The 105,492-nt window shown below is 38.8% G+C and overlaps 3 protein-coding genes across 5 annotated transcripts; 1 reads left to right on the top strand and 2 right to left on the bottom strand.

Annotated features, from left to right (window-relative positions):
- Positions 1-4,476: 4,476 nt before the first annotated feature.
- On the bottom strand, positions 4,477-71,318 carry STXBP4 (syntaxin binding protein 4). 2 transcript variants are annotated; one of them, XM_034067946.1, is made up of 23 exons: positions 71,292-71,318; positions 67,482-67,530; positions 64,561-64,634; positions 64,276-64,371; positions 63,232-63,301; positions 62,358-62,432; positions 60,111-60,196; positions 59,311-59,440; positions 58,650-58,782; positions 56,520-56,626; positions 55,430-55,613; positions 54,369-54,447; positions 51,644-51,726; positions 51,057-51,153; positions 49,966-50,078; positions 49,230-49,316; positions 48,246-48,311; positions 42,276-42,452; positions 40,043-40,159; positions 39,486-39,535; positions 38,603-38,736; positions 20,590-20,647; positions 4,477-6,109 (listed from the first exon to the last, which is right to left on the bottom strand). In XM_034067946.1, exons 1-23 carry the CDS (start codon positions 71,296-71,298, stop codon positions 5,998-6,000), a joined length of 2,184 nt encoding a protein of 727 aa, XP_033923837.1. In that variant the 5' UTR covers positions 71,299-71,318; the 3' UTR covers positions 4,477-5,997. The 2 variants fall into 2 exon arrangements, with proteins under 2 accessions (XP_033923837.1, XP_005146215.2); XM_005146158.3 differs by lacking the exon at positions 71,292-71,318 and having other exon boundaries at positions 67,482-67,682.
- Positions 71,319-72,959: 1,641 nt separating this feature from the next.
- On the top strand, positions 72,960-75,425 carry COX11 (cytochrome c oxidase copper chaperone COX11). The gene is made up of 4 exons (XM_005146194.3): positions 72,960-73,297; positions 73,377-73,532; positions 74,463-74,588; positions 75,071-75,425. Exons 1-4 carry the CDS (start codon positions 72,998-73,000, stop codon positions 75,251-75,253), a joined length of 765 nt encoding a protein of 254 aa, XP_005146251.2. The 5' UTR covers positions 72,960-72,997; the 3' UTR covers positions 75,254-75,425.
- Positions 75,426-77,208: 1,783 nt separating this feature from the next.
- On the bottom strand, positions 77,209-100,372 carry TOM1L1 (target of myb1 like 1 membrane trafficking protein). Of its 2 annotated transcripts, XM_031046362.2 has the most exons (15): positions 100,223-100,372; positions 100,003-100,087; positions 97,810-97,888; positions 91,982-92,131; positions 91,447-91,566; positions 89,974-90,081; positions 89,163-89,279; positions 85,645-85,778; positions 83,188-83,248; positions 81,706-81,823; positions 80,790-80,871; positions 80,211-80,271; positions 79,354-79,426; positions 79,006-79,078; positions 77,209-78,298 (listed from the first exon to the last, which is right to left on the bottom strand). In XM_031046362.2, the coding sequence occupies exons 1-15, from the start codon at positions 100,278-100,280 to the stop codon at positions 78,235-78,237; spliced, it is 1,383 nt and encodes a 460-aa protein (XP_030902222.2). In that variant the 5' UTR covers positions 100,281-100,372; the 3' UTR covers positions 77,209-78,234. The 2 variants fall into 2 exon arrangements, with proteins under 2 accessions (XP_030902222.2, XP_030902223.2); XM_031046363.2 differs by lacking the exon at positions 97,810-97,888 and having other exon boundaries at positions 100,223-100,241.
- Between the last annotated feature and the right edge of the window lie 5,120 nt (positions 100,373-105,492).

The following is a 105,492-nucleotide window of genomic DNA, read 5'->3' as shown; positions in this document are numbered from 1 at the left end:
TCTTTTCATGGATGAGAGATTGTTCTTGACAATAGTAATAATCGGAACATAGCAAAATATTGACTACTTAATAGCATCATATAGTTGCAGTTCAGTATCTCTATATGTTCATCAATATCCTTCATAACTTGAAGAACACAGCTTATCTATGCTTTAGAAAAGATGTTGAATTCTATGAGTCTTGAGCACCACTGTAACCACTAAATGATCATCATCCTTCCTGTTATGCTGAGAACAGCTGAACCTAGCTGATGCATATGCTCTAATGCAAGAAAATATCCTTAGACAGTAGTTAACTCTACACATATTTAAGCTCAGCTAATGCTTGAAATTGTGAATGGAGATCTGTGTCATATACATCAGATCAAACATGGCCTTATGGCTTCAGGGACAGAATCTGCAGGGGACAGACTAACCACCCATAAGTGGGAGCAGGAGGGATAAAGGGGTTTTTCATTGACTCTCTTTAAATTAACAGCTTTAACTAGTTTGGGTTTGACTTTGATACCATGTACCATGGGGACAGAATCAGTAGTGGGTGTGAAATTTCAACTTCCCATCCTCATATTTGGAGACATGAGGCTCGATTTGTAAGAGATTCTGGCACATTCCATTTTTTTCTCACTTAATGGATGATACAAAACTCACTGCAGCTCTGTGGGAAGAGAATTCCATACCATGATCTTGTCATAAAATAACTTATCTTAAAAGGCTGTTATGAAACATCAACCTATTAAATCCATGGCAACATCAGCCATTGTTTGGGGGAGAAAAAATCTAGAATGAGCAGTAAATACTCAAGCCATCAAAAACATGAACAGAATCTGGCTGGTACAACCTGTGGGATGGCTGGTACTTTTAGTTTTACATGAAAACAATCCCTAGGAAAAGGCAAAGCTGGTTACAGAGGACAAAGGTTAGGCTTTGATTTTTGGTATGCTATCATTTCAAGCAGTAAGGGGAAAGATTTGCTAAGGTATTTAGGTACCTAAACATGCCTAGCAGCATTTATAGCAGCATCTAAGTAGGTTAGGTGCCTAATTCCCATTAACTCCATCAGCATGTTTAAGCTGCTAAACATCTTTGCAAAGCTGGTACAGGTGACTGTACGAGCTGCTGGGCTGTGCTTGTTTGCCACAGGTGAAGCTCAAGCTGATGCTCCTTGGATCAAGGGTTACGGATGGTACCTGAGCACAGAAGCGAACAGCAGCTCCCAAGCTGGCCTAAAGATTTCCTACTGAAGGTAGAGCCATACAGAAGTCACCCAGAGCAATACTTGCCAAAAGACCACTGGAACTTGGAGCTTGGTTTGGTAACCATTCGTGTTTCTGACTCAGTTTCTTGAGCCGAGTGTTAAGAATCCCATCAGTTCCTAGAAAAGTCAAGATTTCACAGCCCAACTCAACAGCGTTCCTTGAGTTTCAGGAGGGCCTTTCCCACTAGGCACAGCCTGGCCTGTTCCACACCCCCAAATACTTGTCTTAAAGGATTTTCCCTGCCTTAGCTCAATGTCAATAAACACCCTCCTGCATGTCAGGAACAAACTTACAGAGCTGAACCAAACCGCCTGTTTCGGATTCGTAAGGCAGCCAGTCACGAGAAGCATTTAAATGGATGGTAAAGGTTACCTGGGATAGATCAACCCAAGATAAACACTTCCCTTGACTGAGCCTGTCTCTGGCTTTTGAGGTTTATCTTCCACAGCAAAACACACCATGAAACTGTGCCTCTGGCACTGGGTGCTCAAGGTAATTCCACTTCCTCTGAGGAGCAGAGGAGGCCACCCAACAGATAAGAGTGCACAAAGCAACTATTTTCTGAACTAAACCAGCTAAAATGATGAGTTATGGGAATTGACCCCTATTTTATTGTATTTCTCATTTTAGTGTAATTTCTCATTCCTTAATTTACAGAGAGGCTAAAGCTTCCAACTGATTCCTTGCTAGAATACCATTAGTTTTTGTTCTATAAGCTACAACCATAGGGAGTGTAAATAAAGTAGGTGAGGCTCCACAGAGACCTGCACAGGAACTGTAACAAGCCAGGTTTGATTTTTATCTTCCTTTAGAAGTTGGGTTTTGGTAATTCCGAACGATTTTGTTAGAGCAGGAAAAGTGGGATTTGTTCTCTCTCTCCTTGGGCAGCTGTTGGAGCTCTGTCCCATGGCATGCCTACAACAGCTCTAGAGTGCACAAAGGAAAGAAGTGATTTGTACTGGAATTACATGAGAATAAAGTACCTTCAACCACCGAAGTCTGTACATAAAAGACTTCTACCACCAATGTTTTTGAGGACAAAGAGGAATTGCAGTCTGCATCAGTTACAGTTTTAAAGAGGATGGTATTAAACAGGGATTTCAAGGCAAAGGCCAAGGGGGATCATCCTTTGAGAGTAACACTAGTTGAGAATGACAGTGAAATTCTCTGTACAGAGCCTGGCACTGCCACAAACCCATGTGAGCTCCCAAGGTGTCAGAGCAGGTTTAGTGCCCTAAGGTTGCATCCAAGGTGGTCCTTGTTACGCACTAAATGTGCACATAGCAACTGTTGGTGTGTCATCCATCCACCCTGACTGATCATAAAAATCTATAGCAATTTTTGTCTTTATTTACCTAAGAGCTGTATCTTTTCTATAGACTTCACTGTAGAACAGCACAGTGCAGGCACTGTAGGGCACTGTGGCTGTGCACTGGACAGCACACGCGTGCCTGGCTACTCCGTGAGTATTTAAGCAATGGTTATGGAATGGCCACTCATGTATGTGTACTTGTATTTATCTGATGGTGTTGACAAAAGGATCATCTAATTTACTGAGGCACTGAATAGTGTTACAAGGAAGTTATTTAGCACCTGTGAAGCCAAGTATCTAATACGCCTGTGTAGGTATTATTTGTGTGAAGCTATTTGCCTGATGGGAGAATGTGCCATTTAAAATTTACTGGATATTTGCAGTATTCAAAGGGCAGTATGGTGCAAGTATTCAGGTAAAGATTAACACCAGTCTGTAGCAGAATAGTATTTATCACAATGTCACCTTTAAATAGAAAATAAATAGAGGTACAAGAACAATTTATGGCCCTGTGGCCATCATTAGCTGTAGTTTCATTATTTTAAAGGATATAACGGGCACTTTCATTTCTTTTCCACTTATTTCTTTATTCTTCTGGAATAAAAATAGAGAGTCATTGTTTATAGGGTTGTATATTTTGACAACCGCTCTTTGCAAATCCTAAGTTATCCTAGAACCATTGTCTCAATATACACAGTTCATCTGAACCAAAATAATTCCACAAACTACTTCACAGAAAGGAAGAGACAAGGGAAGCTAAGAGAGAAATAACCTAGGAAACAAGTATGCCAGCGTACAAAAATAGACTGGAACATTTGGAGACTGTAGGTATGAAAATGTAGTCTCACTAACGGAGAACCTGAATTAGTGGATTATCTGCAGAGGTAATTGCTCACTGGAGGAGAAGCCAGATCGAAGCCGAGATCTGTTTCTAACGTCTTTAATTTCTAGGCAAATTTATGAGGGAGAAAGAGGAATCGTCTCCAGGTTTCTCTCTGGGGGTGGAGGCAGCGCCAGCGCCTGTCTCCGTTTCTCCCCCTCTCGTGCACAGCAGGCTCCGAGCCAGAGATCATCACCAGCTCCCTGGGAAGGGCAAGCGCAATGGGCATAGCTGTGCTCCTCCAGCTCACCCAGCACAAGGGGTGTTTTAAATCTCTCTGTAAAGTCTCTGCTCATGCAGCCTGCTTGACCCATAACCTCTGACTCCAAATAGCTTCTCCTGTTGGAAGCACCCAGCTAGCTGTCACAAAGCCACTAGCAGAATAAATCAAGGCTGTGAGGGTCAAGTGGAGATTCAAGCCTCTCAAACAGAACTGGAAAACTGGAATCTGTATGCAGTCTGCATATCATGGATGTATGAACTCAAAGTGCCTGTCATAGAGCATCCAAACTACTACAGCTACAGCAAATATCACAAGGAATTCCAAACCTTAAATACCCTCTTTGGGTGATGGATGAGTCCGTGCCATTTTCAGAAGAGGTATTTAAACAAAAATGCTTCTAGAGTGTCCAACCCTGAAACTGGAGCACGTGCTCTGTCCCTTCAGATTGTGTTCTGCGAAGCATGTAGGAGCCACTGGAGCAAAATATGGGTAAAGCATTTATGTGTTATTGCTATGAGGAGTTTTCTTAGAAATACAGGCAACTCTGGGTCTGCTGAGCAAGCTCTTCTTCTTAATCCACACCACCTGTGTAGATTCATGGATAATTTGGTTCTGACCTAGTTAAAAGTACAAAACAGATTTTTCCTGGTTGCTTATTCAATGTATCCTGACATCCGCTTCCAGCAAAGCCTGCAGAAAACTCTTTCATGAGCTGCACTTTGTTCCTCTGAGAAGAACATTTGGGGATGTGCTCTACAGCTCCCAGCCCAAATCACTGCACTGCCACTCAAAGAAGAGACTTGACTTGGGTTTAGAAAAAGAAGGTTTATTCTTTTTGATTTGAAAGGATCAACAGCTACAATGTGCCTGACTTGGCACAGCTCGGTAATGGTAAGGACAGAGTAGGACACAGGCACCAGAACTGCAAATAAGTCAGGGCTTTCTACCCATTCCTCAGAGAAAAAAGACTTTAAAATCCAGTGCTACAGCTGCTGAAGACAGGCCTCAAAAACTGTGATTGCACAGCCCCATCCCTTTGTATCATCCAGCAGAGGTGACCTGGAGTGCAAGAGTGAGCCTGAACCTTTCCAGCGGTCCTTGAGAGTGGCAAATTGCATCCTGTCCTCCCTCACACTAATACATCCCATTTTCCATCTCAGGCTGAAGATCAGAGAGAGTTCTCCTTTGATGTACTCATCAGTATGATGAGGAACTTCTGCAAAGTTTCAGATCTGTCTTTCATTCATTAATCAACACCTACCATATGTATTCTATACATACACATATGTAAAGAGCCTCTAGAGAAACACAGCACAAAGTCATGTATTTCAGAGAGCTGACATCATACATTGTGCTGTGAATAATGAGATTTAAAATACCCTGTGCTATCAAGGTACAGTGAAACCTGCTCATCAGCTTGCACCAGCACCTCCTGGCATGTTCTTTATCCTCTTTAAAACATCACCAGTGAGTACAAAATCATTTTGTTCTACTTAAAGACCAACTTTGAGGAGGTGACTGATTTCTGCTGATCCTGGAGGTGGTTTCACAGGTTTCATTGTACTTGAAACTTCACAGCTTCCACTGAAGTATTTGATGCATGTATGTACCGGTTTAGCAGAGTACAAAAGTAGAATAATTCTCATTCTTGCCTCATATTGTTGACAGAGTATGATGTCCTTTACCAAACTGTTTCTTTTTACTTGACAACTTATCAAAGACTCATTTCTCTAAAGCCCAACCACCAATCTTCAAAAGTATTTGTCTTAAAAGTCATCAGGGCTCCAATACTTGTAATAAATTGCCTAATTTCTATTAGCAAAGCTTATTCACAAGTTTCTTCCATAAAAATAAAGATTTTCAGTAGTTAAAGAAAAGGTATCTATGTTACATTCACCAGCACTGGTTAACAAAACCCCACCACACCTCACCTTGCAGCTTTCAGTCAACCATGCCGGAATCCACCATGTGGAATTAAAACCAATGGTCTCATCTTAACTCTCATGCTGGTCAAAGCTGTGAAAATTACACTTCAGGTCAAGGGAGTTAAACCAACAGAGATGTCTTGAAAAGCCTGGACTGGGCTCCAAGATAAGACTGGTCCCTAGACACTGAACTGTAACACATTAAGGACTGAAGGGAGACTTCTGCATCTTCTGTAGCACCTATCAATAAACCCACCTAAAAATGGCAGAACTTCCTCTGACTTGAAAGGGAGAAACACCATCAAGTACTATTACATTAGGCTAGAAAGTATGCAGAAAGTGTGCATCTTCTCACTAGTGTACTGAAACTACACAAACTACAACAATGTCAACAGACGTCCTCAGCTCTTGGACCTGGGAAGCTCTCTTATTCCATCTTCGTCGTCCTCAGAGCAAAGCAAGCTTAGTGCGCTTGTTACGGGATGGATCCATGATGTTGTCTGTGTCACGTGGCTAAAAAGAAACAAGAAATGCTATTAGCAACCCAAAAGAGGTTTACCAATTTCAAAGAAATACAAGATGGAGCCTGGAGTTGTCATGGTGATTGCAACACTTTCAAATACAGAAACCTCTTTTTCTTGTTAACGATGAGATTTCTACAAACAAGACATGAAGTCTTCTGGGTGCTAGAAACTGGCCCAAAGGTCCCATTACCCAGTACATTAGAGACAATGCTGTTGTAAGAGACTCCAAATACAGACTGGTGATACTTCCTGATAATGGAGCTGTAGACAATTAACCCAGCAATGTTGTACAGCCCAGACTAGCAAAGACTTACAAAACTCCAGGTATTCGCATAGGTATTAACATTGCCATCTTACCAGATAAAGCCTGAGGCATAGTGGTCAAGAGGAAGGTGACCAAATGTGGAATCATATCATAGAAATATACTCAGTTTGTTAGAACAGGAACTAATATGTTAACATCATTAAGCCCTTCCTCTTCTTGCAGAAACAGGCTGATGAATAAATGGAAAGAACAATATTCTTTACATATCCTTGAGACCAGACCCTGGTCGTGCTTCCACAGTCTTCACACATATAAGAAAAGGGAGTCAGTGGTACTCCTTAAGACTTAAAAGCCTACATTTGACATGCAGTTTAAGCTGCTTTATAGTTTTTGGTAAACTTCTGTATGAATGGCAAGAAGCTGACCAAGGCTCAGTAAGGACAGATAAATGGAATATGCTTACTGTTTGTGGGTGAGAACATTGCACACCTTATGGTTGGTAGTATGCACACTAGCCATACTGTGTGTGGGCAAGACACAGCCTCTTCTCCCTTCTGGAATAATGTGTTCTTGATAAAGGAAATAGCTTCTTTTCACTTAAAAAAAATCTTGCTAATAAATTCACAGTTTTCATAGTCAAGTCAGTGCAAAGATGAATTTTGTAATATAAGTTCATTACAAGAACTAGCAGGAAAATATTGTACATATAATATACACCATAAAAAGCAAAGAGCTCTTCTCACAGCTTCTGACATAGAGTGCACCTAAAGCCCATGCCTGTATTCACCTTTGAGGTGCACTGGTTTAATTAAACATGAAGTGCCATGATGGAACTACTCTAGATTTATCTTTTTAAGTGAAAACAGATTTTGTCTATGTCTTCAGTAATGCTCACTTGAATATCCAATTATGGAAACGGATATGGTTAAAGGAGGAAACTGAGTCAATGTTATGGGTATGGGAATTGCTATTCCAGTCAACATGATCATGCTATGATCTGACCTTGTATTCACACCTTTCATTTCAGTATACTGAGCTTAAGCTGGATATAATGAGGACAACTGTTCACAAGAGGTAGGTATGATGCTAACATGAATCACATCTCCAGCTGATGAACAGACCCATCTTTGAACTGGTAGTTTTTCAGTTAAGCCACTACTTCAATTTAAACAATGCATAAGCAAGGACCAAGCAAGGTAAACAAAATGTGGCAGATGAAGGCCGCATCTTCACTTCTTATCCTTAAATGAAACCAAACACAGAAGCTCCAGTTTGTGTAGAAACAATTCATAAGTGCTTTTTTGGGTCAGAGCAGCACTGGATGGACTCCATTCCTTCACACTACAAAAACGTGCATCACCTTATCAGAGCTGTAGACATCAGTTTCACAACAACCTGTGGCTATAGAAAGTACAACACAGCAAATACTCTCCATTCTCAAGTACAGTAATCCCTTCATTCTAATAAAGTGAATGTACCATTTTTTGCTAGCAATGAGAGCAACTTTCCCAAAGTTTCCAATGTTTACCTTTAGAAAGCCGGACAACAGCCAACAATGAAGATATGAAGAGTCCTTTTACAGTGTTTTATGAGATTTGTGAATAACATCAGTCTAATCACGAACATGATCCCCATTACTCCACAACACAGAGAAACATTCATATTTATATTATCTATATTATGAATATATTTGTATTTGTAAATATACAAAGGAAAATGTCTTTGCTGTATTTTTCTGCAATGGTTTCTATAATACCAGGAAATGCCACGTATTTTAAATGAAACAATGTAATCAATATGGCTTAATACAGAAGATAGCACTCTAAATTAAAATCCCAGCATGTGATTTTATTTATCGGCATAACAACACAGAACTCCTTCCAATACCTGTGGAATCATGGGAGCTGAATAAAGTGGATTCCATCCATTCCAGCTCTGCCAATGCAAGATTTATTGCCTGCAGTACTATTGTAAGTGTTTATATTGCTTGCCTTTATCAAGCCATCTCTCAGCAATCCATTGCTGAATTTAAATAAGAACAAAATGATTTGTAAATTCTATTTTTTCCCATTTGGCTTCCCCACGTAGCATGACCTGTTGTGTACTCACAGCCTCAGCTCTCTTTGCTTATGAGCATGTATCAATCCTGTGAAATGGGAGAAGCTGCACAGGAGAAGGGTTGTGTGGAAAAGCATCCACAGGTCTTTAAATGTAACTGACTAAAAATTCTTTGTTAAGTGTTTATTCTTCACAAGATTTTCCTCCTACATCCTTCAGGCCCGGGAGGCACACGAGAACATGCCTAACTTCCTGTTAACTGCTCTGAGAACTTGATTTTGGTCTCATACAAATTCAGTGTAAAAATCATCCAGCTCTTCAACAGTGCAGAATTATGGCAGTGAAATCAAGGTTACTATTGTCTATATGCGATAGCATAACATTGGTTAATTACTGTTAAAAAAGAACTATTTTCATCCATTTTCAAAATACGAGGCCAAACTTGCTCTAGACTTTATCCCATGAACGCTCCTACTAGGACAGTTTGTTTTAAACCCGTTGCCAAAATCCTCACTAGGAAAAGTACTCTTATAAATAAACCTGAAGTCCAGATACCATGTCTCACATTGTAGACAGACACACACAATACGCAGATTATTTAGGCACAGAATAAATGTATAACCTCTCCCCCATCCCCCAATTTATTTTTAGCTCTCCAAAAGTGCTGTGGCTAAAGAGCTTCGACATAATCAGTCCAAAGAGATAATCCCAGATTTAATGGTTTGCAGAACATTCTTGTATTAGAAATACATCCCCTCCGATTCGCGTCTGAGGGCCAGCAATAACAAGTGAGTTCAAATCTACCTCGAGGTTTTGCTTAATTGATAAAACTGAATATTAAAGGAGTATTTGGACAGCCAGCAATACAAATCCTAGATGTAAAATGTTTTCCATGTGCAAAGGTTCCTGTTCAAAAGATTAATTTCACATTTTCAGGGCAATTAACAATAAGTAAAGATTTTTAGGCTTTCAAACCAGTCATTGCTATCGAAGGGCAGCCAAATTTATTGTTAGAAAATGGAAGCATTTGATCTGGAAATGTGTCAGTAGCTTATTCCATCTTTTTAACATTAGCAAATTGCAGGACAAATTTTAGAGCTCGGAAAAACAAAACATCGGAACACAGAGATTTTTTTGGCAAAGAAATGCTAGTGAATTACTTAAAATACCATTACAATTAACCTCCTTCTGATACTTCTTTGCAAGGAAAATGCTTTCTTTTAAAATGAGCACCTTGATCTTTTAAGAAAAGATGAATTTGAAGAAAAACTAATGGAAAAATTGCCTGTACCTTTGTTAGCTTTGAGCATCATCAAAACATGCTTTTTACTAGGGCCAAACTCTGGAGCCTAACAGGGATTCACATCTTGCAGACAATACAATTGCTGTAGGTCACTGCGCAGGATGCTGAGCTATAAAGCAATCATACAATATTTGAAGTTGGGTTTTTTTCCCCCTTTGACATGGGCTGACATTCGTAACACCCGGATGAATTTTTCCAGTTCACCAAGGTTACTTCATTTTAAAAGGAGCAATCTTGTGCAAGACCCATTTGCTTGACATCTGTTCAGGAGACAAAATGCAGACTTAAACAATTAATCAGTCAAATTCTCATACTGATGAGGGACCATTACTCATTAGAGACCAGGCAGGATTTAGTTGCATCTGAACCTAGAAAGCCCAATTCTGGCCTCATATGAACCCTTTGCTTCTCTGTCAACTTGAGCAGTATCGATGATGAAAGTGAAAGCAGGACTCTGCTCATATGAAATAACACAAACTTCAAGGTAGCCCTTTTCCTCCCTAAATGAACATACCCCATAACCTGAATTTGCAGTAGTAACTTTGCTATACTTTTCATCTTTCTTATCTTACTTTCATATTGCCCAAACTTCATTATCCTTTAGAATGCGATAACGCTCAGCTAGAGTATTGACGCCTGATGGAGGTTTTACTGATCTATGCTCATCTGAAAACCCTTGCAAAGCCATTGTCACAGTGTCATACTGCTGACAACTCTGAAAGCTTTACCCTTAGAGCTTTCACTGTTGCTACTGAAATAATCATTAAATAAATGTAGCAAATAACACTGCTAGATGCAGATGTAATGGGTTGGAAGGGGATGTGCCCTATACTATCCAGATATATACTCCCTATTTTTAATTTTTAGACTTATACACTTATCCCAGTGGGAAATTCTGAAGTTACTGTGACAGGAGTATATACCATCTGCTAGAGGACTAGCAATACGGGAGATTATGTGTTCCTTTGTTACACACTCATATGCAGGCCCCCATACAATGGTGGTTTGGAGACTAATGAGAGCCAGAGCAACAGGAAAACAAAGAACAATGCCACTGAATGAAGATCCTGAAACCTAATCCTTCATCAAGAGATTATATCATCTTCCTTGCTTGCTCTTGCACAGAATCTCCCTGTGTAGCTGTTTGCTGGACTACACACAGCCTTGCAAGATTTGTTTTAATTACTGCCTTTGTCTTTGGTTGCTGGGGCTTTCTGTTCCCTTTGAGCCTGGAACAGCCTTTTGCTTTGCAAAGATCGTTTTCTTCTCTTTAAAACTCACTGTCCCAAATTTTGCACCTTTGGGAAAGTACCAGGCTCTTTCATCTCTGTTTTACTCATACTTCTCTAACTTGCTAATGCAAGTCGCTTGGGCCGTGGATCGATGTTCCTTATGTACTGCCTGAAACATTGCATAATACGAAAGCATAACATCAAAAATACATTCTGTTATTAATCTTTTGTTTCTTCTATGTCAATGTTTATCATGAAATAAGCTTTTAGAGCCATCACATGCTTGCAAACCCAGTTGTGATGTCTTCCATGTTTGGTATCCCCCTTGAAAATGCTGTAAGGGGATACCAAATCAAGCAACAGAAAACTCCTGTTGTTTGGAAGAGCAAATGCTGTGAGGATCCACAAGGAATAACCTGTTCTGTACTGTAACTGAAGGATTTTAATTTAGTAGCTAAGCAATTAGAACAAATAAAAGAAGTATAATCAACCAGCCCTGAGAGCATGTAGGGAAGACAGTTTCCAGACACGGAACCCACGAGGTTTTTGCACTGTATTTATCAAAATCAGATTATCTGAAATTAAAACTTCTTTTTTCTTTCCCCTTTTTGTTAAAATTGGTTTTAGGCTGTGCTCTCTTTCAAGACAGCATTTCACAAGGAACATACCACATATAATAGTGCCCCAGGAGTTGCTGGGCAGGTCCTAAGATGGCAGTGACCTCAACTCTTATTGTCTGCAATAAAATTGAGATCACTTGTCACCTTATGGAGCCGTGTCCTAAGGCAACAAAATCGTTTCCTGTATTTCCCTTGGGGATCACGGATTTTGCTTGAGTATTAATTAAAGATTGAAGGATATAAAATGAAACCCCAGAAGACAGTCTCGCTATTTATTCCTTGATTAAACTGATTAAACTCTTGTCTACTAAGAAAAAATATGAGCAATTTTGTAAGGCAGTAATTGCTAGGAAGAAGATTTATATAGCCAAATAGTGTGCTGTATCATTAAAAATTGCCAACAATAAGCAAATGACCCAATCTAAAGATAAAAACAATAATAACAGCAGGATCTGAGCCAAGGCTGAATATGCCCAAAGGTTTGAGTGATAGGATATGCAGACTTTTCAGTTTTAAAGCATTACCTGAAATTTGTCTCCCCCCAGTATTAGCCATCTGCTTTTACTGTAAAAGTGCTTGATGTATGCAGTTACTCCTAATCCTGTGTCTTTAAGTGATCATATAAAATCTGGAGCAGTTGATTTGCAAATGCATCAGAGCGTGCTCAAGGCTTATGTTTAAACTATACATGTACTACAGTGAAACAGAGCTCGAGCAATGGCTTGGGCCCATGCTTCAGATGAAGCACATACTGAAAAAACCCTGCTGTGCATTGTTCTGTTTCCCATGGCTCTCCCCAACATTATTCCCCAAGTGCCAAATCCTGCCGTAATAAAGGAAAATTAGGAGTCCAAGCTTTTACATTTCCAGTCCTGCTCACAGAAGCAGGGAAGAATTAAACCTTTGGTCACATCAGTCTAAGAGTAAAATAACCCAGCAAAGGCAATAAACCCATCACACTGATTTCAGTGGGATCTGCAGCTCTAGAGTGAACAAATAATCTCAGTTTCATGTGTTTTCTCACAGAAGACAATTTAACAGCTGCCTTATATGACAGCCCAGAACCTGGTCAGTGTGCAGTGTCTGTGGAAGCTGAAAAGACACCAGTTTCCAGCTTCAGTTTCCTGTTTCTCCAGTTTGGTTCTTGATACTAAAACCAAACACCCTCTCAGGAAAAAAGATTGCCCAACCAAAAGCAGCTTAAGGTCTTAACATTCTTGTATTACAAGCTCATGTTATCATAAAATCCAACACCAAGTTTCATAGTTTTACATCTGAGATTATTTTCCTTACAGTCATGCAAAATGATTTCAGTGAAAACCAGAGACGCCGAGTTCCTTACAACACAAATGTCAGGCAATCATTCCTAAACTTCAGGAATGATTTGGAATTTGGATCTTGCCTATCTATAAGGCTTCATGATTTTTTAGATAGCAAAATGCCTTACACTAAATCGTGACTCTGTCTTTTAATAAGAACTCTTTCTTCACTCTGCAGGGACTGTGAACAAAGAACAACCAGGAGATACACTTTTCAGAAGAGGACTATTACTTCTGGATATATTTATTCCTGGTGATCAGCTTGAGACACAGCAAAGTCCTGTACTTCAGATGGCAAATGTTAACACTTCATGAAAACAGAAGTTCTCTGAGATGCCTCAAGTTAGTTATTCGAAAAATCAAAAAGAACAATGTCAGGATTACCCAAATTCATACAGTTATATCTGAAAGTGTTTGAACTGATGGTGTGCTGATGGATGCAGAGTGTTTTGCATCATTCTACATTAAAAGTAGTAAAAATAGTTACTCCTGAGCCAGTTTTATTTAAATATTTGCAACTTTTGATGACTATATAACTACTCTTCCCTCTATTTTCAGACAGGAGGTCCAATTTTAAGAGATGCAAATTAACTTTTCATTGAACTCAGTGAAAACATAAAGCACTCCATGCCTCAAAATACCTGTTTCTACTCACAGAATGTCAGAGTTAAGATGGAGACACCTACAACAATGATTTTGATAACTGATAATTCTGGTGTAACAAACTTGCCTACTGCTATACAGGAGGTGGGAGCAGAGCTCATACTGGATTCAATCCAGAGAGATTTCAGTTGCACATTCAGTCTGGCAGATCATGGTTTTGCTTAATTTGCTACTCTGAAACTTGAGTAGAACTTACAGCAGTTTACTTCTAGGTCAGCTCTGCTATGATCTGAGCTTTGTTGAACTTGATTACTTTTAGGAAGGGCAACTCCAACCACTACTTAGATAACCTGCAGATAACTAGTATATTGTAATATATTAGTACATAATGGAATGGGACAGCAGAGGCAAAACTGAACATACCTTGCTATGTTAGGTTTTGGGTCCTTCCTTTGTAATGGAGCAGAAATGTGTAGAGTAACATTAAGAAAGGAACAGCTTTGTTTTTTCAATTTAGCATGCAGGAAGCAAAAGCGTCTCTGATTTACTTTCCTTTTATGATGATACCTTCAGTGTTCTAACCCATCAAAGTTCTTCATCTATCACACATGCTCTGCTATTCTTAGTTGAGTCATAAACTCCTAAATAGTTTCTGTGAATGCCCACCTTTCAGTAAAATTAATGATGGTTCCTTCCCAAGCAAAACCAAACAAACCAGAATATTATAAAAGGTAAGTATGATGTGTTGGCTTTCAGAGTGGAAGCCCGATTTGCCAGAATATGCCATGTATGGTTTTTATCTATCTGCATTTTACAAGTATTGACTTCAGGCTCCTGCTTAACATGAACCAAAGTCTATACCTTCCAATGAAGGCACCTTCACTGCCTACTTTGTTACACTGAAGCATGCAAAGCTTCCATATGAAATTCCTGAAAGTCTAAATCATGTTATTACCATTTCCCTTTTGTTGTAAGAGAGAAAACATCATGGGCCCTAATGCATCTAAGGGAAAAGATCCCAAAAGTTTAAAATACTTGGAAACTTTTACTTGTCATCAGGAAAATTTAAGGTGAATGTTCCTGAGGAAAGCAACAGTTAATGTGGAATAGTTGGAACCCAGTCCTATTAAAATGCTAGAAGAACAGTGTTTACAGGGGCAAAATTCACAGCTGGTCCTTACAAACTGTACACATATGCAAGGAGTGGGCAGGAGTAGGATGGAGAATAGCAAGGCCCTACCTAATTTTAGGTGCCAGTCTCATGATACAAAGCTGCCATATGTTAAAGGTGAACGGAGTGGGAGGATGGAAGAGATTGACTATAATGGGTTTCTGGTAAAAAAATTACAGTGTCCCAGCTATGGTTTTTTATACTGTTCCTCTGTGATCCTAAACCACCAGTGTATAACCATTAATCAATTAGCATAGATGATACTTCACTTGGAGAGCAATTATGCCTGTGCACTTTCTCCTATTTGAAAATCAAACCCACAAGTTACTGATTCACAAAATCTGCTCAATGACAGAATACACTTTCTGTTTGCACTGCTACAGTTCCATCACTGCCATGAGGACTTTTAATGCCAGAGAATACAACCAAAGTGTTGAACTAAGCCTGGGCAAAACCAGCCACATGACTAGCTTTAAAAATGAACAAGATAGGCTTTCTCTTACTTACAAAACTCTTCCCATCCTAATGCCTCCCAGCTGACTGGTAAGTGGATCATACACATCTGGATGTAGGTGATACTTTATGAGGACTCATTAGCTCCATTGTGCTTCTGGAATCTACAGATAAAATGACTATTTGGGATAGGAATTTCTATTAGAAAATCAGTAATTTCATTTCTAGTAACAGAACAGCCATAATCATCTAATAAATACAATAATTGATTTATGGGTTTTTTTACCTTATCATGAGGGGTCAATACGCTGCTCCTCCAAGTTCAAGACAGACAATGGAAAAATTGGAGAGAATCCAGTGAAGGTTGGAGAGGGTTGGAGAACTTGGCTCAGGAAGAAATGTTGAAGGAATTGGGAAAAGGGTTCAGCCTAGAGCAGAGAAAGCTTGGGGCATCCTTCACTGAAAACAACTAAATATTGGAATAGCATGCCCAGACAGCTGGCAGAATCTCCCTCACTGGACACACACAACACTTGGCTTGACAGGGCTCTGAATAGGACTGTTCCACAGACATAAATTCAGATAAACTCCAGATATCCCTTCAATCTGGACTCTTCTATGATTTTAGTTTATGATTCTGGAACTGTAATGGACTGCCAAAACCCCCATTAGGCTACATTCAATTGTCACTGAGCAAATGAGGTCAGAATCTCAACTCTTCTTAATCAAACTAGCTGATACAAACAGTGATAGAAATAAGAAATGTAAGTTGGTGAGGAAACAGGCCCCTGTAATGTGTTTCTATTACACATTAATTGATGGGGCATGAATCTGGTGCTATGTATGAATGACTGATTGTATTGCTACGGGCAAAACTAAAGTGTTTGCTCTCTCCATTAAAGTACACCAGCTTATCTTAAAACGTATCTGGGACCAAATTCAACCTTTACTCTCCAGCAGCAGAGTAATGCAGCAGGAAAGCACAGTCACACTAGCAATGAACCTGATCCCATCCTTTTAGTCTACTGGCTTAATTTCTGGCCTTCTAATAAGTGCTGTTATATTAGTAAGACACTTGAACTCGCTTCTTTTCCAATGCATACAGAGATGTAACTCAGAGGGGCTGACATCACTGTTTGCTATTTCATGGTAAACCCATACACGACCTTAATGCCAAGCACAGAATCACGTGAGTGTTTGACACACCAGCAGTCTAAAAGGTGGTTTTCTCACACTTGTGGCTGATCTTAGCAACCTGGTTGATTGAAAACGACTTACTGAGAGACAGAAATGACTTCCTGAGGTGATTTCAAAGATTGGCTTGAGGTGAGGATACATGGACAAAATAGAGCTTTCCCCAGCAGGTACAGCGAGCTGTTCAGCTCCTTAGGATATAGCCATGTAAATGTTTTATTCATGTCAGTTATTCACATAAGTGGGTTTCACTTTAGTGTGTAACACAAGCCAGCTGGTTTGCTTCTTTTAAACTCTGATTTCTCATGCACTTCGTATTGCTACACCCCCTTCAGAGATATTTATGGAAATTTCACAGCAAGCTCTCTCAAGCTTATGTGCCATTAAGATTCCATTCTGGGGTGTTTACTGCATTAGATTTATAACATACAGATTTATGGACTCAGCTACTTGATGGCCCAATAAAGCATGTTGGAACTGAAGGCAACTACTAATTAAAATAATACTTGATTGTCCTTAGCATATTGTAAAACTGCTGTGGATTTAAACAGAGCCACTGCAGCTCCTATAAAGCCTCACAGCCTAACTGCATAATAAGAAAACTGACAACTTGCATGTAAGACCAGTTTATTTGTGGCTACACTTAGGGAATTATAACATTTTTCTATCTGTTTGTATACATGGAAGTGAACTAGTGTTGAAATACTTTTAAGCACCCTGTGGCTTTGTCTGTTCTAAACACCAAAGAATGAAAATTCACAGCCAAAGGGAACAAGAAGGTCACAGTATTAGTTCCAGGGTTGTAAAGTATCAACTATTCCACTAATCCCCATTTAAACAATTAGCTTAAACCCTACTGAAAAGGATCAGCTGTTAAGATGCACCTCAAGCAAAGTTCCTCCTGGAAAAAGGTTCTTTCAGTGTTGGGTAGAATTTTCATCTTGAAATCCCTAACATTCAATGTTAGAAACAAGAGACTTGGGCAGCGCTGCTCCTTGCTCTAAACAGTTAACATTCCCAGGCTGACTTCATACATATTACAAAGTGCAGTAAGAGGTATGAATTTTCAAGCATGCAAACAGCCTGGCTTACACTGTAATTAGGAAGCAGTGATGAAAGCAAAATACGGAAATAGTTAAAATGAATATTAATTACCATGATGCCTTATTACAATGCTCAGTTAATTCCATTCTAATGAACTGCTTTAAGAGCTCTTAACATCAGTGTGGTGGCTCCGTTCAGAATACCATTTTTTAGGCAGTGGTCATGAAAGGTAATTTCATACCTTCTCTGCAATTAAAATGGATAAATTTTACTTGCCCGCACAAAGACTGACATGCAGAACTTTATAGGACAGGTAACAATGATGGAAAACTGAGGCACTATCATTGGAAATGCTAGGAGCACATTAAGAAGAGGGAAGAGCATTCATGAGTCCTTAACAAGCAAAGATCAGATATACAAAAACTCCTTAAAAAGCCTTTTCATGTCAACTACTGAATTAAAATCTGCAGTTTCAGCAAGTGGGGTAACGTACAAGCCATCTACAAATGAGGGTTCCACCATCTAGATTAACTGAGATGCTGGTGTTGCTTGACTGAATTCACTGTCACATCTGCAATAGGCCAGTGTCCAAATGCAGAACTTTGCATGAAATTTCTTGCACATTTTCAGCAAATCCAGCTTTCTGCTGAGTCACCAACGTAAGCACTTCAATGAGAAGCACAGTTACCAAACCAGCAAAAACAGAGGCGAGATGTTTGAAGAAAAAGAGATTTCTTCAATTCCTTCTCTAAAGTATATTTGCTATTATTGCTAGATGATACTATCTTCAATCTCAGTTTCCAATTACACAGGTATAAACCTACAGTACTGCAAGTGTTTTACCCAGAACAGAATCCAGCATCCACCTTTCTAATTGTCCTATAATGGCTCCCTGTATGAACAGATGGAGACCAAGGAAATAAGTGCTCTATTTTAATAGTTGCTCTTGCTTTTATTTCCATTGCTATGAAATTGGCTTTTAATTCACTTTCATTTCCTAAGTTATTTTCCTACAATTTCTTTTGGTATAAATCCCATGTAGTAACCTACATCTGTCTGAAAAGAAAAGCCACCCTTTGATTAGAGCTGGAATGCAGTATCATATACTGTGTGCTTGGAAACCTCTGCAGAAAGAAAACATGTCTGCTTTAATACATCTAGCTTGAGGCACCACGGGGTGAGTTGAGGACAACAGAGCAGTGGGTTTGAAATAAAGGAAAAGCAATGTCCCTGCCTCTCTTGGCTCACCCATACATAAACTTCAATGCTATTTACGTGACTTTTGTAACAGTTTGGGGTAAAAGTAATTCTATCTCCCTGCAAAAATTGATTTGCTGCCTTTTCTGTCTTTGAGGAGACTGTGGAAGTCCACCTGCAAAACGGGGGCTTCCTGGCACCTCTAAGAATTAAAACAATATGACAATTTCAGCAGCAAGAATAACTTGCTCTTAATTCAACAATGGTTCAAGACATATGTGCAATGGAGATGAATTATATTTTTCACCAATTATTTCAGTCTTTTAAAGGAATAATAAAAACCCCTATTATATTAGTTATTTTTCACTATATTCTGAAAGAACAACAACATATTTGTTCAATTCACTTCCTGAAGCTTCTGGAACATACAACAGAACTACCTCTTTTTTCATGCATCTTTCCTCCAGCATCAGAGAAGGCAATTGAAATAAAATCTTTCCTATAGCTTACAACAAACTCCTACAGCTTTTATCAAGCAGGTCTTTGTAAAAAAAGCTTTCAATTCTCTATCTAGCAGGCGTATTATTGTGTCCTGCTGACATCAGCAGGATATAAACCACAGTTTGGATTTGGTTATAAGAAATAATACTTCCCCCCCCCCTTTTTTTTTTGTAAATAACGGATTTGTACTGCATTTTTTCTCCTAGTCTGTCAGAAAAGTGAACACTACAGAAATCTTATCATTAAGGAAAGCCAAAACCAGCTTTGCTACAAGGGCCCAAGCTCAGTGCTTTGCTTTTTTGTTTTCTCGTTCCCCAGATGATTGCGTCTCCAAATGATTACTGCCTTTGAAGCTTTTGTGGAGGTTTTCTTTATGCTTTAGCTGCTGTGTGATTGTAACATCTTCTCAATGGCACCTTTGCTCTAGTCTCTGGACAGTTCTGAGACATTTGTTTGCAGCATCTCCTGAAGAGTCACAGGTAACTCCTGGTGCAAAATGTTTTCCTGTAATTTGTTTTTTGGGGTGCACAACAACTGCTCCCTCGTGCAGTGTCCACCCTGAGCACCTCTCAGTGCGATTCACCTTAGGTAGTATAAGTATTTCTAATAAGCCACTATGGAAAGTATGGCTTTGGCTCTGTCCCATGAAAACATAGAAAGCAAACCCTATGGACACTGGAGGTATCATTTTCATGGGGTAGAAATCAGGAAAAAAAAAGTACTATATATGCAGAATATGAGAGAAGGCTTTTTTGGTGCAGCTCCAGTGGCATGATCAATGGAATAGAAGTTGCTTAACCCACAGCCAGTGATACCATGAAATGTCAATATTCTGTGATACTCAAGTTAGTAAACCTCCATTTACCTATCTGAAGTGTAAAGACTAGAGGATAATGACTTTTCTTCTACATGAATGGTACAGCAGTTGGAAAACTCTTGACTGTTTGATAAATGTACCTAAACGCTTTCTTTCCTGTTCCTTCACCCTCTTGCAGCAACAGAACAACTTATTCCACACAATGGAGCAGGATATGACCTCACAAAAAGTTATCAGTAACTAGACTTAGGTGAAACCACAGCATTACCTTCTAAAAATCTAAAAGAACTCTTCCACTTACCCAAAATATAAGGGCAAAAACCTGATATTTACACTTGTAAACCATTCAGGGGATAAGATTTTTCTTCCTTACCTCCTGGGTCCGTTATAAAGTCAAACACAGAACTGGGGAAGTTCTCAACATTGCAGATGGGTTTTCAAAACTATGTGAAGGACTGAGACACACATTTCATACTGAATTTCAGCTGGTTTTGTGACTGAGCCCTCTAGAACCCTTTGGGCAAGGAAGTCACAAAACCCAGGAAAGAACAAGTGTTATTGGCAATAAAGATGCAAATAAAGCAGATGGCAGCTTTTGTTATTTTACTCATTTTTCCATTAACTCTAGGTTTAAAATATGTTTAATGTGCTTTTACTTCAACTCTGACCCATTTTCCCCCAGAAGTACTCACTTGATGAAATACTTGATTCCGTCTGCTGTATAAGCTTCCTCCCATCCATAAGGCAGACCTAAGATGAAATAAAGAAATAAGGTGTGTTTCAAACCTTAAGTGGCTTAAAGAACATAGTTTTGAGATGATATAAATCAGAATGCTGTAATATAAAAAAAATTATAAATTAATTTTTGCTGTTTTGTAACAAAATAATTTAAACAATACAATTTAATAACTATTCGCTGTGCTGCAAAGCTATAAACCATTTCATGATACTTTCATGACTAGCATTTCCTTTGTAGAAGGTGACAGTCTGGTCAAATCACAGTGTAGTAATTGAGTATTTTTGAACTTTATTGTAATATACATCTACATAAAGTGACCAAACCCCTCCTGTGCCTGTCTTCTGTTGAGGTCTGTTTTTAAAGCTGTTAAATACAGATGCTAATAATGCTACAAAGTAGAAGTATGGGCAGAATGAAATCCTCTGCTGTTTTTTTTACTAAGCTGTGTATTTATACACAATTCGTGGGGAATTTAGGCACAAATTCCACATATCCACAGATTTGGAGAAAATATGTACAGATATTTCTGTTATATATCTTAGAAAAGGTTAATCTACTAAATGCATTACTTAATTTTGTGATTTACACTAATGTAATCAGTCAAGCTAATCTTAAAAATTCAATCTTGGATTTTGTTCTTAGGTTGAAAGTCCTATCCATGAGACTGATCAATAATACATAATACTTTCATTAGGGTACAATACTATATCACTTTAAAAACTAAATTCTCATAACAAACCTCTGCCTTTTCAATTACTGTTCATTCAACACCAACTGTTTGTAGGGTTTGAAAAGTGCTGGAGAAAGAAGCATCAGTCAATCTGCAAAAATGCTCCTGATGGATGCTTCTGTGACACTGCACTGTAATGCAGATAACGTGAAAGGTCCTGAAAACCTCCCTTTTTGGAGACTAGAAATATGTATATGAAATTAAAATATGCAAGAAAACTTATTCTGGAAGTGTTTTAGCTTGGAAGCCATCTCAAAATGTGTCTTAGGAGTTAAACTATTTTTGTGCAAGTCACAGTATCTCAAAGACCAGCTCATTAGAACCATCTGTGAGCCTGCTTTAGATTTAAAACTCTTATTTGGAAAATGTGCTGGCCTGCAAGCACCAGATGATCTTTGAAAGCTGCTTCATACCAAGGAATGCCCTAAGCACACACGTTTATTTTGGAACTTCTTTCTCAAAAGGCTCATTTTCTTCTCTCCCATCATCACAACTTTTGTCTTTCGTGTGGTCCTTCTTGGTCTGGAAAGGGCTAACTTCAGTTCTCAAAGATAAACAGTCATTACAGCTGCTGAATCATGACCTGGCACATTGAAGCAGGTATAAACCATCTGAGAAGGAGCTATACTTGTAGGCACAAAGTGAAGAGCAACAAGTCAGTCAGCCAAAACTCCATAAGTCAGGAAGGAAACTTGAGAATTAGTAATTGTAGAACAGCACCATTACTGTTCAGTACAGCTTGAAAAGCAAAAAGCTCACTGGCTTACCTCTCCTTTCATTTCTACCCCATATTAGTCATTTATCTCAGTCTTCTTCCCATTTTCAGTTTAGAACAGAGCTATACAATCTGTTCCTCAAAACATGCCACCTACTACCTTTCAGAGAGAATAATCCACAGCTACTTCCCTTTAAATACAAGGTAGTTGCTGCATAACAGTTTTCAGGCTCTGACTCCATGATGAAGAAAGGAAGAAAAGGATGTTTCAAGTTACAAATATGCTAGAAATGATCACAAGTTCTTCCTCTCCCATGAAATATGGGACCTTCCTTTAACACAGATATTTTCTAATCATTTAAATGGCAATAGGGTTCATCCTTCAATTGCTTCCATCTGCCCTGGCCTTTCCTCATGCCTGCATGCAACGTGCATGTCCAAAATAAGTAAGAACATCTCTTCTAAATTATAAATAGAACTTCAGCATCTGCTCTGTGCTCACACGGATCCCCTCTATCACCTGTTTCATTCATCAGTGATTATAACCCTTTTTTCACTAGAGAGTTGATTAATGTCTTTTTTTCTCATTTCTAAATGAAGAATGGTACGTAGGTAGCAATGAAAACTGATGCTCTGTATTCTTTTCTTAACACAAAAGACTTTGCTTTTCAAAAACACTGAATACATCTGTCAGCTATAAATTAAACTCCGGAGATATCTCTACAGTTTTATTTGCCTTTTTGACTATATATGCATTAGATTGTATATCCTATCCACTCTTTATATGCGTCAAAGTTCCACCTACATCTGCAAGTTTTTTAATGCCTTTCATTTCCACATTTCTACTTTTTCTCCACTGGTTTTTCACTGCGGTTCCCTTTACTCATTTCCTTCATGGTTAGATTTGCACTTGTATCTCTTGGTATTTCCCATGGTAGCCAGAAGGCTCTTATGTTTTGCATTGTGTTTCCCTAGACATCATCTTCACTTCCTTCAAGCTCCTTTCTCCATGAATCATTCATAAACTGATCTACTTCCTAGTGCTCTATTTTTTCCACACCCTCCAGGGTCAGATTTGTTGCCTGTCCTAGGACTTGCTTTGAAAGACTGCTAAGCTGTCACCTGGAGTAAATGGGAGGTACAGGAGCTCAAACCATCAGAAATACAGTCTGAAAGATACAAGATTTAGCCTATATAAGCCCTGGCAGCCTTAGGTTTCCTACATATTTATAATTTCTTCTGTGAATTGCTGCAGTCTTTGATGAAACTTCATGAATAATAGATCTTGGCTGCAGTTGTCTGCATATATCATCTTAAAAAAATTGCAGCTTTACAACATTTGAAAGGAATTTCAGCAGAAAAGGCAGGACTTCTTCCTATTCAAATATTTGTGACTATTTACCTTTTTCAAGGTAAAGAAAAGGTAAAACTGCAAAAGTAATTATGCCTGCAAGAGAAACAGATACAGTCCAAAGCATCCTTTGCCCAAACAGAATAAACAGTCTCCTGTATGTTAGCCAAAATACATTGCAACCTACCATTATTTTCCTCTAAGTATATGCATTTAATTAGGGTTAATGCAAAAGAGACTTCTATAATTTGATGTGAAGAATTGAAACAAAACCCCATTTGCTGACATATGTATACCAGAACTGTGAGCTGCTTACCGAGCAGCAAGGCAGAACCCCTGGTGCTTGCCTGCCTCCTCGGCTGCAAGATGCCTGCTGTGATAACATGATTGTAAAGTTAACATTATATAAAGCTGAAAGGAAATGAAACCCTAGGGCAAGCAAAATTTTCCTGACACTTGATAAAGTGCGGATTGCATCGATCTTTATAACTTCCTGGGGTTAAAAGGACAGAAAATGCATCAGCATTGACACTTGGCTGGTTTCAGTAAGTAGAAAGATCAGCATCAGCCCAAGTTATAAACTTATATGAAACAACAAACACTGAAGATTTTGTCTGCTGTTTCCAGTACACACACTTCCTCAATAAAAGCTGCATACAGTATGATCAAAGTGTGTCCCCAAAGCAAGAAGGGGGAACATACAGATGTTAGGAAAAAGCCTCATTGTATTGGAGAGTTACCAAAGCTAGAAACTGTGCAGTAATGTACTTGGGTGGGGTTTTCTCCCAATATGTTAGTTAAAAAAATATTAAAGCAAAAGAAATGTGGAGATCAGCAGATGAAACTAATAAAAGCAGATACCATAGCGTGAATGTTCAGCTGACTCAAAACTGGCAGTTATTTCCCTAACATCTAAATACTGCTGTCCAACTATGGTTCACTTCTTTTCTGACAAAATTACTGAAAGGAAATGAGAGATTTAGAGTCTATAGCAAGAATTGCTCAAAAATTTACTGCTCACTAGGATTCTATCCAGATTTGGCCAAAGTGAGACTATTTAAATGCTTCACGATAAGCATGTCCAGTGCTTTATATTGACCTTAAGGCCAGATTAAAACCCTGCTTCCATTATAAGCAGTCACACAAATAGTACTGATGAGTTTGAAAAGAGTGCTTAGGGATAGCTGCCTACCAGAGGGATAATCTCACCTCAAAACTCTTTTGTGAAGCAGAAACTTATTTCCAGCAGCATTCACAGCTTTGTCATTCACCATAAAAAGGATGTCTGGCTACAACTGGCTCCTGTTAAGGCTAAACAATTTTATGTCTGTGTCATTAAACCACCTTGTCTGGAATTCATATTAAGTATTGTGCTTAAGGGATGTACTATCTATCTGGAATTGAAAAGCCACATAGGACAAGTATTCTGTTTTACAATGAACGCATTCTTTGACCAACTACTGAAATAAGGATGCCTTTTTTCATGTATTCTTTTACCTAGCTTGACTTCTCCTGTTATACATACTTTTTTAAAGTACGTATACAAAGAGAGCACAAGCTAGCTCAGAACTGCCCTTTATTTGCCTCCTTATAATTTATTTATATTTTAGGTTCTCAAAAATGATGACTTCTTTTTAAGAAACAGAAACTACCTCACAAAAGTATTTCCGATATGCAAGACGTGCTTAAGGACATCATGAAGTTTTCCCTGTCACTTGATAAATGAGGTTTTGAATTCTGATCTCTTTTCAATACCCATCAATTCCAGCCCTTACCAACACTTAAATCTTCCTCACGTGGCCTTAATAATGATGTAAAATTCATTAGTTGAGATCCTGAATGCCTCTGGCTCTTCTCTCTGAGCTACATAGACAATGCAAACAGGAAGAAAAGCTGACCTGCAGATCCTACTTTAGCTGGTCTTGGGCTCCTGAGTGCTACAGGAATATGGCAATATCCCAGATAGGAGACTAGAGGTAACAGATGATGCCAGAGCAGCAGAGGAACTCCTTGGAGTCAGGCAATTTGACAGAGGTAAAGCAAAAGTTTGTGGATAAACATCCAGCCTTGCCTATCAAGTGTGTTCAATGAGGTGCAGGCATAAAAGGGCTCTTTATTTTTTGAGGCTGTCAATAACACATACTGTATTTTACTACTTATTTGTGAACTGAATATAAAAACTCGGGTTCAGAAAAACAGCTTTCAGAAGTGAGTACACACTCTGGCATTTGTTTGTGTGCCACTTTATCCTTCAGATCATTTCAAGGGCTCTTCCCACAAACAAATGTGTTTCATTTTAGGAATAATGGTCTGCTAAGGGGCCATTCCTTTCCTTTCTTTCATATATCAAATTCTATTATAAAGAAATTGCTCTTTTTCTTTTGTTGTTGTTAATTCAATAAAGCAAAGATGGAGTAAGTAGTTTTCAAGTGGAGACATCTGGGAAATACCAGCAACTGAAATCTGTGTTAATTCAGAATATGGTTGGCAGATTAGCTTTAGCTTGTCTCCCTTTGCTCTTGATCCTAGAAACCATGCTTCAGGACAAATATTTTTCTTTGGATGTCCAGGGCATGGTGACCTTGTGTTTTCTCATCTCCTATTAATCATAAAATACTGACCTATCTATGCTGGCAAACTCATTAATCTCTTATTAAAACAATTACATCTTATCAAGTCAGAATTCAGAATGAGAGCTATAAAATCATTTACTTTGTGTGTTGAAAAATTATATGATCAATTTTAAGACCTTAATTGTAATTTTGAAATTACACACTGTTATAAATGTGGTTTTTTCCTGTTCCAACACTTGTCTGTGAATAACTTGGTACAGTTAATTAGAAACAGTATGAACACAACAGAAACTGTAATACATGAACGATGACCAGCCAACTGACTGCTTGAAGGAAGAATGACCTCAGTCAGTATATGTGATCTGACATTGCTGTAGACATACTGCTCTCCTACCTAAACAATAAGGAAATCCAAATTTAGAACAAACTCTGCCCACCACATGCACTTGAATTCTTCAGAAATGAGAGCTACAGCCATCCGAGCAATGAGATTGCTGCTATTTGTCCTCAAGAAGGATAAACTATTATCTTCCTGAAACATTACTTCAAAAATATACCTTTTCAGAAGCTGAATACTGGAAATACAATGGAAAAAAACCCACCCAAACCAAATTGGACTGTTATTAAAATGAGAAGCAAAAGGTCTAAGTGGATGCTCATTTTTTTCCATGCGGGAGGTTAGCAGTGAACGTACAAAACAAGCACAACACTTGAAAGGGCAATAAAATACTTTCTTCTGCTTAGTTGATGGCAATCAAACACGTACAACTAATTATGCAGAAATGGCAGAAGTCACTGGAGCTTGCAGGACATGCTTTACAACAACATTATGATAAAACATCCTGACTTCTAAAGGGAACAGAAAGAATACAGCAAATGAAGTACTGAGCTGTCTGCTTCACCAAATAGAAGCTGTTCTTTCAAGCTAAAGTCCTCCTTTGAGCCCAGGGGTAAACCCAATGATTTATCCATTAGCTGCTGTCACAGGATAGAACCTGAGCATCTACACCAGCTACTGATGCAAAACCAGGAACTTTTTTTAGCTTGCAAAAAGCTGAAAAAAGACTGAAATTGAAATGCTGACATGAAAGGAATTTCAAGTACTACTAATGAGTATTATTTTTATAATGTAATCACCTTTCTGAGAAAAGGAATTATTTAGCAACTTACATTGAAAAAAACAAGCTTATTATTTCAAGACACTTATAAAACAATCAAGATGCATCCCATTTGGCTTACAATGCTTTTTCACATACCACACATCTGACAGTCAGAAGTTCACAATTAATTCTTGGGAGGCCTGACATACCATTAAGCAGTACATACTCCAACATTACAGCTATTTTAGTCACTAATGTAATATGTTTGTTTAGTCATCAGGTCAGTACAGTGTAAGCCCATAAAGGTGAGGCATAATGAAGGCAGAGAGGAGTTTCAGACTGCTGAAGACAGGAAACATTATGGTCCACAACTGGGGATCTAGACAGAAATGCCATGTAGGCTATAGAAATTCATAGAAGTACCTCTTGAGAACATTCTTGTTCTGACTGTTGGTCCAATCCACTTTCAGCTGATTAAAGAGAGGCTGGAATAACGTGTTCTTACTCCAGAAATACAAGCCTCTGCACACATTCACCACCAGGATCTGGTAATTAGGAACAGCCTGGAACAGTTCACTGTATAGCCCAGCTCTAAACCATTTCTCTTTTCCTCAGTTGTCCTATTCTCTTGCTCTCCTGATTGTCCTGGTCTGGAATTCATCCATCTCCTCCCTTCCTTACTGGATCAACTTCTCTTGTCACCATCTATTGTGCTATCCACCCACGTCCATCACTGTCATCTCACATTGCTCACTGACGCATGTGATAGTTAAATATAAGCTTTCTAAAAGCATTTATTGGTAACAAATTAAAATTACTAAAATTAGAATTGAGCAGAAATTGTCTGAGATTTAAAAAGCACTAGTATTACATGATATACCTTTCTTGCTAAGTAATAGCTTACTTTTTTGCACTGATGATGGAATTAAACTGTACAGGGGGCTGGCATGAACCACCTACAATTGAGAGACACAGGACTACTCCACTGAGCTCATTTCACACTAAGTACAGACCGAAGTCATACTTCTTCCTTTTGAAACAAGAATTGTGAAAAGTACTTAACACAAGATATCCTTTTACAGAAAGCACTGTAGTTGCACATAGGTAAAAGAAGGGGTTTATTTACAGGAATACATGACTTTAAAACCAGCATATTTTAAAATGAATGTCAAAAGTTCTTAGATACCAGGCTAGATGCCTTTCCTTTCTGATAAAAAACTGATGGGGAAAAAAATCCACCATGTGCCTAAATTATCATAATTCATTTTAATTCAACTATAAAGAATTCAAACATAATACCCGCAGAAATCACTAATGCAAAGCAAAATCTCAATCCTTAACTTCCAGTTACAGACTGCCTTTAAAGATGCTTATGGCATAACAGATCTAGCACGAGACTTATGCACATTTTCTACCTCATGTAGGTCTCCTTCCTAAGCACCAAGCAATTATGTTTTCCTCTTGCAAATTCTCCTGAAAATATACTTTTAAGAAGCTTCCTATATCATCCTTGGCAATTGACTTCATCTGTAGTTCTTTCCATTTCAATTATCACACTGTGCACCATATCCAAGGAGCTCTGCTAGCCCTCAGCTTCTCACTCCTACCCACTGAAAAGAAGTGAAAAAATGTGACAACTGAAGGAACTGACAGAAAAGCACACCAACCCTCTGAGACAAGACGAGCCCCGATAGCTTTAGCATACATTGACACTCGAAACAAAGGTCTGATCATTCCCCTCTCCCTGACAGCTTGCATCCAGCTCTCTCAGGATGCTCGTAGTTGTGAAGCCACAGAAATTAACTCAGCATTAACTGCACAAGAGTATGCACAACTCCTTTGGTTCAGCTCCATGCTATACTGGTTGCTTTAAGTTTTGGTACCTGAAATAATGAGACAGTTCTTCTGGACTGGTGTGCAGACACGTGTACCTACAGAGAGACATGGGGTTACCCACCTCTCTGATAACCAGCCAACTACGTCTGAACTGTACTTCATTAAGACCAAAAGACAAAAGAGGGGCGTCAGCCTTGAGACTGAGATGCTGAGCTGGGATTGAGACATCACAGTTCAATTCCTGTCTCACCTGTGTATTTCCTCTGACTGTGAGCAATCTGCATCTCCATGCTACACAGCATGGAAGTTCTATTCCTCCACCCCTCATGTCAAAACATCATACTATAATGAAGGATTAAGGTACCAAATTTCTAAGTATTTTGTCAACAGAAATTAGATGATGGGCTATTTAGCAAGTATTTACCATCTAGTAAAATTTCTGGAGTCTCCATAGTTACCAGAACCAAGCACAACTTGTATGGGAAGAGACACAAAGTCAATTAAATTTTTCATAGTGGGCTCACAGTATGAACTAAACGAGTCCATAGATTTTAAAGGTCTGCTCTTTAATGAAGTCTTCCTTCAGAAATGCTGAAAATTAACCTAATGAGCAAATTTTGATAGCTCATCTGCATTTTAAGGTATAATAATATCACTTACTTGGTTTTCATTATTAAAATGTTTTGATTTGAAAGTCAGTACAGACAGTGCCTATGCAAAAGCTGACTCATCTTTTCTCATTAAAGGTAAGTGAATGGAGAGAGAATAAATTGCTTTTCTACCAGCAACAACAGGGTTCTGAAATCTAGGTCACATTAAAGAACTGTCTTATATACAGGCTTTAGACATTGAATTGGCTTTTTCCTTGCTGTGAAACATTAGAAATCACACACATGTTCAATCACCAATAAATTGGCTAGCAACATGGTCATAATTAGTAATTCTTCATTTGATCAAGCTGTATTCTGTCCTTATTAGTGTCACCTTTTATCTAGCTTCTCTGCTTGTACATAATTACTGTAATGCTCTAACCCTCATACATCAAATTAAACAAGTGGGGTCTAATTTCTACATCCTGTAACAATACCCACAAGTAAGACCAGTTACGTGAAAACCATGTCATTCCTTGCTCACATTCAACAAAATATGCTTTTAGCCCAAATAAGGAGAGGCCAGGGATAATTCAGGATTTAAAACCCATTTGTAAATGGACGTTTCTTGGAATGTCACTGGAAACCAGGATTAGAATTTTGTAAGAGCCTGGCTAACTAGATTAGATGTTGAAATAAATAGGGTGTAATTCTATAAAGTCTACAAAGACAAAGTACTACCCTGGGTGCAAATAATCAGCTGCACAGAAGCAAGTCTTGTATGTCTAGCTAGCCCTTGGTTCAGCAGAAAAGGCTTTGGAAGTCCAGGAAAGCCCAAACTTCATACGATTCAGTAACACAAAGCTATAAGGGAAAGGGGAAACCATTTGGGGATGTAAGAGCTGGTGTGTCAGATACTGAAGCAAACAAATTTATCATGCCATTTTTGTCTCCAAGAGGCAGGTCTCAGTACAGAACTCAATATAATTTTGATGAATTTGAGAGAATTCAGGGAAACACAAGGGTGATGAAATGGCTAGAGACATGCTGTGTAAGTCAAAAAAATGAGCAAGGAACAGAAAACAGTGTAGAGATGATACAGTCTTCAAATATGTTAAAAGCTGCTACAAAGAGAAAAATAGTAGGGTGTTTCCAATAACTATAGGGATGAAGACAAGTAGTAATGTGCTTAAGCTGCAATAAGGAGGATTTATGCCAAAGGAAAAGCTTTCTAATGGCAAAGATAACTAGGGATGGGAACAGTTAGCCTACAGAAGTTGTGGAATATGCCAGACAAATACCTGTTTGGATTAATGTAGGTATAATTCATGTTGCTGGTGGATGAACTACCTAATTGTTGGAGGTCCTTTCTGGCCAAATCTTTTCTGATTCCTTGGTAGCAAAGTTCCATCTAAGTGCTAGTTTTCTAAACTTTTGTATAATTCACATCACACACTGACATTTCTGCTGCTTCCCATTTGCAAGGCATTTTCAGGTCTTGTTTCACAGGAGTAATATATTTTACTTATATTACATTCCAAAACCCTCTCCTGTTTGTCTCTTGCTAAATATCTATTGTAAAACTAAACCAATCCTGGCCAAAGAAACAGAGTTTTTTTAGGCTTGTCAGTGCCTGAACTTACATCCTGTTAATACTAAAACCAACCAAACAACAAAAACACAGCCAAAGGTGAAACTGTGAAAGGTTTTACTGCTGTCTACTACCCCGCTAATAAACTACTCAACCTTGATTTGTCTTTGTTGGCCTTATTTAGGTAACATAGGCACTGCTTTTAAGCACAGATATGCACTTAAACATTGTTATTTCAGCAGTGATGATGCTCTAGCTCAGTGAGCTCACATTTGTTTGAGTCAGGGATCACCACCCAGCCTCAAAAATTCTGAGAGATGATCATTATGAACCTCACAATGGACAATAACATAAAAATGTTAAAGTTCTGTAGACAAGCTGTAAATCGGTTGCAAGAGATTTGTGGTTCAGTGGCTGTTGACAAACTACAGCTTGGAAACCACAGCTGTAATTCTGAATTACTTTGAAATATGTGGATAACCAGGCATTAAAAAACTAATTTAGATCAAATACACAGCAATAAAAGGTTGCAATAAATACAGGGTACTAAAATACAGTCATTCAAACTAAAAAGGCAAGAAATCAAGCCCAGTAGGATGGAGTTTATGTCCTATGGCTGCCTTTATTCTCAAGTCTACCCTTCTCAATTAGTCATTCTCCTTTTCCAATGCAGACTTCAAGAGGTTAAGACAGTGTAAAGGTGTTACTTAAGTGAGAAAAAAAGATGAAATTCAGGAGACTTCAGTTAAATCCTTGCTCTTCTTTTTCCGTTCCTATGAATGAGCAAGTTCGCTGCTTTATGGCTCAAATGCCTTCTTAAAATGGAGATAATAATTCTAATCAAGCCTTACAAATGACATAAATAAAGCAGATCCTATTGGATTTATAGGCTGAAAAATGGACTTCTCATGCATCCAGTGCTTCACTTTTAACTCAATTTCCATGCACACTCATTTTAATTTCATTTATATTGGAAATATTTTAAATATTACATACTATTACATTTCTGAAGTGGAACTCTTCCCTTCCATTGCAATGAAACATTTTCAGCTTCTCGAACAGATCTTCCTTTTGGAATTACCGTTCTATGAACCCTGTCACAATTACTACCCTTCATTCTTACATACCATATGCAGGCAAAATTGGAGATTTAAATGATTTGCAGAAAATTCAAAGTCTTGCTGCAAGTAAACAGTTTTGTAGAATAAGCTTTTAAATTGTTGCCTGTGACCTTGTAAAACTGCATTAAATATGCTTGGAATTTTTTTTTCCTAGTGCTTATGGAAACCATTTTCCCTGTAATGCAACTTTGAATTTTATTTTTGATGAAAGTACATCAGTTGTTCACCTCTGGGTTTCTTACTGTGATTGGATTTGCAGCCTATCTAAAGAGCTGCTGATAAGCTATCGATTTTGTAATATAATAGTCTCATTTGCAGAATGAGGCAAACAGTATCACAGGGCAAAAGGGATCCACTTCTCATCTCATGTGTATTTGATGTTACGTGCTGGAACAATTAAAATTAAGTCAAGGGTTATCCTCAGTTTACATCATTGAAGATAGAATAAAAGGAAAGTTACTAAGTTTTAGTTCAATTCCCAAACTCTATTCATGTGCTGCACCAGAGACATTTTCAGATCAGTAGAGAAATGTGGGTAACTGCAATTTAATGAAAAATATGACCATTTCTTGCAATCTTAAGTGTGATTTTTGGACAAACGATCAGTTTGTGAATTAGCCACTGCTCCTGCACAGAGTCACTCACAGTGCATGGCTGATAGCAGGGACCCACAATCCAGATGGAGCACATGCTGAATTGGAAGACAAGTGATCCCAGTTGCTATGAAGTTACCCATTCAGCAGAGCTGGAAACCAGAAAACCACTGCCCCACAGAGACCAAACCAAGTGATGCATTCAGCAGCAGCATGAAATTCCTGTCTTGCTCTACCTGGTCTTACCCTCTGCTGTCTTTACAAGATGAGACTGAGCAAACAAGAAAGCAACTAAATTCCAGTTTCAAGACAAACTGGGAGATGCTTCAGCCACATAAGGAAGAGGATTTACATCTCCTGTTGCCTTCAGAACTTAGTGGAGGCCAGGAAGATGTGCTACAGGCACACCTAACTCCTGCTCTTCTGTAAGGAAGAAATGATTTTGGAGTATTGTTCTTGAGAAGATGACAACATCTGGTATAACTCCATGAAGCTAAATGAGGAATACAGTGCCAACATTTTGTGGGGCAAGACTGCAGTACCCATAGCTCAGAATGCCACATAATTCTGCAAGCAGGAGCCACAGATGGCCAGGTCATAATCCAAAATTACTGGATGTGATTCTGGGATATGTTTTTACTTTTAAAAATGTCAAGTCAGAAATAATTCAGCAGTAAAAAATTCTGTTAATAACTGAATATAATAACTTTTGACAAGAATGAAGTGACCCTCCCATGAGGTATTTTTGTTTTGAGGAAAAAAATCTTCAACCTTTCAGGACTTGCAAAAGAGAGAATTTGTCCACTGGATAAAACAGTTGATAAATTCTCTTTTAGGAGAAGTCACCTCTTTTGTTGACAGTTTCAAAGGAATAATAAGTTTTAATTTCACCAAATGAGTATTTTCTAATAGAAGTACTGCTCAGAAAATGTTTAACTGACAAACAAAACCTCTTTTTAACGCACGTGGCACTGATTTTAAGATTTAATTCTTTTGCTAGTCAGAAACTATTAGAAAGATGAGCTGTACAGATGTGTTCAGGATACACATTGTATTGTTTAACAGGTCCCTTCTATTTCCAATTTCGGTAATTCCCTGAAATATTTATGGCCTTGCCAGCACCATGAATACACAGACAAACTATCTCCTTATTTATCATTATGCTGCTCCTTCCTGGGCAGCTCCAAGAAAGGAAGAAAAGGTACAGTTTTAGTTTATCAGCTGAAAGAATATTAAAGGTATGCTACCCTCCCAATGCAGTACTGTCCCCACAAAGATTATCTGGCAGGAAATAATCTTCTCTTTCTAATCCTACAAGTTTAAAAAGACATAGCAGTGTGAGTTTCAGCAACCACTGGCTGACAATATTTCTGGGGTCAACAGAAGACTTGGATTTTGATATTCAGCCTCTGCAAATGCATTTTAATATCACTAGCCTAATTATCAGAAGTCAAGTTAACCAGGGTATGCCTACAATTACATCTGCATTTTGATGTACACCAAAAAGTGGGGGACAAGCCTGCACTTACATGTCAACTACTTCAGAACTCTCATGCTGAACTACAGCCAATTATTCGGTATGAGGTGTCCCTGCCCTGGCAGTGGGGTTGGAACTAGATGATTTTAAGGTCCTTTCCAACCCTAACTATTCTATGATTCTATGATCTGTACAAAAGATCTGTTGGATCTTTAATTTCGGGAACAAAACAGTAATAGCCTATATGGCATTAATTCTGTTGTAATAGACAACAAATAAATAAAAGAAAGATGAATACTTAACAATACTAAAATTAAAAAGGTCTCAAAATAGCAAAACTGGTATTTGTGAAGACTTGCTACCTTGTTAACTCTGTTTCACCCAGGCTCTCAAAAGAGTGGGCAGGGACAACTAACACTTTGCTAAATATGGAATGGTTTCGGCAACTGACCATAATGTAGTTTGAAAGACTACCCTGAAGAAATGGACAGATTGCATATGTCAGTCTTTAATGCCTGGTACAAAGATCAAATGCAACTTAATTATCAAGAGAACAAGCACTAACGGACACTGACCACCAGCAGCTTCCATTACCTTCCTTTTATAGGTAGATGGCATACAAGGAAAAGTAATACAAAAACTGGATAACTAACCTTCTGCCTGTAGGATCTTCATAACCAAAGGCATAGTAACTACTCTGACTAGCAAGATCAATATCATAGAATCATAGAATAGTTAGAGCTGGAAAGCACCTTAAGATCATCCAGTTCCAACCCCCCTGCCATGGACAGAGACAGCTCACACTAAACCATGGCACACAAGTGATAAATATCAGTAAGGTAATAGGAATTTTGGAAGCTATATCAATTTGGAGACCATTTCAGAGGACTTCATCATGACTGCGTGTGTTACATCCCAGGCTGGCAACAGATTAAAGGAACATATGGGCAAAAAGTAGTTCAAGATGCACTGCTTGAGTTCCTGCTGAGCAGAGAAAGAGGCTTCATAGCACTTAATGGATACTGATGACTGGGATTATATCAACAAGAGCAAGATGGTATCTTGGATAGAAATTTCAGAGGCAGAGTGAGGAAATTAGCAGTCAAAATACTTGAAAGCTGCATTATGCTAGTGCACATTTCAAAATACCGATTGCCTGCTATTTTATGAAGAGATAAGCATGTTCCAGGGTTAATCAGATTTTGGCCATTACCAGTACCAAGTATATTTCTTGTCTAATTTTGTAATAGCAAAGAAGAAAATGCTTTCTCAGTTCTTTTTAGCATGATTTGCACCATATGGTCTACTAAGTACAGCCAGCAACTACTTTTAAATGCTACAGTTCTTTCACTGGTGCATTATTACCCTTTATATGATGAAAGTAATTTTACGTCTTCAGGAGATGCTCATATTCTACAAAGCAGAAAGGCTTCTCAGGAATTTGTTTCTAAAAATAGCTTACAACCTTTCAAGAAGATGAAGGATGAACCTTTCAAGGGATGAGCTTGATTATTATCCTGTTTATTGCTTTCTTATTTGCATTTCTGGATCTGGAGGATCCTGTAGTAGTAAGCACTGGAGAACAAGTTTGGTTTGGCTGGTTGCTTTTTTTCTTAACAGAATCCTCATTTGAAGAATTGCCAAACTGATTTCACATAGCTGTCACTCAACCTACACAGCTGAAAACTGATCTGCAGCGTTATCACAAGGCAATATGTGCTTAGAGATTTCCAGGAATACACTGAACTCCTTGAAACCTCTTGGGCAAAATATTGTGTCGTTACGGATGGAAAAGGATAGTCTGTGTGGCTAATCAATAAATACATGATTTTGATGTGGTTCTCAAGCATGATCTTTAAGAAGGGAAGCAGTTTCCTTTTAGAAGAACACTCCACAACCTTGTCTTTGCACCTAGGTTTGTTTCACATGTAAATGAAATGAAAGGTATTTTGGTTGGGGCTTCTTTACTTCAGGTTGCAGAAAATGAAGCAGCTAATGAAAGAGAAGTTCTATTGAGAAGGTAAGATGGTTGCCCAGCTATACATTTTCATGCACTTAGCAATCTCACATATATTAATTTCAATTCTCTAAGAACTCATTAAGAAATTATTACGTCATGGGCATCTTTGCAGAAGAAAGAAAAACCTTCAGTCTGCAATGTAAAGTCTATTGCACTTTTCTCTTTGATGTATGATATTTATGAGATGCTACATACTTGAGAACCCCCTCTTTATGACAGCCCATCTGGAAGAAAATGGAAGATCACACGGGAAACATTTTGTGAGAATCTGGCATAGAAGACTTCAGACAGAATGCTACTAAACAGTTACTCTGCCTTAACTACTATATTGAGCAAGAGGGACAGAGAGAGAAAGCGAGCAAGGTTTAAAGCTTTAATCTCATACACAAGCTTGTCAGAGCCCAAATCTATCTGTAATACTCTCCAAATCAGAATGAACTCAGAAGGATGACGTTCAATCTTTAAATCCTTCTCTGCAGAGCTATTTTTAACTCTCAGGTTCACAAAATGGATCCCTGCTGTGGCTCCAGAGCTTTCTAACGTTTATCCCACCTATTACGTACGACACAACTACGTGTCAGAATCCAGTCACATTTAGAACTAAAAGTTCTTGCACGATTTCCTGTGCAGTGTGATAGAAACGACTCAATGTGACAGAACTCTACCACTGTCACTAATGGAAAACCAATTATCTCCTCTCCTGGCCACTGTTATTTTTACTTCCAACAGTAACTCTAGTTCTAATATTCTGGGCCCTTCTGAGTAATTTTTGTATCTTTCTCCTCCATAGGATGTCACAGTTAGCCAGAAATACTGAATAGTTAACCATAAATATTGCAGGAATATTGTCAAATAAGGCATTTTTTGTATCTTGAAACTTTTCCTCTATAAATAGATTTATTCAGTCTCTTCTAAATGAATTCTCAAACAATGTAAAAAGGATATTCAAGTCATTGATACTAAGATTATTGTCAACCATAATTCACCAGCTTTCTAAAAACTCCTGTAATGTGTCAGATCATTTCTATTTTGGTTTTGCTGGATTAGAAGTGACATTTCTGCTCAACTATAGGTAAATACAATTGTTTGAATGATCCGAACTGGGTATCATATAATAAGCCACAGCTGTTTTTTAGATTTGCAGCTGCATGCATTTATTACAGTAACTGCTCATGAACTAGCATAATTTTTACCAATGGGAACAGATTTGTTAATGACCTGAGGATATACACGTATCTCCAAATGAAATTGTAGGCTGCATTCACTCCCTACAGCAAGAAAGTCTTCATTTAGATACTTTGATACATGTAAATTCAGCACAACAACATTTTGTAAACATGCCCCTATGAAAATAGAGCATTACAGCCAGGAAATTCTGTTAACTCTACATGATCTGGGAAATCTTCACATTCCTCACTTTGACATTAATTTTCTGCTTTAAGTTTTCCAGGAAAAAATGTCCTCTGGAATAACTTTATATTTTAACTAGTTTGATGCAGGTGCATTCTGAACTGACCCCAAACCTGCCCTGTCCCTCTGGTGCTATCAATGATTTATTCTGCCATTTCACATCCAATTTGAAATCAAAACATCTATCTTCTGATTTGTTTCCCCAAAGATGTTTCCTGACTTCAAAACTCACATTAAAAAAATCCTTAACAATAATGTTCTGCTTTTCTAAGAATTTGGAGAAGTCTTCTCATTCTGATGCATCTTTCACGTCTTGAAAGAAGGACCTCTCTCTGTGGTTTAAGATACTGAGTTATTAAAGCTTATATTCCAAAATCCTGTTGACTTAATCTGCATTCACCACTTCTGCTCAAAGCCCACCAAGATCAATGGAAATATTCCCACCAATGAGTTTCAGGTGAGGCCTTCTGAGACAATGAAACCCAAGTCTCTAGAATACCTTGTGCTGCTTCCTCCTAATGTTTAGATCCTGAACTACAGAAAATCCTCTGTATGTTGTATTCGGAAGAGTGATGAATGATACTAACAGCATCAAAATGACTCCTTACTATTACACTTTCATCAGGTCTTTGTTAGATAAAAGCCTGTTGATAAACACAAAAGTAAAGACACTGTGCAAAAGGCAAAGGAAACAGAAGAACAAAAGTGAAAAAAGGAAAACTGAATCATGGTGACTACTAAAACACTGCTCTCAGTTAGCAAGCAAGATGCTAAATCAGGACATTTGATGGAAAAAATGAAGTATTTATGTGTGTGTGTATACACGCAGACATGCACACAGACACACATGCTCACTCACAGTCTACTTCCAAAATGGCACGGACAGACTTGGCAAGGTCTCTGGCTTCTGCTGCAAGAGCTGTTGTGACAGTAGGTCCAGTCCTTCCCAACCGTGCGAGAAGTGCTTTAGCAGACAATGTTGATGTTCTGTCACTAAGTGAACAAAAATTACTACACATTTGTAAGATTATAAAAGAAATGGTTACTTCTAATAAAGCAAAATTGTGTTTCTAGATTGGTTTTGATCTCATTGTATGAACAAAAAAGATTCCCACTATCTAACAGATGAGCTCACCTCAGAAGCGGTTCTGTCTGTACAATAAAGGCATTAGGAAAGTTCAGTTCAAGCAACATTCATGACTCAAAACCAGTGTCAAGAACTAGTGGGTGTCGGGAAAGTAACTTGCTTAAAAGTGATTTTCATATTAACATTTAAGAAGGGACACTGCTGTGGGGGACCCAATTGTTCTGTGCTGTTAACCATATTTAAAACTTAAATTGATATACATTTATGTATGTGCTACTGGATTAAGGATGATGCAAAACCACTCGGACAAACCTAAAAATAAAGTAAAATTATAACCCGCTATTAAGCTTCCTTGCAATTTTAACTAATCCTTAACACATTATAATTACTTTATGGAAACATCCAGACAACCATAGCTATGTAATTACTAACTGCTTTAATTCAATGCTGAGGTTTTTAATGAAGCTGTATCCTGAAAGCCTCATTTATAATTCATGCCATTCCCTCTCTTCCAATAAGATGACACTCAGAAGCATACAGCAAAAAATAGAGAAAAAATAGTTACGAGATGTTTTTTAGAGAGTTTGAAACAATGGTAGAGTTTTTCTACATGAATTTTGTCAGTTCGATATTAATAACGATGCCATTTCATTACCTTAAAGCTGTTGAGGGAGTAGAGTTATCTGAAAGTATTTCATGCACGACCTGTTGGCCATAATCAAGAAGTTAACAGTTTATAAACCAACACAGTCAAAAAGTTAATACCTTATAATAAGATGTTCTATTTGGGTGAGGGGGATTTTATTTGTAGTTTAAGATTCTAGCCTCTTCCAGCTAGAAGGGTAAAAGTAAAAACCAAACCAGTACAGCCACTTTAAATGAAGTGAATATAACAACATCAGTCAGTTTCCATAACATTTCAAAATATTATCAAATATTACTTTTACCTCTGGAAAACTTCAGAAATTGATGAGTTTGTGACAATTTAGGTGAAAAAAAAATACCTTATCAGTTTAATTTGTGTAGTATAGCAAGACATAAAGATTAAGTAAATTCCTACATGAATCTGTACACTTACATGCCACCTTTATCTATAACAATAAAGGGATCTCTGCAAACTAATTTTAGTCAGTTTATCATGTCCTTCCCTCAGAAACCTCAACACAAAAGTTTTCCAAAGAAAATACTTCAAGAAAGGAAAGGCAAAGTTACCTCTACAAATTGGAGTAATTTTTCCGTAGCCACCTCAAAGGTCTTCCTAGCCGATTCTGATTTCCGCAGCTGGCAGTCAAGCACTGTGACTCTTTTCCTCAGGTCCTGGATATTATCCTAGGAAAGGTATTTTAAGGCTTTTATTCTATTCATTTTCAGCTGAGGCTCACACAGATACACGGTGTGAATGGAAATGGATGTCTGAAATGTTTAACACATACTTTTCTATGTTCCTGACAAACACAGCTGCTCCCGAGGCAGGTATACGCGATCTGCTAGTAAATCAGCTCCCACACTGCAACAGGTTTGGGCAAATGATACAAAGGTAAATTGAAATTCGCAGCTAACAACAGTGACAGGGCTGCAACTTCAGTTTGAACTGATGCATGAATGGATCAAAAATACCAGCCTGATAATGGTGACAATATCTGTTAGCAGGGTGGCGTAAATAGCCAGTATGTGAACAAACTCAGTCTGCTGGTTTGCATCTGTACATCCTTTGGCCAACTGAGTAATTATGGCATCTCTTGGAGAAAATTACCCCCTAGTATTTCTCTACATGCACTTGTATAACCCATCGATCAGTGTTACGCATCTCTCTTTGTACTTATGCTACAGAGAATGTGAGCCTCATTAGCTTAAGTTCTGGAGGCTCAAAGTTTCAGCTTGAGTCCCTGGCACTGTTTGTGCAACGGGACCACGAGTGAAGTCTTCACATGTATATGGGCATATTTGTTTAGCTAAGCTGGCTGCTGAATAGATCATCTACACCAAAATACTCTCCAAATTAAAGAAAATATCACTACCATTAAAAAGAAACTTTAACATCCCTGTAGGTCATCATGTCTGAAAGCCTACTGTCTATTATAAAATCTGTATAAAAACCCCATTTATTATCTTTACTTGAAGCAAACGAGTAGACACATCTGTTTGTATACACTATATAAAGCAGCAACATCACGATCACTCTGAATGTCAAAGAACCTGTGGATTAGAACACCTTTTTTTGGCAATCTCACTGGCCACTATTGGAGAAGTGGCTGGCAAGCCCTCACACGGACCTCATTCTTCTGTACCAAAAAGAGCATACCACAGAACTGACATTACCTAGAGTACACTACCCACTTGATACTGCTTCTTTTGAGTAAGAAGTGCAGAGAATCAAACCTCAACTCAGACATTCAAGTGCTCATTCAGAATTTCAGGAATTCAAGCTGAAAACCAAATCTCTGAGAAAACAACCCACATGCTCTGAATTTCTTCAAATTCTGGTATTTATTCAAGTCCTAGAAAACAAACAGTGCTTCAAAAATACCAGGCATTAAAGATGGAGCATCTCACCCAGAAAGAAGAAGTAGGGTGTGATTCATCTCATCACACACACTCAGGATTAGATGAGAGGAATTCCTCCCTGGGAGCTACACGTACTCGCTGTGTCGCTTCTTGGCAAGCTTGTATATCACAGAGCTCAGTTTTAGCTTTCAATACCTTGCAATATTGAACTAATTCTCACGATGAAATGATGTTTCAGTAGGTTTTCTTCATCAATTCATATGCACACCCCCTTACCATGAAGAAAACAAGGTAAACACACAAACACCAACCTGTCTGCACTCGTTCAAATGGTGTGTAGAAAATGGATCTGCAATTATAAGGAAAGGTCTAGAAAGGCCTCAAATAGTTTCTTGCTTAGTGTGTTCTGAAATGGAGATGAAGTGGTTTGAAAACATGAGGCTCAATTAAAAATGTTGTGGGTTGGGTTTAGGTTTTTTTTCTGCAGGATACTGTTAGTAGCTTTAAATTATTATCTTGATTAAATCTAAATTTACTTCAGAAGACTACTGGATCTTACACTGTTATTTGCCTAACAAACCTATACATGAAGGGCATTTTTACATAAATACAAAAGCATACAAATATATGTATAGTCTTTTAAAGATAATAAATCTGCAGTCTGGAAACTATTCCATGCCTTAATGCTTGAGATGTGCCATTTTGACCTATGACCCACATATGCTTCCAACTCCTATTTTTCCAACCCAAAGATATATGGATAAAGGAAAACGCAACACACTCCACATTACCCCCTTCCCTACGCACCATTCCAGTTATTGAATAATACAAGACAAACAGTGACCTACTTTGGAAAAGCAGATGAAAAGAAAATGAAAACAAGATACATGACAACAGCAGGGAAACCATGGTAACTACGACCAGTGGCTGTTTTGCTTACTTTATTTTGGCCAGAATGATCCGTGAGCTGAGCCTTCAGCTCTACAATTTCAGCTTCCAACAGGCGAATAACTTCTTCATAGTCCATTTCCATCCCCCGAGCCTGCCTTTGTGCGGCTTCTGCAAGATGAATCCTGCTTCGCAGGGCTCTTGTCTCTTCTACAGCTGCCTTGGCTTCCTGAAGGTGATAGAATTGAATTGAGAAGTTACAACTCCAGTTAATAGAGTAGTACAGATTTAGTTCAAAAGTGCTGCAGTTGGCATTAGGGCTACCTTTTTAAGATTTATGGTTACATGGTTCAATTGTTGATTTTTAAGTGTAGTATTTGCAAGCAAAGAACAGGTATTTACAGAGAGAGATGATTTTCCTAATAAATTAAATCATAATTTCTATGATTACTGCAAATCTAATTGAATGAAAGGTTTTATAAAAACAAATCCGATGCTGTTAAGCTGCCCATCATTTCCATGCTAAAAAAGCACTTTAATGAGATGTTGATTCATTTTATTATTATTGCCTGAATTCACACTCAATTCAGAGTTCACACATCATGTAGGTGGAGTTCTAATGCAAATATTCAGACCACACTATTCTCAAGTAAGTGTTGGTTTCTATTTCTCTGCCTAGCTCCTGCTCTTACAGTGTTATCCTGTATTATCACACAAGAGTGTTAGATAAAATATTATATATACATCATGTATGGAAAATCAGGATATTAAAAACTGTTGGCTTGAATTCAGCTAAAGTAATCTCTAAATGTAGTAAAATCTGATTTTGAGAAGGATATTGCTCAGTTCATTTTACTATTGAGTATTGATTCAAGTTAACTTTGTTTTGTAAATTCAGAAAGTCAAACTAAAGGTCTGGTGAACAGATGAGTTTACGCTAGGAAACAACAAACAAACTGCTCATCAAAAGAGCAGACATAAAGGCTCACTGGCACCGAAACCCATAAACCATCTTTCCCTCAGCTTTTGATGCATTTTCTGAATCATTGAAGTTACAAATTGAAATATACAAATTCACAGAGAGAAATTCTTCAAGTTCTTCAGGGAAGAACACTCAGGTGAATATTCTACTTCTAGTCTACCTTTTATATCTTATTATCAAACTATATCCTGGTTGGGAATGGAAATAGTGAGAAAAAAGTAAAACCACTATGAATCCATAACAAGCAGGAAATAACCCTCTAGAAACTAGTGTTGAAATCACAGCTTCTGGAAAGAAACTGACCAAATCTTCCTATTTTTGTGGCAAAGTCATACAATATGTAACAGGTGTCATAACTGCCTAGAGAGCTTAGTGAAGCTTACAAAAGCAGATTTAATTCTATTCTTTCCTAACTTAAAAGCATTTGTTCTGTGCAAGCAACATCCTTCAAGTCAGGTTTTCCTATACTTTGTCATAATGTAAAATGATCTACAAACCTCAGGTTCTATGACTTTTTAACCCGTGCAGTGTTAGTCTTAATAAATAACCTGTATTTATTTCAAACCATAAGTAAACTAATCTCAATGACATATATATAGGGCATCACCTTCCTAATATTTACGATGGTTTTGCAATATAATACCTATTTGGATGATTGCCAGGGACATTCTGGTCTCTTAGAAAATTAAGCATAAAACAAGTCATCACACATGTAGCAAACAGCAACATCATTAGTGAATCCATGTCACATTGGTGTTATGTGGTTTAGAGGTTTCTGTTCTAGGAACACGAGTGATAAGGGATATATTTAAGTAACCTTTAATTCGGCAGCAAGTATAATGACTTATTTTTTCCTTTATTTTGGAAGCACAAGGCATTAGGATGAGCCTATTGCACATGATGAGCACCTCCACCTGCAAACACAGACTGTCCAACAGTTTATCACTGCATGTCTGTCTGTTATCCAGTTTGTTAGACAGCTGCCTGTATGCACAGCACTAAAAGCAGTGCAAAGGCTATCACTGAAAGCACCCAGTGAAAGACCACTGGAACAATGCAGCCCTCCTGCAAGCTGCTCATTGCTGTTCTTTTTCCTAGAAACAATTCAGAGAATGCAGGGGCTTCTGAGAAGTTAGGAATCTATAAGGCAGAGGACAAAATCACTGCCCAGGTAGAGAGCGTTTTCTTGCTGCTGTAAGAAATGGTGTGACTCAGCAGCAAGAAAAGCTGGGCACACTGATACAGAGGATGATGGGGTGGCAAAGGTATCCTTCAGTAATAGGCTGGAGGTGGGAAAAAGACTCAGAGACAAAAGTGAAAAGATGGTCTGATATTAAATTGGACTAATATAAATGAACATAGAGGCCTCGACAAAGGCTGGCATTTTAAAAATGCACACATAGGAATTACTTAAATAAATTGGCATCAGAAAAGTCATGGGAAAATTGCTGTAATGAAAAGGGACGTCTGAATTTTGAAATGAGACCTCCATGAGATAAAGGTTTAATCTCTTATAATCCAGAACTGCCTTCACTCCTCCATTGTTTTTTCGGAAACCCAATTGTTGAATATTAATTTCTCTGTAATAGCAGACTAAGTATGACCAGATTTCAACAGTGAAAGACCTAAAGGAATAATTAATGAACAATGGATTCTTACATTACAATGAAACGATTATTCACACTACAACTGAACTAGCAAAATTTCCTGACAAACCAGAGCTGTTTGTAGAGCAGGGAGGCACTAAAAGAAACGATACCATCAGCCTTCCCCACCCTACAGTTACTGAAGCTGGCATGGTGGTGCTCTTTCTTATGCAGATGAAGGGCCCCCACCAGTGAAGAACAGAGGGATAACAGCATGCTTCAGCAGCATCTTCTCTTGTCCTGTTCAACTGCTTGCATGAAAGAAGACGCAACTGAAATGGAATCTGCAGCTGCTAATGTTTCATCTCTACAAATGCCTGATGGGACCATTTGTCCTAATCTGGTATGAAGCCACTACAACAAATAAGAAACTGAAGGCTGGATGACAGCAACTGAATCCTTACAGAATCAACTTCAAGGTACAGATTTCCTTGAAAGCTAGGTGCTCTTTCTGTTTGGATAAGTTCAAGTCTGGGGAAAAGAGTTTATCAAAGTTACATTCCAGCCACCACAAACACTGATACAAAGGTATTCTTTTAAACAACATGAAAAATTGTAGTTACAGTTGAATTATGTTTATTCATTAACTTTATCAAAATTATATCCTGAAAACATTCTTTAAAAGAACTTAAGAGTATCTCTACTATGTGTTAAAATAAAAAAGCTAATGAAACAAAAATAAACCCAATACTTCTTTCAGACATAGAATCCTAGAATCACAGAACAGTTAGGGTTGGAAAGGACCTTAAGATCATCCAGTTCCAACCCCCCTGCCATGGGCAGGGACACCTCACACTAAACCATATCACCCAAGGCTTCATCCAACCTGGCCTTGAACACTGCCAGGGATGGAGCATTCACAACTTCCCCGGGCAACCCATTCCAGTACCTCACCACCCTAACAGTAAAGAATTTCTTCCTTATATCCAATTATATTGCTTCTAAACCAGCAGCTATTCAAGTCCTGCTCTTCAAAGCACTTCTTTCCCCCTTAGAAAACATTAGCACATAATAGCAAATATCAGCCCTATGAAATACAAGTCCAGCAGTATGGGAGACCACAAACATTATCCTACCTTTACCACCTTTCAGATTTATTATGTTCAGCTGAAGCGATTCAGTGACAATTAAGTGCACCAAAGAAGCTCTACTAGATAAGAGATCATTCAAGTTGGTATGACCCAGGATTTTCAGCCACAGAGAATACAGCCAAACTCATCCCAGAAGACAGAAGACATCATTACAGATCTCACATTCATGGTGTTGACAAGACTTCAGATACTCAAAAGTGCCTTTCTATGCTTTGTGCCAATTGCAGCTTCCATATGATTTCAAGGAAGACCCAAAGATAGTGCAACATCACAATCTTAAAGTAAAAAATATCAATTAATACCTTTTAATTTTCACAGATCAACATTAGAAAATAATTACTACCATGTTTCAAATTTAACACTATTTCCGAAGAGTTTGTTTATGCTGTCAGCTACTGATTCATGCACTGTTTAATGAATTGCTCCTAACAAAACATGTTCATTAACCAGAATATTTGTACGCCTGTCCTAATTAAGATGTAATCTCAGCAATTCACAATTAGTTGACAATAGAAAAACCACACAAGATATGACTGGTAGCCTGTATGTTCACTTACAAGATATGACTGGTAGCCTGTAGCTTAACTGAAAACCTTGCTTTTTCAGGAAATCAGTGATTCAAAAAGAAAAAAGTTTAAATTATATTGAATTTGTAAGACCTTATGCACATACTGGAGCCAGTTTGTAGGTTTGCTTTTAACCAGTCCCAATAATGTACCCATTAATTCATTTCACTTCAGCAGGAATGCATCATCATAAGGCAAATAGCCACTTGTATTCCAAGCAGCCTCTTTGTACTCCAAGTAGCCTATAACATCATGAATCTCGGCGTCAGGACTGGTTCTGAACCACAGAAATATACTTAAAACACTTGAAAATGCACCATGTATAAACAGAACTAAAATTCCCACTAAAGGCACGCTTGTATCTCCTAAAATAGTGCTGTAATTGCCTATAATTTAATATTTTTCTTTCATTTCACTATGCGGAACCTTTTCAACTTATTAGAAAATCAGAGTATTTATCCCCTGGGGGGCTGCGCTGCAAGCTGACCCCCAGCATCACATCAGAGGGCTTGGGAGATAAATTAAAGTCCGAGGACCTCGTGTGGTAGAAAATAGGCATTGCTGCCACTCAGAGCTTCTGAAACCACCTTTGTCCAAGTCCACCTTCGCAGTAAGCTTAGGTCTGTGAAGTGAAACACTCGATGCTGACGACCTCATATCCTCGCTGTCTACATTTTAGAGTCTGTACTTTGTACCAACTTTAGACTGGTAGACTGAACATCTGCTCTGGTTTAGAGCAACAGACTGAACACCCATTAGTGAATGGAAACAAGAGGTGCGTTACTGGCACGTACTTCCAGTTAAATTTTATCCCCAAAAAGAATCGATTTTATTTCCCTGCTGTCCCACAGTTTACTGACCACTCATGGAAATAGCTTTCAAACAGTTTTTTTACAGTCAAGGTGATAATGAGGGTGCTGAAGAAATCTACGTACATGAGCAAAAATGTAAACCTAATCTTAATAACAGTACACAGATTTTTTAAACTCTATCTTGCATCTTTACATATGGCATTGGATGGAACAGGCAGCCATGAGAAACCTACAAGGAATACGTATAACAGCACAGGATAGCATAAAGGCAGCCAGGCCATAAGAAGAAAACAGCTGATGGAATGATATTCAGTAGAAGCAGAAAACAGGAAAGTTACCCATTTTTTAATCCAGGCTACAAATTACATGGGATTTACATATAACTGGAAATTTCCTTAAAGAGACACAAGAAGGCTAAATTACACACAAAACTCTGATTTCTTCTCTCATTGATAGGTATAGAGACATAAACAAGGCATTCTTCACAAAACATGACCATTTTTTTCCTGGTACATATCAGGCAGAATTGTCAAGTGTCTGTATTTTCATACTTAAAACTCTGGCTGACATATGAAGTAGTTAACGCTTGGTCTGTAGGATAGGCAAACTGTTGCCTAAGAACAGGAAAATCACTTCAAGAACACTTAAGATCAGACACGTACTTCTATATTATTATCCAACTTACCTGATCCAGCTTATCTTATGGTTTTCAGCCTCAATTCAACAGCAGAGAATTACTGCTCTAAAAACTTAAGGATCAATATTCTCCAATTGTAATCAAAAGCTTTGTAGTTACAAAAGAACCATTTTGTGTTGAAGTCACTGAGAAAGTATAGTCCATAGGAGAATCAAGAAAGAAATGCTTCCTTCTTCCACAAGTACAGTAAAAAGAGAATAATTTGTGTTTAGAGAAACTTCAACATACTTGCTTGACAATCTGGAGCTGCTCAGTTAACTGGTTCTCTAAATTCATGGATTCAGATAATTTCTCCTGTTAAAAAAAAAGAAATTATTAATAACCAGATCTGAAATCAGAGAGTTTTTATTCGTAAAACCCAATCAATTTTTTCACAACTACAGGTAGCAACACTGAAGTTCTATCAATGTACTGCCTTGTAGTGCATTTCTAGGCCACACCGTAAGTCTGTTATTAATGTTGCCTAATCAGAAACACACATATTAGAAAAGTTCTGATGTAAATAATAACCAACAGCTTTTACAGAACCTGTGACACAGGCAAATCTTCATCTCTAAAAGCCTTTTTCAGAGGGTTCATTGATAACTGTTCAAATTCCTTGGGGATTTGAGAATTATTCACTGAACGTTTCTGTGCTAAGTCAAACACACATTTAATATTGCACCAGGACTTTTTATCTTTCTGGTTGTGCAAAAAGAAATTTAGGAGGAGAGGACAAGTAGCCCAACAACGGTCATAGCCCAAGTTATTAAGCATCAACAAATATGTCTGTGGCTTTGGGTCTTATGCATTTTGTAATGTCAGTGAAAATAAGTATTAATTTTGAAAGCAGATTAATCTGTCCTCCAGCTCTGACTTCTTCCACAAGTATCAGCAGATGCTCAAAAACTGCAGCTCCCAGGATCACACGTTTCTAAATAAAATTGCTATGCAAATCACTTCCTTAAACTCACTTTTGTTGAAGTCTGCTTAGTCTCATTTCGCTACGAATCAGATAAAAAAATGCCCCAGTATTCCATATAACAAATCAAATTTACCACCTCCAGAAACAGATTGTAAGCAAACAATCTTCAAACATTAGGGTTGTTTGCTTTGTTTTTTTATGTATGCATCAAAAATAGCACATAAAATTCAAAAGAAAAATAGTAAATTACTATATACACTCAAAAAGGAATTAGCCTCTTGAGTAATTCAAAGCAAAGTAAGTATTACCTTTAATTTACTCATTTCTTTTAAAGCATCATTTCTTTCTTTCTTAAGTCTTTCCACATCATCTTCCAAAGAATCAGAGGTTACAATCTGTGCATATTTAAATACTAAAGGTTAGAACATGTTTTCAACTGTACCTTCCATAATCTTTAACATCTTCTCTTAAAAGGTCATCAGTAAAGTAAGAGGAAAATCTTATTTTTACAATAATTTAAAGCTCTGAAAATACTAAAAATGTTTAAGAAAATTCTGCCCAACTCATCTTCCAAAATAATAAATATTTTTCCTGTTAAAAAGGGTTAATAATATTTTTTAAGTATCAGGATTACACCACTAACAGCCCCTGTTTTCTTCAATATTTTAATAATACGTAATTTTATTTTACTATTCCTATGCTGCAAATTCTCTTTCTTAAAGTCAACCCTAGAAGAAAGCGATTTTTACTATAGCAGTTGTGGAAATCACTGGACCCAATAATTACTTATCACTCATACAGGTAGAAGCAGTTTGTATTCCATTAAGAAACCTCAGTAAATCACTGCTGTTCATACTTACAGCAAATGACAACGTAATTATGTGAATTGCTTTCTGCAAAGTAGGTTGCTTTAAAAAGCTTCACAGGAACTAGGTTATCTTACAGGACATCACAATATGGAGCTGATCTGGAGTAATCTTATATGGAAGAAACTCTCCAATAGTCTCCTCCCAAAATTAAACACTGTGCAGGCACCTATTTTACCTGTGAATGCAGGAAGGTGGTAATTTCATTGACTCCAGGTGTTGGAGATTTTTGGCCATCATCTGTTGCATTCAGTTGCATAGAGAACAGATTCTTTGAAACTTCAATGAAATCTAAAAAACAGATTAGGTTTTGCTGCTGTATTTCACAAGCTGAGTTTTGTAGCAGTATCGCTAAATACAACACACTAAAACCACAATGTAAGGCTACTCTTTTATAAATGCAGCGTCTGCCCCCCATTAGATTTCTAAAGGAAACATGAAAATCAGACAGAGCTCTTTGTACAGAAACATTTGATAATGATGGTAAGAATCAGAATAAAAATGTTCAACAAAGATCCTGGGATAAAATATCCCTGAGTCAAGGTGTGAAGGAGAAAACAAAAGATGGTGTGAAGTTCACATTCCAGTATCTTTCTTGATACTTGATTTAAAAATCCAGTGTCTTTTTGAGTGGTTAAGTACAGAAGTTATCTTTATATACTAGTGTTTGATGCTGTTTTTCTTAAAACTTTAGGAAGAGTGAGATTTCCATCCGTTTTAGCATCAGAACTATCATGTCTCACAGTTTATAAGAAATATTCTTAAATTGTTAGTGTCACCTACCAAAATTGTCATAACCAACAAAAACGACTCATTCCCATCAGAATTAGACTTAACTAGAAGAAAAATCATGATGGTCTGCCTTTGTATATGCAATAGTTGAAATGTTCTTGCTTCTCACAAACTAAAGAAGTTAAATAAGCTGCCAGTGTAGCTCCTTCAAGAAGTCTCTTTAATCATGAATACTGTCCCAGGTGATTTTTGGAACAATTAACCTATTGTCAAGGCAAAAATGTCGGAATTTGTGAGCACAGATCCCAACTTTCTCAAGGCTGCTCTTATCAGACAAATTCGTGATTTGCTTCCCAATTACTTAGTTTTAGAATTCCAAGCTTATTTTCATACAGGAGAATAAAAAGAGCCTCAATGTATTATTTTTATTTGCTGTAGCAACCCAACACTGACACAGAAGATATTAACAGTTATTATCTATCATCATTTCTATATTCCCAATTTTGTTTTTTTCCATGGTAATTAACAGATTATTACCTCCAAAAGACACTGTTCCTTTAGAATCTTTCTGAAGTTGCTGCCTTAGGGCTTGCTGCTGTTCATCTGTGGGCTGAATCCCAAGATAATTCAATGCCTGGAAGGAGAAAACTTAATTTAGAGAAAAAAAAGAGAGGACTGGGGATAATGACTGCAGGGACAAGGGGGAGTAATTAAAGAGCTATACTTCAAAGAGCCTTTGTTTCATAGTACACTCTCACTGACAACACTTTTATTCCAGAGACACTCTGTGACTTTTCCTTCTAATTGAGAGATGTTCAGATATTATTTAACCTTGAATACGGATGAGTGTAATAAGGAAACCCCTTTGTCCTTAATAACTGCCTTAAAAATCCTGAGGGATATTCAGATTCCCGGAAGAGTTTCAGTAATTAGATTAACAAAAACAGCAATTTGCCCAATACATAAAATGAAGTATCAGCTTGCAACCTAAAAGAACTATTCAAACAGAAAGTTTGGTGTATAATTCATACCTTAAACTTTGTCAGCCTAGAAATATGTTCCAGATGTCTTACATGCATCATGAAGGGATAGAAAGGAAAACTCAAGAGATTACAAGTATTTACCCTTTCCAGCTTTTCTGCTTTGAGACGAACAGTAGAGTTCCTTCCTTGCAGCTCATAATCATCATTCTGGCTGGGGGCAGTAACTAAGCAGAAAATAATTAACATTAAACAATGATATAGTTGTAACTATTCCTTTGAAAGATTTGTTCTGAAGATCTCCTTATCAAAAGGATGGCAGCTAAATGCCCATTTGCCACAAATAAATGTTAATATTTAGATTGACTTTTTTCTCAAAGGACATAATTGTAACAAATAAGAATTCTTCTTATCAATCACTTAAAACTAGTTTTCCCCATCAAAAAGTGACAAGCAGCAAATTAGCAGAGAGAAACCAGAATAACTTTGATTGATCCATCAAGCATATGGCTTATACTTGTGGTATTTTCTCTCAGAGATACACAGTTACTCTGGAAACAGAAGGGGAAACACACTTGTGAATTCTGAGAAAGACCTTCAAGACACACCCTTGGCATAATCAACAGTTCCCAAAAGCAGATTTAGTGATCTGGAAAACACTGTGGAAAGAGAGGGAATGACCTGTTGCCAACTAAGGGCTGTAGCTTAGACTGAATTCCAGTTTTTTTTTTTCCTGGGAAAGAACTCTCTTTGCAAGAACTATCATTCATTAAGCCATCATCCATCACCCCCATCTTCTCCAGTCCTTGCAGACTGCATAGTTTTAGCTAGTTGCATTAACAACTCATGGTGCATCTATTTTATTTCTAACATACCCAAATGATTAAGCTGAGGAAAGGAAAAGAAGTTAGCAGCACCAAGCAGCTCATGTGCAAGATTTCAGAGTAATTGGCTTCTTTGTGTGTGTGTGTCACAGATTGGTCATGTTTCAAACACACCTATGGATACAACACAAGAAACAGCAACCTTTGGAAGCTTCTGATCACAGACAGTAGGCAAGAGGAGCAGTTAACTACCAATTTCCTCAGATTTAAATGTGTGTTAATAGAACATGTTCATTGACTTTTTTTTAAAGAGAATGGAATACTCATTTTAATTCATTATTTGGAAATACAATATGTGTCTTAATTATTTTGTTAATGAACTAGAGTGGTACTGAAAACAAAACCAGCATTTGAGAGAACTAAAGGCTCTTGCAGGTTGAGATTCTCTCTAAAGGAACAGAAGGAATCTCATAGAATTTTTTTCCCACTTTCACAGCTATCTGTTTCCAAGCTCAAAGTGATTTACATTCTCCCTCTTTGCCAAAAGCATAAACCAAAACATCTTGAAAATCTCTGACACTAACACCTCTCACATGCTATATTAAATTCTGAAGACAGTGGGCTAGAACCTCAGCTGAATTGGCACACGTCCTTTCAGCTCAGAATGAAACAGCCTTGTGTATGAGTTTGGGCAAGAATTTCTCAAAACTATGCTGATTTTTCTTACAGCACTTAGAAAAAAATCATCTAAGAGCTACTTTGATTTTTCAAGGTTATCTTTGAAAGTTTATCCTTGGAAAAGGGCAGCAGGAGAGAGCACATAAGGATGTGCTGTTCAGTAAGACTAAAACTTAAGATGACAAGAAACAGTACAAAGAGGAGCTGCAGTATTTCTGCTTTCCACTCTACCAGCTAAGCTCTTCAGATGTGTTAAAGAACTGTGGCCTTCTTGGTCTTTTCAAGCAACAATAATGCTCCTGTGTATTGCGTTATATTAACCCAGAGTCTCATATTCTGAATACATTTAAAAAATAGCCTTTTGTCTTGCTCTTCTGATTTAGTTGTGGTGTTTGCCATGATCAATGTGAAATAAATGTGTGATCATTACACTCCGGGTAGATCTGGCACTACAACCTTTCCAGTTTTAAAAGTTCACATTGTGTCAGCTCACCCTCCAAGGAAGGAAGTCAGCTGCTGGGATGTGCAATATGGAGACTGCTTCATTTCAGATTAGGATATCTAATATGTGACATGATAAATACAGGTACAATTTAAATAACATCTAGAATCAATCAGACCCTGCATGTTTGTCCTTCCTCTTCTCCATATGATAAACACAGGTTATGCTTACACACTACAGCCTGAAGCTAAAGAATATAGTTCAGGTCTTCATATAAAAATACAGAACAGAATCAGGTCTATTACTGGATCAACTGAGATTCATAATTATATCAGAGTACTGCATTTTCACTGCTTGTAAATACAACATATTTGTTTCCTGAAGGAATTATACAACTGTTCAGTGGTGTTGGTTTTTTTAACCTATATGATCAAAGTGACTATTGTCTTTGTTTGAATGCCATGACTTAAATATAAACACACACATGCATTCTATTTGTTATTAATCAAAGAACTGTTAAAGAGGCCTGCATGTTATTAACCTTCCAGCATGCTGCCCTGATCAAAAAAGAAGAGCAGAAGCAGTATACATCCCCAGAATCTCATCAAGAAAGCAGTTTCTATGGCAACCTAATCTTGATCTATATGTGAGTCTTCATTATCTGGTTTCTATTGAGTGTATTATCATTACTGCTGTATAGCAAACGTTGTGATCACTCATTTGGTTTCAGCTGTTGGTTAAAGACAATATAAGTTGTATTTGACAGAAGCTGCTAAACAATCCATTGATCTCAGTCCTTTATTTAGTACTATAAACCCAGTGCAATATTCCTTTTTTAAAGACTACCAAGTCTCACTCTGTACTATTTTCTCTGTGGAAGCTACTGAAGGAAAAAAGGGTGGCAGGGAATTAAATCAGCCTTTACCAGTGGCAGACACATCAGTAGGATTGCTGTCTAGAGAAGTAATTGGAGACCTCTCTCCTGTCTTCACTCCAGTTTGGATCTGTGAAGAAAAGCAAAAGTCATATAATACCATTTCTAAAGCAGATCACAACCCAAGAGAGGGAGGGGAAGGAAGACTCAGAGAGAAATAGTGCTGAACAGATCAAAACAGCCTTAGGAGGAAACGGAACGCATAGGGAGGTTGGGAGGTGAGAAGGAATGCTGTTCAATAAAGTTCGATCAGGACCTTATCAAAACCTTAATTTGGTTTTGAGTATCTTCACAGCTTAAGAGAGCATAGACGCTCTAGGCAACCTGTTTCCGTGTTTGTATCTCAAACAGGAAAGAAAAACGGGCAAGAATTTTAAGTACAAATGTAAGAAAAACTGAGGATGACCTGATCTGACCTTATGTTTGACATGGAGCATTTATTCTTTCTTGTTCAAAAACAATAGTTTAAAAAATACAAAAAATGAATTTTTTTTTTATTGAAATCATAGTTTTTAAGTCTTACTTCTTATGGTCAACATTATTTCTATACACTAACAGTGAGCTCTCTGAATTAAAACAATTGTTGCTTAGCCAAAAGAAAGGGAATAAACCAGAACTCTGATTTTTAAGTAAAGAAAAAAATCACAGAGGAAGTGTAACTTGTGAGCTCGTACTGTACTCACAGATGTGAGGTGAGCAGAGAGTACTTTATCTCTGAAAATATAACAATATGTATACCTAACTCTGAAACTTTACTCCTCCAAAGTGAGGAGAACTTTGCATCTCAGAACACAGTCAATGCTTATTTCATTTGATTTGTTTTCTTACCACAAGTCAATCAATACTCTTAATCCTCTCATCAGTGTGTTTTACTCTACTGTTACACAACATGTTTTCTGAAAAAGTCTCAATGACTGCCAGGAAAAAGAGCCAGTCACTTTTTTACTAGGATAGGAATTGAATTAAAACAACCCTCTACTGAAATTCCAGTGAAATTAGGAAAAACAACCATTTGCTCCCTTTATACTAAGAGAAGTAGTACGGATACTCACTGCATTTGGAACAAACGTTGAAACAAGCTTCCCATTAGGAGATGCAAGAGAACTAAGTAGTGCAGCCTGTTGGTCTCCATATGCTGTAGAAGATGTTAAGAGGCTGGAAGGACGCTGCAGACTCTCTGAATAACTGGGAATATTTTTTTGCCTAATAAAAGCTATCTCCCAAAAACTTTCAGACCTAAAATTAAAATTAAGACAGTTTCAACACATTGTACATATCCTGTTGCTAAGATTCTACATGACTCTTGCAAAAATCATGTTTTCGCAAACACCAGGTATGCTTAAACTATTTTTCTAAAAGGATGGCTTATTCCTCATCATTAAAAAGGCAAATACTGTTGGTTTGGGTTTTGTTTTTTCTTTTGAAAGGAAAGAACTGTGTACAGTTCCAGTGTCCTCAACATAAAAAGGACATGGAACTGTTGGAACAAGTCCAGAGGAGGCCACGAGGATGATCAGGGGACTGGAGCACCTCCCATATGAAGACAGGCTGAGAAAGTTGGGGCTGTTCAGCCTGGAGAAGAGAAGGCTGCATGGAGACCTCAGAGCAGCCTTCCAGTATCAGAAGGGGGCCTACAGGGATGCTGGTGAGGGACTCTTCATTAGGGACTGTAGTGACAGCACAAGGGGTAATGGGTTGAAACTTAAACAGCAGAGGTTTAGACTGGGTGTAAGGAAAAAATTCTTTACTGTGAGGGTGCTGAGGCACTGGAATGGGTTGCTCAGGGACGCTGTGAATGCTCCATCCCTGGTGGTGCTCAAGGCCAGGTTGGATGAAGCCTTGGGTGATATGGTTTAGTGTGAGGTGTCCCTGCCCATGGCAGGGGGGTTAGAACTAGATGATCTTAAGGTCCTTTCTAACCCTAACTATTCTATGATTCTATGAAAGTGTCATAATAGCACAGGTATAAAAGATGCATTTCTGTCTTTTTCTAGGAAATAATATCGCAATTGAATAGCTTAAAATAATTAATATCCCTTCCATTACCTCCAAGTACACATGAGAAGATATTTCACATTAATCTGATCATAAATGTCAAACAATAACCATTTTGGTGAGCTGATTCAGAGGGTTACCAGATACCTCATCTTTGTTCTGTTGATTATACTTTTTGCCTCTTCATAGGAGACACCAATCATTGACTCTTTGTTTATGGATACAAGCTGATCTCCAGGCTTCAATCGTCCATCCTAACATAACAAATAAAAAAACAAAACCACAACATTTCTACTAATGGCTAACACTATAGAAAGAACTGTATAATCACAGCACTTTAACGTATTCCTCTGGATCGGTTAAGACAAGAACTATCAAGAACAGCTATATGGTTTGCCTGTTTTGTCTGCCAATCTTCCAGAAATAAACAGATCAAATGATCATCTAATCACCATGATAGCAGTCATCAGAAAAGTTCATCAGACAGAATGGATCTCAGGTATGGTGTAAAGAAGGTATTTGGACCTGGATGCATGTTTCTGTTAAACAAACCAACCACAGATAGTAGTTTTTCCAGCATGGAGTGAGTACCAACCCATCTGACTACAGGAAGGTTCTTTACTAATTCATTCAGATGTGAGCTGGATTAACTTGTATTTCAAAACCAAATGTTTTTGGCTAAATATGGGACTCTTCAGGCACTTACTAGCCATACTCATCTTGATGAGAAAACAGATCAGTCTATTAGAAATTCACCAGTCAGAAATGCAACAGAAACAATATTAACTTTGTGCTTCTGTGGAATTCACTGCAAACATCTTGCAACACAGTAACATATCACATTCCTCTCTTGGAGACTGTAAGACAAGACTTCAGGCATGTGAGGCTAGATTTCCCACTATGATAAAACCTTCTTTACTCACATTTTAAAAGAAGCATCAATAACTTCACTGAAAATTCATGTAATTCACCTATGGTTAGAGTTAGTTGGGACATTTGTCTAATGCACATCAAATTACAAATAACACGTCTGTGTTCTTCAGCTCCTAACAAACTGACCACAGAATCAATCTGAGCATATGATACGAACTGCGCATAGATGTAAGTAAAATACCTTTCCAAAACCAGTATAATTTTACTTATTTAATACCCACATGGCATGTTTTTAACTGTGTTATTTCAAACCTATGGTAACACTTTTCTACTTTTTTATCACGGAGTGTTTTGGTTTTGATTAAAGAAAATGTAGAACTTTTCTTTCACTTGCCTGCAGCCTATTAAAATATATCCATTTCAATGCTGCCCTCATGTGGCACACATTTAAAATAAGCTTGCTTCTTGGGTTTCTCAAGCAGGATAACCTGGATTGGAAAATTACCTCTATTCCTGCTAATAGTAGAACCTACTGCAAATTAATGTCTCAGTCAGACTATGCAGGATAGGCTTTAAATTACATGTTTACAACGACAAAAAATGTTCTGCAAACCATAATGAAATAGGAGAAAAGACAAGAAGAATGAAGAAACGGCATTGCTTCCTTCCATTTTGGCATCTTAGGATTAATCTTCATCTACACAAATGCAGTCACAACTAGTTATAGACTTTTAGGGCAAAACTCATTGCCTGTGAAATTAACCTTCTTGCTTGGCAAGAGGCAGAAGCTGGTGGTTATCTACACATCAAATAACTGTAATAACTCAGGATGCAAAAGGAGACGCTCGGATAAACATTTGTATGTACTTGAAACAAACAACTATTTGGTCATTAAAACTGACAAACCCTCTTGATTTGCATATTGCATTTATCATAAATGAAAAGTAACCAGGACTGATTCATACATTTCATTAGTCTGTCCTATTTTTTTCCTGATTTGCCTACACAAAGCTTCCAAACTGCAAGGATCCAGCTAAATGAAGTCTAAGGGAAAAGTGAGTTTTTGAATACCAAAAAACAAGAGATGCAATCTGTAGCTTTGCCCCATCCTTGCTGATTTACTTTGCATCATCCAACATCTTACAGAAGTTGGTTTCTTACTTTCTCCTATGCAAACTGGGGGAATAAGATCCTTGTTTCCCCCAAACGAACTCATGAATTATTATCATGGCCATGTAACCAAGATACAGTGCAATGAGATAACTCTGTTTAAAGAGAAAGCAAAGAGCAACATGAATTTTGTATTTAAAATATATCTGCATACATAAAACCCACTGAAATAGGTACTAAATGAAGCTAAAACCACAGGTGACTGAAGAGGAGGGAGGGAAAAAAGGTCCTTACCTTGTGACAATCACCACCGGGGATAATGTCTTGAATATATACCAAAGGCCCTTCATTTCTGTTAATTCCTCCTACAATATTCAAGCCTAGGCTTGTCCCTTTGCAAACAGAGATCATCTGAAATGCACTATCGCTACAAGAGAAAGAAAAGAATTGCTTCACAGAACCACATACTCAACAGAGACTCAAGTGATGTAGTATCTTTAACTTACTGATTTCTCAAATACGTATTACAGCAACTAATACAAACAGTGGACATAATCTCCATGTTCAAACCTTGCTCTGCCTCCTTACTACAAAATCAATAGCCACAACTCTGGCAATTACAGAAAGAATTAATAGGTTATTTTACAAGGCTAAAAGCTCCTCTCTACTGTATATATCCAAGGCCTATGGGACTACCTGGGTGCACACACACCAGAAGAATCAACTCATTAGAAGTCAAAAGTCAACCTGATTAATCTATTTCTAAAGCAATAAATAAATGAGAATAATAACTTACGAAAACTGAAATTTTGCAGTATCAATAGTATTGCAAATTATAGGATTTAAGAAATCAACAAATACAACTGAATACTTAGTGCTCAACCCAAACATTTCCTGAGCAGCCAAATACAACATTTTCTACAGCTCACACAAGACAGTTGGGTTTGGAGATTACTTTGCAAGCTTTGGGAATGGTGTTGGGCCACAATTATTTCTGCTGCTGGTGGTGGCATTATCCTTCGGATGCAACTGAGGGCTCTGTGACCTTGAGGATGACCCAGAAGAAGGGCTGTCATTAGATTTTGCTTAAAAAAGAAGAAATAATGAAAAACAGAAATTAAAGCACACATCAGGAAAAAAGAACAAAATTTCAACTCATGGAAGGAAGCTCAGTAGGACTATTTTTATATTAGGAAACACAAACTATAAGCAATCAGACAACCAAGAGAAAGATTAAGTCTAAACAGTGTAAGAACTGTGAATCACCCCGGGTTAACTCTTCCAAACATAGCACCTGACGGGCTTTTCAAACTGGGTGCAAAAGCAATTAAATAAATCTGAACTGACTTCCCTAAAGAACAATCACTTATGGTATAGATATATATATTGATATGTTGAAACTCGTGCTATATAAAGGCATTCGAATTAGGAAACAATTCCACAAGGATTAGAATTCATGGTATTGTAGCTCAAATTTGTATAAGTACTTTGAAATGTACAAACACCAAATACTTTTCAAGCTGTTCCTTAATTAAACTTGCTGAAAGTAGGCAGTAGTATATTCATTTTAACAGTTGAGGAAATTGACACTCAAACCCCACAAGGTGCAGGCTTAGAGGACAAACCAAATGTCAATGGCTAAATAAACGTGTGTGTTTTGTCTGATTTGAAGTCACTTCTTTCAATATATCCTACTTCAGCAAAGTAGGACTACTGTCCTACAGGATTATGTCAGGTTGGGAAGCAATTGCTCACCAGGTAATGGTTGTGTCGGAGAGCTTCTGGCTGAGTTGATGTCACTGTGAGAGCCGTACTTATCCATCAGGTCATGAAATTCTTTCCTGTGGCGATAAAATGATACTCTGCAGGTTTAAATGCACCCTCTGACGCCTGCTACTGTTTCTACTGCACAGTTTCCCTTCCTCAGAGAAGGCAGCTCAACCTCAACGGAAAGAAAGCCCTACCGAATATTCAGAAGAGGCAAGGAAAAGTTGGTGTAATACAGAAGGCTAAGGGTGGAATAGCAACAAACTGAATGAAATGGACTATTAGTAGAAAAGCTTAATTATTACCTCTCATTACCATGGATTTCAAAACTTAAAACTTCTAGTTCAAGTCAACAACAGGTAATAGGACAGAGATATACTTAGGTCCAAACCAAGTTACTACCATCAGAAGCAATCACATAATATACCTACAGCATATGAATGTTTAAAGAATGCTTTTAGTTTAACTACACTGAACAGGAACGCAGCAGAGGCTGGCAAACAAAGATGTGGCATCTCAAAAAAAAAGGAGATAGAAAATATATATTCATTGGTTATTCAAGAATGAGTAAAACACATGCAAGTTTTTAACTTCTCTTTAGGTTTCTCAGGAATACACAGTCTGAGGTAGGTCTCATTACATATTAAATACTGTGCGCGTCTGGGCTTTGCTTATCTTTTTCATTATGAAACCTGTTTTTACATCCCTAACTGATGAAATAAAGGGAAATTCTTGGTTAGAGGCACTGTGGAAAAAAACAGTGACAAAGAACAAAAGGAGAAGTTCTTTGCTGAAACCAATCATATTGTAATAAATGGGCAAGATAGTGGCAAAGACGTGCATCCTGTACCACATGTATTAAAGAGAAAACAAACCCTCTTGGTTAATCTGGGTGCAGCCTAATTTAGAGAAGTTTATCACTGAGGTAATCATAGCTCATCACAGACTGGAAAAAAAAGAGATAATAAAGAATGATGGGAGCCAGAAACGTCAGCAAATTAATACTGTAGAATTAGAGAGAGAACCATAAATTAACTGATTGCTGGGAACATAATTCCCAAGTAACTCCAGTGACTGCAGAGGGTTGCTCATATCTGCTGGATGCATTAAAGACAAAATTTATTAAACTAATGCCAGAGGCAGGGAATAGACATAAATGCAGCTGAGTGTAAATCAAACCAGCTTTTAGCACAGGATTTACAGTCACCAGAAATTAATCCACAGGTGCCTGAGTGAGGACTGTGCATAGTGACATCTGCACAGGCCATTGAGCACACACCACAACAGGAAAAGGACTGAGAGATTTGAATTATTCAAGGACTTTGGAGGAACTAGGTCAGTATGCTTGAGATAAAAGCAGATTAAGAGTGGACCTCACATATACCTAGGCAGTCTGAAAACAAAAGGAGTGGTCAGAGGTTACAGAGGGATTTAAATGTCTGGCAAATACACAATAATTCAGGCAAAGAAAGAGAAAGCTTAAGTTGGGCAAAAGGCTAAAGGAATTTAGAGAAAATTCCTTTATGGAGAGATTATTCTGTAAATGGAACACCCCCGGAAAGGCAAATAACAGCAGGTACTCTTGCAATGATTATCAAATGTGGTTATATAACAGCCATCTCCCCCAGAGATTTGAGGGGATAGAGACCTGGATCCTGCTATTTCCGATGATTTGCTGCCAATATTGCTTTATGTGCTTAACTTTAAAGGGCAAGATTAGAGCAATATTTAACATAAATGTCCTTACAATGGATGTATTTTAGACTACCTGCTGCACTGAGCAGTTTAACCTACTTACCCGAGCTAATTCAAAGGCTCATGAAAGACTAAAAAGTAAACTTCTGGGGTGAAACACTGCCTAAATCTGCCTTTTTCAGGAGGCTTCAATCAGAGCCTTGTGGCACTGCAGGTCTAATGGGTTCCTCGATTCTTTGTGAGAAGTATAAAATAAAATTATTACAGCAAATGAGTTTTAATGGCATTAGCCGGTACCATAACATTTCAATCCTCTTCATTAAACTGAAATTGGCCTGAGCTTGCTACTTTAATTGATGCAAATGGTCTCAGAATGAATTGGTATCGATTTCTAACACATAAAAATGTGACATGTGGTGTGATTTTGTGATTAAACTAATCTGAAAGAAAAGCAGATGCAAGCCCACCCCCCCCAACCTTAGATGTAGCTCTGGTTTTTTATTGGCTTTGAGCTTAAAGCAATGTTTTATCTTTTCTTACTTTGCTTCTTCATCTCTAGCAACCAGCAGAGACATGTGGTTAGACGCTGATGCTGTTCGCAAGATGTCAACAGCCCTAGAAGGGGGGGAAAAGCCAAATAAATAAACCAAGGTGCTGGCAAGAAGTACTTGGTGAGTAATGCTAAAAGAGAAGGAGAGTGGACAAACTGTTAGTGTAGTTATCATTTTCACTGCCAGAAACAGAGAGAAATGCTTGCCAGCAGCATAACCCAAATGAAGCATTGGAGAACTGTGGTGAATCTATGCCAGGAATAAACTGGGATTGCCCTGTCTTCCCCTTCCCTTTTGTTCCCATCTCTCCTTGGTCCACCCTGCTGCCTTCCTGAAATTCCTTCTGGATTAACAGCCTGCACCAGAGGAGGACATCTGCTCAGGTACTGCCCTCAGCAATAGTTACTGTAATTTCTCTTTGAATTTTTTACCTATGTCTTCAGCTAAGCTGTGCTGATCCCTGGTGATCCAGATACAGAAACCATCCAACATGTTCTATAGGTTGTTCTGAACAGTTTCTCCTTCATCACTAACAATGATACTTACTGGCTGCATCATTCATATTCACCAGTACTGAACCAACAGATAGTTACACAATTTTAACAGCTTAATATATTTTAATGCTTTTTTCACATACATTCTGTAGTCTATGTCATTAAGAAACTATCATTCTGTCATTATAAAAGCTTATAAAACAATTCCAAGGTAGTTTTGCTGAATTAGATTTATAGGATAAATTAACTGCTACTTGAACGCCAAGGAACTCAGTGTGCTCTATGAAATCAGTGGTCAATAATGGCCAAAAAAACCCACATATAATATTCCAAGATCCAATAAATATTTAGTAATCGGAACAAACATACCTTTCATTGGTTACTCCAATTAAGTTTTCTCCATTGACATCCAAAATCAGGTCACCAGTGAGCAAACGGCCTTGTAAAGAAATCAACAGTAATGCATGAATCAATAGGAAAATTGTAAACATTATATTACAGTAATAAAACAGGGACTTTTCTTTCAATTTTATGTGACCTAATGCAATAAACAACATCACATTTACTGTATGATGTACAACCTTATTACTTATAGCAGATCAGGTTCTGATGCTAATTAATCTAGGTTACTGTGATTAAGACTAATAACTATCAATCATTTGTACTAATCACAGCATAGCCACTGAAAATGAGTGTTATTTAGCTCTTTGTATCATTTACACTTGTGGGGCTAGAATTTATATTTCACTGTTTAACACAGATGTAAGTAACCACATATGAATGCATTAACAGTTTATACATCCACAAAGATATCCACAAGATGCCTTTAGAACCAATTTTATTTTTAACCTTTTGTAAATCTCAAGTTTAGGAACAATCACTTTTGAAGCAGATATAGATTATTTTAAGTGATCATTGTGCACAAGGCCAGATGGAATCTCAAAACCCCCATATGCAGACCTACCACAGAAATACAGTCTGTATTAACAACTTCATTACTGCAAACTCTGCCTAGTATAATTTCTTCTGAACATCTTAACCACCATTAAAAAAATAAATAACCAGAACTTATTAAAAACCCTAATTCTATATGCAGTTTTATAAAGGAAACACTACTCTTATCCTTTAGGAATTAAAAGGCCAGACTCTCAATGCTCATTTTGCAGTGCTGAGATTGCCAATTGCTTTCACACCAGCCAGCTCGAGATCTGGACACATTTTCAAGGATTAAAATCTTTTCCCATGAAGGGTCCAAATTTTGTTTCTCCATTTTAAAGTTAGCCAAAGCATCATGAACTCTAACTAAATCGCACTTTAAATACCCTTATCCACAAAGTAAAACAAAGATGACTTCTATTGACAGCATTTTATATGCATTATAATATATGTAATAAAACCCTTAAAATTACTTACTATCTACAGCAGCAACTCCTCCAGGTAGAATTCTCTTTATGAAAATCCCATAATCTTCTGCTGTTTGTGCCCGATAACCTCCAATAATTTTAACTCCTGCAGAAGAAACAAATGAAATAAGCAGGAAATTGGTTATTCCACCCACTGCCCTGAATGCATTTACAGTCAAATCCATAAGAGCCAGAAAAATGAAACTTCTACTAATGATACTGTGAAGTGGAAAACCTCACCAGGTGCTTTTGTATTTGGTTTACTCTGAATCAAGAGAAGGTGGAATGTGATTACCTAATCCATTTTGACAGTCAGAAAAAGAAATGCGGTGCACAGCTCGATTGATTCCATGAGGGCCCATAATAGTCCTAAGGAATAAAACAAAATCCATTAAATCCCCCTGCAGCATACTCTCTCTCCCCAGTGAAAAGTCAAGTCTCCTCGCAGCTAATACTAGATGGCGAGGTAAAACAAAGTATATACAGTTTAATTCCTCTTCTCCCAAAGCATTTCAGGCTGAATTATGAATTCCACTTTCTTTATAATAAAAGAATTATAATTACATAGAAACAAAATCCCACAATCTGGATCAGCTTAGCCTTTGGGCAAAAAACCGCGTATCATAACGTCTTAGATCAGGTAATGAATATTAAACCAAAACCACAGTGAGGACAGTGTATACACAAATGTTTTCCAAGATATCTAACATAGAATTTTGAGGTGAAATTGTCTGAAGTCAGACAAGTATTCTGGAGGTAGTTGATAATGCTGAAGAATTAAGTAAGGATGAAGAGTTTTGAAGCCTACACTTACAGTGCTATCAGAGACACCATCAGCATCAGCTCTGAGAATGCAAAGAGTCCAGAATTCCTATGAATCCAGGTTACCCACTACCATTTTTTATTTTAATGTAGATGAATTATCATTAAAAATCCAGGTGTATTTATTTATCCAGCTCCTTTGTCCTCTCACTTTGGAGAAGTCTCACCAGATCCCTTCCAGAAGAAAGCAGAAGCACCACTCAGGTGTTTCTGCTTTGACCTACATATTGGTCTATATTAGGTAGGGAGCTGCATTTTCTAGAGCATAATGTTGAAGTGAAATGGAACAACCAGAAATCATTAGCAGAGGGAAAAGAAGATCAAAGTGGAGGACACAGTGACCCAAATCCTCCCATGCTACCAAATCCAGCACACAGCCTGAACTCCATGCCTGAAACTGGGGATTTCTGCTAACCCACAGTACATGCCATTAAACAGTGCGATGCCAGGGGGAAGAGAGAATTCCAGAAGATCCAAATGTTCCTGAATTTTAGCACCAGGCAAGAGATCCAGCTTCTGAACAACATATGTAATTCTTTCTGGCTCTGTATAAGAAAACGGGATGAGATTTTTATCAAGGGATAAGCATTTGCTCTGAAAAGCAAGAATTTGTTCCACATTCTCACATTCCCAAGTACTGGCAAAATTAGCCCTTCCTTTAGAAACGCTGGCCGTAAGAATGGACCTAGTAATTCATCCTTAGAAACATAGAAACAGGAATCCTGTGCTTCAAACACCAACCTTCACTACAGTATCTCTTGAAGTGTCCATTTCACAGGCTAAAAAGAACTGATGAAACCCAGCTAGGGTGCCCTGACAAGACTGCACATGACCTTGCCCCTTTGCGACAGACATAAAGTACACTTTCTAAGGCTAAAAATTAATCAAATTGCTTTTACTTAATCACAGTCTGAAAGGAATAAATCCTTAAATCTGCTATTTCTCTAACAGAACTTTGTTGATACGATTACTCCTACAACAGCAGAGTATTTTGAATTACTACCTAGTACTGTCACTTAAATTATCCCATGAATTTAAACTGTTTTGAAGCTAAAGGGCAACATACTAGTCATGCTCTTTACACATCTGCCCTGATTTGTATCCACCTTTGAAAACTTAAACAAGGTACAATGATCTTTAAAATAGACAATTATTCTGGTTTTCTCTGTCTTGCCTTTTGCTACTCCTACTCTGTTCCTGGCTCTGCCATCCTCTCAGCAGGTCTCACATTGTGGCTTTTAGAACAATATAAAGGCAACAACAAATGTTATTTCAACCTCACACAGAAGTTTCCTTCAGTAAAGCCTGAAAAGATCAAATCTCAGACTTTAAAGTTCAGAGTTCACCAGGAATCACAGAACCTACCTATAGGCAACCATGCACCATGATTGTATAAATATGACCTAATCTAGGCACAGAACACTTCAGAAAGGATCCACATTTCTAGAAGTAACAGGCAATGCTTTCAAAAGACACATCATAACCACTGACAGAGGATACAGAGAATACAAACTACTAATTCACAATGGAGAGGAACAAGATATCTCTGAAACAGTGAAACTGTCGTGATTTTGCCACCTAGAATTAAAAAGAACTGACACTAACAAGACACCTTTACAAAACATTCAGTTTGTATTTATGCTCTAAAGATTAAATCCCTTCAATACACGTGGTTTAAAGTAACTTTATCACATAAAAGACAAGGATTTTCAAGTGCCCCAAATCTGTTTAACATATTGCCTCTTGCTGACTTTTGGTGTTTTTAATCCCATTTAATGTAAGAGATGGATCTTCAAATTAAACAATCGGATGTCACGGCTCATTCCTTGAGAACTCATGCAAAACCACTTGTAAGCAAGGGTTTAGCACACAGAAAACGTGAGACAACACATCAAACAAACAAGCAAGACTCCATAATATTTAACCGTGTAACACTAAAATATACTAAACTCAATGCTCTGACAGAAGTCCTGCAATGCTGATAGACTGGGCTAGTATCATTTTGTGTAGATGGTCTATTAAAGGCAATTAAAAGGAAACCTTTCATATTTTTTTCTATTAGATTTTAGCAGCAGACACAAGGAAATCCACAGCTTCATGTTTCATATCTTCTAGAGTCTTAGCAGAATATACAGCTGTGCACATTCTTCTGATCTGTATTTCAACTTCTTAGTCACTTTTGTGTACAGACAAAATATTTACCCAGGTTTATCAATGGATGAATAATACCCTTCAATCACAAAATAAGTATTATTTGACACAAAAATCCAAATTATAAACTCCATCTGCTAATGAAAAGAAGCTGAGAAAATCTACAGCTTTTAAATTATCTTTACTGTACTTTCCCCAATTACAGACTAGAAAATGCCATCAGAACCTAATGGTTAAGCATACCAGTATAAGAGAGAAAGACCATCAAAACGCTCTGGTTCATCTTCATCTCCTGGTGACAGCAAAGACATTCTTCAGCACAGCAGCAAAGGAGGTGACAAAGCAACCAAAACAGACCCGAGGTTTCCAATTCAGCTGGATACAGGGGATCTGCAGGACAATTTCTGCTACTAAAGAGAACCCCAAACAGACAGAGCTCCAGACGAGTGTCTCTGCCTACTTAATCTGCTCTGAAACCCTCTGCGTCACATGGACTAATTCACCTATCAAGGTAACGTTTACTTTTTCTTTCAAATGGAAATGCAGAGCAATTTTAAACACTGATAAATGCAAAGGAGAGAAAACTGACTTGCACTTGGTACAGCTGTGATTACAGAGTCTCTATCCAGCAGCTGAAACCAAATGCAGTAATTAAAGCAAACTCATTTTCTCATATGCTTCCAATAGTTCATTTAGACACTCCCTCCAAACAAGGTCAAAAGCAGTAACTCATGACCTTTCTAAAGCAATCTTCCTAGCAGGCTGGATTATGTCCATCCACACACAAAAGGGAAAGCCAGCAAAGCAGACAGACTGAAAGCATTAATGAAACAAATGCCATCATGCTATTACTTTACATTCTCAATCACAGCATTGACTTGTGGCACGCTTTAATCTGGTTTTTAGTAGTTCAATATACAACAGGCAAAAGATAGCACAGAACTTTTATATTTTCTCTAGAAATGGAAGCTGATACATGGTTTTGGTGGGCTTTTCTTGTGAAATCAAATAAAAATGGTGAATTTATAACATTACACTGAGCATAATCCAGGTGAAAAAATATATACCGCTGTTCCCAAAGGTAAGACTCTCTTCTGATCTGAGGCTGGGTCTTTCAGAGATGTGAGTATCTTCAGATCTAAGCACTCGACATCAGCTCTGTTAACTGCTATTTGCTTCCATGCTTGCACCAGAGCATGCACTCCCATTACTCCCCCTTTTTCAAAGATCTTACAGAGATTGCAGTTTAAAAAAGAAAGCCAAACGTTCCATCTTCACTGAGTTTCAGTAGAAAGGGAATAACCCTGTGATGAGACAGCATCTGTCAGCGTCTGGAGCTGCACAGCAGGAGAGCTCAGCTATGCCAGAAATGCACACGCTGAGCTCAGGCACCTTCTTCTGTTTTAAAGTTGTAGTGACTGTGCTTTTGTTCTGAGGAAGGATCTGTTTGCTTGTAGGTGATGTGCTGTGTAGTGTTCAGATACAGAGAGGTCAGTCCACTCTGCCCAAGGTAAAGAAGGGTGAAGTGACTCACCAGAGATGAAGGAGCAAAGCAGTGGTGGAAGTGGGGAACATGAAGCAGCCTCTCCAGTTCCCAGAGTGTATAGAGCTCCACTGGCACCATTTGGACTGCTCACATCCATTCAGTGAAGAAAACATGATCCTTCATAGCCTTTTCTCCATCAGTTTAACCCTGCTGGCATCACAGTCTGATGTGAAAGAAAAGCTACTGATATTCCAAGGATTGTGATCAATTTAGATGTGCTGTAGGCCAGGTTACAGAGCATAAAATGTCAATAGCCTTTTTCCAACAAAACTGTCTTGGCAGCAGAGGAATTCAGTCGGTGATATCAGTATGAGGAACATTTGTCAAAACAAATCACTCAGACCAATACAATTTATTCCCAGAGAAGGGCTTTCTGCAACAGAAACACACCCACCACCCACCTCCCATTAAAAGTACAGCTCCAGGATATGCTTTTCCATTATTAAGTAGCAAAAACTTAGTATTATTAGACCAGACATGACACACTTCCAAACAATTTAAGCACATATAAACTAGTATTAAGCTTATTGCTCCCAGCCCTTTTTATTAGAGTTATTATCAGTAATACAACACTTGTTCACACAACTGCTCCTCCATCCCTTCTTCAATGTAAACAATACATACTGAACTCACCCCCAAAGCTTCAATCCCTCTTTACTTGAAAACTCTGCTGCTGTGCTGCTTTTAGGGTTTCTAAAGGTCTCTTATAGAAATATGGTATCATTGCTTCTCTTGCAGGTTCCCTGCCTTTCAAGAACATACTCAGGGGAACACAAATTACTTCTTCCTTCCAGAAAGATCTAGGAATACTGTAACAACTTCAAACCCCATAAAATCTAGTGTCAGACTAAAAGACTAAATTTTCAAGAGACACCATTCGTTATTTTATGCAGCAAACAAACTGGGATCTGTTCTCAAACAGTCAGTAAACTATTCTATTCTGGCAACACTATTATGACTCGCCTTTCCCAAAGGAAGTTTTGTAATGCTTTAGCAACTGAGACAGATTACAGGAGAATTTAGCACATGACAGAAAGATGTGCAGAATCTTCAGAGCCACGATTCACAAGATCTTTGTGTTATAAATAAAACAAAGGCCTGTTACAAAAATCCTGTACAAGTCAATCATACCCTTCAGGTTCATTAACCCCAAACGGGTTATGGTACTAAGGACGACAGCCAAGAGAACACTGCATCATACGGTGTGAGCAAACACTGCTGATCTATCCAAACCCACCAATTATGCAAAATACATTTTGCTGATTAGGTCATAAAGATTAAAAGAAAACACATGTCATTATATGGCAATTGTTAAACATGAAAAAAAAAGCTTGAGCAACATTGCAATTGGAGGGAAGCATGAATGGTTTGGGGCTAACCCCTTGTGTAAAGAAGAAAGGTACTATTTAAAGTTTAGGTAAACCTCAATTAACATATAACCAGGGCATTCTTGAAGCATTGTGCATTGATACTGTCTCCCAGAAAATAAATAGGTATAGAAAATTATAGTCTTCCACACCATGCAGCTGAAGTGCAGTTATATGCACCTTTCATGTATCTCTCACACTGGAATTCAGTGGTCTAGTACCTATTCATATAATGCACCTTCCTCAAGTGTGGCAAGTCACAGCTGTTTTGTAGATGCATCTTTTATCACATTCCCTGCATTTCCAGCAGACAAGCAGAGTGTTTGCTTCCCAGTAAAAAACAAATGCACTTTTTTACTATTTTGTGGATTTATTTAAAAAAAAACCCAACTTATTTATGAGGTGGCATAAATCAAAATCTATGCTGAATTGTTTGACAAAGCTTTTAATACCATTCGCTGGATTCTATTGCACAAGCACAGCAAACATGATAGTCCAGCAAGAGCTGTCTGTGCCGGTTTTTAGTTAAGGTTTTGATGACAGTGTTGGCATGGTTAGTTAGATGTTTGGGAGTTAGGATTTTAAATCGCACTGAACCCATGTCTGCCATTTCAAATATGATCTAACTTTTAAGTGGATAATATTACAGTTTAGAGAATTAATACAATTACCATTTAATATTCCATGGCACTGATAAAAACCAAGGTGGTTCAAAGCACTACATACCACATAGTAAAGCATGCAGAGTATTCAGAAAAAGTAATGCATTTTCATACATAAGCTCTGGGCAGTGTCTTACATTACTGTAGGTGCCCTAGATGTACAAGGGAGTTATTTGCTATATACTTTACAAATATGCTTTCATAGCTGGAGAAGCATTAAGGAATTTCTACGTGGGGTTCTATCTCTGCAGAACCAGTCCAAACCAGGTGCTGATTAACTTAATGAAAAGCTTAAGAGCTATTTCCTCACTTTAGGTGTAAATTCACTGGTGTTGGTATCAGCGTTTCCAAGAGATTCCTTCAGACTGTTTCAATAACAAAGCTATTTTACCAAAACAAGATCCTACTAATGAAACTGCAGACTACAACCCAGCAATGGTACCTCTGTGTGTGCATGTATGGGGATAAAAGTACTTACTTTTCATCTGTATTTGTTAGGGGGTCTGTACAGGACATCTTCTTAGGCGCACTACTTTTGTTAAGGATTAAAATGAAGGATTCTGACACAGGTAGCTCTGGCTCCTAAGCCGGATAATAACTGCTGTAAAAAAAGAGAAACCACTTCTTGAAACTTACATGGCAATGTTTATTATCAGACACTGACAACTATTCTTGTTTGTTACTGACCAGCTGAAAGCAAGTGGGAAAAGGGAATTTTCATCACAAAGCACATACACTTCATTGCTGATGGAAGCAGTCAACTCAGACTGCACTATAGATTGTACCAAAACTTCTTACATCTTAACTTCCTCCTAATTTATGAGACAGGAATTAGGGTCAACCTGAACCCCATGTGATTAAAACCTAAGAAATGAAATAGCTGAGATTACAATTCCAGGGTAAATCAGTGCAACTGCTAAAGACAAACCCAAACTATTTCCAGGGAAAGTTACTTGGGGAGGGAATCTTGTTTTGAACATGATTGGGTGTTTTGTGTGTCTTGTTCTCTCACTTAATTTAACTTAATGTCTAGTGTTTAGGCATATGGAACTCTCACGTGAAGTATGTCAGACATGGGCTTCATGAACGCTCACACGGCCACCAACCAGAAAAGATCACTACTCCTAAGACATGATACAAGCAGAACAAGGAACTCTGAACAACGCACAGGCAGAAGACAGACACAGGTGTACTGGCACCAGTGATATGCTACAACCTGGGCTGAAATGCAACAGCCTCCCTGGGTGCACAGCGCCAGCCTCCATAAAAACCCACGGAACAATTCCTGCTGTATTTGTGTATGAAGAAAACCAATGGTAAGTTCAGTTTGGAACAGCACAAGTATTCCTGCAGTAAATGTTTCCAATCTCTTGCTAAAGGATCAGAATAAAAACACCCTTTAAGTACAGAGGAGGCAACACAATACCGCTTCATTCTGGGCTTTGTGATCCTCTTCTTCAACACATCTAAATGGTCAAAGAAGTGGTATCAGGACCTGCAAAGGCACTGAATGATTCACCGGAATCTGTAGGTTACCGGAACCTGCACAGGAGAAGGGCAGCAGTGCCCTGAAGCACTAAACTACGGCAAAGTTTGTTGTAGTGCAGGGACCGCCTGTCCCGGTGGCTGCTGTCTGCAATCGGTCTCAATCACCGCAGCGTGTCAATATCTGTGCCTAAACACAAACAAACCCGTACACCCTACAGAGTGAACTGAGCGGGGAAACACTGGTGTCAGCGTCCAGACAACGGAGGGAAGACGAAGGGATGGAGTCTCCTCTCCCTATAGAGAGCCCGCAGCACTACCCGCTCAGTGATGAGGCACCTGAACACGAAGGAGCCTCCACCACCGCCTGCTCCTGCGCCCATCGCCCACCTCAGTGACCCGTCCGGTAGCTGGGCAGGACCCGTAGTTCCCGGCACGCTTCGCTACAGGCAGAGCTCTCGGTGGCCCCGCAGCCGCCCGGAGGCAAACAAAGCCCGTCCGGTCTCCACAGCAGCCACAGTTACCTCAATCCGCAGCGTGCCCGAGGCGGGGGCAGACCGGCAGCGGCTGGGACTGCCCTGAGCTCCGCGGGAGGGCGGTGCACGGCAGCGGGGCGGGAGCACCGGGCCGGCCCCACGCCGCGTCGGGAGCGCGCACTCACTGCGTCTCGCGAGAGGAGCAGCCTGCGCGCCCCCGAGCATGGGGCTGTGCGCATGGGGCTGGGCACGCTGCGGGGCACTGAGGCTTCCCGGCGGAGCGGGGCCGCTCTGTGCGCTGGTGCTGGGCCGGGTGTCCCCGCGGCTGGACGGGAGGGCTCGGTGTGGGCTCCAGCTGCCGTGGGGGGCCCGCGGGCTGCGGAGCTCCAACCCCTTCACCCGCAAGCAGGAGGAGGAATGGCGGCGCCGGAACCGGTCGGCCCTGGCGTACATCGCCGCCGCCGCCGTGGGCATGGTGGGCATGTCGTATGCGGCCGTGCCGCTCTACCGCCTCTACTGCCAGGTACCGGGGACACCGCTGCCGGCCCCTGCCTGTCCCCCGGTGGGGTGCACGGGTCTCTCACTGCTTCCCTCTCTGCCAGGCCACGGGCATGGGTGGGACGACGGGCGCTGGGCACGGCTCGGAGCACATCGAGAGCATGCAGCCGGTGAGGGACCGCGTTATCAGGGTCACCTTCAACGCGGACGTGCACTCCAGCATGCAGTGGAACTTCAAACCGCAGCAGAGCGAGATCTTCGTGAGTGCCCTCGCCTTCCCACGGGCTGCCCCGAACCGCTGCACCTGGGGTGTTAACACCTCGGGTACCACCTCCTCTGTTCACCTCTAGTGCTGCACAGGCACCGCTCTGTGCCTGGGCCCTGGTTTGGGAACCCACGCTGGGATGGTCCTGGAGTGCTGCTGTTTCAGCACGGTGTTGGTGCGGGTTGGGAATGCAGAGCCAGCCTCTGCTGCTCGGGCAGGACTGGCTGCCTCTTGTAGTGTAATTGAAGCGTAGCTGCTCCCCTACCATCCCACCAGGTTAGCAAACCCCAGTTGCTATCAGAAGTATATCACTTTTGTATATATATATATATATATATATATACGAAATATATACACAATTATATACACAAAAGTATATATGCCATAAAGGATGTGTATTTGGTATGTGTTTATATGCATAAAATTGTGTATATACATTTAAGTATCTATGGTGTTGCCATATACCTAAACCTCTTTTTGCCTTTGTCCTTGTAGGACTGCTTTGATTTTTGTAGTGTAACCTTACTGTTTAAAACTAGTTCTTAACGAAAACTCTCACAAGGAATTATGCTTCTCAATTGGTTTCCAAGTCCAGCTCAGAAAGAATAACCTCAAATATTAAATGTACATCCTATATCAATCTGCATATTAAGAAAGCCCTGTGTGCTGCTAAACTGCTCAGAATAATCCAAGTCTTGCTGGCAAACCGATCAAGATTAAAAATGTACACATGTAACATTATTGATGCTGCATCTGATTTTGAATGGGGGTGAACTGAATAAGCAAAATGTTTGTAAAGTAACCAAACTGACCCAGCAAAAGAGAAAATAAACTAATTCTAGCTGAAGTCTAAAGAGCTCTGTTTGAGGGGTGCAGTGCTGTGGTATATTAACAAAAACTACCACTGTGCAATTGGTTCATACAGGTGGTGCCAGGAGAAACAGCATTGGCCTTTTACAAAGCGAAAAACCCGACTGACAAACCCATAATTGGAATCTCTACGTACAATGTAATACCCTTTGAAGCAGGACAGTACTTCAATAAGATACAAGTAAGTGTGGACAAAGCAAAGATCACATTTTCCTTTTATGTGAATGAGAATTTATGACTCATTTTAATCCTGGATCCATTTCTAGTTTTGAGAAGATAACTTGATTTTTCCAAATGACATCACATGAGTTCAGTTTTAGTCATCCTATCTTAACAATAAGCTGCAGCACATATCTGATTCGAGTGGCTCTGAAATAACAGGGTATTTAATAGTCATGCACTGGGGGCAGAGGGCAAGGACGTGAGCCAGCCTGTTCCCTTTGCACCTGAGGACACTTTGTTAAAAGCTCATTTTGCTTCCTGTAACACAGAAGGAACAGAATTGCTGTCTTGTTGCTCATAGGGTTGATCCTGCCCAGGACTATAGGGTTGTACAGGGCGTAAGAGTAGAGTTTGAAAGATGAAGCTCTGTCACGTTGGCAGAGATGAAGTTTATCATAGCTAGTGTTGTCTGACTATGTTTTTTCTTTCCACTCCATGCAGTGTTTCTGTTTTGAAGAACAACGACTAAATCCTCAGGAGGAGGTGGACATGCCTGTCTTTTTCTACATTGACCCAGAATTTGTAGAGGACCCTAAAATGGCCAAAGTTGATTTGATCACTCTCTCTTACACCTTTTTTGAAGCAAAGGAAGGACAGAAGTTACCACTTCCTGGGTATCAGTAACAGGCAATCTCTACACAATTCAACTTCTGGTACCTGATTACCAGTTTGGAAACCATTCTTCAATGGAAGGGAGAACTGTGGGAATACTGTGTGGTATGAAATTATATTATTAAACCACCATGGGCACATGCTGCTGTTAATGAAAGGATATATTTTTATTAAAAAAACTAAACAAAAACCATCTGTAGTTGGAATATTATTTCTTAGGGATGAGTATTTCTTCATCAGACAATAAAAGGGAACACTATTGCTGAGAGAGGAATAATCAATATTGTGAGGGAAATTTTTAAACCCAAGTGTAAAATGAGATCTTCATTTAAACACAGAGTAAGAAATCAATTCATTAACCACCTAAAACTGCATTTCTACCTCTGAAGAGTAACTTCCATGTAAGCTGTTTGATAAAAAACAAAATCAGTTCATGAAGTCTCAAAGCTGAACAAAGTCAGACTGCATTGCTACATAACCCTCCTATGGTACAGAAGGTTATGATGATTCAGAAGGTGATGCACCCTCTTGAGTTACTACTGCATCAGTTCATTTGGTAAGAGCAGACTGTTACCATCTGAATGAGGAAGAGTAGATGTAAGCATGTCAAATCTGTGGTATGGGTTCCATTTAGAAATGCCACCCTCAAAATTTTGATGCTGTGTTCAACTCAGTACACTGGGCACCTCCTACCTGTGTATGAAATGCTTTGAAGGGAAAGGCAGTACCTGAACAACTACTCTGCACTGCAGCCTAAATTAGTATCCTAGGAGTCTCAAAACCCCAAAGATCAACCTCATTCAAGTCCAGCAGTGTTATCAGTTGTTCAGAGGTACTCGTAGGGGCCCTCCGTACCATCACAACATGCAAGTCTGTATTCAGGTAACTTGTTCATTATCTCTGGGGTAGGGATAATAACTGCTTATCATAGCTTTGCAAGCAAGGAGGGAGTTGAAGAGCAAGTTTTAAGTGACCTCTCATTTTCAGACAGGAATGACATTTGGCCCAGTACATTACCTGCTGGGCCAGTTCTTTCTACCCCTTTCAACAGATGAGAGCTAACAAAGTAAGGCTAATGTTGGTTTGTTTGGACCCTAAGAAGGCTATGTGTGTATCAGAAATAACTTGCAGTTACTGCAGTCTCAGTTATGTTTGCATACAATAATTTTGTTTTAAGTGGATACTACCTTTAAAATGCATTACTTTAAAATGCACCTAATGTACTTATTAGGTGATTAAATAGATTCTGGATGATATTCATGTCACATCTGCACTGTATTAAAGTTTTAAAACTTTTCATTCTTTCATCTTTCTAAAGCATTTTATCCAGCAGAACACGTGGAGCCCACACAAGGGACACAGATCTGTATGAATGAGCTTTATAATCTATGATTCCAATTATGCCTCAGTAAGAAAAACCAAGACAAATCTTTGAATCCAGGCTAGAAAAAACACTTCTTACCTGGGCTGTCTTTAGTTCATTGCCTTTTTGGAAGCTGAACCGATTACGACACTTGTGTCACATTGATTTATTCTGACCATGTGTTTCAGGAGAACAGGAGCATCCTCCCTGGCAAGTACCAGTCCCCTAAAAATGTGGGTTTCCCCCCCCACAGAGACCGAGCACATTCTAGCCATCAAACGAGCTCCCTGACCTCAGTAATCAGCCAGTTCCCTGCCATCTATCTATGACCATTTTACTTTACATATGGAAAGTTCAGTTCACAATCATCCATTATGGATCACCGCACCAAAATAACTTTTTCTGTTATGCTTCAGTGTCCCAGGGTTTTACCAATACAACTAAGCTGTAGGGAAAAACTGATCCACCTCAAATCCTCAGCAGTTTTCTCAGGCTGCTGTCCCGACCACTGCAAATAATACAAGAAAAATAATAAATAAAATACTTTAAATATTATCTACATTTGGTATTTCATGGGATACGCATACAAAAACTCAGACATGATGGGGTTAACTTCTCAGTAAGCATTTCATTTTATTTGGCATTTTATGCTCCAAAATTGCAGAACCAACTGAGAATTCATCACTTAAATCAGTTAACACAGTGAATAGGTAAAATACAGTATTTCACAACCCCCCCTAGCTTATCAGCTATGAACACCAACCAAGTTCTCAAACTTTATATCAATTATAAATTCAGAGAACTATACCTGTTAAAGTGCACATTTTACATTCAGCATCAAAATAGACAAGGCACTTTAATTATTAAGGTAATTGTTATTAGCAGGGTTACACAGTTCGAGTAAACAGATAACCACTGCTCATCTGCATTGTAGATGACTTTTTTTCCTTCACCAGAACCACCTCTGCAGGGCAGGAACACTGAAAGGAATTACTCATCCCTCTCCAATATTTACTGAGTAAATAAGAGTAACACCACCAATGGAACAAGCAGGGGTTTTTCTGTTCTGCTCATCATGGATGACAGCACCTCAAGTCCCAGCTCAGGTTCTTATGAAGATAAAAATCCAACTATATTGTGGGCTTGTAGGAGGAAAAAAGCTGTATTCAGAATATGAATGTAGGAGAGTTAACACTGCATGTCTTCAGACATCTATCAGCATCCTACATACCAAAGCCCCCTTTAAACTTTTAGTGAGGTAAATACAGCAATGAGGCCGAAACAGAAACTGGGTTCACAGATTCTGTAAACCTAACATTCTTTTTGTTTCTGTCAAGTGTTACCTGATACACAGATGAATTTGGAATTCATATTTTAAAGGCCCTCAAAATCCTTGAAAAATAAATCATGAAAGTCACCTTGAAGAAGACACAGTTGAACACTGAGGACAAGTTATCAAGGTGTAGAACTAAGTAACACTTCAACTTCCACACAGCTCAATAAACAAGTATTGGAATACTATGTCTAAACAAAAACCTGTTCTGTTATTCACTTCTATGTTACAGGAAGCACTGCACAGGGCCAGCATCAGAGAATAACCTGCATTCAGCAAAAGATGTCACCTCCATCTTCAGCATTTGCTATTCTTTTTAGCTTCTGCCTTCAGCACAACATCAATTTCTTCATAAATAGCTCTGAAAGAAGAGGAACAGGGCAACTCCAACATCACATTTGTTTCACCTTGACAAAGTGCACCAACAAAACCATGAACTGCCAAGAACATGCAGTGTTTGCCTAACAGAGCAGCACCAGCTGCAGGATGCCCAGGTTTCCATGGAAACAAGGAGCAAATCCTATGGTGTTTCTGTGACAACACATTTTATTCGATGAGATACCTTTGGATGTGGTCACTTTCACCAAAATAAATTTGGAAACAGGAGGGCAAAAATGCAAACAGCAAAAGCATAGCATGTGGTGTGCAATTAATGAAACCTTTGATGAGGTTTTTCTACATCAGAATTCCTCAGAAATAGGTTTTGTGCTGATGGCTCAAATTTTTTACAATATACTGGTACAAAAGGAGAGTTCTGCCATCAGTTTAGTTTTGTATTAATTTTCTATCACTGGAGAGATTTTATGAGACTGTGTTTGACTCAGCATCACTCCACCATTTTTACAGATGCTGTTTAATGAACATATAGGAGCTTATTCCTTATTGGTCATGCCAGAAATACTGGAATAAAATGTACAAAACATAGCCACTCTCATTTACATTAGCAATCCTGTTGGCCACCCAACTCAGCCTAAATAGCATGATGTGTTTTCTCACTTAGAAGAAAAAGCCTTCTTGCCTTTGGTACTTAAGACAACTGTATTATTAGCTATTGTAAAAGTTACTTACTCAGTAGGAGCCAAGGGATCAAATTCCATTATCTCATAGTAATGAGCTGATTGTGCCTTGTTCTTTGATGCACCTGAAGAATAAAGACAGGCAGATAAAATACAGATTTAAATGTGAATGAAAAGCACGCTTGCTGCATGTTACTTTTGTGTATCTTCCTTAAAGCAGCAGATTATCTCTTGTGAATCTAGTTGCTTATACACAGATATGTGTAAGAGAAGCTATGAGTAATATGAGATTTCATCAATGCTTTTTGCACCTAGTCTTTAACAGCCACGATGTAGCCCTTAAGTTCTAACAAGAAAAACATATCTCTGTATACGTTAGGTGGTCTGCAGTATGTATTACCTGCTGCTGACAGTCCATTTGATGGTGTAGTTTGTCCTGGATTCAGAGGCACTGGGCTTAAGACAGTCGCCAACTAAGGACATCAAGCAAAAGACCACATAAAGAGACTCTTCTATAACTGGTTTGACTTAACTTCTATACCTGCTGACTTATCACTGAACTCTGACTATATCACATAAATTCTAAGGCCAACAGTAATCAATCTTATTAATCTTGATTCTCCACACAAACATCAAAACATCTTTTAGTGTTATCTACAGCACACTTGTATAATGTACTTCTGTGTAATTCGTTACACTGCACAAAGACTGCAGTATTAACAATACAGGTATCTGCTTTTACTTGTGGTTTAAAGTAGGGAATATGCACATGAGCTTGGGGACTGCTTCTCATCTTTTCCATTTCATGCTGTCTACCACAGGACAGCATGAAATTCCTAAAATTACTTCAAAGCCCTTCATCATATTATTTTTTTTATTCATATTCATTTTGGGGTTTTGCTATTTTTTTAATACCTTAATTGAGAGAGGAAACACAGAGTAACATAATGGCAGCAGGAGGAGTTCCCAGCTTGCTTCACACAGCAGCAGATTAAAATCAAGTAATAGGGGAACTGCTTTCTGCAAACTCTGCTGTGATTATGCTGGATCCAAGAAAACATACTTCAATATTAGCATCTGCAGTATCAAGAGTGGAAAACTGGCCTGGTCACCAAATAGAGAGCCTTCACTGACAGAGAAGTACCACAGAAGACACCTTTGTATCCCATTTGGACAGCAGTCAGGGTATATCATAACAGTTTTTATTCTGACAGTTGCCAGCAGAGAATGATTATTCTGAACATGAGCACTACTCACATTGCTATATGTGTGTCCAGCTGGATCACTGACACTATTTTTTGATGCTTCAGTTGCAAATCTAGGAGAGAGTAACACAACACATTGGCAGTAACTGAGAAACTATTAAAACTGTACATTCTGATTGTTATGCTGTTTTTTGCTTGTCTGTCTTTACCTTATGTCACAACTGAGAGCAGAATGGGCAGGTGGGCTAGTGTCCCATTCACACTGAAGCTAAGGAACTACAAGAACACCTCGCATCTTGAACTATTCTTACTGACCCGTACAATTCATCTGTTTATCCCTTTCTCTGCAGCATTGGCAACACTTAAGCAAAAAGCCCTAGGTATCACAAAAATGTTTTGACTGTTGAGGTAAATTCACATCTATGACTAAACAGTGCTGCAGGTGTATTTTTAAGCATGTTAAGCAATGGCTGGCATACAGGTAGTTTTCACTTGTTTTAATGAACTAATGTGTAAAAGCAGTAAATCTGTGTTCTCAGGGCTTTCTATAAACTCAGAAGATGAACTGCGGAGTACTAATACCTCTGAAGACCTGTTGTCTGTTACCATTTCTTGATAAGAGACTACTCACGGGAATTGCTGAGCTAAATCTAGCTGTGGATAAATTGATGGATGATGCTTGGTTTTATCTTCAGGGTGTGCAGATACGCCATCTGAAATTCAAAGTGATAATTAACGATCACTTAAGCGTTATTAAGTAAATGTTAGTTACTTGCACTATGAACATTGAAAGGGCAAAGTTTTGTTTGGAAGGCATATAAAGTGTCTGAAACAAATTGCTGTTTGTAACATGAAAGGCAAAATTTGAATAACTAAGAGGAGGTTTCAGAGGCAATATATTTACCTCCTTAAAATGTCAGAACAAAATCATTAGTGCTGTACATTGTAGGTATCACTTAAAGCTTCTTCCACTATCTCTAAAAGATTAAAATAGAATTATAGGCATTCATTCCTGGAGGGACATTCACACCTTTAACTTCAGTATATGGACTCTCCTAGAGCGAATAAAGGAGGGGCTTTTGCAAACAGTCATGCAGAGTACCAAACTTAGGGTCTTTACTCACTCCTCTAACTATGATAGAAGTCTAAAGTTAGAGGAGATGAGTATCTGAACTGTTTCTAACACTGTCTCCTGAAAACTCAGGACATCAAGGACATCTGTGTTTCTTTTCTCCAGGTCTACAGAATAAGCAATGACCAGATTGTTTTACAGGCTTCACTGTAACAGAAAACAGAGCATGTTCTACTGTGCAGATTTATGTAATGGGGGGAAGATTACTGCTTCCACCATAAACAAATCACAGGCAACCTTATGGTAACTTACATTTTTCTCCATGTACACATATCAGTTCTCCTTTTAAGGAGATTTAAGGAGCAGCCTTAAGGTCAAGCAGTATCTTTGTTTTCTTTCTTATAAGGAACTTGATTGCTCCACTATTGGTGAAGCTTTAGGAAACCAAACTGCAAGAGAAACGTGCATCACTTACTACGGCCTGAAGGAGATGCTGCAGAGTCAACAAGCATCACTGCAGACACAGCAGATGGCGAATGCAAGGAGAGGTCAAGTAGATCACTTGAGGGAGCAGATGGTTGTTTCCTGTACAGCTTAACATTTGAAAAGGAATAAGGTTTTTGTTTGGGTTGGTTTGGTTGGTTGGGTGTTTTAGAGGAACTTGCACAGCTTAAACAAATTGTGGGGCTTTTTTCCACAGAACATAAACTTTTAAAATCATATTATCATTTTAAGTATGAGAGAATACCAGGATTTTCGCTCTGTGTGTGTGTGTAAGATCACTAGTGAAACAAAAAGTGCTTTCCAGAGATCAGTTTCAGCTATTTCAAGTTGCTATTTCAAAAGATTAAGGAAAACAATTCTGAAGCAGGAAACAAAATGAACTCAATTCTAAAAAGTACCCATGAGCTTGTTTGATACAGGTTTGATATCGATCTTCTGATTGATCCTGTACAATTATTTTCATGCCTTTTACTTATGTTACTGAGGTTTGGTACATACTTAGGAGATTGATTTGGGTAGGGAAACTTCAAAATCACAACAGTGTTTCATAGGACACAGAAAAGGGTTCCCTTTGTTTCCCATCTAAATGTGTTAGAATTAAAAATGTAGCCAACCAAAGATTTTAATAAACTCACATGCTTGAATCAGACAGGTTTGGTAACACCAGGTTAAAAATAAGGGTGATGCATTTTAAACTTGGGACTCCTGAATAAATGAAAATGTACAGACTGCACCATTCAGACTATTAAACTAATCCAACAGAGCATCCATCAAGCAAAACCATCCACCTACATAACCAGAATGCAGTTGTAGTGGCTTTTCAAGGAAAACAAGATCATCTTCTGCCTTTTTTTAATTGTCAGCTGTATTTCAGCATTCACCACGCAGTCATTTTTATATTGAGCTCTAAATTATGAAACATTATGGCTCAGCAGAAACTGAAACATGTGCAAAACTACTCTGGGCAATATAATTATCAATAAAGGACAGTCATTAAAGATTTGCTACAAGCCATTATTCACAATCCAGAAAAAGCTTTGACTCAGGGGAAAAAAACCCACCAGGAACAGTGAGTTTTAATAGTATTTTGGTCTATAAAATGCCTAACTGAGAACAGATGAAAAGAAACACGATGGCTCCTCACTTTGTAGATGGCAGATAGTAGTGCTGAGCTGTAGAGGTATTAAACCAGCATTTGAATAGATCTCTCTCTCATTTTTCCTAACCAAGCCTCCATCTTAGATTTGACATTATTTGCTACTTCAGTTAAAAGAATCTGCATGAAATTCTACAAGTTAGACTTTAGAAAGATCAGAAAGCTCTTTCTAAACAGCCTGTGTCTCCTCTACTTCAACTAGAGAATAAACTTCTGCATATATCAAAAGTGTGTTTGTCACGATGAACAGGAACAGAAGAGTACTTACAGCCCAGCAGTTCACCTGTAGTGACTCACCTCTTCGCGCTCACGTTGTATCCTCTGATTCTCCAAGAAACGCACTCTGTTTCGGGAGAACCTGTTGAAGTTGCAGAGCTAGATGTTCATTCTTGCATCTGTGAGGTCATTCATAAAACTATAAACCAGGTACAATCAAAGTTTTGATTATCAAGACTCCTGAGGTGCCCAACAAGCACTACAGGTGCTTTTCCCTGGGGCACTTGTCTCTGCAGTAGACTCTTCCCCAGAGCTGTGGTCCTCCCATCACCTGAACCAACACCAATCAGCTTGTTCTTGGGCTTACTTTTGGAGACAGCCATCTGTTTCTTCCGAAATAAAATCAAGGCACAACTGACAAAGTTTGCCTCTGTTCATGGCAGGGTAGTAACTATGAACACCCACTGTGCCAAACCTGGTTTCTTCTGACCAGAACACACTCCCAGCTGAGTCCCAGGAAACCTTCTGTCCTCAGTGGTCCCCACATTCCCTCATGCCATCTCAGGACAAACCACAGGGCTATTGTGGTATGCAGCCTGCTCATTACTTCAGGCATTTGTAAAAAGGGGGGAAAAGAATCCACCTGCAGAAATATTTATGTACTAGGAGTAAGAACAGTGCTACATGGGGCCCAAAGGAGACCCAGCCAAGTGATATTGAGCATCCGTAAGGTCAACCCATTTCAGAAATAAGATCCCCAAGTGGTATGGCCATGAGACTGTCTATACAAATGCACTGGCTATTCAGGGTTACCATACTAGCAAGGCCCACATAAGACAGTATAATGCAAGGAGGAACAGAAATAAAAAACCCAAACAACTTTCCAACTGCAGAACATGAAATATTAATCTGAAATACAGAACATGGAAGTTGCTGGAGCCACTAGAGGGAGGCATTGTTACATCCATCCATGTTCACTGCGCAATGGTGATTGCTCCGGATTTAATTTGGAGTCCACATTAATAATGAGAAACAGAAAACACAGTATGACTTGTCTTCAAACAATACACATAGTATGAAACAGATGCAGCTGGTTAGAATCAGTTTGTCCTTTACATATTTCATTGCGCAGAGGGAGTTCCACAGCACCAATCTTCTGCAGCAAACATTAACTGAATACATTTTAATATTTAGCAACTCTCAAGTGCAATGCAACTGCACCCAGGAAGACTCATTACGGTCCATTAAACCATACTATTACAGTACTAAAAAGCTGTAGTTTTCTGTTCAGTTTCACTATGGCAAGTTAATTGCTCCCTCAGTCACCAGACAAGTCGTTCATAAGGGATTTCTTGAATTATACCCACAGTCTGTAACTCATAGCTGAAGAAGTTCTTGGCCTTGACAGTATTCATCAGTTGTAACAAAAACATAAGCCCACATCTGATTTCAGTGGATTTACAGAAGCTAAACAGAATTCTGGTTTTGCTTTACTAAAATGAAAAACTTCCTAAAGTAAGAAGTGATAACACAATTCTTCCAGGGCAGTTATTGTAAAATATGCCAACACTGCTGTAGACATAAGATTTAAGGATAAATGAAAGCTAAATGTTGTCAAGATTAGGCCCAAAGCTTGTACCATAACACTCAAAAGAATCACTGGTATTTTCAGCGCAGTGTTCAGAAAAGGATTAAAAAGAAAAGACTACTAAATTCTCTAAATCTGCTAAAAACCACTGCACTTGATGCATAATGATTTCTAGAACGTATCTTAGCCATGGAGGAGATCAACTACTTAACACAGAAGGCTAACTCCTATTAAACCAGAATACTCTCCATGAGTATACTTGTAATATTTTGGGGGATAATACTGGAATTTTGAGTTTAAAACTAATTCCAGTTTTGCTGGCATCCAGTCATGCTACCAATGACGCAAATAAACAAATATATAGGATGTCAAAGCGAGCACTCTGTTGCTTCCACATGTGAAAGAAAAACATTTTCTGCTGTAACATAAGTAGAACAGCATGTTTCAATCTAGCTGAGAAAAGCAAGCAACTCTTAGGCATGCAAGGAGGCTGCTCCATAGCCCATTTCTGCAATAAAGCTGTCAAAGTTGTTTAGAAAGGAGAACAAGTATTCTTTCCTGGAAGCATATACACTTAGCAGAGATAAGGACCATCATCAGTACCAAGGGGCTTGTAGCAGACTCTGACAAATTCACTCTGTGCTACCAAAAAGGAATGTTAAACTCCTAAATGGTTTTTGTGTGCCTCCATCTGACTTCCTGTCTGTGCTGTTAACTTATTTTACCACATTCTAATGGTTTTCCAACTACCTTTGTTAATCATTTCTGAGGTGTTTGGGAGCAGGCAAATACATAACTTTCTCCTTTTGAATCACTTTCTTTTCTGGATTTAAGCATAAAAATCTGTCTCCTTGTGGAGGATCAACATTAAATATAAGGACTATCTGCATCTATTAAGTGCACTTAGTAAAGATACCAAGTGTGAGGAGATAGGCTATGTACTTACTTACCTCTCATGTCCCAGGAGGACATCATTCAGATCTTCATTTACTTGTATTAACTCAACTATCACATCTTCATTCTCCACTGTCACCAACAAATCCATGATCCTCTCCTGCATCATTCGACAGGTCTTATACAGTTTCTGCCCAAAGCAGAGGAAGAAGAGAAATATATAAATCATAACTGTGTCTCCCAGCTCGTCAGTTCCGTACAAGAATAAGACTTGAGCACTGCAGCCTCATGTGAAACATTCCCTAATTTACACAAACCACACGCATACCAAACATTGCAAATAGCATAATTTTCATGTCTTTGATCTCTGCAAGGCAGGTTGACAACTCCTATCATCACAACCAGCACTCCTACCCAATCCCTACCTCCTGACCCACCTTTATTTCTCAAGATATATCTGCCTCTAAAGTCTGAATTACAAATTGCAAAATAATGAAGACCCCTCTGGGTGATGCAGAACAAATCTGATTTGATCCCGTTTGCAGCTGATTAAACTCAGCAGGATACTTCACATGGATGTAATGGATGTGATTCTGCTCAAGGTCTGCTTGAAGAAAAGACAATAGTAATCAAAAGGATAGAAGTGCTCCATGACATCAGCCTAACTATTCCCTTAATTTGGGAAGTTTGGCAGCACTTAATCTATTCATTTTTTGAGGACGTAACACAAACCCAGCAGAATCAGCTGATAGAACTGAGTTTGTTGAACAGAATTCTGCCCTATTGCCAGTTGAAATAGAAGACAGTTTATTTATATTCCTCTCCACTGCAGATTTTGCATGCTCAAAGAAACAAATTCTTTAGCAACAGGAACTGCAACTCAAGCCAACATTTTTTGCCCCCCAGTGTGCATTTGCAAATGCTGGCTCTGTGTCAGGAAAAGAGGAAAAAAAAGAGGGAGAAAATTAGTCCATTTGCACAGTGCTATTCAGAAATTGCTCTGGTATTCTTTCAAAGTGATTTTTTCCTCAAAACCCACATATTTCACATAAGTAAAGGCTTTTATTTATGTAAAAAAAGCAGTTCTGCACCCCTTTGCCAAATCTGCAAAAGGATTACAGAGTACTGCACCTTTCAGTATTTATCTTCATAGCCCAGGATAAAACACACAGAAATGTATTCAGCTTAATGTCTGTAATTAAATTTACAACCTCTGCAACTTCAGACTTTACTACCATCTAAAAAAAATGCGTATTTCTTATGACTCCATTATACAGGCAGACCAGCTCCTGTATAAATATCCATATTCAACAGAGAAGAAATTGAGACACTTGTTTTTTGTAGCACAAATTTCCTACATTTTGTTCCTACCCACAAAGATGCAGGCACTCTTCTGTTCTGAAAGCTGGAGTTTTACAGTGCTGGATGACCAGCTGGAATAACAATCACCAGTGATTCCAATGAATTTGTACTAATTCTTACCAGCTGATGACCTGGACTCAAATTCTTGCATGTCCATCAAGTACATCTATTTATTACCCACTACGAAAGTTTGTTACCCTTCTTTGCTGACACTGAGCTTTAGCTATTCTTTAACTACTGCTCCTGGTCAGCCCATTATTTCAACTGAGATCTGCCTTGTCCAAAACAGGGTGGAGAACAGGAGGAGCCTAGCCACTAATGAAGCTGCAGAACTGAAAGTATGTTGCACTGATCAAGTTTACCCTGTTAGAGTTTTTATTGAGGGCCTCCAGATAATCAGGACTGAAATTAATGTCTCCAGCTCTCTCCAAGCCTAAACAAGCAGCTTTTTTAATAAAGGACTTTGTTCTCTGACAACAAAAGCCTAATCCAAGTAGAGCCACAAACAAAGGGGAACATTAAACACTGTTAAAGGAACAGGCTGGCCATGCTCGATGCTTGATGCACAGCAGAAAAGCACAGAAACAACAATAGTGAAATTAACATAGAAGGAATGAATTTTCAGTCACTCTCCCACAAATGGGAGCTCCACACCCTGTCCTCAAACTTTTGCCAACAATTTTATTACTGGGAGTGTCAATAGGAATCCACTGGTTTACTGTGGGCAACCTAATATGTGCAAACACATGCAGAAGGGCCAGAGTAGGAGACAAGAAATCAGACCTATTTTTCCTGTTTGCAACCAGAAACACTTGCTTTGTTACAGACAGAACAGAGTATACCAAACGAGTGCACTCTCCCACCTAGGGCTGGTTAAATCATTAAGGCCAGGCTGCACCTTGGCAACCTCCCTGGTGTACTTCACTACAGAAGTAGTGTACACAGAACAGCCATGGATTAGCTGCCCAGGTGGTGTCCAGAGCTGGAACAACCTATGCTAAGCCCTTTAGTGTAGGCAAAGCAAGCCCTCTGCAATCTATTACAACAGCTATTTTGCCTGCGTAAAAAGACTGCTCTTCTCAGCCCCTCACTTTGCAGGCTCTTCCTCTTTGGACTCATAGCTCCACACACCTCTGCAAGACATACAGTGTTGGAGATGTGAGGAACGTCCAGGAGAGCAAAACCCCCAGAAAGATTGCATCTGTCTCCTATCTGGTTTCCTCAGCACTGCCTGTCATTAAAGATGTGAGACAGCAATGCCACCTCACAGTATCTCACCTCCAGTTGTGAGCCAGTCCATAAGTGGACACAGATGAACGGCACAACCTTGCAAGTAAACCAACCAATAAAGGTTCCTTGCAAAGGAAATATTCTCCACTGAGCAAGAGCACACTGAAGGCTTGCAAAAATTAGATCAACTCTCCAACACATTTAATGCTGACAAAGTACCCAAAATACTTCCTCATCATAGCCATTTGGAGGCAAGTTTAGAAACAGAAGGGTGTGATAAAAGCTTTTTAAATTCTTGCAGACAACATGAAACAGAGAGATGTCCACTGACACAGGTCACTTGAAATGCTGAAGTATTAATGCATTCTTAGTATTTGTAATAGAAAATACAGCACAAGCAAATAGAAGAAATTGCAGAAAGAACATCTTTATGTTCACCATCAAATCTAGACTGTTGCAATACACTTCCTTCAGGCTACACTTTAAGAGCACGTGGAGTCATCCACAGCACAGCAAGCTCCCAGTCTTTGAGGTCACGCACTTAAAACTGATGCTTCATATTCTTCACTGCCTTTAAGGTACTGGTAATAATAAAGAGAGCGCTGAAAACTCCAGGACGGATATGAGGGAGAGAGACTGTGTTATCATCTATTTTCCCACAAGGCAACCGCGTTCAACTGGAATGTTCTCCGGGCTGTTTGACAGAACGTGCTTAACACAGAATGCTCCATTACGAAATTCCTTTGCCCTTGGAATTCCCTAGAGCTTCAATTTGCATTGCAAGCTGTATTGTCTTTTCCTGACTATGTAGATGTCAGGGAAGGTGAAGGAAACAAGAGAAAGCTGAGCAAAACCAGTGGTAGAAACCTGTTGTTGGTTTCCATTTGGCAATCTGAATCCAGATGATAAATGAAAGGATATAACACATTTTAAAATCAACTTGGACCAAACCAATACACCCCACCAATGAATTATCTCATACCTGTAAAAGATTCATGTCATCTGGATTTTCAGAGCCAGGGACATTTTCTTTCAGTATTGATGACATGACTCTCACATTTCTTTTTGCCATATCCAGTTCACTGTACAGTTTTCCAATCTGTTGAGGTCAATGGGACAGAATATTGTATAGGTGAAAAGAGCGAGCAGAATAATTCTTATCTCTAACATGTACTTTCTTCCCTATTAGGTATAATATAAGCCTCATTAGCATTATTTCACTCTGGTGATATACCAAAATGAATGGAATCAGCTCAGCTTTTATATGTGCAATCAAACTAAGATCCAAGTCTGATAGTGCTATTAGTTTTCCTATCAGTTAATCCTTCTCACTAAAGTTACTGCTACTCTTTTCAGTTAACTACAGGCCAAGCAGGAAGGGAACTGTTCCTTCCTCCCTGCTTTTTGGAACAGTCTCTTCACACAAGCCTTATACAAAAGTAAGCTTGGCTTTCCCACTTATCTTTGAAGTAACTTTTATCAACTTGCATGACAACATTGTTAAGACATCATTAGGTATTCTCATACTTGAGTAAACGATTCCACTTTCTGGTTGGGATGCAGGCTGTCATTTATTGAACTCATTTCTGTGTAGTCTGCTTTGGCACACCATCATATAAAAGATGTTCAGGAGAATGAACCTAAAGCTGTGAATATAGAGCTATACCACTTGAACTGATGGTCTCTTCCAGTGCATTCTTCACTGCATCTGGTCATCTATATACCCAGGCTGTTCACACATTAGCACTACATTTCAAGTGGACCCACCATCCTCTCAACCTGCAGTACTGCACCTGATCAGGAGTCAACAACAATGTTGGGCCTGTGGGAACAGGCTGTGAAGGCTGTTTTGGAGGATTAGAAGAAGATGGTGACAACTTTGTAGAAAGCTGAGATGAAGTCTGCAGAAAGACAAAAGAACAGAGCTCAGGTTTAACAAAAGAACTGAAGCAGACATACTGATGAGAGAGCTACAAAACATCTTTGCCAGATCAGACAATTGGGCATTGGCTTTCTCATGATCAGTGCTCACAGAGAATTTGTTGAACAAGATTCTATTTACAAGAATAAATCTAATGGTTATTTTGTAATGAAATGAGTTTTGGAATTCAGGTATCTTTTAAATGGGTTTTGAAGCAAATTCTACCATGGAAAAAGTGGGAATGGCTAAGAACAGGCTAGCTCCTTGAGCTCTTGAGCCATCTAACAGCCAAAAGTCCTTCCCAAAGTGCCACTGCAATTTTATAACAAAGGATAGTTTAGAATGTAATCACACTTGGAAGCAGTGGAAAAGTTGGGAGCTAAAGTCTGGGTGTTTCCAGATAACAAACTATAAAGGCCTTATGGATTGAAAAGCTGGAGCACTTTACCTCCAGAAGGCTTCACTTGCATGGCATCTGAACTGACTGTTGTAAAACAAAATAAATTCAAATCTAAAACCCCATGTGCAGAAGACTACACACAACCAAGTCCTTCACTTCCTAGAGAGTGAGGTAAAAACTGTGCTCAGGTCTGGTGCTGCTGAGATCAGCAAAATGTTTGCCACTGATTTGGACGGGCACGTATATGTGATAGACATGTATCATCTGTACTGTACTTGGTGAGAAAAACAATACTGTCTATTCAGAACGTTCTTCACACAGCTTGTTCAAACAACCTTTACATACATCAGCTTTTGTGCATTCCACTATCCAATCATCAAGTCAAACTCAGGATAAATCCGAGTCATTCCTGTCTGCACAGATCATAGATATCCAATTCTGCAATTGCAATTGGCCGATTGTTTTCACACTTCCCAAAACTCTTGTGCAAACAGATGCAGATACAGACAACAATCTCTTCTTAGAGATTTCTACCTCTCTTGGCTTAATTTTAAAGGTAGATAATGTTCATATTCTGAACAGTGTATGTTTTCACTTTGAGACCCTCAGAAGTTGACAAGTTTAGAACACTCAGCTCTCATTTATCTGCCCAAACCCTTTACACATTTCAAAAGGCTCAAGAGATGCTTCCTTTTTGAGAACACAGTCACTAATCTGCAGTTTGAAATAAACTATTATATAGGCCAGGTTTCTTTGTTGTTATCTTAGCTGTTATAATTGAAACTGATTCCTCCTCACATGCTTAAGTAGGTTGGTCATATTCTGCCCTGGAGCACTTAAATAAAAACAAAACAGACACACCTGCTTTGTCTACAGAGCTCATACAATAAACACATCCTGTTTCTGATTTACAATAGATAATGAAATACCCTTGTGCAATCCCACCTTAGGTTCCCCTCTGCTGGTGTCAGAAGATGGAAACTCCACTCCTTTCTTCAGCAATTCTAGATAAACTTCTTTTACTTCACTCACATCCACAGTTCCTTGGAAACCTCGGGCCCATGTCTAGTTTTAAAGTAACAAGAACAGTAACAGTCATAGAAATGGACAGTCAGTGGGTCAGACAAGTGTTTCTAGAACACACAGTCCTAAAGACAGGTCATGTCCTCCATCCGCTCCAGCTAACTCCACACTCAAAGCAGCAGGAACCACAAGAGCTTTATCATTCTGCTTACTAAGTGCAACCACAGTGGGAGCACATACACAGACTGGGAAGTGAATATAAAAGGTGGAGGTTGACAGTTTTCCAGTCCTCTCCCTTTGTCTTCCAGTTTGTGCTACTCATACATGAAGCAGCGAGAATGAAGTTTGCTTTAGGAAAAGGTTCCCATGAGCATGTTGCAGTACAGAAATGGGCTGCAACACTAAATGTTCCCCATATGGTGGAGACACAAACATGTACTGTTTACTTTAGACTTACCATGATGAAGGACAAGATTTTCTCCTGCATGTCAATTGGCAGATTATATCTTGGATTCAGTAGTTTCACTAGCGTGTCCTTACAGAAATCTTTCCTCACAACCAAAGACTGGAATCTTGGGCCACAGTTCTCTATGCACATGTCAAGCAGCTGCACACACAAAAAGCTTCAGTTACATAGATATTAGGAATAAAAGCCAACTTGACTGCTTTTGTGTCCTTTTGTTTAATTTGTTCCAAGGTGGTATGAGGAAATAGGTATGAACAGATTATATCCACCTAGATATTTCACTAGAATGTTTGATGGGATTACTACAGGAAAAGAGTAACTCACTGTGTGCACAAATATACCCACACAATACTAAATTACACGTGTTAGCCAGAGTTACACTATTTTTAAGTATGATCACCCTTGTTTCCATGTCATGGTAGTTACTAAACATAGGGTACCTTAACAGCATGAAAGCTGAACATAGCTTAAAAATGGCTTGTACAGATTTGGTAATAGAATTAATTCACTGCCTAATATAGAGGCACCCTGGGCTGAGAGATTCTTAAGAACTCTACAAGAGAAAACAAGAAGATTACTAAATGCCTCCCTTGTAACCTGCTCTGTGAGAGAGAGACAAATGAAAACATAGAAAAGAACAAATTCAACATCTTGGAGTACAATTTCCTCACATTTTAAAGGTCACATTGATCTGAAACAGAATAGTTGAATTGTTCCAATTGTTAGATTCATCTTTATGAAAGACGTCTACTCCCAAAACTCTACTTGGAATGAATGCTCAGAGTAGGATCCCTGCAAGCAACACGTCTGAGCTGCGAACTAGAGCAGTACTCGATAATGACATAATACTTCTCCCTTGTACACCTGGAGGTGCCCGATTACAATTCCCACCTTACAGAAGATATATCAGAAGCTGTCACTACATCCCAGGCACTGGAAATCAGGCCAATACAAGTCCTGATACGAAACTGTGGTTAGTCAGATCAGGTGCAGAATCAGAAACAGACCTTCTCTTGCCTGGCTCAAATCTGGAGATCAACCACAGGACTATGATGGCCCAAGTAGAGAAAAGCAGTGACTCTTGTGCTTTTTGCTCTTCAACCATATATTTACTTTTCCTCCTATTTTAAGAGGGAGGATGGAAAGGTGAAAGCAAACAGTTGAAATTAACAAAAGTTTGCAAATGCAAGACAAAACTTCCCTTGAATCATGCAACAAGCACATTATGTTCTCAAAAGGATACACCAATTTCAAGGGACACTACTGTAATCTTGATAAGAGTAGGTTAAATACAGTTTCCTCTTCAGAGCAGACTATATTTGACTAAGTCAAAATAATTTTAGTAACTCATTTTCTAGCCTCGGGATTTGCGGATTTTTCTCCCAGCGTGATCAGGAACTTATGGGAAAACAGGTTTAAGACCAGAAGAAAATAAATTGCTGAAATGAAACCAGGGTAGAACAAAGAGATGCTGGCAACTGCTGTGCAAAAACACAGCTAACTGAGAGATAATTACAAAAAATTCCTGGCTTGAATCATTCTTCATTTGAAAGAGTACATGAAACATATGCTAATAAACCAAGCCACTTGCTTGTGCAGTACTTCAAAGATGGTCTGTGTAAAACATTTTCAATCCAGTGCACGGGAAATCTAGTATGTTACTTGCTTTTAATTTGCTACTTAAGAGACTGGGTATTTACTCTTTGAATGAAAGTACTCAACTAATGGGCTAGATCCTCCACTCAATTATGCCAGTCCAGCCCAGTCACTCAGAGGGAAACTAAGCTGGTGTAAAAAAAAGAAGACTTGAACTCAATTACTTTTAACTGGACTATTCATGAACAAGGCACTTTTGTGCTAATAACACCTTTCATTAGAATTTCAATATAGTTATTTATCGTTGCAAATAGTTCTTCGCTTTCTCAAGCAGTCCCATTGGAATGAATAGATCCATGGTGGCTAAGTCAACCACTGTTTCACACTGCACAGTGGTATCTCAATAGAAACATGTTTTAATAACAGAATTGGCAAGTTAACTTCAACCAAACCATTAATGGCTGAAGAGCAAATGACAAGCAGGACTCAAGAACTGTTTGAAGTGACAGAGCTGCTATGTTCCAGACTAGCTGATAGCAGATATCCAGCTGAGAGAAACAGGCATCAAACTGCAGTAAAAGCCCTCTGGTTCACCTGACAGCAATACAGAATTAAAGTGATAAAAGGCATCTGAACAGAGGTGAAGACAAACTATAAGGCAGAAACAAGATGGGAAGAAGCTGGTGGGTATAACAGGAAGTCAGCTACATTCCTTATCAATAGAGATTTCACTCAGAAATTGGTAAGACTCTGCCCATCTAAAGCAGCCAGGAATAGTCCATAAAGTTGCAATGAATGGATGTAGTTTGTGATGGATATTTCTCAGTCCTAAGTGAATGCAAGAAAACACAGATGGACAGTTTGCTTCCTTGTTTTTCTGACTCAAAGTGAACAAGTCATTAATGCATCTCCAGGACTACACTCTACTAAACATACAGTGATGTCTAACCAGAGATTTTTTGATCAGTAAGACACTATTTCCAAGTGCCAGCATTTAAAATAAACCTGTATAAACAGCTTTTTCAGCTGCCATTCAACAGCTACAGTGTAGTGGCTATGTAGATTTTACCAAGATTCTGCATTTAAAAAATGTTTTTCAGAAGTCTTGAATTTTTCAGATTTTGTATATGTATATGTAAACATATGTATATATATTTAACACTGAAAGATGGATTTCTTTTGCTCCCACTCAATATCCTTTTCCTCTTTGCTCATATATACCATAAAGCGTAATAAAATTGACTGGGTCTTTTTGATAGAGGAGCTGAAGGGCGCTCTCATGCTTTTGTTTTTTAGAGCCTCTGCTTTGTGACATTTTAATTAAACAAAGGAAACCCTGAAGACCACATTTGTGATGCTAACACAGAGGTATCAGAGCAAAAATGCTCTACAAACTCAAGGGAGATCTACAGAGACAACTGAACAGGTGTCTCAGCATTCACTGCATAAACACAGTTTACGTATCCAAAGTGTATTAGCGATAAGAAGTCAAATAACACATACATGCTTTGTTGGATTCCTGCTTAGAAGTTCTAATCCTCTTCACTCTGATTGCAAAATCACCACTGCTAAGCCTGATTTCTTGGCTTTATCAAACTGTGCATGAAGCAACTTCATGAGCTGACACACATACACCTCTACCCACGTGACTTCACAAGCACCAGGTTGTGCTTCAGCGGATCAAAGTACATAAAGTCAAGCTATAGCCAACACCTTATACAGCTGGCACTCATCCTTCTTCCTCCAAGTAAATAAATCAACACCTGTGAGCCAGGAGGAGGAAGATACTGTTGTGATTTAACATCTCTCAATGACAGAATCAGAGCTAACACGTGCAGTGGTGCTACTTCAGATGAAGACTGTCACATTTCACTCCATGTGTATTCTCTGGGAATAAGCTCCATAAGCAGTTTCATTAAAAGGATTAAATTCCAGAACACCAAGGTTGAGTAAATAAAAGTGGATCAAAGTACATTTCAAATTAAAAGTGATTTGTAGATATGGTGCCTTCTTTGTTGTGTCTAATGCAGGTAAGGGAGACAATTTTGTGTACAGTCTCAAGAGTAGGACCACCACATTTACTGCAGGAAATAGAAGTGATAACTTACAGTTCATCAAAGAAAAAAGCCCTTATTTTTTAGGAATTTGGGAGAAAAACAATGTAGCAAGAGTGTGTATGTGTGTTTTAGGAATTGAAAACTGTCTGTTTCTCCATTCGCAATGATTTGCTGTTCCAATCTAAGCATCTCAAAATGGGAAATAGTAACAGTTTCATTAAGGCAATCAAGAACATAAAACCAGGAGATACAGCACAAAGAAAGACTGATTTGAGAACAACGGAGTTAAAAGTCACACATAGTCAGCAATGAGGTTATCGAAGTGAAGCATTTACATATGTCAAACTGATGTTAGTACTGAGAGATAACAAGAAAAAGGAGACAGGAGCAGAAGGAGAGGCAAAGGACGGAAGATCTTACACAAGAACAAAAAGCATGCAGAAAGAGAATTAGAAGAAAAGCTGGCACTTATTAATAAAAGAATCAAGGAACTCAGGGAGAAGAAACCTGCAGTTAGAAAACAGAAGCTGGGCCAAAAGGATGGGTTTGCCTGGGAGGCAGTTACATGTGTACATGTGAGTGGGTGAGAACAGAGATGGAGAAAGGGCATGAAATGGTAAAGAGACTGTGAGAAAGTGATGAACTACAAACACAACTGAAACCTGGTACACACTCCCATCTGCGAGCAGACACAATGAATTTCCAGGTTGAGAAAGTTCTTTGTTGTATATGCCTGAAACAAGATCCTTCTTCCACTTCTATGCTCTTAAGAGCTAATCTATAATGTCACCTTGGGTGTATTGGCAAAGTAAATAACCAAAGCAAGGCTCTTAAATGTAAACACTGGGTTATTATAACTCCAGTTGACTGCTTCAGATGTTCAGAGAAGGACCAAGGTGCACAAAGACTGTAGGAGAAAGAAAGAAGATCTGATACAGGGATTACAATTACAGCGGAAACCATGTGTTTCTGTTATGCAAACACATAGAGCACTCAAAAAGGTGACTCATGAGACAGTGGAGGAGGAAGCCAGGAAAGAAGTGTGGAAATGCAGTGAGCTGAAGGTATACATTGGTAAGTTTAACACATTTATCTGCACCTTTAACTTGTCAGGAGACACTTGGGCAATTGCTAAGCGACCTACAATTTGACACTATCAATCACCCATCTTCCTTAATCACTTTGCAGCACATATTGGCATAGACAATGATTTTGCACAACAAATACCAAACTCATGAGTAATACTATTAAGCGCAATGCAGACAAGCCTCTACTACCTCAAAAAAGGAACTGGCGAAGAAAACACTTCTAGACAAATAATGAAAGACAAATCCTCAACAACTTAAACATGAATGGTATGGTTCTTCCGACAGTTGCGCTATTGTTAGTCAGAAGTAATTCAGGTTGGGAACTCTGGACTTAGGACAGTGTTAGGAACTTCCTGCTGCTGCCTACAGTATCAGTGTGGTGGAAAACAGAACTGTGTGAACATGCTCCATTAAATCTTATGTTGAAATCACAATTCCTCAAGCTCTCAGATAGTTCAGAAACCCTGTCAGATTCCGGAGGCCAGGTTACCTCAAGTGAGGATATTCCTAGCTATGCCAACCTTTAGTTATAACATCTGAATCTTAAGTGGCTTACCCTGAGTCTTGCTCCCTTGCTTAACTCACCACTGCTACCCTTTCATTCAAGTTTCTCATTCATATGTGATAACACCTTTACAAAACAGGTACTGCACATTCCATGTGGGATGTGCCATACTGCATACCTTGCTCAGCCTAACTAGGATCAGTACCACAAGGCCAGCGATAGAATGGCCAAATGAAGCTTTTATGCAATAACTCAACCTCCATATCTTTCACAAACAGGTGGGGCACGCACAGAGGGACAGCCACTGGAGTAAATAAGAACTATACTACTTTTATGTACTTTAAAAAAGTTAAATCCCCCCTCCCCCAAAATGCAACTATAAATCCACGAATTTGTATCATCTCTGGAATGCCAACAGACCATCTAATCTGCACTGTGGTAGTGCTGCACACACAAACAACAAAGGCAGAAAACATCCTGGGGAGTTGTGTCAGTGATAATTTGCATGCCACCTTATCGTTTAAAATGTTTGCCTTCTTAGTATCTAATTAATATAAATACAGCTGTACTTACAGACAGGGTAAGCCTGATCTCCTTATGGTTACAGTTTTTTGAAAGCTTTTTCTTTAGTGCTTTAACTGCATCTTTAGGCCTGTGACAAATTAAGTAGAAAAAGTTACCAGTGAAGTTAGACTGCTTTTCTAGTTCATAACTTCATCCAAGAGCCAAAAATACCGGAGGTACAAGACCAAATTCAACCCTGATTTTACACCCACATAAAACTAGAGCAATTATCCCACTGATGCCAGCAAAAATCACTTCAGCATTGAGGTAAAGCAGCAAAGCAGTGAATCAGGTTTGTTACTGCAGACTCTGCATTACTCCAGAGACTTGTGCAGAGAAATTGTTATTCTCCTCCAAAAAGTCTCCTCCAAAATTATATTATTTCACTGTTTTGCAACAGATTTACTTTTCCAGCTTTTATTGCTATGAAATGGAACAACAACTGTCAACTGTATCAAGAGTTGACTGGTACCTATTTTTCATCTATGATGCAATTAAAAAATACTCCCCTGGGAGTGCTGTCAGGAGTAGGGGTGCCTTGGCTAACTCCAATCTTATAATTGCAGGATGCTTTTAACTCATCTGAGTAATTACCATGTACGGATGGACAACCCATTCCACCCCAAAGATAGTGGCATTTCTAGCCCAGTCATTTTGATGTCTATATATATACACCCCATATCTTTTAAATATCTATGTAGGAGGAAAAGGGTGGAAGATGGTATCAAGCTTATCACATGTGGGAAACAGTTTTGCCTAATTAATATAGGTTACCTATATGTATAGGGGCAGCTCAATGTTCATGATCAACAAAAATAAGATGTTCTAAAGTCACTTTAGGATCACTCTAAAATCTAAGATAGAGCAACAGGCACAACTACCATATTTCAATAAGAAAAAAAAGAAATCTTTGTTGAAAATATTTCAAAGCAAGTAAAATTAAATGGGTATTTACCATTACTGCATTTTTCGGTTTGAAATGCTAACTTCATCAGATAAAAGCAGCAATATATCTGTTTTTCTTAATCCTATGTCATAGCCAGCCATATCAGTAGAGCATTAAGAGCTGGATGGGAACATGAGAGTGGAGAAAAAAACTTCCCCTACAGAAAGCTTAACTACTATTATTCCACTCCTGCTTCTTTGCTTCTCTCACTGAAGCATCTGGTCAGGAGTTGGATACTGCATTAAAAAACCCATTTGCCTAATTAGATACAGCAGTTCTGCTGTTCTTAGTACCCTGCTGCAGACTGTGACTAGTAGTTGCCTAGGAGGAAGTTATAAGGAGTTCCTCTGTAAGCATAAGCTGTGCACAAGAGGAAATGCTTGATAAAGAGCTCTGCTGCATAGAAACTCCACATAGAAACTAACACTGAGGGTCAAAGTGTGCTGTTGCTTATGGCAATGACCAGAAGAGAGTTATTTACCCTCCATGCTCTAACAGCCATGGGTGAGAGTGTGGGATCCAAAACAATGAAAGGAAAAGCTGATATGAAACCACCCAAACCCACCTGTGCAGAAACAACACTAAAGCACATCTTACATGAGAACAATTTCCTTCTACAGGTAAGAACAGAGAAGCACAAAGCAGCAAGTGGCTGTTCAGCGCAACCTCTGTCCTGGTTGCCCTGGGTACACACCTTGGTATGACGGATCCCACTGAACAGAAACCCAACCTTAGCTTTGCTCCTGCAGTGACAGAGGCACTGCACAGTGGGGAACTCTGATTAAGTTAAAAGCATGGAGCTTTAAATGGCATTGTAAGCAACCAAATGCTCAAGGTCTTTTTTTCAGGCAGGATTTTGCAGAGCACAAGGATACCCGTTTTGCCTGATAAGCAGTACAGGTTATACAAAATACATCAGACTCGGGTGAGAAACCTGTTACCACCTTTCTTTACTGCTTGTCTATGGGGAACAGCCTACACATCTAATCTACAAGTCCCCATAGCTGAGCAAGAGGCACTGAAACAGACAAAACTCTTCTCTAGGAACCAAAGATACCGGCTCCCTGCTGCTACTTTGTTTTGGGTAACTTTATATACACATCGTACACCGCCTGCTCGATCCTGCCTTGCCCTCGAGCAGCGCTGATGCTACCTCCGAGACTAAACCCGGCTGTTCTCAGCCCTGCAGGCGAAGGGGCTGCAGCAGAACCCCTGACACTGAGCCGCCCCCCGGCCCCCTGTCCCGCACCGCTCACCCCTCCTCCGTCGCGTTGATCACGTCGCAGATGTGCATGAACTGCCCCCAGTCCTCCGTCTGCTGCGATCCAAGCGTCGCCCGGTCTGAAAGGCCAAGGGGAGCCGCCGTTCAGGAGGAGCGGGGCCGCTCCGAACAACCGCACCCCCCAACGGCCACCAGCGGGGGGGAAATGGCTCCCCCCGGCTCCCCTCAGGCGGGGTGCGGAGCTCGGTACTCACCGACCAGGCTGCCCACGGCGGTGCAGAACGGGTCCTTCAGAGCCTTCCCGAAAGCCATGGCCGCTGCTGCCGGAGTCGCGGGGCCTCTGAGGGGCGGCAGCCCCGTCCCGTCCTGCCGGATCCGGCCGCTCCCTTCCTGGGCCCGGGGCGGGGCCGCCTCCAGGTGCCGTCGGGGCTCTTCGTTGGTGATCCCGTGCGGGCAGCACCGCAGCGGCTCTGCCCCGCGGCACTGTGAGGCCGCTGCTGACCCGGCCCGAGCCCTGCTCCTGGAGTGGGTTGGGACCCCCGAGGACCCTCAGGCAGCTGCAGACGGTTCTTGACAGCTGAGGGCACGGGAAAGTGGGCATGATGTAGAGCAAACCTCGGCAACACCCGGATGGAACCGACCCAGGGCTCCTGCCGGCACCTGCGGCTTGGAAACCAATGTTAACAGCAGCCGAAAGGGGAAAAACACAAGTCTTGCAGCACTCACGCACAGAGCTGCTCAGAGGCACAGATGACTGATGGTCATTTTGTCTTTACAGGTGTTTTGAACAACTTTTTATAGCATAACTGACCTAAAGGATCCACTTTATACAGGTGTGAAGATCTTCATGTACAAAACCATAAAAATCAGGTTTTCAAGTGCAGCAATGCAGCTTACATGCACTTGTAAACTCATACCTGATGCAATTTGCTGGTTAAATTGGTTGCATATAATTCATTCATTTTAAAACAGAGCTGCAAACACAGGGTGGTAACTTCATCTACACCATACAGCACACTGTGTGCAGGCACATTTCAGACTTGAAATCACTGGGACTGACCACTGCTCCTACAGCGTTCATACGTGTTTTCTCAAACCCATATGTTCTTTTCTGTTTAACAGGATTTAACGGGAACAGATGCACAGATCTCAAAGAAGCAGTGAAAAAACAAACAAACAAACCAACCACCAACAGCGTGTGTAAGTTACAGCCATAAAGTCATCCTTTGTGTTATGCAGGAACCACTAACACGTTGTGCTCACCACATACACGCTTCCACATGTGGGACTCCCTTGCTACAATTACTATCAATGCCTTCCATTGTGTCACTTCATCTCAAGTGTGACTGTATCTCAGGCCTGTACAATACTTGGGAATGAATGTGGCATGAATGAGAATTAAAACCTCAGCTGTAATTTTTGTTGACTGAGAGTTGTAATTATTTCAGTATCAAACAAATGTGGAATCATATTAACTAGCATTTGAGTGCAGCTTAATCAGTTATACAGTCAGAACATGATATAACCAAATAAATTATTTGCCTGACGTTAGAATTTCATGAATTAACAAAGCTCTATTTGCACTGATTAGGAGAGGAGTTCCTAGGATAAGCTTAGTTTACTTTCTTCTGCACTTTGTGTAACTCCATGGCCCCATCTACTGGATGGCTTTAACAGAAAGGCTGGAGAAGAACACGTTTGTGTACCTGCAGCATCTCTACCAAAGCAAGTTGTTACAAGAACTTTGAGGCAAGTTGATTATGTACAATGAATGCAGGAGCTGAGACTTTTTCTTACTCTTTCCATAGTCAGTTCATCACTCAGCTTGGTGAGGTTCCATTCTAAGGAATGTGTCTCAATTTTCCCTACTTCTGATACTCGTCATTTGGTTATAAGCCAGACATCATCTGTCAAAACAGGAGTTTGCTTATTCTTGGTTGCAGAATTTTGAAACACATCCTCCAAATTTTTTGGTATTTATCTCATTTGCTCTTTAACACCAAAACTGATAAAACCCAGCCTATTTAAATGAGCCCTTGTTAACCCTGCAGTGTGAGTCAGAGCCTGTTCCAGACAGCATACACATGAGCTACTCTGGGGGGAAAAAAAGTCTGTTTACTGAACAAAGTTACTCAATGAAATCAGCTACTAGTCTAGATCTATTAACTGCTAGAGAGTTTCAAGTTCTGCTTGAAACAAGCCTGCTTGAGTCTTCAGCTTTTCCATGGAGTCCTTGCTATTTATGAGTTGGGGGTCAAAAAGTCCCAGGGGACTCCTTGCAATTTTACTGTTATTACAGATAAAGTATTATACTTAATTATTACTACTAAAGGACATTTGCTTCTTTTGCAAGCACATATAATGTGTTATAAAAGAAGGAAGAGGGTAAATAATTTCTCTTTGCAAAATGTTTTGAGACAAAAGAGTTTAGTGGCATAGTTTATACCTGCCTCTTGAGCTAACATGTGTTACACCAGCATAGGCAAGCTTGTCAATGTACTTTTATTTGTACTGGAGATTTTGTTGATGTTGCTAGTCAGCTACAAATATAAAATCATATCCCTAAGTATGACAGTGATGCAGAGATTTTTTCAATCTATTTCTGCAAGTTACAGAGCTCAGAGTTACAATATCAGTAACTTAGATTTTTAAAAATCACACCTTTACCTGATTTAGTCTTCAATCCTACTTTCAAGGAATGACACACATATAACACATCGAATGAAATACTTAAAACAGCTGTCATGTTCATAAACTGATTTATGATATTGACTTGTACCTGCTGTTATTTGTTAAATGAAAAACATAAACCATGGTCATGACTTCAGGTTTAGTTTAAAAACAAGAGAGATTCTTAAAAGATCATTGTTCGGCAGAGATTAGGTGAGGAGCTGTAAAGTATTGCCTCCTCCCATCTCCCAAGATCTGTGTTTACTCTCACAATCTTTACCAGGTGAGAAGCAGTCCATTTTAGTGTGATTTGCCTTGTTATCCGGTACAACAAAGACAGGATCTGCGGGATTCTCACTGTAGCTCATTAGACCATATGCTGGTTATGGCCTGTGCTGGTAGCTCAACTTGAACAAACAGCTAGAGGGCTAAATCAAATCCCTTCTGCATCATCTCCATTAGCTCACTGCCTTCAGATAATAGCAAACCTAATCAGGAGCTACTCGAGCAAAGTAAATTACTGTTTGGGACCCAGTCTCTTTAAGAATACTGAGCTGTCCCCAAATATCTATTTAATTAATTACTAATTTATTGGGAAAAAAGTATAAATCCAAACCCTGTTGTGTTGACAGTGTATTTAATTTGCCTGTGTAGAAAAGGGGAATGAGTATCAGCGAAGGAGGGAGGTGTCTGTGGCCTGCAGAGGGCAATCTGGTTCAACAAATCTCTTCGGTTTTTCTGCGGTGGCTACTCCAAGTGAAGGATGGTTTATGGAAAATGCGATTCCCTACCAGCCATATTGGCTTTTCTCATATACACAGTGTGCTTCAGATGCAGCTCTTTAAAGTTATAATGCTCTCTTGTCATTTGAAATGTTAAAAAGTAATCGCTGTATAGGCGATATAAGCTCTCAAAGGGTAGGAGAGGGTATGGGATGGGGTGTTTCTCAGGACTGACAAGGGGATGACAATCAGGTTGTCTTACTGTCTGTTCTGTGCTGTATTTCCTGGAGCATACACCCTCAGCACACTGTTACTGCTCTGGGACTTCCACATAAACTTGGACAAATCTGTAGTTCTCCCCCTTCTAAAACACTGAGAATTCCAAGTGAAAAACATCTTTTTAATAGCACACTATGGGAGCCACAGCTGATTTGAAGCTAAACCCATGTGTACTTGTTTTCCATATGGCTGAGTGTAAAGTCTTTCAGAAACAAGTATTTTACATCTATTAACTTTTTTGTCTTTAAGTAAGATATTAAACATTACCTCACTCTGGGATTCTACCCTCATGCTGCAGTGGTAATCCAGAAGCTTTCCTGCTTCTCCCTTTACTTTCAGGAAACAATCCTCTCTTTTTCCCTGGATCAAAGCTGGAGATAAATATTTTGTTGTATATTTAGGGAACTTACCAAAGCCTTTTCTCAAGTTCACCTTTTCAGAGACAAAAGATGCATCATCCAGTTCCCCCAGCTTCTCTCCAGAGGCAGATTCTCCTGCAATGGATTCAGGTTTATAAAGAAATGATGAAATCATTATTATACTGCAAAATACTGTGAGTCTTGACTTAATTTTCCTGCATGGGGTTAATTGTTAAATATACCTTTATCTACTGAAGGCAGAATCTTCTGCTTGAATCTCACAGGAAAACTTAAGAAATCAAAAACCTGCCTGGATGTTAACTGCCAGGAACTGTAGCTAGTTTTCTCATGAATGGGATGTGACTGCTATCTATATATACTGCTGCATAAAGAGCAAGCTCAAAATGGAAAATAAGGTATGAACTCAGTAATTCAGATTTACAGCAAACTAGCATAAGCAAAATTGGGAACTTTTCTATCATCTTATCTGCAAAGGAAGATGGCAAATAACTGGGTCACATTTAAGCTGACAATGAGGAATATATGAACTGGCGAAATGTCTCTCTACATTAAAGCTATTTAAAGAGCTTTATTTCGTAGGAGATCCTTTGTGAATTTTAGACAGCTGTAAAACACAGTTGTCCAATTAAACTAGGAATGCCTTCAGAGTTACCATGACACTTTCTAATCTGTGGTGCACAGCAGAACTTCCAGATTACATATGGTATATACATCACTGTATGCTACAGGCTTAGTTTAATTTTGTTTTCAAGTTACTAAGTACATGATAAAAAATCTTTCGTATCTCCCTCTCAGCTGCAATACAAATTCCTTTGCCTTCAATGAACAATCCTGGGAAATTCTGGGCTATTGGCACACTTGTTTTAAAAAATACAAGTGATGAGGTTTTTATTTCTAGGTGTGCTGAAATGTGGTGTAACAACAAACAGGTGTCTCTGCTGCTTTAAAACAAAACACAAAGCAAAAGAAGACTCTCCAAACCCTTACATATCAAGTCTGTGATATAAGGATTCCTTCAAAAGCTGCAGGAATCAATCTACATCAACTTGAATCAAGCTGAAACTTTCAGTACCAAGAACAATCTTGATTATTTGGACACCACTGCAATTATCAGCGTAGAAAGCAATCCTGGAAGAAACCAGAGTCCTTGCACATTAGCAGCAGGTATGGCCTTTACCAAGAAGGCAATTTTTCTCTTTGTGACACTCCCACTTGAAGCACAAAACAGTTCTAAGCAAGAGCTTAGTTCAGCACTGTTCCTCCTAATTTTCTTAGTATTTAGAGAATAGCAACAACTAAAAGCAGATCCTTTAAAAATACACATTTAAAGGAAACAGTTTTCAGGCACCGCATCTGATTAAATATTTTCAGCAATATCTGACTGCCCATGAAACAGCCATACTGGCTACTGGAACAAATATCCCAAAGCTTCATCACTAAATCACAGACCGGTAAGTCCGTGTCACCCACAGA

Source organism: Melopsittacus undulatus, chromosome 11 (genome assembly GCF_012275295.1).
Source record: "Melopsittacus undulatus isolate bMelUnd1 chromosome 11, bMelUnd1.mat.Z, whole genome shotgun sequence".
Lineage (NCBI taxonomy): Eukaryota > Metazoa > Chordata > Aves > Psittaciformes > Psittaculidae > Melopsittacus > Melopsittacus undulatus.
This window is presented reverse-complemented; position numbering and strand designations above follow the sequence as displayed.

Excerpts from the sequence above, each read along its gene's own strand:
- STXBP4 (XM_005146158.3), bottom strand. The coding sequence starts at position 67,549 with ATGTCTTTGCTGTCACCAGGAGATGAAGATGAACCAGAGCGTTTTGAT. Across the intron at positions 59,441-60,110 it reads TCCGACACAACCATTACCTG|CAAAATCTAATGACAGCCCT; the intron begins GTGAGCAATTGC and ends TTCTTTTTTAAG. Across the intron at positions 54,448-55,429 it reads CAACGTTTGTTCCAAATGCA|ATCCAAACTGGAGTGAAGAC; the intron begins GTGAGTATCCGT and ends TTTTCTTCACAG.
- COX11 (XM_005146194.3), top strand. The coding sequence starts at position 72,998 with ATGGGGCTGTGCGCATGGGGCTGGGCACGCTGCGGGGCACTGAGGCTT. Across the intron at positions 73,298-73,376 it reads TCTACCGCCTCTACTGCCAG|GCCACGGGCATGGGTGGGAC; the intron begins GTACCGGGGACA and ends CCTCTCTGCCAG. Across the intron at positions 73,533-74,462 it reads CGCAGCAGAGCGAGATCTTC|GTGGTGCCAGGAGAAACAGC; the intron begins GTGAGTGCCCTC and ends TGGTTCATACAG.
- TOM1L1 (XM_031046362.2), bottom strand. The coding sequence starts at position 100,280 with ATGGCTTTCGGGAAGGCTCTGAAGGACCCGTTCTGCACCGCCGTGGGC. Across the intron at positions 85,779-89,162 it reads ATGACATGAATCTTTTACAG|AAACTGTATAAGACCTGTCG; the intron begins GTATGAGATAAT and ends TGCTTTGGGCAG. Across the intron at positions 79,427-80,210 it reads CTGGACACACATATAGCAAT|TTGGCGACTGTCTTAAGCCC; the intron begins GTGAGTAGTGCT and ends TGATGTCCTTAG.